The 144,179-nt window shown below is 37.9% G+C and overlaps 1 protein-coding gene and 1 pseudogene across 1 annotated transcript; one reads left to right on the forward strand and one right to left on the reverse strand.

The window, feature by feature from the left end:
* Positions 1-6,690: 6,690 nt before the first annotated feature.
* On the reverse strand, positions 6,691-85,113 carry LOC149781460 (uncharacterized; annotated as a pseudogene).
* Positions 85,114-121,778: 36,665 nt separating this feature from the next.
* On the forward strand, positions 121,779-125,006 carry LOC149781461 (uncharacterized). Its single transcript, XM_089935548.1, has 2 exons — positions 121,779-122,801; positions 122,889-125,006. The coding sequence occupies exons 1-2, from the start codon at positions 122,001-122,003 to the stop codon at positions 123,207-123,209; spliced, it is 1,122 nt and encodes a 373-aa protein (XP_089791674.1). The 5' UTR covers positions 121,779-122,000; the 3' UTR covers positions 123,210-125,006.
* The last annotated feature ends 19,173 nt before the right edge of the window (positions 125,007-144,179 follow it).

Below are 144,179 nucleotides of genomic sequence, written 5' to 3' on the forward strand. Positions count from 1 at the left end.
CAGTGATCACATTCAAGAGGGCTCTCAAAACTCACTTATTTCGACTGCAAGAACAAACTTAAAGACCTAATAATTTTTCCTACCTGAAATATTCTCAGCATGTTTTTTATCTTTTAATGTTTTTCTAATTTCATGGAGTTTATTTTTGAAATAATATTATTATATGTTTTTTTATCTTATAGGTGTTGTGTAATGTTGTAAAGCGCTGAGAGCTTCTAAAGATTAGGCGCTATACAAAGTCCTCATTATTATCATTATTATTATGATTGTTTTTGGAGCATTGTGGTGGAGACTTTTTACATTTTTGCTTCTTCTCTGAATACAAGTGCTTGCAGCACTAGTTCCAAGGGTGCCTAGTTATCTCGCTTCATCGTTTCAACGAAAGCGAGTCCTGTTCCGCCTGAAAACGGCAAAAAATTATACAGCTGTTGAGATGAAAACACCACGAGGTTTCCGTGCAGCCAGACGTTGCCCTAGACAGCCTCCCTTAGTAAGAATGAAACGATTGATCCAATAATTCCATACCGATCCGTTGCCGCTTTTTTTTGCTTGCTGTTCCATGATCCCAACCAGCTGTTCTAGTTACTTTCTAATCTTTGCTTCTGTGCCGTACTAATCTGGCTTGGCGAAACGTCTGACAATGTTTAGTAACCCCGTGTTCTCAGAAACGGCAATTTGGCTAATAAGCTCTCAGATAGCGCACAGTTGCTACTTCACCTTCATTGTAATGTGTCGGCCTCCCTGAAAAGGCCATCTAGTTCGACATCTATAACCGCAGGTTTTTTTGTAGCTGTTTTACTGGTAATTCTTAACACGTCTGTTACATTTTAAATTCCTCTGGTTTGGCAACATTTTCTGTAAGCTAACTGTAGTTAATTTGGAGTTTAAATTTGGTTGTTAAGGCCCAGTATTCTCCGCCTCGGAAGACTATAGGGCTCCTGCATCGCTGTCTCCATCACTGTCTTGTCTTTCGACCCCAATACCTCGACTAGCTAGGTATCTATATAGGCCCTGTCTGCTTGTAGCTTTTACTATACATTTCGCAGCTTTTGTGATAATTCGCGGCTGACCACTGTTCTCTGTCGTTCTGTTACCAGATATTTATAAATATTATTTCTTTCTTCAAGCAAATGTGCGTACCAGATCCAGAAATCTACACATATACCACCGCACGCCAAAAACCACGGAAGCCGCCTTTACCATTGATAAATGCTCATCAGTTTTTGACGTTGGGTGTTTTGTGCTTGTCAAATGCTTGTTATGAATGAAACCAGTCAACCTTGTCAGTCCGGACTTCAAAGATAGAGCAAAGGTCTTTAGTGTCACTGGCCTGATCTTTTGGACAGAGAATATTTTAACTGAGAAAGGCATCATTCCTTCGAATATTATTAAGTCTGCGTTGCGGCCACACTATTGATATGGATGAGATTCAGGGCGTGCAGACCTGGTATATTCATAAGCGGGAAGAGCTATTGACTACCTCACGGAAAACTAAAAGACGAACACCTGGCAGACAGGCGATTTGCAGAGGTTTAAAAACAATCAACGAACATGCGACTATACAGCTTTGACTAGAGCCTAAATGTTCTGATTGCTACACACCGTCATCTAAACAGCGAGTATACAAACTCATGTTTGTTGTATCGGGAATCTCTAAGACGTCGGCTGTGTGACCTACAAGCACTTACAAAACAATTGAACCAGCTGAGCGGGCAGGTACAGCCTCTAGACATTTTTGTAGTAGAACATTGGAATGGATCTTTTGCAGACCAATAGCTGTCGGAACGATAAACCATGCAAACTATAAAATGCAATGCACACTAATCTTCCTGAAGTATACTACCACGCTCGGGGTTGATAGAAGGTGATGGAATCTAGCAAACAGCATACAGAAGCCGCGAACGTCTTTCAAGATGTTGACCTGGTGTCGCTCCAAAAGCAAGCCAGTTGACATATTTACCTGCCAGCAAAAGACGATATTTTTCGGCACCAATTTTATGTTTCAACGAGGTGAACCAGGCATAGCTTTCTTTTTTCAGCCGGACAAGACTTGACGACACACATACAAGCACGAGCTGCCCGTGATTTATGTCCCCAACAGTTACAAGAAGGCTGAACCCTGAGGACAAAAGGAGGTTTCTAATATTACCGAAGCTTTGGCACGTATCTACAATTCCTGGAAGTTAATTAAGCTAACCAACCGCCTCTTGACCCTGATCTGGAATTTATGGGTGCAGGGCATTGTGGAGAGGTTAACCTGTACTCGTTCCGTTGGGTCTATTACGCACCAGTTCTCCCAGGAGATATCTTCAACCGATACGGCTAGTGCGCATGAAATGCATAACAATGAGTGGGTTCAATGGCTGCCTGTCGTTGTGGTGCCCCTCACTTGTGAGGCATTGAGGTTCACCGGCAAAACACCTGTTGATGCGATTCGAGTGGGATACCCCTGCTACATCCAATCGATCTGGAGGAAATGCGGCTGTGAACATGCACCATAGTGCGGCCCCGATAAGCACCGAGAGAGATGGGCGTACAACAACATTGTACTACTGACCCTATATGGCCATTAAATGTCTACAGACTAGAGCACGCATTGCTAAAATGGCTCCCCTGTACTATATCAGCTGCTTTGCAAACGGCGATACAGGGCCTAAGAGTGCGTTTTTGGGTGAAGAGCGGCAAGTTATGTCCCCTGACATACCGTTACCACCGGATCAGGTCCTCAGTAGTCCTACCCACTATACTCGTCGTTGAGATCGAAATCACAAAGTGTATACATTACCAGGAATGTTTCTCTAAATAGCAAATAACTCTTTCTTAAAATGACGCCTAAATTTCAATGAATGTCAAGCGCCCACATTCATTATTGAACAGTAATTCTCTTGATTTTTATTATTATTTGCGAATTAGTTTTTGACAGTTTCATTTCGTCATATTTCACAACCGGTGTATCGTAATTATTTCTATTCCAAATCCAATACAGGCATGGGTTCCTTCGCCTCCGCGTATTGTTACTGCGCGAACGTAACAGTATTCGTTCACATCGCTTTTTCCACACTTACCATCACTTTCCATTAAAATCCACACGCCTATATCCTAACTAGTCCTCCTTATATACCACATATCATTTTGTTATATGCTTATCTTTTTTAAATAATTAATTTCGAATTTCTTTTTAGAACTTTGTTCATATATATTTTGGGGTTTTTTTTCGGGCAGCGTTGTTTTATTATTTTCGTTAATTTACGATAATAATGCATTATTATCAGTAGGTAGGCCGGTAATTATGTATGTATATTCCTACTTGTATACGGGTACCTTATAAGCAGCGTATATAATAGAAATATAACAGACAATAAATAGAGAATATGATAGCATAAAAGACGATAGAGGTAGAGAAACAAAAAAGTAAAGACAGAGACAAGATAATAATTACATGGCAGCGCATGCCTGTTTGTACCTATACTTTACATTTCTGCAGAATGAATTTACCACTGTCAAGATGTACGAGGAGCATGAAAATGTTCTGTAGATTAGCGTGCTGTATAACAAAGTTCTTCATTAGTGCAAATATCAGTCCGTGTCCACAGAGTACACCCAATGTACCTCAACACTTTCTCGGTCTAACAATCCAATTCCTAATACCCCATTTCATACCGAATTTAACCGAGTTGCTCCGTAATTATCCGAATAACCTCACGAGTTACTTTATACTCCAGCCAATCAAACGCTGGTGGGCACATGTACATAACAAAATGGCGTCCATTGTTGTTTGGAAATATTTCAGAAATAAAATTAATTAAATGATTGAAATTTATATGTGAATTATCCACAGACTTTCAAAAACAAATCTGATAAACTCTTATGAACCGCATTTTATTATAGTGACGTTTCGGATGCACAGAAATAGTTTGAACAACTTGCTCTTTGACTGTCAGGATTAAATTTATTTACTTCGACACATTTCCTTACTTACATGTACATGTCCAGATGTAAACAGCTCAAAGCTACGCTCTCGTATGGGTTCGAAATCCGCCCTCGTTTCCACAAAATAAGACAGGATGGTTCCAATATTAAATTTCGTCAATATCTTCGGCATCATCGCTATTGAATATGCATTTTTCAACTCGATAAACGATGTTGAAGTAGTTGCAGAAGTTGATGGTGATGCTGAAGCGTCCGCCATATTTTGCCCACCACCTATCGAGTGACTTTTACCGTCAGCTGACCACCCGCCACGTGACCAAAATTCCGAGCAAATTACGAAGTTCACCGAAATCTGCATGAAATGGGCTATTGCCATTTCGCATTCACATTTTGGTCTGCTGCTTATACGCTGCAAAACTGCACTTCCAATCAAATGGCGTTTTTCATTCTCCCGCCCCTCTTTGATCACCTGATTCAGCTAAAGCTAAGCTTAGGCTAAATCAGCACTGAATCTATGATTAGGCAATGTTTGGATGCTTGCTCCATCTTGAAGCTTGTTACGACGGCGGATGTATGCACAGGATATTTGGGTACCATTGCGATGACGGGAAGTTTGGTAGCGCTTCACAACTTATCTTGGCGAAACTTTGGAGGTATACAAATATCCAGTGACATGAGCAGAGTCGGATAGGGAGGCTCGGATAACCGGGCCCTTTGCATCAAGCACTAATGCGTATAAACACTCTCGACTTCCCAATTACCCTTTGCGATTACCCTTCAATGATCAAAATTTATTTTTTCTCTTCAGTTCGGTTCAGAAAAATCTGTGTATCATCACCTTTGGCAATCTCATTCAAGCGTATCTGGTCACCCTCTGCGAATATGGGGACCATATTTTTGGGTGATTCATATCGAGAGTCTGTTTTGAAAAGCCGTCAACAAATGCTGGACCATGGTGCACAAACTGAGCTTCAAATGATGTTTCAATATGTTAAAATCAGTTGAATTAATGGCGTGATAACATAAATATCTTCCACTGTTCACTGATGATGCCTCCACATGCAACAGCCACTTGCCGCTGACCAATCGTAGACAAAGGTCTTCTAGAACGTATGTCATCTTCCATGAATTCGATATCATTTTTAAAATGATGAAATGGCCTCATAATGATAGGATATGGCAGAGAACTACGTCCGTAGAATTTTACCCAAGTCCGCCTTGATTTTATAGTCTCCTCTTTGCACAGCAGTAGACTTGTTCTCCTTCAACGACATTTTTATGTCACTGTCATTTACCTATGTTACGTAACATACATGTATCTGCAGGTGTCCGGCGTGTTGCACGTGCAGCTCATTTTATAGGATATTATTTTTTCTATCGATTAGTATTTAATTTATTGACACATTCAAAGAAATAAAATTAGTTATAAGAAAATATTCAGAACGTTTCCATTACTCATTGGTATGTTGGAGTGTAGATCGGAACGTATGCATGGAAGGAAAAGGAGAGGTAGGTTGATTGGTTGGTCATGGATAGATAAAATTCTATACATAAAAGAGAAAGTTTACGGGCGGAAAACTGGAAGACAGAAAACCGATATGAAGACGGATAGAGAGAGAAAAATGGAAATAATTGCCCAATGTTCTTCTTCTACTGTTCTGGGTGCACTTACATACGCAACGTAAGTACGCATTGTATACCATGCCATGCAAGTGTGTATTGATGAGCATGTATGTATGCATATTTTGCAGACATACCCGCCTGTACCTGCATATACATGCATGCATTATGACTATGTCGGTCCGTCTCCATGTTTGTCTGTCTTTATGTCTGACTCTCTGTATGTATGTAGGTAGGTAGGTAGGTATCGACGAATTAACTTATACATAAATATATACATTGAGGATTCGAAGAAAAAATGATAAACATAAATGTATCAATGAAGATTAATGCATTTCAGTAGAAAATCACTGGTAAGTCTCGGTTAAAATATGACAGCGTAACATATCACAACATTCTTCATTTATAACGAGTTTAAAGCGCACTTAAATGTTACAAATAAAATATAAACATTGTGAATATATATCACAATACAATGCACTACATAATTAAATAATCATCAGACCCACCTTGCCGACGCGTGTTAGGCGTATTACTAAAACGTAAAATTGTCAGATCTGTTCAGTGAGTTTGCTCTGTTGCTGTGTACTAATTATGCATTATCCATGTACTTTGAAACAAACTTGAACATATTTTATCAACCTATTTAATTAGATATATAATTCCTTGTAATAAGACATGGGGATGAGGAGACATTTTCCTAAAGCAATATTTTGTATCATAACGTGCCGTGAGTACTGTTTAGTATGAATGACGCAATATATAAATACATAATTTGATTATGTATTTATGAAAGATCAGTACTCACACTTCCAACAAAAACTCTTAGAAATGATCCAATACACTTTATCTTCGCACTTTCTAACATGTGGGGAAAAAGATTTTATATTAATTAAACCAAGATATAAATATAGTTTAAAAGTAGCATTAAACGTAACTGTTAAATTGCATAAAAAATGAATAATGCTAACGTTCTGTAATTGCATTACTGATGAATAATTGAAAGAGAAATGGCTTCAACATCGTAAGTGACAGGTGAATTAAAGAGACGTATAAGACAAGTCTTCTAAAAATTAATATAAAATAAAAACATGACATAATATCTTTCCGAAATAAATGGCAAACGAATTCAAGCCTTATTTAAAATCTGAAGGCTCTGCAGTTGACATCAAAGGACATCTGCCTAGTGATAATCTTGTTGTTCTCCATTTGATTCTTTCTGTATGCTTTCCTCGTGCCTAACCAGGGGTAGCTGTCATACTCTTTGTACAACAAGGATGTGTCCTTTGAGATAACCAGACTCTTCAACATCTTGGTAAAAGATTTCCATTCACTTTCAGTTTCACAATGCTTTTTCAACATGGGCTCTTCTGTCGACAAAAAACGCTTTGCAGTTCCAAGAAGAGGGTTCGTTGCCTTCAGCAGGGAGATGCACGACCTCATTCAATTCTTGTATCAGACTTTCAACCTTCGGTTTATCTGCGGCCAGCTAAGCGCCAAATAGGTCATTGCGAAGCCGATTTTGCCTTTCGGAGATGGAACCTTCGAAGAACATCGTGTCCAGTTGGGCAAGAAGATGGACGCCTCTTCCACGGAACGAGTGAGCGGCTTCATCTCTGCTGGCAAGAATTCTTGGGATGTTTTCTTCGGTTAGAGGCCGTGCATTCCAGTCTCGCCGTCCATGAATCTCAGAACCTGAGCCCCACCGATTCCGATTTCATCGACTCCAGTAAAAACTGCATACTTGAAAGTTTAGTTGGTACATGATACATTTTGAATGATATGTATCACTAGCTCCGTCCCACGTGACTTTGTTGAATCCTCCGATGGAAGTGATCTCTATGGCCCGCGTCGCTATCTCCATTCTCTGGGTCAATTCCGTCGGTTCGATTCTGTCATAATCATCTATAATGGTCTGATTCAGATTCCAGGCAGCCGACAGGAACTGCTTCTTCTTTCTCTGGACTTGAGCCCTAAAGGCCTGCATGTACCTAACTGCCTGGTTCGTGGTCATCCCCTCCATGGACACTTTACATTCAGCGGCCCCTTGGAAGAAAGCGGCAGTGGCGGCGGCAGCGGTAATGTTTACAAGTTTTATGAAATCTTCATCAAAATTACCCGAGTCTTTAATTCTTCTTCCCACAAAGTAGGTCGTAGGTGCGGCTGGTCCAACATGGAGACGAACTTTGGCAAAGTAAAAAAGGGAAGGAACTCTGTAGGACTCTATGTTCTCCCTAGGAAGGTTTCTTGGTCGCTCAAGATGTTCGATGTGGATGATTGCACCCTTCATCCAGTCGTTGTAGCGTGTAGTTCCCAAAACATGTCCTTCACCGGGATCTGTCAAAGACATGTATGTTTGTGCGTGTGGGCGGAAACCTGGTGTTCCAAGGCAAGCGCTTGTTCGTGAGCCAGACTCTCTCCATTGGACAAAGAGTAATACGCAAACTGGAATGCAAGGTACTCGATTTATGTCGATTGATGTCGGTTGTCGATTCTCGTCCCTCAAAGCTTGTGCAAGGCGAGAAACGGCCACCAAGAAATTCTCAGATAGCCTGTCGATGTTCCAGTGGAAATAAATTCTATTCAAGTCAGCGTCTACATCCACTTCAAACAAACTCTCATGGTCATTGTCTGTAGGCACGACACCAATGTAATGTTCTTTCTCTATACCCCATTCTTTGATTGTCTGCATAGCGTTTCTGCTGATAGCTTCTATGTCTACTATCAAGTCCTTGACACGCTTATGTTCCATAATCCCAGTACAGATTTTTCAGACTTCTTGTTGCTATCGTCGCCGTTGTCGGCGAAGACGTTTTTCAGCCTCTCACACAGCTGATATCTAGCATCGTCTAGATCCAAGGCCGTGATGGCGGGAAGTTCTTTCTCGGATTTAAACTTGGTAATCCGGTTGTCCATTTTAATCTTCACATTGTACAGATTCTGTATCACATCCTGACAATAGGAAAGCGCCACCTTGCGGAGTTTTCCCACACCTGAAACAGGGAGTCTTGGACTGAAATGACAAATTTGCAGATACATGTAAAAAATATGACCAGTTTAAAAAAAAAACTATTGAAGATTGTTTGAGATAGTTTTCTTTACAATAGAAGCCGGCGTGTATTATGAGAATTAGACAACTGTGATGATTCACATTTTAGCGTGTCTTACTCAAAGTCAGTGGATTGCTGGTTCAAAGCCTACAAAGACTTGCCTCTGACATCTGCCTACGTACGGCGTGGCCAAAGCACTTTATCTCCGTTACCTCGTCATCAAGTAGTCTTACATGTGCTTATATGCCGTCTGACCATGGACCTCTGTCAACACCTTAAACAATTTTAAAACTCCTTAGAAGCTGTTTGTTAGAACAATCAAGTCATGATTTCTTTGTAAGAATAATATGTGTATGTAAATTAACCTTGAATAGTTCCATACCATATGATAATAATTATCCCATTAATCGCTGAAGGAAACCACAAATAAGTTAAATCATTTTGAAATGCATTGATTGCTAAACTCTGATGCATTTTGAGACACTGTTATTCTGCTATGATCTAATTAAGAATAAATATTATGAATACACATTTTAGCTTCCTTTTTTTTTAAGGAGGACAGTCTTTAAAATTACAATATTTACAATATTCATTCATTATAAACCAATCCTATCAATGGAGATTGTCCCATTGGTATGAAAAGAAAACATGGTTAACAGAACTTGGATTATTATAACGGGCATTACATCAATCATTGCGTACTAGACGTGTTATTAATTTTTAGTCAATATTTTAGATATTTATATCACAAGAAGTCAAAATGCAAAATAAAACTGATCTCTATGTCAGCGACAATACGTTATGGTCACATAACGACCGGAATCATTACGGTAAGAGTACATAACGTCGTGAGACAGTACAGTATGTTACATAACGTTTTTGAGACAGTACAGTATGTTACATGATGTCGTGAAACGTACAGTATGATACATAACGTCGTGAGACAGTACAGTATGGTACATAACGTCGTAAGACAGTACAGTATGTTACATAACGTCGTGAGACAGTACTTATAGGTTACTGCATTTGTATGGGAAAATATGAACGAGTTTTGGGATGGAATACTTCCCGACCATGGGGTTGCAGTATATTCTTCAGACAAAACGAGTTCATATTTTCCCATACAAGTGCAGTAACCTTTATATTATATGCTCATTTTTTTATTCTACCTAAGGTTTAATTATATAAACACAACACACTACAAGAAACAACATACATGAATGTATGCCGCATTCCGAACTATATACACAAGCGCATATTCATCATTACATAAAATCAACATTATTACTGCGCACATAACTCCGCCCAGATTAATTTGAACTTGTCGCGCGCTCGACATAACATTCGAAAGAAAATGGCGTGTCTAGTTAAAATTGAAATTTGGAGTCATATTGTGAATGAATGTGCATTGCAACAACCTTTCCATTTGATCTGGAATGAATAGATTTTAGTATTTTTCTCGATTCTAGGAAATGTCCTGTTTATTGACTGGATTTGTATGTGACTGTTCCACATGAAATACATGAGATTTAATAAGCTGGAGAGAAGCGTATTGACATCTGCAAATGTGTTTCTGTTTCTGTCATTGAATGTTTGAAATCATAATGTGGGGAAAATATGAAGTCTTTCAATTGCAATTATCAAAATAACGCTATGGAATTTAATGCTTATTTCATTTTGAATGCAGTAAGGAGGATTCAATTGCAATTATCATCGAAATTACATCACAATTTCGAAATGTGTAATCCAGATTTAAAACCTATGGCATGGCTCATGTAATTCGGATTTGCAAAATTAGAAAATACATTTTGAGGAAATTCAGGATGTAAAACTGTTAAGTATATTTTATTTTGCCATTCTTATCACCAGCTAAAGAAGAGTAATATTGAACGATTCTGACAATGTAAAGTTAACGGGGAAGAAATGAGCATATAATAAAGTATGTTACATAACGTCGTAAGACAGTACAGTATGGTACATAACGGCGGAAGAGTGGCATCTTTTGAGGATTAAGTAAAAAAGTTTGGGAACTTCATCCACATAAAGAACATTTTGCTTTTCATTATATCGTAGATTTTCGAGTTCGAGTTTACATTGAGAAAATTTGATTACGGTTTATTAAGTTTAAATAAATCATTCAGTATATTCTTTTAAAGATATTGTATGTGCTACGTCTGGCAATCAAAACCCACAGCTGATGCATCCACATAAATGTCAGAAAGGAGGGTAAAAAGAGAAAGACAAGTGAAGCAAGCAGTGAAGCGGACAAACAAAAAGAAATGCTAAGCGGGAATATTTTGCCGGCATGTTTTCTTGTGCAACAGGAATAATATTCCATAAGTAACAGAGAGAGACACAGAGCGAGACAGAGACAGAAGAAAGAGAGAGAGGATATAAATAAATAATAAAGCTGCTTGTTTTCTTTAATATGTACCTTACATTACTTATTTAACTACGAAAAAAAAGACATGTATTAAATTACACATTATATAACATCAGACAGACTCACGTTAGAACGAATAATATTGCTTACCATTTTGATCTCCTCTTTAAACGCTTTTCCAAAGCTATAAAAACGCACATGAAAGATCTTTTTTTTCAGTTATGAATTCAGTTAAATGAACTTTGTGCAGGCAGTATTTAACTTTAGCTGGGAAATAACATATTCAGAGACATTTCATTTGACTCAAAATAACTGCATAGAAAGAAGTTATTGTAAACATTTTGTGAAAGTGTCCTTTTCCGGGATGTTAAATCACATTTTCCTGTGCAGCTGAATCATAGAGATTAAATCCACATTACATGCGGATTAACTGTGCTGCTGCATTTGAATGAAAACCAGAAATTTTCTCTACAAGGACTCACGTCTCAACTACTACTACTATTTATTATTATTATTACTATTATTATTATTATTATTATTATTTTATAATTATCATTATTATTATTATTATTATTATCTCTTTATATATATATATATATATATATATATATATATATATATATATATAGAGAGAGAGAGAGAGAGAGAGAGAGAGAGAGAGAGAGAGAGAATTAGTGTTACTGTTATTCTTAACTGATTCAATGGTGTATTAAAAGCAAGTAGAACCTGAATACATTCAGTTTGACATCCACACAAAGTGGATGAGTGTAAATGTGAGATACTTTGATCCCTTGAATCAGGCATGAAAATTAGAAACCTAGTTGAAATAAATCTATCTCGCATTAAATCCAGAGACTATATAGAAAGCTAGACAGACAGACTGGCATATAGGGAGAATATAATATAAGTAGACAAATGCTATCATAACTGCTTACGTAAGACATGACATTTTAGAGTTCACCTGCATATTTCAGCAATAGTCTTTGTCTCGCTGTCAAGAAATGTAGCAAAATACATCGTACGGATTTAAGAGTAGTATTGTCGCGAGAGTTCTAGCAATAGTAATCTATTATATATCAACCCACTCGCGGCGATACGACAACACTAAGTAAGCACTATTTGAAATGATGTTACAGAGTGTATATTTTATGTTACACACATACTCGTGTGAAGGATACGACCACACTGAAAAAGAAATCGAAACAGAGTTCTAGCATGTTTTATTTTGAACACCAATCCACTTGCTTACGGACAGTATAACACTGAAATTCGAAAATCACTGGACCATTAAGACTCAAGAACAAGAAATAAAAGTCCAATGTTAAGATTTTACAGGTAAATATAGGTTGCATGGTAGGAAAGTTGTATGGTAGGGTAGCATATCAAACGAATACGGATCGAAAGGTGGGATGCTCAAACTACGACGGAGGATAAACATATTTCCAGATGAAAGAGATTCAAGTATATAAGAAAATCCGGAAATACGTTATTCATTTTGAATCAATAGGTGTGTAAGATAGGAAATTATACGTCACCAAAGTATGAATCTTCTATCACAAATATCCGAAAGTGCACGGAAATAAAATGTATGCTTTCATAGAGGTGTCATAAATATTTCACGAGCTTTTCGTCAAGTCAAGAGTAGAGGTACCTAGAGACAATGTCCTTTTGTTTACATGCTGGTCTTTTAGGGGTTTTAGCGCCATTGTTCAATGTAAAATATGATATACTTGCGACCAGTTTAATTGGTAAAGGAAGAACACGGGAAAACCCCGGTAAGAACCACCGACACACGGGACACTACTGACAAGCTATCTCATATACTCACACTAGCTGCGCCCGAGACTCCAACCCACGAGGAGAGATGTGAGATGGTTCTGATCAGTAAAGGCCAGAGCATTAGACCTCTCCGCCAACCTTTTCCTCTTGTTTAGACGAGACAAATATGCGGTCAAAGTTACTTGTATTGGAAAAAAAATAATCCAAGAGAATAAAATATTGTATCGTTAATATCAGATAGAAATAAATATAATGCAATGCTTAAAAAGATATGCAGATTTACAAATTACTTTAAATGATGATAACGTTGAAATAAGAAACATTACTTTTAACAGCAAGATAGTATGAAGTGTGAAGGGCAGTATGAAAAATTTATAAATTACGTATGAGTTAATACCTCAACAATTGAAAGATCTTGTAACCTTTACAGGGTCAGTTTACAAAGAATTACCACAAATTTAACAAACATCAGTTGATATGGAACTAGGTTATATATCACATGGATGAGGTAAAATCCAATAAATCTTTCACCGTGCAGATATACGACTGCATTTATAATTAAACTACACAAATAAGTGACATGCTCGATATTTTAAGATACAGTCACATGTAAAATATTGCAAACACAATAGAAAACAATTGATCGAAGAAATGAGAAACTAAATATAAATATCAGAAGGTTGTTTAAAAAAGTCAACCAGGTTGAAATAGTATTACGTTGAGAGAAACGAGAAGATTAGAAGTATAAGTCAACAAATTACATGGAAATGTGTACAACAGGAAAAATAGCTCAACGTGTTTACCAAAGATATGAATATTTCATGTTCAATTTTCAAATTTAAATAATAGACTTAACTAGGTTTAACTCTTAGACCAGAGAGGATACTGTCTTATAGTCCCTTGAGAAAATACGGAGTCCTTGCTGAGCCCATATAACAGTCATGTGATATATTAGCAAAAGAACTTCAGCAATACTGGTTAGTCAATCAAGAAAGTATACTGGTTAGTCAATCAAGTATGAAGGTCAGTTTTTGGTAATGTAATGTACCACGGTTTCATCTTTCCTTCACGCGGTGAAATATTCTGGTGTTCCAGTTGTATTCAATCGCTGAACAAACTAAGAAATCTTAATTGATCTACATATTATAGCTTTTGAAATGCTTTACGCAAATTATTTTTAATTCAGATTAAAACAGTTCCTTAAATGAAGGTCCTATCTTGCTGATCGCTCAAAGAACAAATATATTGTTCTAATCGCTACCGAATGGCATAATGCCCTGATGTGAAAACTGTCTAATTAATACAGACTAGGAAGTATGTTCCATAGCAGTGTATCGTTATTGATGTCGCTGATCGATACTCGATATGTATTACAATAAGTTGGTCCCGATCAGGTACGAACAACAACATGTTCAGTACACGTATGCTTAGATGGCAGAGTATGTTCCCAGTGGATGACGATAAGGGATGCAATGATCGTTCTCAAAGGCTTGACCAAAACAATTGGATTTTTTGTGGGAATACAAATTCCAGGAATTTATTTGTATTGAAGAAATAAAATAACTGTAGTACATTTATCGCTTGGGAAACCCACGCTGAAGTTATTTTGTCGTTTAATCAAGAGGGATTCTTTTATCGTCTTTTTTTCATTGGTAGGCGGAGCAGGTACGCAAGTACGCAAGACTACAGATTCCCTTTAAGAACCTCTGAGAGTGTTTTCGGAGCAATGTAATACTATTCAGAAGTCATGCCTCCTCGTTTACATATTATATATTAACAGGTACAAATACGTTTATACATATCATGTTCTCTCTCTCTCTTTCTCTCTCTCTCTCTCTCTCTCTCTCTCTCTCTCTCTCTCTCTCTCTCTCTCTCTCATGCACGTCGCACACAAACACACCAACACAACAAACACACTGTCAGGCACAAAATAAGAACGTACATGCGTTGTAACATGAGTCAAAGAAAAAAGAATGTTGCCTAGACTGGGAAATGATATCAAATAAATGTAAAACTGAATAGTAGATACATGCCTAACTATGATATTCCACAAGCCGTTAAAGTTTTAAGAAAGGGTTATCTTTGTCACGAACATAAATGTTTTATTAGACAGGAGTGATAAATATTATTCCATTCTTTTGCAGTATTAAGATTTTGCTTTGGTAACTTGCACTTTCTTTGTTTTCTTTAAAGCAAAGCGTAACCTATAAATTATATAGTTTGCAATCAGAATAAGAAATAATTATTTATATCGCCAAACTTGTCATTTCCAGAAATTACAACACTTCTGGAAATCGTAATATTTGATATATAATTATCGTGCATGCAAAAAGGATTTTTACAAATCAACAGTAACTGCATAATCACACAATAAGTGTTCGATATTTTATACTTCGTGTTTACAAAAGTGCATGTACCATCATCAATGAATTTTTTTTCTTTATTCAACAACTTGATTTGTTACAATGACAATGTGCATGAATTGAATTTTAAATGCGATTACATTTGTATCCTTGGTGCACTTCTTAGTGATATCCAGTTTTAATCAATGATTCAAAACCTTATTTGACTGAACCAAGTCTAGTAATTTTCCATCAGATGTATTTATTGTATTATCTACGAAATATTAATAACAGATTTTTACTTAATATTTGCCTGAAGTTAGATCTGTAAAATTCTTTCTTTATCGGCATAAGTTTTATTCATTCTTTTCTGGTGACCAGGTAGTTTTGAAATAATTAATAAATATTCAATAGAATTAGTAGTGTCAGCATTTTGACGAAATACTTCAAAATCTTTGTCAATTAAAGAGACATTTGAATGTTATTTTATACAGGAATGAAAATTATTAATTTCAGTAGAATTTAAAACTTGGGCGACAAGTATTCTTCCACTGACGAATGGTTCGTTTTCCATGTTCCTCAGACACGCGTAACATCTAACCAATATGTTATTAATGCCGTCTCCCCTTGTTTTAATATCTATATACCTCCAAATGATTGAAAAACAATTTTGTAACCTTATTTGTCAAACTCCTTCTTCGTTTGACATAAGTCCATTAATCCACGTAATCTCTATGTGTTGAATAAATGAATGAGTATGAACCATGAATGAGACCACCATCGGCAGATGGCGCTATACATGTATCACTTTGGGTGTTACCATTACAAATCAATTTTATAACATGTTATGTTCATTTTTTATGTAACGGATGATTAGGCAATGCTGAGAATAAATGAGATTTTGGCGAATTTCAAGGATTTTATGTTTGGTTGTGATACTGGCTTTGCAACACATTGATGTGTATATTAGATCTGCTACTCCGATTATTGTATTCAGTGATCACAGATAGCCATCTTCCATTCGGAAGATGATAAACAAAAATCAAAGGTTATTAAGGTAGAGATTAAAACTGCATGAATACAAAGTTTATATCAGGCACGTTAAGGGAAAATATACTCTAATTTCAGATGCACTTTTACGTGGAGAGAAGTATTATATCGCTTCATGTATATTATGTATCATTCATAAGACGTCAACCTGTATAAGATTTAATCATATGTATATTTGACTAATATTTAAAATAAAGATTTATCATATAAATTTCTCATTTATTATTATGTATATTTATTTATGTATGTATTATGTATATTTAATTTGCATAGTTTGTTGTTTGTTTTTTTTTCGAATTCATTATATGCTATGAATAAATTTATTTTGTCCAAAATCAAGTACACTCTGCTCCTTACTAGAGACACTGATGGTGTTTTTCTTCTTTCTGTAAACAAATAATACATAGTTAATATTTCCCTATCAGTATAGGTTAAATATTGGATCATTATCAATAAAAGTAAATATATTTATTAAGGTCTGGGTCATATTTATTGGAACTCGCACTATAAATACCTGATATTCGACCAAATTCTATATTATAATTTTAGTAACAGATTGTTCCATAATGTAAGTTTCAATTAGGTGATGGTATTTCCATAAAATGCTAAGTGTGATCTAGGTCAAGTAGAGGCTTTATAATCTTGTTGATCTAAAAATGATTCATTCTTGCTTTAATATTTTTAGGCAGAGTCAGTCTTTGTTGTTGTGTCGGCATTTGCTTGGATTAGAATTATTTTATTCAAATTGTTATTGCAAAGTACACAGTTATATTCTTGGACGGTGACATTAACTTGGAATTATGAGCATTCATTGTAATTCATGAAAAGACTGTTGTCACATCGCCACATTACAGGCCACTACACGGACATCACCATCTTATTTAGAACACCACTAGATTTTAATACAGACTGTATTTATTAGGACTGATGATAACCCTTCTGGAGGAGGTTTCATTCGTATTATTGTAAGTTATTTATAACTTTTCACTTAATATTCTAAGGAAATACATTGTTTGTTGAATTTTACAAAACTTGATGGTTTTAGCTCTTTTCTATTACTAAGTTTAAGACCTTAGAGTCATAATTGTAGACGTGTGTGTGTGTGTGTGTGTGTGTGTGTGTGTGTGTGTAAGCAATCAAGTAAGTTTGTGTGGATAGTGGAATATTGGGGTTTGTAAGTTGTAAAGTATGTATGTGTGAATAGTAGAAGAGTGTGTGGTTATTAAACATTCCCTTCTGTGTGAATGGTATGTTTGGGTTTTGTTTTTGTTTTTTGCTGCTTGGTGTATGTGTGTGTGGATAGTAGATTATGGTTATGTTTTTGCTGCTTGGCGTGTGTGTGTGGATAGTAGATTATGGTTATGTTTTTGCTGCTTGGCGTGTGTGTGTGGATAGTAGATTATGGTTATGTTTTTGCTGCTTGGCGTGTGTGTGTGGATAGTAGATTATGGTTATGTTTTTGCTGCTTTGCGTGTGTGGATAGTAGACTATGGCTTTGTTTTTGCTGCTTGGGGGTATTTGGATAGTATATTCTGGGTTCGATTTAGCTGCTTCCCGTGTGTGGATATTAGATTTGGGTTTGATTTTGTACTTTGCGTGTGTGGACAGTATAATATGGTTATGTTATTTGTCTAGTCATTAATGTGTGTTGATAGTAGATAATATGAGAAGAGAAAAGTAGGGGATGTTTTCCTTCACGTCCGTGCTTTACTTATAAGAACTCGCAGCTTTCGTCGTTCGCGCCATTCTACGGAATAACTGAGACAAGATGGCGCAAGTGTCTGCTTTATTCAAGTAATTGAGAGATATCTATTTCTGGATGATGGATGTAGAATATGTTATAGAAAGGATAGAAAAGGAATGGAGGTATGGAGATACCAAAGACTTAGTAACTAGTCAAGTCAAAGGTCTAAATGTAGCCAGGAATCTAATAGAAGGGATGATAGAAGAATAAGTTAACAAGTTGAGAGGATTAATTGTCCAGCCTTTTGTCAGAGTGGGAAGTTTGAAGGAAGCACTGGATCATGTCATCCAAGCTCGGTGCTTCCTAGAACATAAAGTGCATTGGACGGAGTGGTCTTATGTGAAGAGGGGCCTGGACAGGTTGAAAAATGGAGAAGAAATAATGAGACAAGTGATGACCCAAGAGGTGAAAAACATAAAAGAAAAATGGACAAAGGAGAGGAAAGAAAGAGAAAACCTAAAGACAAAAGAAAACTTTGAGCAACTGAACAAGAACTGGATCAAGATTCAACAGAAATTCAGAGCGATGGGTCATCCTGACTGGATGCCAGAGACTGAAAAGAAGGAGAAGAAAGGAATAGTGGGAAAGATAAGGGGATGGCTGAAGAAGTGGAGGAAATAGAAGAAGAAAAAGAAACCCAAAGGCCCTTTTCAGGGCCATTCATATGCCTCGAAAAAAATTGACCTTCATGATTAATTTCTTTTTTTTTAATAAAATGTCTGTTGTCTATTGTCTGTGTTATATCCATTTCCCATGTTCAATTTCCATTGTCCCTAGACAGTCTCACCATGTTAAATTTCCATTGTCCCTAAACAGTCCCAATCCATTGTCCCCATGTTAAATTCCCATTGTCCCCAGGTTACAAACTCACTATGCCCCATGTTAAATTCCCATAGTCCCCAGGTTACAAACTCCCTATTTTAACATTAAAGTCCCATTGTCCCTAGATCGTCCCACTACACTATTTCCATGCCTAACTAAACTGTATTCTTCGTATTGAATGAGTTCGGATGGTTGTAGCTGACACAAAGAATTGCATAATATGACACATTCACCTTCTCATCTATAATTGTGGACTCTGCTGGTTTGTTGTTGAAAACATCAGTATGAGGAATTTCAAGTACATTTATGAATTCAAAGGAAATATAAAAATCGATAAATATAGTGAAGTGATTAGATGACCAGTTTGATATAGACAGCTAAAAAAGTTTCGCTTAGCCGTTACCTTCAACAAGTAAGTTAAATTATGTTTATTCATCGACTTCCATTATAGATCGACAGTCTCTCTCTCTCTCTCTCTCTCTCTCTCTCTCTCTCTCTCTCTCTTGCAAACACACACACACACACACACACACACACACTGTTTTCCCATTAGACAGACAAGACAGATGCCTGCATTGATAGGAAAGAAATCCAAGCAGCGGCAAATTTTAAATTATGAGAATCTGCATTTGTTAAAAAGTGTATTTCTTTGCATATAAAAAACACTAGTTACAATTTTATATTATTTAAGAGTAACGGTCTTGAAAGGGTCTGGTTTTCATGCTTCATTTTGGACTGGGGTGTAATGGGGTATGGTGGTGGCGCTGCAACTCTGACAGCGCATGGGGGCTGCAAAATCATAAATCCGTCCACACACACACTGTGATCTTTAATTAGATATGATATCTATATTTCATTCATTATGACCTATAAGTCAAGACATTTTCTGCCGGATATTTGTTGGGGTCAATATATTGCTATTGTTGTTCTTGTCTTCGTCATCTTCTTTCGCCATCGTTTGTAAACATCTTGATGTGCCCTATTATAGTTTACCGATTTATTATATGCCTCCCATGCAAAAGAGTAGCCTACGCAGACGTTTTACTTGGATGTATAAAATGTTCATATGGATACCATTGTGAAGCACACTTACAAAAACAGTATAAGATTTTCATACGCTTAAACTTATGAAAACTCTGTACGTAGACTTATATTGAGTCGTGAAACGGGGCCCGGATCTGTAGCATGGAAGGCAGCCATGTTTGTTTTCCTTTTCTAAGTTAAAAGCGTTCAATACACATTACAGGTTAAAAGTACACCGTCCATGTAGACATAATATTTTATGTAGTAATATTACAAAATCTTAACTCTACAATCTTATAACCAATTTGTACTGGTCTATGTATTATTTCCCCAATTTATTAGCCTAAATCATTAATGAAAGATGTGCGTCGCACAATAAATTTGTAATCAAATATAATTAAAGAAAGTTGTGCCTCACACTCTAATCAATTTGTTATCATAAATAATTGAAGTGCTTGCCAATGCAAGTTTGAGTTTCCTTTATCTTCTTCAGTGTCGAAAATTGATAAAGTCAAATTCTATGTGATATCAAATAGTCTATTGAGAACTAAGTGAATATATAATAATTAGTCCCAATACGCACGTTTGCTGTTTGACCTACTCACGTTTAAATAGCATCTTCAAGAACACGTTGAGAACAGATTAAAGTGTTGAGTTGTAAACATTTAGCTCGACATTTATTCATAGGTAAAATCTATTCTATTCCTATAACTATAAAAGATATTCTTTTTCTGAAAACTTAATGTAATTCACAGATCGGGTTGGAAAAAGTCTTATTGTGTTGTTCGGTTGACATTATGGTTTTCTGGGTCTTTAACTTTATGAACAGAATAGCTTTATGAGCAAGATGTCTTAACAACCATAGTATCTATACAATAAAAAATTCTTACAGACACACTCACACATAAATATATATATATATATATATATATATATATATATATATATATATATATATATATATATATATATATATATATATATATATATACATACATATATATATATATACATGAATTTGTTTTTTATTTTATTTCACATGTCATTGCATTATATCGGACTATAAGGACTTGTTCAGTGTTTTTGTTTTGTTCTGCTGTTGTTTCTTGTTGTTTTTAATTTTCAAATATTCATTTCTCTTTTTTTTCTTTCCTTTCCTTTCTTCTTTCTCAAATTTATCTGAACGTTTCAGAGTTAACAACGAACTTTAAGTCTAAATGGACTTTTAGTTTTTTGAAGTGACATTCTCTGGTTGATTTTCAATCATAGATTCTTCTTCATTTTCGTCTTCACCATTTTCTGTCTATTTAACAGGGACATTTGGAAGGCTAGATCCATGAAAACTGAATCAGAATAACGGATAATTGCAAGTCTTATTTCAGTATTTATTTAATGGTGAACAATTCATTGGACGCCATAGTGGTATATAAACAAGACGGATTTCAAAACATTTTCAAAATATGGAGAAGAAAAAGACATAACCGAGTTTATGAAGCTAACAGCTGCTGTAAACCTTGTTATGCGGCATACTACAGAAAACAATATAAAAATAGGTGGATGAAAACGGAGATAATTGCAATAATTGTATGCATACATACAACTGAACGAATGATGAAAAATTCAGATTATTTCAAAATTGAAGGACAATTATTCTAGTTTCATTAAAACAAACACTATATAAAATAATACTTTAAAATACTCTGTGTTCCATGTATGGACCTCAACCAAATATGAATAAAGGTATGAGACCGCTCCGGTGGTATAGGGGTTAGAGCATCCGCCGCCAGTGCAGAAGGTCGCGGGTTCGAACCCCGGTCGAGTCATGCCAAAGACTTATAAAAGACTGTACTAATGTGGCGCTCAATAGTTTCGTATTTTGCTTTGAAGGAAAAGAATTTAGCCGGGTTTGCTCGCTGGTTATACAGTCTATTTAAAAAGACCTTGTATATCTTAGGTGTTGTTCAAAGAACTCTTAATTCCTTTTATTTGGTCTACGATTGATGGGTTAAAGAGTATACAGCTTGGCTTTATTCCAGATTTGCACCTTTCAAACAAATGCTAGCTCCACTTGGTCATTTTCGCTTCCTGTACTTCAGAGATAAATTTTATATATTTGGTAATAGTAGTGAAGGGGGGTAGTTTACGGACAATGGGAATTAGCATTAAAAACACCCTTGGGTCAGATTACGGACAATGGAAATTTAACATGGCGAAAAATCGTGGGTCAGATTACGGACAAGGGGAATTAACATGGCAAAAAATCGTGGGTCACTTTACGGACAAGGGGAATTTAACATGGCGATAAATCATGGGTCACTTTACGGACAAGGGGAATTTAACATGGGATTTTTTTTTAAAAATTTTTTTTTTAAAAAAGGGGTAGGCAATTCAAAGACTATCTCTTTTCGAGAAATATGGCTGGCCCTGAAAAGGGCCTTTGGCTTTCTTCTTTTATTTCCTCCATCTTCTCATCCAGCCCCTAATCTTTCCCCAAATTCCTTTTTTCTTCTTCTTTTCATTTTCCGGTATCCAGTCCGGGTGACCCATGGCTCGGAACTTCTGTTGGATTTTTATCCAGTTATTGTTCAGTCTCTCATATTCTTCTTTTTTCTTTCTATTCTCTTGTTCTTTTCTATCTTTTGCCCACCTGTCCTTAATTTTCTGCACTTCTTCCTCTATTATCTTTTTCATCTTTTCTTCCGCTTTCTTTAGTTGTTCAATGCCCCTTTTCACGAACTTCCACTCTGACCATTTCTCTAGTTCTTCTAAATAGCATCTCACTGCTTTTACTTTGTCCATAGACTCTTTTATAGTCCCCACTCTTACATACTCTGGTTTAATCAATCCTCTCAATCTCTTAACTTCTTCCTCTATCATCTCCTCTATCATCTTCCTCGCTAATTGTAGTTCATTGACATAGTCAAGACTTTTTCTCAACCTCCATTCTCTTTCTATCCTTTCAATAGTGTACTCTCCATCCATCATCCAAAAATAAACATTTCTTAAGTCATTGAACAACGCCGACACTTCCATCTTGTATCTGTTATTCCGTAGAATGGTTTGAACGAAGAATACTGTGGGTTCTTATACGAAAAGCGCAGACGTGAAGGAAAACATCCCCCTAAAACATAAAATGGATCTTACCTAGATCATGACCCAACAACGCGCGGACGTAAAGGAAAACATCCCCACTTTTCTCATTTCATATAATCAAACCCTAACTATACTCTTCAGATACGCTAAGAAACCCATAATCTACTATTCACACAAACATACCTTAGCTCTTACTAACACAAACACACAAACACACAAACACATACCCTCACACTATCTTAAAAAAGAGTTAGTGTTTATATACACACTACTCTACCTACACACACTGGCAAATTGATCGTTATTTCTTTTCTAGAGTATTGGGTAGCCCTGAAAAGGGCTGTTTTTTGAACTCCTGATGCACCTATCTAATGGTTGCACCGTCCTGGCCTGGCGCCACACACGCATCTTCTTCCCCAGTCTTCTTTCACCTTTCTTCTGGGGAGCGCAGAGGGAGGATGATTCGCTTCAACACCCCAATCCTCTGTCTCGGGAATATTGAACGACATCCTCTCTTCTCTTTTCTTTTCCTCTTCTTCCCTCTCTCTTCTCTCCTCCTCTTCCTTCTTTACTCTTGCTTCTTCTACTATAGCCTCCGCTGATAGTTCGTTTACTATGCGCCTGGCATATTCCAGGTGCATCTGGAGTTCTAACAGTTTCACTATTCTGCTATTCATTCTTCTGGCTGTGTTGATCAATCAACAAGGGTAGCTGGACTGCCGAACGAGTTTCAATTTATAGTGAAAGCGCGGACGTGATGGAAAACATCCCCCTAATAACATAAAATTGATCTTACCTAGATCATGACCAAAAAACAACAACAACGCGCGGACCTAAAAGAAACACTCACTCACTATTTTATGCTACCCATCACTATTGTAAAATTTTTTATAAATCACTTTAATGGACTATCCACATAAGCAAAGCAATCCAATCTAACCCCAAATATACACCTCAAACACCAAAAAAGACATAATTTTAATCTATTATCCTCACCAACTTACGTTAGCTCTTACAAACACTAACACACAAACACATACCCTCACTTTTTTAATAATAGCAAGAGTTAGTGTTTATTTTCATACTACTGTACTTACACACATTGGCAAATTAATAGTTATTTCTTTTCTAGAGTATTGGGTAGCCCTGAAAAGGGCTGTTTTTTTTTTGTTTGCTATGGCATTCTTTTTTAGTTTCTAAGAATGCGATGTCCTCTGAGGATAGACTTTCTGGCGATAGGTCTGCTTCTTCGGAAAGAGAAGAAGAACTCTTTGGTGTCGATACGGCAATCGACAAAGCCTCTGTCAGCTTCAGGTTGCTGCTGCTCTTGTTGTTGTTGCTGTTGTTGCTGCTGTTGCTGCTGTCTCTGAAGTCTGTACTTCTCTGTCCATTCTTCTTTTTCCCTGTTCACTTCTTCTCTGAAGAGCTCTTCTATCAGGTCTTCAGTGATTTTTAACATTTTCACATTCTCTATTTCTTCTGGTTTCGGTATCAGACTGTGTCTGACCCTATGCAGATTCACGTAGGCTTCGTTGAGCTTAGCTAGTTTGGAGCACATCTTCTTAGGAGGATGAGTCGACAATGGATGGCTAGACTGGGAACAACCCGGTTCTTAAAGTTAAAGCGCGGACGTGAAGGAAAACATCCCCCACACAGTTTTCGAGCCGCAACGTTCATGAGAGGGATAGTAAGAAATGAAAGAGTATCAATCCAACATTCTTATAGCTAAACAAAAGACAAAGGCATTTTTTCTAAACACAACATTTTTATTCAAAAAATCACTTAACACTAAACAGCAACATTTTTAACAATAATACAACATGATAACATCAAACAATTTTTTTCAAATCACAAACATTTTTTCTTCAAATACAATCTACTTTAAACAAGGCTGACAACGTTGTGAATGAAATTGTGATTTCCACTGTTGGAAATCATTAGGCCATTGATGGACACTACGTTTCCTAGCTTGAGACAAAAGATAAGCATAATGGTCACAAAACCATCGATCTACTTTCACATCGTTTCTAGCAGAAGAACGAGGATCGAAATGAGTCACTAAATGTTCTAAGGAATAGCCCAGGCTGCGATGATGCAGAAAATACACACAGTACTGTCCACACACCAAGGAATCTGTGCCTTGTAATTTCACGTTATTGAATCGGGTGGTTTGAGCATTTCTTCTCATAAAGTCGATGATATCGTCTTCCAAAGGGGGCAATCCGTACGAATCGAAATATTCCACACATCCTTCTTGAGGAAAGTAGACGGCTACCCAGTGGGTTCCTGGGAGATGACTTTCGTCCGTGTTGATCACGTAAGCTTGATGGTCTTTAGGTTTGCGATGAGGGAGTTCATCTTTAGCACAGACGACAGGATTCCAAGAAGCCGTATACGAACTGTGGTTCAAAAGGTAATAAAGTTCCCAGGTATCCATTGTTTTGTGTTTTTTCTTCTTCTTCACCACAGGTAATAATAAGTCGTCAATTCGATCCTGACTTTTTGCTTGAAAATGTCTGACGAATAAACGGTTATTCGTTCTGTTTCCTCACTCTGATTCAGGAGAGCTTCGATACGATGGATCTCTTGAGTGGTTAATGGTGGACAAGAATGTTCACGCAAGTCTTTATACCACTGGTGCAACACGTCTTTGTTCGAGATGAGACTCCAAGCTTCGTCCAGATACTCGTCCAATTTTTCTTCTTGACTCAACATCAGGCATTTATCGTGTTGAATTTGACTGGGATGATCGTTTTGACATCCATAGCAATTTTTCTTGATCAATTCTGTTATTTTGTCGACCAAGTGTTTGGCAAAACAGGAGACTAAATGGGCTTCTTGTTCTGGCCATCTCGACTTCATCATGATATCTTCTTCTTCTTCTTCTTCCATGGTCTCCTCACATTTCATCTCCAAAGTTTCTTCACTAGGTAAAGAGGGATAACAGTCTTCCATGGCTTCTAGTAATCTAGAATGACTTCTCTCAAACTGTTGATTTCTATCGTATTGTCAAATTCTGCATACAGGATCACGTTTAACGTTGGATCAGCAGGGTCTCGATTTGCAAACTGAATTTCCACACGAATCTGGCCAGATTTTATAGGGTGGAAATGTCCCTCGTCGCTGCCTTGGTCTGGAGTGAAATCAAAGGCCCACAAAGCATAGCCTCCTGCATAATCTTCGTACGTAATACCGTGACTGGTATTGGTTCCTAACTGTCCGGTGGCTTCGTACAGGGACAAGTACGATCTCAAGTAATTGTTCTGGGCAAAGTTAGGCTCAAAGGGTCGTGTACACAAGGTCTTGCCGTCACGACTGACTTCGATTTTGGACACGCTAGAGTGTCGAAACTCAAAAGGATTTTCGTTATGAAGTCCATTGAAAGCTGAATTCCTGACGATACCAACGATCAAACGCTTGGGTAACTGTCCTTGGAACAGATGATCTTCGATCATGGATCGCTGTCCAACAGGAATGGTGAACGTTTTCACTTCCACTCTTCGTATGGGATACTTGGCGGTCGTTCTGCTCAACGTCTGACTGATGTCGTTTCCCACTTTAGGTAACACTTCCACACGGCGTACGTAAAGTCTGGCTTCTTGGATAACAGTTTTGTATTCGTTGGCATGGGCCATCAAATGGAAAGCGGCAGTGCTACGATTCAGTCTCAGGCGAATATCCACTCCGTTCAGTAAATACTTTTCTTGTAACCACATGTCCAAATGCAAACGATCCATCAGTTCTAAACTACGTCCTTGCAAAATTTTAGTTCTACGTGTGTTAAACCCCACATTGTGAGGATTGTCATCTTCTGTCAGGGCTGTGTCGCTAAACGTGCCTGCACCTGCCGTGTCAGGTTTCCATACCACGCAAGCATCCAGATGAGTATTCTTGGCTTCTTTTCCGTACGTCAAGAGATTTTCCAAGTAGGCACGATATGGGTAAGTATCCATGCTGCTGCTGACCAGTTTGTTATTCAAGTACAAGTCCACTTCGCTGAACAAGGAATGCATGAAATTGTTGACGGGCGCTACCCTATCATTGGCTCCAGGATTGGTGTTGTCAGTTTTGATCACTTTGACTTTCAAATACAGGTAACTGCTATTCAGATCGATGTAATCTTCGGGTTGTCCTTTGATTTCGAACTCGATGGGAGCGGAATCCGTCAAAGAGGAGACGGGATGAAATTCCACCCACTGGGATTCTTGCATCGTCATCATGGTGGGGGGCATGGCAAACATATCCAGTTCCGTCTTGGAACAAGCACATGACTCTCGGTGCATCATTTTTTCTGTGTCTCAATAATCGAAAACGTCTAAGTCTCGAACGGTTCTTCTTTTCTTGGCTTTTCTAGCTTGAAGTCTGGTGAAAGGGTGTTTTCTTCGTCGTCTCTTTCTGCCTTGTCCTTGCTGAATGCCTGACTCGGTAGCGTGCAGGGCATTTATAGGTGTGTCTCGTCGGCCCAAAATGTCTTTACCCGTTTGCAGCAGGACATTTTTGCCTGCCCTCATGAAGGCTTCTTTAGGGTTTTGTTTGTCGATGATGACGTTTTGGAGAAATTCTTTGCCTTGTGTCAGTGCCGCATCTTTCAAGGCGTGCAATCCGCGTGTCACCATCGGTTTCAACACCGGGGCCACCGAACGAAAGGCCGATTTTAACATATCTCCTAAACCGTGTCCTCGCTGTCGTGCAACCCCTTGGTACACTGGATACATGACTTGCTTACGAATCGTGAGAGAACCGTTTTCGAAAATGGAGTTTCACCGTGACTTTTCCTTTGGTGAATGGAATATTTTGTCCCAAATCTCCTTTTATAGTAATGTTGACCGTGTCCAAATACGACTTGCTGACCGGCAAATAATGAGGATGGACAAATTCGCGGTGAACGTGGTAAGTGTTTCCACCTTCCTCGTCAGCGTTTGCGGCAGAATCCACTTTGAAAGGAATGACACGCAGTAACGGCACGGAGGTGTGTCCCACCACGTTGTATTCCACCACATCGGAGTACACGAACATCAAATTCAGTCCTTGGTTCAGTTCTACTGGGGTACGAAATAACTTGCTAAAAGACTCGTTGTCGTAAACGATGGGTAATTCGTTGTTCTTGAGTATGGTCATTCTCAGGTTCATGTCTCCGCCCAACATGTCAAACAATTCAGGACAAAATAAAATGGACATGATTTTACTCCGCTCAAATCTCATCGAGAAGCGACGAGCTACTTTGTGGTACTCCATGGTGACACTTATTTTGGCATGCTCCAAAGCTTTCCCAAACACGCCATTAAACTTGGCAGCTATGACGTTGACCAAATGTTGACCACTGAAATAATAACCTGGGGGAATTAAAAAGTGGTAGGTCCATTTTTGAGTTTTCTCATTATAGATTTTATTGTCATACGCGACTTTCTTATTCAACTCCTGTTGCAATGACTCGTCATGAACTTCCACATTAAAAAAATTTTGATTGGGAAGGACATTGAGGACTTGGGTCGGGTGAATGATTTCCACTAAAGCCACTTCCCAATGGGCTTCGTGATCTAAGGGGATGGCCTGAGGTAATTTGGCCGTGTAACAGCACAACGTGTTGTGGGGAAACACCTCCATGGAACTGTCACTGGGTAAGGTTAAGTAAAATTGGTTTTGGTGACTCATAATTCCAGAGTTCTGTGGCTGTCCGAGGGAATATTAGTGGATGTCAGAGGTGTGTCTCCGCCCAAAATGGGGTTCTGGTTGTGGTTGTTGGAGTGGTGACTGGCACTGGCACTGGACACAACGTTCCCGTTCGAGGAGAATTTCAGGGAGGGATTGGGAAGCAGGTAACCGATGCAACTGCTCAATGAAATGGTCCACAATTGTTTGTCTCCTTGTTGCAAACTCAAATTGGCGATGGCTGCCCCGATGACACAATACACCACGAAGATTTGGCAGAAAAAGACGATTTGCGTTTTAGGCACACGTTCTCCACACCACACCCACAAGGGTTGTTTTTGTAAATCTTGCACAGAAGAACTAGGGGAAGAAGGACTGGTCGACGTAGCTGCGTCTGCTGTGTGAAAGGGCATGATGGTCACTTCTTCTTTTTATAGTCGATGACTTGCGAAGCGTCGATCCAAGAATCGAAACTGGGTGGATATCCTTTCCAACGTACTTTGACTTCTTTGACACGTCGTTTGCCCACTTTACGGGTTCTGCGTTCGAGAATGCTTTCGATGTCGTACACGTCGTCTTCTTTTTTGGTGACACGTTGTAACTCGGGCAAATAAAACGTTCCTTTGAGTACTTCTCCGTTCATGTCTTCCAATTTATAGACGGCAGGATGACGGCCATGTACTCGTCCAGTGACGCGAAACAGTTCGGTCGTCCAGTTAGGTAAGTAACCTTTGTCGAAAGTGCGTTTGGTTTTGCCAATGCGCACCCAATCTCCCACGGTCAACTCTCCACTTTTCTTGGGGACAGCCCTCGTCGGGGACGTACCGAACAGGCGCTCGAACACCAGCACTTCGTTGTCGGGAGTCACGTCTTGCGGGGCACGTCCGATGCTTCGATGGTAAGATTGGTTGTACGCTTGCACCAGGTGTGGTAAGATGTCGATGTACTTCAGAGTGTGGTGATGCGTAAAATATTTCCACATGCGTTCTTTCAAAGTGCGTTGAAAACGTTCCACGATGCTGGCTTTGGTTTCGGGATTATCGGTGGTAAAAAAATGAATGTCACGTTTCTTTAATTCTTTTTGGAAAGCTTGGTTCAGAAATTCGGTGCCTTTGTCCGTTTGCCATCGAAGAGGGTGACGACCGCTTTGTTTCAGCACTCGTTGCAGGGCTCGCACTAACTCACTGCTGGATTTGGAAGTCAAGGGTACGACCCAGGCAAATTTGGAAAAGACGTCGATGACACAAAACAAATATTTGTAACCACGATTGTAGCTGGCCAAGTGAGAGACATCGGCTAAATCGGCTTGCCATTGATGATCGATGCCTTCCACTCGGGTGCGACTTCTGGCAAACTTGCGTCGAATGGGTTTGTGTAAAGTGTAGGTAGCTTGTTCTTGTAACCATCGTTGCACTTGAGGTAAACGGAGACTTTTCAGCCGCGTTTTGGCAGCACGATACAATTTTTGAACTCCTGCGTAACCTGCAGGATGCGAGGGATCGTAGTAAATGCTGGCTAAGACTTTTTCCATTTTTTATTTTGTGTGTTAATAAGTCACCCACTCTTCGGTGATGCTACTTTGGGTGGGACGAAAGGGTGGTTTGGAAACGGATTTACGTGTCCGATGGGCTACGGGAGTAGAAGTCGAAGGTAGTGGTGGTGGAGGTGGAGGTGGCAATGGAATGACTTTGGTTTTCTTTTCTTTTTTCACTTCTGGTTTCCCTTCTTTCTTTTTCACTTCTGTCGAAGAAGGCGTGGACATCATCTTTTTAACCCAAGCTTTCATTTCTTCTCGTTGGGGTGTGGGGGACGGGGTCAACAAGGATCCTGCAATCTTACTCGAAATGGGAGCTGCTGACGGTGTTTGAAACACTTCGCGCATCTCTTCTTCCTCAGGTCTTTGTGGGGTAGCATCTCTGGTAACCCTTGGGGATGGTAGTGGTGGTGGTGGTGGTGGTAATGATGGTGCTGGACTTTTCATCAAGGTCTTAAAATCTTTTAGAGTGGGTAAAGCTGTTTCGTCTAAAGCTTTCTGGTGAAAGAGTTGCAGTCGTTGCAAGAGTTGACCATACTTTTGCGATTTTTCTGTTTCGGACAAATCTTGGCGATCCATCAAGGATTGCAATTCGTGTTGTAACTGGGACATCTCGCTCAAATTGGGATTGGGAGGTAAATGCGGGGTGCGTTGTTCTTGCCACCGATGGTATTCCATCCATCGTTTGTAAGGCACTAAAGCTAGTTTTCGTCCTTCCATGGGGTTGTCAGGGATGAATTCTGAGATCTTGGGACTTCCGAAGGCCTTTTTATCTTGCTCCCATCAGTCCTCCCAACATGGTTCCCAAGACTCCTTTTAGTATGGGGCCTAACAAGAGAGGTAAAATGCCTCCACGTTGGACCAACATCTTCTTTTTTTGACGAATGGGAATTTTCTTTTGAACCATTTTCCGAAGAACGTGACGATGTTTGCCTAAGCATTGTTTCTGGTGTTTGGACAAAGGGATCGTGCCTTTCAAAACGTTCAAACAACATTCGCACACGGTATCGATGACCTCTTTGGAAGCCGTTTGAATGAGTTTTTTTCGTAGGGGTGGAGAAGCTTTGGACAGGACAGATAACAGGTCCCCATGTTTGGCTAAACGTGGTGGCAGTCCTTTCCTTTTTTTTCCTTGGGGTTTTCTGGAGGGTGACATTTTTGCTTGTGGGTTCCGGGACATTCACCGAACAGAGACTAACGTCGATGACTTAACGCACACCCTTTTATCTTTTTTTTCTGGGACTATCGCTTTGTCATAAAGGTGACAATGTTTTTCCGAAAATCGCCAAGGAATCCTCCCCTTTGTTGACGCCTCTTTTTCTTGGAACGACTGTGTCTTTTTTTAGGGTAACGTCGATGCTTGGCTAAGCGCTTTGTCGGATGACGCGTCTGCCTTTGTCTCTTTCTTTTGTGGCTTCTTGGAGGTGACATCTTTTACAAGTTCACTGATACCCCCGACTTGGTCACAGGTCTTTTTATACTGGAACTCGTCGCCACTGATTGTCTTTACGTTTTATCAGTTTGAGGACAGGCATGACACGTCGTGCAGGGGTACGTAACGGACTAAATCGAGCCAGTTCTTGCTTGGACAAATCCAGTAAACTTTGTAACATGCCTGATCTTTCATGGACTTTGATTTTGGGAGAAGGTACTTTGTGAGCAGCAGCCACTGCCGCTAAATTGGAAGGTCCTGCCACTGGGGAAGTTCTTTTGGGGGTCATCAACGGAGAAGTTCTTGGTGTGATCAACGTCTCCAAGTACTCTTCAGTTCCTGGTGACATCAACGGAGAAGTGGACAAACGTGAGGCTGCCGGAGACGCTGTGGCAGGTCGTGGCTTGCGAGTGTAAGGTTGCGTCCTGGCCGAAGTGCCTCTCTTGCGACTAGTTTTCTTCTTCTGTGGACTTTTCTTTTTCTGGGGACTTTTTCTCTGTTTCTTTTTCTGGGGGCTTCTTTTCTTTTTCCGGGGTGATGGTGGTGGTGTCTGGTAAGAGGAGGGTCCTGCCACTGGAGAAGTTATTCTTCTTGGGGACCTGGTCTTTTTCTTTTTCTTCTTGGGGCTTCGTTGGACTTTTGTCTTGGGGATAACTTTGGGGGCATTAGGATCCCATCTTAAGAGTGAGCGAATGATGACCCCTCCTAGAGTACCGCTCCCTCCAGGTTTCAAAATGATTTGTTTTTTGGTTTGAGTGTCGATGCGGGGATCGGCCAGTTGGACCAAAGCGACTTTGTTTCGATCGAAAAAGCGTTGGGTTTGATGAGGAATCTGAATGATTCCTTGGAGTAATTGACGTGCCGTCACCGTGAACCATCGTAAGACTTCTTTGAGACTAGCTTCTAAGACACGGGCTCGTGTTTGTGGATCTTTTTCTCGGCTGATGCCATACAAGGCACGAATCAATTTGACGGGAAGATGCGACTGAAGGGACGTCATGTTCACACTGTGTGAGACAGACGAAAAAGGGTCTGAGGTTTTTATAGATTTTTTTCATGGGGAGTGAAATGAAGTCGAGGACGGAGACGTGTACAGGACAGGCCCTCCGTCTTGGCACCAGTGGTGAAACAAGTGGGTACGAAATCGCAAATCCTCGGGAGTCGTAGGTTTCAAATCGACGAGTAAATAGGCGTGTGGCGTTTGAGTGGCATCGTCGTACGCCTGAGTCAGCCAAGGCGTTCCTAACTGTTTGGCTAAGACTTGTACTTGCGATTTATCTCGAGGGCTTTTAAACAAGACCACGTAATGCGCATTGAGACTGATGGTGCGATGGGCTTTACTTTGTTGAAACAAATTTTGGGTGATGTAAACGACACTGGCATTACGGTGATGCCCTTTGCGCGTAAACCACAATTTAATTTCTTCTTCGTCTTCTCCTAACATGTCGTCGAAAATGACCAAATGGGTTAGACGGGAGTCAGAGACGATGCCATCGTCTTCTTTAGGAATGCCTTCCACAAACACGATGGAATCGCCTTGACTTTCTCGCAAGAGGTTGTACGCCGATTGCCACTCTTTGTAACACCACACGATCCGTTGAGGGGGCCGATCGATCAAATGATGTTTATGTTCGATCAAACGTTTGACGAATTCGGTTTTGCCTGAACCGCTAGGTCCAGCAATGAGCATGTTAAAGGGATGGCGAAGATACAAAGCCTCCCAACTGGCACGATCTAAGTGTTCGTCGATGACTTTGACAGTAGAGGAAGAGGGAGCAGAGACAGCAGAGGTAGCCATGGTACGAGAAATGTCACTTGTGACACGAAAAAAACAAACAAGACAAGAGTTTATATACTTTTTCAGAACACGTTTATTGAATGTTTTTTTTCAAACATGAACACGAAAGACAAAAATACATAAAAGCCAAAGGCTTAAGTACAAGAATAAAAGGCACATGATAACTATAAACGTGGAATAAACACAAGTGTCTGTACAACAACCACATGTTTTGGGTAATGTTCTAACCAGTTCAACAGGGGGTAAGGTCACACAAGTGTCCTCCCGAAAGGGTCTTTCAGGTCTGTCCACGACAGTCCTGTCCTGGGTGACGGGTTCTTCTGGCACCGTCACTAACACAGGTTGAAAAGTAACTTTTTTCCTTGAACAACTCTTGTGCATACTGGGCCACTTCTTGGGTCCAAGCCTCAAAACCCCCCTTTTTCCAATCACGAACATCTGTCCAATGAGGGTGTAAGTCACAAGCTACACACACATCGTCATACACGTCTTGGGTCGCTAAAAGTTGACGAATCTTTTTTTCCTGTTGAGGTCGAGAAGTATCCAGATGAAAACGCAAGGCTTTGAACAAAAGGAGTTTTTCGTGACCATTTAAGGCCATGGAGGTGGTAAGTACTGATCGTAAAGAGTCCACAAAGAATCGGCTGGTAAACGAAATCCCAGAAAACAAGTCACTAAGACACACACCACTTGTCGTCCAAAATTGAATGGATACAGTTCTTGTAATAATTGATGGTAATGATCCACGGTTTGAATATGGTCATTGAGTTCCTTCCACGGAATCTGTTGGATGACATGTGACATAAGTCGTGGCATGGCAGCCTGTTTTTATAGTCTCTTTGTTTCGGAAACAATACACGTACTTTCTAGCCAGAGATCTTCGTTCTCCAGTAGGGAATCTAAATCTTGCATACTGTAACCGAAACTTCAGAGTTCGTTTAGAAGTTTCCTCTTCCTCTAAGTAGATTCCACGTAAAATATGTTGATAATCCTTTAACTTGTCTTCCTCAATGTATTGCTGTAGGTGAATCTCGAAGTAACCAAAATAATGAACGTTTCGATCATTCACTAACTCAAAGTGTTGAACAAGGTCTGACCACTGAAACAATTTCTGACGAATCAGTTCTCTTATACCATTCAGGTACCAGTGGTTAAAGATCTGGTGACGTAACGGATGCAATTGTTCTTTACGTTTGACTTGTATTTTCACCAGCTCTCGGTAAATGCGTTCTCTCAACTCCACAGGCAAAGCACGAATGTTCTCTAGCAAAGTATCCATGAATAGGTCATACTAAATCCTCTTTGGTCTGACACAAGAAATGTACTCTTTGCACAAACATGGTTTCACTTCAGTGTCGAATTTAAATCGTTGAGTCACTAATCTACACATTACAATTCGTTCAGAAGTTTCCTCTTTCACCAAGTTGACATTGTGTTCAAGATGTTGGTAATTCGTTAACTCTTCCTCTGGAATTCGATGCAGTACGTTTACAATGATGTAACTACAATCGTCCATACCAAACCAATCCTTTTTAAAACTAGAGGATCGTTCATCAATGTCTGTCCGATGGAACACTTTCAATTGAATCAATCCTTGTATAGCCTTCAGGTACCAGTGGTTCAAACACCGGTGACGTATCGGATGCAATTGTTCTTTACGTTTCACTTGTATTTTGACCAGTTCTCGATAAATGCGTTCTCTCAACTCCACAGGCAAAGCACGAATGTTCTCTTGTAAAGTATCCATGAACAGATGATTATGGTAAAAAGTTACTTCAATGTCTCGGTCCCACTAAGGGTAAGTAATGACAATTCGGTGACCATCGAGCATGTTCAACGAAGGCCGAATCTTGCGGTTCCCAGTGGTGAAGTGACACACCGCAACTGAAGCACTTGACTTTATCTCCTTCGCCCAAGTAGAAAAATCCGGCTCTGGCTAATTCTTCGGGGGTCGGTCCTCCCAGATACTTTGGCCATTTTCCTTTGAACGATTGAAGACGATTTTCAAAGTCGCAGTATTCCGACGAACGCACAGGAAACGAATATTCGTTTTTCACAGGTTCGTTTCGATGAGGGTTGAGTGAAATGGGTAGGAGTTTGCTCAGGGCTGGATGACATCCGTAGGGAGGTAAACGTGAAGGTCGACATTCCCCTTTAAAACGAAACCCAGTAAAATGTCCAAGAGGACGAGCAGCATCGCTTTCGCATCCCACAGGTTTGACACGCACAGCATCACTTTCCATGACAGGGGTAGGGGTACTAAAGTTCCCATGATGCTTTACGGCATCGCTCAGGTCACAACGTACAGCATCGGTCCCATCGCAAGGCTCACAATCGCACTCGTCTGCAAACTCCGTTACGCAATTACAATGGTAACCACATGGACAATCGCAGTTTCCTTCCGGACATTTTCCGTCGCAATGCATGGGTCTTATCCATCCAATATTAGTCACACTAGAGGAAGATACAACTTTTTTACAATCCCCAAACTGGAACGATGTCTCTTTCAAAGTATTCATCTTGTTCGCTCGGTCTTGGTAGTCACAATGAACTATAGATCTTGCCTAGGGTTCCTTTTTTATATACAGACCAATACCGACGTGACCGTACGGTAAGGTGAAATGATTGGGAAGTCTCACTCGCTTCTGGTACACGATTTGATAGACTTTTTCCAAGGGTCGACTGACGATGTGGTGAGTGGGTAAACGTACAATCTTGTTCGGTTGGTGAGTGGTCACTTTAAAGTTTCCATCCTCTCCCGATTGCAAGGCTTCTTTCAATACCCCAAAGTTGACCACTCGACTGGTACGATAATTCAGAGTCAGTCCTTTCACTTTGCACGTCGTGTGCACTTCTCCTTGTTTGTCCCGGTATTCGTAGCCGTAATTTTTGGGACCGCCACTGACGAAACTTAGAATCTTGTCGTCGGGATGCTCGTCTGTCCAGGCTCCTAAACGGTCTCCTTCGATGTTAGGGTGATGTTGAATCGGGTGATGGATGTAAATGCAACTGTCCGTGTCAAAGTACAGGACGCGTTCTTCTAACAGTTCTAAAGCTTCGTACAATTTTAAGCGAGCATGGGCTGTCACGTAAGCCGCAATGATGACATTTCCAAAAGGGTCGTCTTGCACAAAGTCCAGATCTTCTTCGTAATTGACCAAGATCAAATTCTCTCGAACGACGTCCACGTGTTTCATGTATTTGTTTTGTCGTGAATCATCTGGAAGTAGCGGGAAGGTTCTGTCAAATATTCCGTCTTGGGTAAACACGGTCGTTGTGCCATTTTACCCCACAAGCAATTTAACATCACTTTGGCAAACGATCGCCTGCCTTCGTTTTTCTCGATGTGGTCTAAAGTGATGCCTTCTTGTTCGTAGTATTTCTCTTTGAATTGTATTTGGTCTTCGGGAGTGTGACACCAGGAAGGATAGCCGCTGGCTTCTTGTTTCAGTTTCAAAAAGGCATCCACGTAGTCGGCGAAAATGCCTTTCTGACTGGGATCACCCTTGCAGTATTGTTGTGTCTTGGGAAAGTGGCAAATTTCGTACACTTCTAACAGTTGGTATCCCATGTCCAGAGCTTTGAACAATTCTACGCTGACCCAGGTTCCCGTCAAGGCCCGTTCTTCCTGGCTGTGCTGACAAGGTTGGTCTTGGTTGCACGTTTCGGCACAAGTACGGCACAAGGGAAACATCAGTTTGCCTTGACAATGGTGAGGTAAGACGGGATGGTAGAGGTTCGTGGGAGGCAAAACTTTGCACTTGATCAAGCCTTCGTATTGTCGAATGTTGACCAGGTCGATGTGTTCCGTCAGCAATTGCGGGTGCCCTACAGGAAAGCGACAATATTTGCACACGTAGGGATACAGCGAACACACGTCCAAGTATTTGATTTCTTCTCCTTTCTTTTCGTCGGCTTGGTACAGCAAACAGGTGGCATTGGTCCTTCCTCCGTACAAACTATCCCTCGGGTTCAGTGGGTCCATGAACTGGTAACTTTCCACGAGGCGTTTAAACTCGGGATCGGTTTTCATACGGTGATCGTACTCGTGTTCCCACATTTCCACCACTTGGTATCCTTGCTGTTCTAACTTTAGGCGTCGCTGACAAGTGTCCTGGTACAAGTCTTCCATGGTTCGTTGCAAAAACTGATTTTTAGTGCCACGGTCAGGGTAACAGACGGGACATCCGTGAAATAAGCAACCGTTAAACTCGTACACGATCTTGGGGTTTTCTAAGTCCCAGCCATCGACCGAATACGTTCCGATGGTCTTTTCGCCTCCTCCGTTGCGGGCATGCTGAATCCATTTGTCTTCCTTGTCGCACAAGTAATGTAACCAACGTAGGGCTTTGACCGAGTATTGACGCTTGACATAGTGGGTCGATTGGGGACTGATGACAGCCACGGTGTTTTCAGGCATGAATCGTTGGCGGTACACTAAGGAACACGCTTTGGCAATGGTGCAAGCTTCTTTCAAAGGATCGACCCCTCCGTGTTCCATGAACAGTTCTCGAAATTTTCCACAGCAACGCCGTAAAATGTCCACGTCGGAACGACAATACTTTAGCATTTCTTCCTGAAAGTCGAAAGGGTCCGAGGCGTGAGCCTGGTACCAAGCGTAGAAAGCTTCTCGTTGTTCGGTACGCATGTTGTCGGGGTCGTAATAGTGAGCCTCAGGTAAATGGGGTAGAACGGCGTGCTGATTGGCTTCCGTATTGAAAAAGTGTGGAAAGTACCCTTTAGCCATTTCTGTCATTCCAAACGTTTTAGGCATTCGACTCAAAGGCATGGCCAAGTAACTCATCGAATCTTTAAACTGCACTTGTCCCACTTGCATGAAAATGATTTTGGCTCCGTTCAAAGTCACTTTAGGACGCTCGGTGCCTTGTTCCGTATAATATCTGAGAAGAAACTGTCCATCGTATCCGGAGAAATTGTGAGCCATCACCGTGGCATGGCGATGACAATCTCGGTAACGTTCGATGTCCTCTTGGCTCCACGTCTTGTCGATGGGGTCTAAGACCCATTGGGCAAAATCGGCTAACGTGCTCGGTCCTCGAAAGATTTTTTCACGCCCTCCGGGAATCATACTGCAGTGAGGGCAATGACTGAAGTTAGGTTCTTGAATGCACTTCTCGCACGCTCGATGAGCCACGCAGAAATTAGGAATGTGAATGCCGGTCTCTTGCATGCATTCGAAATCGAAAAAGATGAAATTGCCTTTCTTCTTGTGACCGTCCTCTTTCTCTGGTGGGGGTTGGTATTTTTGCACGTAACATTGGTGTTCCAAGTCCACGATGTGGTGACAAATGTGACATTTTTTCTTTCCTCGACATACGTGTGCCTTGGTATTATTGGTACGTATGACTTGTTCACACGTAGAGCACAATCTCAGCAATTGACAAGCGCATTTCTTCTGTGAACCTTGCGTTTTCAGATGTTGTTGGTAACAGGTAGGGCTGACAAACGTGCGCAGACAAGTGGAACAAGGCACTGGTTCTTCGCTCAGACAGGGTGAAGAGGCCAAACATCCTGTGCATTTCGATCCGCAATGCTTGTGTTGCTCTCGATTGTTATAACCATGGTCACATTTCTCACAGTAATAACTGTATCCCAGGAATCCAGTGATAGTGGTAATCGTATCGAAATGGTCATCGTGATAATAGACATGAATGTATTTTCCATCCTTAAAGTCTTGCCCTCGAAACAATAGAGGTCCGCGCACTTCTTGAGGGTGCACTTTCAAGGTGTATCGTGGAGCTAGGACATCTTGCAATTTTTGCATCTCAGGAATGCCACAGGGTGTGTCTTTGGACAGTCCGGCTTGTTGTAACAGGAGTTCTGCTTCATTTCGTTGTTTGGCTCGGTCGGAACGTTGAATAGTGTCCCAGGTTCTTTTCCATTCTACCGTGTCGTTCTTGTTGGCATAGGTTCGTCCCACCACGATGGCACGGGCTAAGCACATCTGGTCATGAGGGTTGTCAATTCGGACGAGACTCTTTTTGGTGTTGCGAAGGTCGTCCACCAATAACATCTTTTTGTGTCCTGTCCCTTGAGGAGGAGAGACGTGGGTCATGTCCAGTGTGGCTTTACCATCGGTGATGTCAAACTGATCATTAGATTGTTGTACGTGTTGAATCTTGTCCATGACTTTGGAAGCAGTCAATTCTGCAGGGGTGCTAAACTCGATCCAAACAGGGGATTTCAAACCGTCGTGTTGTATGGAAAGTCTCAAGCGATCGTCTTCTTTGGGTTGACATTGTCGCTTGAGTGAGGTGAGCAAAGAATCCCACACCTCGGTGATGAACACTTCTGCTTTCTCTAACGGTACTTCAGCCTTGAAATCTTTAAACTTCACCGTGTATTTGTAAGCCGTGGTTCTAAATTTTCTAGAGGAGCGCTTTTCCGTCTCTCGAATGGATTAGTACTTTTCAGGGTTGACAAAGGGTGGTGGACTTGGTTTAGAGGGTTTGGATTCTGGTTCACTCATGTCCTCTTCAAAATCACTGGCATGAATTTGTGCCAAGATTTCAGCCCTGGTACGAGGCGATAGATCACGTTTCTGCCTCTTACTTCTTTCTTCTTCTTTCTTCTCGAATGAATGGGATCGTTTCATCTTGAAAGCAAAAAGTCAAATGACTCAAGTTCAAACACCATAAACTACTTTATAGTCATAGCAGACCAGCGTATATAAAAGGGTGTGTGTCTTGTCCTTTCACTATTCATTTCACTCTCAAGCCGAGCACAACGATGGAAGAGACTGACCAGATGGAACGTTTCGTCAGAGCTTTGCGAGGGGTCATTAGAAAATTCTCTTCAGACCAGCCTACGGACTACTCTCCTTCCTTTCGAGATAAAAGTCAAGATACTTGCTATATCTGTCAGAAGAAAGGGCATTGGTCTTCAGAGTGTCCAGACCGTCAAAAAAGAAAAAAAACAGGGGATAAAAAGACAAAAGTCAAGATACCTGTTATTATTGTCAAGAAAAAGGACATTGGTCTCCAGATTGCCCAAAAAAGAAACAAGAGGAGTCAGAAGAAAAGAGGAATTCTTCAGAAGAAGAGAGGGATTCTTCAGAGGAAGAGAGGGATTCTTCTGAGGAAGAAAGAAGACAGGTGAAGAAAAAGAAACAGGAGAAAAAAAGAAGAAGGGAAGAAAGCGAGGAGGAAGAAGAAGAGGAAAAGAGTGTGACGGTGAAGAAATTAAAAAAACAGAGAGACTAAAAAGGAGAAAAGTGGATATTAATGAACTTTTAAGTTAAAGTGTTGTGTTATAAATTGTGAATTGGATTGTAAAAAATGGAGAAAAGAATAAATGAATGATATAAGGTAAGAGTCTTTGAGTTGTGATTTTAAAATAAGAAGCTACACTCACGCACTCATACACAGACACGTACTATAAGGGTAACATGGGTGAGTTTTTTTGAGTTATTGGCAAATTGAAATTGTATTTCTTTTCGAGAAATGTGGGTGGCCCTGAAAAGGACCTTTTTTTCTTCATGGTGAAGGGGTGAGTTTAAGCAATCAATTTTAACTGCCTTAAGCCTTTGCCACGGCCAAGGCCTACTTCTGGACTGCGTAATGTTGATAATGATTGGGTTGAAATCACTAAGGGTGGTACGGTAGGCTTAATCACAGGGTTGACATGTTTGGCTCGGGAAGGTCGTATTCTCTTTGGTCGTGATAAAGAAGTCTGATACATTTGTTTCAGACTTCTTAACTCCGCTAAAATGTCCAACAGTACCGTGACCGTTTGATTTTCACCCTCTTGTTTCTTTGCTACTACTTCTTCTTGCTGTTGCTGCTGTTGTTTTTTTCTTACCTCTTCTTCTTGCTGCTGTTGCTGTAGGAGAAAAACTTGTTCGGCTTCCTTTTGTCGTTGTATAAATTTCTCCAATTCTTCCTTTTGTCTCTGTCTAAAATTCTCCACTTGCGGTAATGAAGAAGGTAACGAAGGTTCCGGAACAAATTCTTGCGAGGAGAGAAAATCCACAAAATCCCAATTCACCTCTTCTGAAAGTAAGTCCGAGTTCCCTTGGGCAGTCTCTCCTGCTGGTGCACCCCAATGGATCGTTTTCTGAGTTTCCGTCATGTTGAATCACTGTCGCATAGATTGACTGCACACAAGCGCTAGCGAATCTATATTGACTACGTGACGTCAGAGACTGCACTCTTACGATTGGATGCGGGCTGACTGAATTTTGTAACGCGTGTTTGGATTGGTGAATGAACTCAATCCGTTTCAATCCTTCCTGTCCCTATAAATAAGCGCCGTTCACTGCATTGATTCACCTATTCTCGGAGCCTCAACATGTGGACAGACGTTGAATCTTCAACCCTTGTGTCAACAATGATGTTCAGGACGGACATGCTCATGTATGTCCGATCCAAGTGGACCGTTGTCCACAGGACCAACAGCAGCCTGTGGATAAGAAGAGTCTATATAGAGAGACAAGGTTGCCTCAAGAGGACTCTGATGTATGGCCCTGCTGTAAGACGAAGTTTGAGGAAAAGAAGATGTCGCAAATGCCCTCTATGTTAAGGGCATATTAACATAAACCAAAGGCCCTTTTCAGGGCCAGCCATATTTCTCGAAAAGAGATAGTCTTTGAATTGCCTACCCCTTTTTTAAAAAAATTTTTTTTAAAATTTAAAAAAAAAAATCCCATGTTAAATTCCCCTTGTCCGTAGAGTGACCCACGATTTATCGCCATGTTAAATTCCCCTTGTCCGTAAAGTGACCCACGATTTTTTGCCATGTTAATTCCCCTTGTCCGTAATCTGACCCACGATTTTTCGCCATGTTAAATTTCCATTGTCCGTAATCTGACCCAAGGGTGTTTTTAATGCTAATTCCCATTGTCCGTAAACTAACCCCCTTCACTACTGGTAATTCATTCATTGCACTTTCAGAAGCTGGTATTGTCTAATCTGGCAAAATTCATTTTCCCTATTTTAATAGCTGCTAATGATAGTGTACTTTAGACTAATTCATGCTGATTTTATTAGCACAAGGGAGCAGTCATTTTAGATTGAAGTGTGCTTAGATGATGTACAATTTCCAGAAGTACAATAGCAAAAGAAATGACAGCCACGTTACATCAAAGTAGCATAGATGTATGCCAACATTCTCGGCACTCTGCATGTTTTAAATGCAAACATCCTCAAAGAAATATCATCCACATTACATTACTGTAGCATATAGGTATGCCAACATTCTCTCCATTGTGCATATTTTAAATGCAAACTACTTCACCTTACATACGTCACTCTCTCTAAAGTACTTATTAATTGGTGAGCGCCCCCTTGCTTCCTCTTCATAGTTAGAGCAACACAATGTCTATTTCAACGTCACGTGTCAAGTCATATCGTGACGTCACGATATTGTTATGCATGATCCGCCCACAACAGAAAAATTTGGTTAAGTTAAGCATGTGTGAGTCCCTATCTCTCTGAAGAAGAAGAAGAAGATAATGACGATAAATTTAATTATTATGTAAAAGAGAGACGGAAAAGATAATTGTTTTGCGGCTACTTATGATCTCAATGATAATGATGTTAACGTTGCTTACAATGATTATTTATTAATAATACTAATCATAATAATGACAGGAACAACGGCAACACTACAACTTCAACAACTTTAAGTAATAACAAAGTTGATAAATGTGTAAACACCGCTACTAAGTACCAAACTATCTCCTTACTTGTTTTTATATTTTTGATTTTTCGGTCTTCCAAGTTGTGTCACCGATAACGAGTGTGTGTGTGTGTGTGTGTGTTGGATTTCTAAAGTAGCTCTAACATGGTTTCAGCCATATCGCTACGATGTCTGCCGTGTGGTAGTTTGTAGTGATGTCTAACACTGGGGCATCATGCCGCAGACACATAGCATTATGTCCCACCTAGTCACATTATCCTGACACCAGACCGAACAGTCCTAACACTAACCTCTTAATGCTGAGCGCCAAGCGATGAAGCTGGTAGTACCATTTATATAAGTCTGATATGACTCGTCCGGTCTTCGAACCCGCGACCTCCCACATCCGTAGCTGACGCTTTAACCTCTACGTAACTGGAGCGGTATATCCAATCTAGAAACATACGTTCCTCTTCCGAGACTCGTATTGTCTCCGCTGTTTAAACGAAGTCATACAGACAACGTTCTCTTGAGTACCAGGGCCCATCTACGCTGAACGAATTGTACATAGGTTTTAGAAACAAAAATACATTGCGATCTCATTCAAGAGTACTCATAAAACTCACCTAATTCAAGTAAAAGAAGAGACTTAAAGACTTAATAATGTTTGCTTTCTTAATTATTGTCAGTATTAGTTTTTGTTTTGTAATTTCATGGTGTTTATTATTGTTATATTGTCATTTTATATGTTTTTATGTATTGTCTAATATTGTAAAGCGCTTAGAGCATCCAAGATTATCGCAAGCAAATACCTACCTACTTACCGACCTACAAATCTGCCTACCTACCTGCCATATATGCAGACCATAACGTTTACTAATTGTTACACACAACGATACTTGGTCGATGTTTTGCTGCATATCAACGCATGAACGTTATATCGTGCCGACTCTTGAAAGTGCCTTGCCAAGGGAAATACTTAAACAACTGACCCGGGCTGATACGATGATAGGATTCAAACCCATACCGTTTTTATCCCTAGTCGGGCACATGCCACTCAACTTGGCAACAAATGTTTGCTCGGTAGAGACAAAGAATGCATAGGATCAAAAGCATTAGAACCGCCACCAGTCACCCACCCCTCCAAGCAACAAATACGCAATGCAAAACTTTACCCACTAAACAAAACCCACAAAAACAAAACAAAACAAAACAAAGCAAATTTGTAACATTGCAGTTTCTAATCTCAAGTCCCATGTCTTATCGACCCGATGTACCGTGCTTACGTATCACTGTCCCACCTTAATACTGTTTTCTTCGTGTGTAATAAAAGCCCTCATGAATGCATCATGAACTCAGGTAGATCAGGCACCACAGTGTTTATATTAGATTTGTGATTAAAGATCAAAAGCAAAGACTCTGATCTGGGTATGTTCTGCTCCAAAGCGGATACAACATGTCTTAAACTTTCAGAACATCTTATGGAACGACAACTCTTGTCGTCTTCGCCAGCCATCTGGGATCACGTAGGAAGAGACTGGATTGTCATTCTTTTAATAGTATGAAGCACGGTTCTATCACATTTTTTTCACTGCTTGAGTATTTACCTGACGTGTCTGTGTGTGTGTGTTTGTGTGCTTGTGTTGGATTTTTAACGTAGCTTTAACAATTTTTAAGCCATATGCTACGATGTCTACAGTGTGACAGTTTATAATAAGACATGTAGCATCATGTCCCACATATTCATATTATCCTGACACCAGGCCGACCAGTCCTAACATCAACCTCTTAATTCTGAGCATCAAGCGAGGCAGCCGCTAGTACCGTTTTTATAAGTCTTTAGCATGACTCGACGGGGCTTTGACCCGCGACCTCCCGCATCCGAAGCTGACGCTCTAACCACTGAGCATTCGGAGCGGTTCCTTGCATGACGAGAATAAATATATAACTTTTATCACACTGCCAAAAATCTAAATTATTTAATCATTAAATTCTCAAATAAATAAATAAATAAATAAATAAATAAATAAATAAATAAATAACACTCGTTTTATCCTAATGAAGAAACCTTTGATCAAATAAACTGTACAATTTAGTTTTAGGCACAATTTATAACATAAACTACTAAATGTGCCTTTTTATTGGCTTCACCCATGCTACATTATCATGATAAGGGCAAACACAAACGCGAAGTGGAAACAGTGAATGTATTTCGACACTAGATGTCGCTTTTAAAATGGTATGGGAACATTTTTGAATTGTTTCATCCTAGTTTTTTTTTATTAATTGATTTTAAAGATATGAATTATACTTTGACCTCACCGTTATCGTTGCTCCTTATGAAAAGGCCACTATCGACGGTATGATCACAAAAGATCCGATAGCTTAAAACGATTTTAGTTGTTGTCTTGGGTTTAACCCATTACTCAGAGCAAGACAGATTTAATAAAAGCTACAATACCACATGATATGCACTGATACCGATATGCAGATCTCGTGATGTACTGTTGTCAAGGCTTTCGTAAATATATTTAAAAAGATGAGTTCTTATGACATTATTTTCAAGTTAATCTGCATTTGATTGCATATTTGTTATTGTTGATGTTATGTTTTTCCTTTTCTTTCTTTCATTTTTATCTGTCTAGAAAGATTGATTAGACTGGATTTAGGCTGCATTCATTCTTACTCTGAAACTTTCATGCATTAATTATATACGAGTCAATTGAAAAAAACAATTCCATGCATGCTTTCCAAGGATAGGATCACTTTTTCTGCAATGTGTATTATTGCATAAACAAACGTATTGAACGTGTGTAACGAATTTTAATAAATTCTCAAATTTTAAAAAGGTTTTCTCCGAAAGAGGATCTGATCTATTATGCTATGGTGATGTCCTCTGTCACCAATTCTATTACTCAATATTTCTAGCATATGCAGTTACTACACTATGCATAACTGTTCTTGGGACAATAAATAAATATTATCGATTTTTGAGTCTAAAGGTCTGAGATCAAGATCACAGTGACTGAAAGAAGAATCCGCATCCTCGTACAATAATTCGAATTATGTACTATCTAAAGTTACCGGACCTTGTGGAGATAATAAGGAAGAACCTTGTCGAATTCTGTACTATCTAAAGTTACCGGACCTTGTGGAGAGCTTTCACTTATAATAAGGAAGAACCTTGTCGAATTCTGTCGGGAAAGGTCTGAGGGCAAGGTTATTGAGAATGAAAGAAAACAAATGGTTTCTTCACAATAACTTCAACTTCTACATCATCTTCAGTAACCAGCCATTATGAACGGCATTCATTTGAGTAGATCGATTATGCTAAATAACTCTAAAGTTGAAGGGGTTTACATTTTCGTTAAAAATTCATTTGTTTAGGAGCGCAGTTACTAATTTTCATGATATAAATGCAAAAAGCCTCTTAGATATAACCATTCGCCATTTGTACTTTTTGAAATAAGGTGGACTACTTGATCTATATTTAACGTTTTCAAGAATCACTCATGATTACTACATACAAAATGTTCAGAAAAAGTTGGACTACAAAACTTTGGTAGTGAGCATCTTTATTTTTTGAAAAAGTTAGCCCACAAACATATGACTTTACACTATTTGTATTGGTTTCAAAACAAGCCTAGTATACCAACACATGAAAATGAACCAGTTGTATGTTGTCTTTAAAACTGGATCAACACCATATGATTCTCTACTATTTTTAGGTTTTGAAAATTATTGGTTCACCATCCATGGTCAGTCATCTACTTTAAAAAAAACTTTAATCAAAATGTCTTGTTCAAATCGCATGGACAAATAAAATAAGTTGATATTATCTGGTGGTGATGATGGCTTTAATATTCCCAAGCTTTCAGTATTTGCTATCACTTTAACGTTAACTATTTTATATCTTATTTCAAATCCTCATGGCAAGAAAAAACGATTGATAACATATATAATTAGGAGTTGACAACAGATTCTTCTCTTTCAGATGCTACCTAATGCAAACTTTCAAAATTTTAAAATGTAACAATGTTTTTTTCTCAATTGGAATGTTGTAATAAATTAATCATTACTTAGAGAATTATAAAAAAGTTATAATGTCCTAAATATTTACAGTAAAAAGAGCAAAAGAAGAATTAAAATATCAGGTTGTATCGATTTCAAAAGTATTCTTTATTGTCTTTAAATATTTTACTTCTTTATATACTGAGGTAATTTCCATTAAAAAATTGGATTTTTTTTAAAAAGACAATGAATGACGTCTTTCCTTATCGTCATAATTGAAATATTAATATTTCGTCGTCTATCATGTATCTAGTGTTTGATCTGTGACAGGATAATTTCCTATATTGCCCAAAGGTAAGAAAAATCAAAAGATGCATGTGGCATCGCCTGATCAATGTCTTTGTCATCTTCATTAAGACCTTTATTGTTGTGTGATTTGGATTTTTAACGTAGCGTTAAAAACAATTCAGTCATATTCCTACGATGTCTGCAGTGTGGCCATTTATAGTGACGTCTAGCACCTTGGCATCATGCCGCAGACATGTAGCATCATGTCCCACAAAGTCACATTATCCTGACACCAGGCCGACAAGTCCTAGAACTAACTTCATAATACTGTGCGCCTAGTTAGGCGACTGTTAGGGGGCGATCACCAGTTATTCTGTACATTTGAGAAAGTGACGTATGGAAATTTTACATGATTTAAGTACACTGCTAACTAAAATGACTGCTCCCTTGTGTTAAAAAATCAGCCTGAATTAGTCAAAAGTACACTATACATAGCAGCTATTAAAATAGGGAAAATGAATTTTGCCAGACTAGACAATACCAGCTTCTGAAAGTGCAATGAATGAATTACCAAATATATAAAATGTAAAAAAATTTATCGGCTCTTTTTTATACATTTTACCTCTTATGTTCAGGAAGTGAAAATGACCAAGTAGAGCTAGCACTTTTTTGAAAGGTGCACATTTGAAGTAAGGCCAAGCTGTGTACTCTATAACCCATAGTACACCCATCAATCATACACCAAAATAAAGGAAATTAAAGGTTCTTTTAATTATACCTAAGATATACAAGGTCTTTTTTAAATAGCCAGTATAACGAGTGAGGAAAGCCGGGGAAATTCTTTTTCTTTAAAATCCTAACCTATGGAAAATGCGAAACTGTACAGCGCCACCCAAAGTATAAATGGAGAAAATTCTTATACCCGAATTTTTAGTTTGTAAAAATGATAGAGAGGGGTAAGTATTCTATATGTGTAAGGGCATGGATAGGCGATTGTTGTTGTTGCTTAAAGTTTAACTCACACTCATCTTATGTTACGTGTTTAGAATAAACAGTAACACAAGAAAGAGTGCAAACAACAAGCCTTGAAAAAATATAATAATTAATTTCCTTGGAAAAATTCTGTAAAAATGAAAAAATCTGAACTTACGGTTTTAAGAATGAAATCCTCCCGAAATCCAAGACTAATCCACGAATAAAATTTTTGTAGTCTAATAACAAAATGTAACTCTCGCGGAGATGGAATTGCTGTCATCACAAAGAACTCCATGATCAAACGTCTTAACCACACCACAACATTCATTTTCCACCACACATCGTTTGAACTAGTCCAAACCACACTCACACTGGAGCAAAGATCAGTCCCTTTTTTCTGTCTATACCGCCCTCCTCCTAGTAGAAAAAACAAGCTGACTGAATCTCTCTTTTTGCAGCAGTTTCCAAATCTCCTGTAGTATGGAAATTCGATGGATGGCAACCTGATTAATCTTGGAGATTTCAACTTTCACTTTGACTGTCCCGGAAACCCAAACACGTCAAAACTCATCCCACCCATAAACATGGTCACATTTTAGTTTGGATTCTTCATTTACCATATTGATAACATTCTATGGTCCTCCCTGGTATCCCAGGAACTTGCATCAGATCACCTCTGCATTATATGCCATCTTGGCGTATCAGTCCCTAACCCTCTACCTTTATCTGCTACTAAGAGAAACCTCTGTATGATAAATAGAACCAAACTAATGCATGCCACCCAAGCAAACCTAACAACTTGCTTACCTCCTACGGCAGAACAACTCGATAACTGCCTGCGTTCATTGCTTGACAAACATGCCCCAGTTACCAAGTGCAGAGTATCAATTCAAAAGTGTTCTCCGTAGTATAGCAGTGTTAGGGACCAGCTTTCCACTGCTAAAAGAGACCTCCGTAAAGCTGAACGGCTTTGGCTTTCCAACAGACTCACTATTCATAAGCAAATATATGAAATCGCTAAGAAGAATGTCACAAATAGTCCATGCAGCGAATCAGCCCACTACACTATTGAGATCATGGAAAGTTCCAGCTGTAAGGAGCTCTTCGAGATTACTAACAAGCTAATGTCAAGAAACAAAGCTACACCACTTCCAACTAACTTCTCTCCGGTCGACCTTCCGCACATGTTTGCAAATTTCTTCCGTGACAAAGTACAAAGCATTAGAGATAAGGTTGACACCACCATTTCAATTGACTCGTCGTCACCATACAGTTGGGATATAGAATTTGAGCGGCCAACCATTAGCAGCATTTGAACCTATCGCTACGGATTTCGTACGTAAAATCGTGATGAAGAGTGCTCCAAAGTCATTTGAACTTGATCCAATTCCATCATCACTGCTGCTTGAGTGGTTAGATCCAATATTTCCTTCACTAACTGATGTTATTAATACCTCTCTCTCATCAGGGGAATTCCCATCATTTTTCAAAACTGCCACGGTAAAGCCTCTGCTGAAGAAACCAACACTACACCATAACGATTTAAAGAACTACCGCCCAGTTTCTAATCTACCACTCATATCAAAAATCTTAGAAAAGGTTGTTCTATCCCAGCTTGTATCTCATCTGAATTCAAACAGTCTTTTTAGCAATGTACCATCTGCATATCGCACTTGCCACAGTACTGAAACTACTCTTCTAAAAGTAGTTAATGACATTCTCTCTGCTTTGGATAGCGAAAAGATTACAGTCCTCACCCTCCTTGATTTGTCTGCAGCATTTGACACAATAGACCATGATATATTACTTCACCGTCTCCTGCATTTATTTGGCATTCATGATACAGCCTTACTGTGGTTCAAGTCCTACTTGGTCAACAGGACACAAATTGTACCTGCAAATGGAATACACTCCAGCCCAGTTGATCAATGTTGTGGTGTTCCACAGGGGTCTGTTCTTGGACCTGTTCTCTTCATTCTATATACTCAGCCGCTCTCAAGTGTCATAGATCGTCATCCAGTGTCTCACCAATTATACGCTGATGACACCCAAATATACAATTCTAGCCACCCAACTGAAGTTGATGTTACCATCCAAGGTGTTGACAGATGGTGCATTTCTGATGTGAAATCATGGATGACATGTAAAATGCCGCAGATGAATGATGATACAACTGAGGCCATTCTGATTACAAAACAAAGACTTTCTCATTCACATCCTTTACCTCAAACAATAAATATTAGCAACATCAACATTAAATTCACACAATCAGTACGAAACCTAGGTGTTAGTCTGGACAGTACTCTCACATTGCACCAACATGTCATGAACATATGCAAGGCTGCATATCTTGAGATGAGACAAATCAGCTCCATTCGCAAATATCTTTCAGCTGATGCCATTAAAACACTTGTGTGTTCATTAGTACTTTCAAGACTGGACTATTGTAACTCAATTCTGTCTGGTTCATCTCAATATCTACTCCAAAAACTTTACAAAGTTCAAAACACAGCTGCTCTGATCATACTTAGAGTACCACGATCAGAGCACACCTCCTCGCTGCTCTGTACCCTACACTGGCTATCCATCCGATCCAGAGTCAAACACAAAATTTGTTCTCTGTGCTACGTTTCACTGACGGACTCTAGTCCAACATACCTATCCGACCTCACCCATGTGTACACACCAGCAAGATACTTACGCTCCTCTTCTGACAATTATATACTCATTATTCCCACTATGAAAACAAAGTCATATGGACAGCGTTCTTTTGCATACCAGGGCCCAGCAACGTGGAATGAATTGCTCACTGAACTTAGACACAAAAACACAGTGATCACATTCAAGAGTGCTCTAAAAACTCACTTATTTCGCCTGCAAGAACAAACTTAAAGACCTAATAATGTTTCCTACCTTAAATATTATCAGCATGTTTTTTTTAATGTCTTCTAATTTCATAGTGTTTGTGTTTGTAAGTTGTAATCATATCATTATATATGTTTTTATTTTATAGGTGTTGTCTAATGTTGTAAAGCGCTTAGAGCTTCAAAAGATTAGGCGTTATACAAAAGTCCTCATTATTATTATTATTATTATTATTATTATTACTAACGATTTCAAGTTCGAGTTCCGACGAAGAATCCAAGATGGAAGACGATGACGTATGCAGTAATCTGTATTGTTGAAGTCTACAGTTCGTTGTAGAAACAAAAAATATCAGGTTTTTTAAATCTGAATAAATTTGTATAAAAGTTGTCCTTGTTCAACAATTCCATATCAGCACACGTATTTTCCAGGAAAAAAGAATTAATCCTTTTGAATGAAAGTAATTTGAAATAACTCCAAACAGCACAACATACACCTTCCAGTGTAAAGAAAAAGCACAACTAATGAGAATTCCTCTCCAAAACAAAGGTTATATCGTATTCTAAAACGCAAAAAAGGGTCACGTGATCATGTTCCAGAACCTCGTCGAATGATCATGAACATCCAGTGTGTCCCTGACGAAAACCAATCATTGTACTCTAAGAAATAAAATTTTTAAAAAATTGTTTACATCTTAAACACGTAGGCCCATCATGACCTCGACTCGACAACAACAAATCATTTTAAAATAAAAATATAACTTATTTACGATGATGCTACTAATTTTGAATCAAGGTCAGGATCTAGGTAAACACCTGGTGTTTACTAAACTGAACAGTCTCGGTCAAACTATTTTCTGGAAAAGGTATCATCTCGAGTGAATGAATTTACATTTCAATAGCGTGTAATAAAAAAATAATAATAAACTGACAAACAAACAATTAATTTTGAAATAAAGTATATATTAGATCAGATATAATTAAATCAAATATGCATAACACTCAGTGTTTCCATCATAAAACCACGAAAGTTACAACTAAGCCCAAATTTTGCTGTCTCAAAAGAAAGTGTGTAAAGCTTAGGATTGTCAGGATTGATTTAATAATAATAATAATAATAATAATAATAATAATAATAATAATACATTATTACTAGTAGTAGTAGTATTGCCATAAAATATTCAAGAACAGGACTTTTCATACCTTTGGAGTCTTTTTGAGTATTCTTCTTCTTCTTTTTCTTCTTCTTCTTCTTCTTCTTCTTATTATTATTAGTGCTGTTCTTGCTGTTTATGAATGTTTTAAATAGGACATGAAATGGCTGATCCTCACAACACACTTTATCAGGTTTTATACTTGTTTTCTATGATCTTCAAGGAAAATACGGAAGCCGCATTCATACTAATCTTAAACTTAGATATCCGTGTCACGTACATTTTCTCTTTTGCTGGGGGTGATTTTATTAATATTATGGGTTCTTGTTGATTTCGCTGGCTATTTCTATAATAAGGTATCCGAGACAGATAACTCAAGTAGATATTTCAAGGAATAACCATTTAATTTTGATAAAGAAATAAACACCAAGTAATCGAGTAATTAATTCTTAAGAGAATAAAGTTAAATATTTAGTTCGACATGAAGCAAACATAACTAGATATCAGCAAAGTTTGCAGGAGAAAAGCTCACGAGGAAGAAATTGTTTATGTTACCTAATGTTCACCAGTGTTTCTCTGCATGAATTGATCCACTGAAATTGAATCATAAGATGAAACAAAAGAAACCGAAAGCATGTAAGAAAATAAATTAATTTCAAATTTTAAAAATACTTTTTATCGGAACTGGAGCCATGCTTTGCCTAGGCGTTGTTCGGATGAAAGAAATTTCCTCCTTTCGAAGACAAATGACAACTATATTGTTACATATATCTGATTTAATATATATATTTAATTTAATTTATCAGTTTTAAAAATTTATTATATTTATATGCTATTATAATGTAAATTTATTCACTATAGATAATACTTTTTCCGAAAATCGTTTGACCTTGACTGTTAGTTTATAAACAACAGGTGTTGATCTAAATTCTGGCCTGGGTTCAGAATTAGTAAACAAAGTTCTATTTTATTTTAAAATGATTGGTTGTTGTCAAGGTCATGATGGAACTATGTGGGTTAAGAAGTAAACACATTTTTTAAAAATAAATTCTGGGAATAAAATCATTGGTCTAATCAAGGCCATATTCTGTGCATGTGATATAAACATAATCACATGACCTTGTTGATGTTTTAGAAAGCCCATGTAATTCAATGTTTTAGAGAATTAATTTTTAGTAGGAGTTGGGCAGTTAAAGTGTTATGGTGTGCTGTTTAGAGTTATTTCAAATTACTTGTTTTGAGTTATTTATAATCACATGGATTCAAAAAGGATTAATTCTGTTATTTGTCTGGAAATATTCTGAAGAGTGCTCACACAGGGAAAGACATTGTTTAAAAATTCAATTTGGATTTCCAACACCGGAGTGCCATTTTTTGTATTTCTGCAAGGAACTGTAGATAAGCACAGTACTGACTACAGCATACGTCATCGTCATCCATCTTGGATTTTACATCAGGATTCGAATGTGAAATTATTAGAACATTTATTACTAGGACTTTTGCAATTTAATTCTTGGATGATTCTTTGATTAATTTTGGATTTGATTCTTGAAACCGTAAGTTCTTCTTTTTTTAAATACATTTTTACAGAATTTTCCAGGAAAATAAATTATTTGTTAAATTTTAAAAAACTTGTTGTTTTCACTCTTTCTGCGTACCTGTTTATTCGAGCCTAAACACGTAACAATATCGACACCATAATTAAGGTGAATTTTCCAGAAGAGATCATTAATGAACGAAAAATCATCATCGTCGTCGTCATCATCAGCAGCAGAGAGGGTGAACAGACCATAGAATTCCGACAAAACAAATAAAACAAACAAATAAAACATCTCGTAGAAAGGTCAAGATTTTACAAATGAACTTTTCCTTGAGATGTTTTATTTCTGTAATGGACGATTGTACTAATAAAACCTCAGTTCGAAATAGTATCTGAAAAAATAAAGTACTCTACGTGTTTATTTATTTCTTGTTTATTTTTTTGACGACCAACGTTGGTAGGCACCCTCTCTGCTGCTCCCCTTCTGCTGATATTAATTAAATTATTATGTTATAATAAAATGATACATCCAGAATCTCATACTGCAAGAACAGCTCGAGAACGATTAGAAGCAATTAAAAAATTTCTTCCTGTCAAAGACTCATTTAGAAAAAATCTACAAGCGCAGCAAGAAGCAAAAGTTGAGTATGAAGAGGACACTAAAAAACTGTTTGAGCCCGTCACTGCAGCTACTGAGAAAGTTGCAACTGTCATCAAAGAAGATCTTCTTCCGGTATCAGAAAAAATAGCAAAAAGAACTAAACAGGCAAAGAAGATTTTACGAGACCTTCCAACTGACATAGCTGCAGCTCAACCTCCACCTGTTGGTGAGGAAATACTTGAAGGTATTGGAGAACTTCGTACTGAAGTCGCCGATGTGAGAGAAAAACTTGCATCTAAATCCAAATCAGCAGGAGAGAGCTTAAAATTAATTGCAAGATTTAACGAAGGAGTTGTTGAGGAAATTAGAAACACTGAAAGAGAGAAATTACCTGAGATGATATTAGATAATATATCTGATAAAACTAATTTTTTAAAACCCTTTTATGGAAAAACAAATAATAATGATTTCATTAAATGGATATATCGCGTATATTACAATAAAAAACAAGCTAGAGGTCCAGAATTTGAAAGATTTAATGAAGAAGTAGAAAGACTTAGAGGGAGACGGGAACAACTAGGACAAGGAGAGTCCTCCCAGTATCAGCTTCCTCCACCTCTGCAACAAATAGAACAACAGCAATCTTCTTCGCCGCAGCAAAGGTTGAGGTCGGAACTTAAAAGGGCTAAAGAGTCACTTAAAAAATCACCCTCCTCGAAGAAAATTTCTTCACCTTTACGTAAAATTTCTGCACCGGATGTAACATTTACACCGACAGGTTCACCACATGGATTTCGAGAAGGTGACTCACCCCCGGCCACCACTGAAGTACTTACTCCGGTAATGCAACCACCAGTATTTAAAACACCTCAAGATGAACCTAAAACAGGACATGGTTTATGTCCTGATAATATCATCAATGACGTATCACGGTTAGAAGTTCTCATAGGAGGAAAACGTGCCGGAAATAATTCACCAGAAATAACCAATGAAGCAGCTGATATTTGTCGGCGACTATTTCAAGGTGGTATCATGGATATTGGCGTTTACCGAGAACTTATTGATGAGCTCGTTGATGACTAGTTGTTAGATAAATGGTAAATAAAATAAGATGATTGTGCATGATAATCATCGTAAACCCACACAGGTTAGAGCGGTAAACTCACGATTACCAATCTATAGTGTTATTTACGGAGATGGACTTGGTGATGTCATTCGGGGATTATTCACGAGGATAGCTCCAAAAGTAGCACCTGTAGCAAAACAATTATCGATGAAGGCTATTGATATTGTTCGTGATAAAGCTCCTGGTGCAATTGTCAATGTTGCTGGTAAGGCGTTCTCGGCGATCAAGGAAAGACTAGCACGATTATTGCGACGAAAACAACAACCACCGGTGAAACTGGCAAGTACTGAGGTGATGCCTGCAGATGTTAGTAAAATAATAAATCAAGCTGCAAATCAAAAACTAGCGGCGATATCTGAAGAAGCAGAAAAAAATATAACAGCAAATTTAATAGCAGGAAGTGGTCTTCGTCGACGATGATCATCATTTGGAAAAATGGTAACTATAATAAAAATGTTCAGGCGCGAATCAGACCCAGCATTTGATATGGAGGCACCTGTCCTTAAGTACGAGTCAGTACGTGATTATCAATTTTATTCTTATGACGCAAGACTACCAAATCAGCGGGGGAGAATCGAATTACAGGTTCATGATACAAGTAGATATTTCTTGCCCGCTGAGGCGTTTATTGAAGTAGAAGGTAAACTTGTGACGAATGTTGTAGCTGATACGGCATATGGTGCCAATTTGCGTGTTGGTTTTGTCAACAACGGAATTATGGCACTGTTTGATAGCGCCACATACATGATTGATGGAAAAAATATTGAATCAATTCAGAAGGATGTTGATGTTGCTACAACAATAATTGGTCTGGCGAGATATTCTGACGACTTTACAAGATCAGCTGGTCCAACAATGATGTTTGCCAAGGATATTACTGACAACGCTAACCATAATCAGTATACCAAGGTACTCACGCCAAGGGCTTCTGCTGTTGATCCACAGGCAGAAGCTGCCAACCCCGATCGTGAAGCTAGACCAGCTGCTGAATTTGAAATCATAAAAGATATTACCCCGACTTTCAACTTAGGATTTGCAACACGCCAAGCAGCGCTGTCGGGAGATGATAGAAATTTTTCGTGTGCAATTCCATTATCTCACATCTTTGGATTTTGCAGAAATGTTAGAAAAGTCATCTTTGGAGCTAAACACACAATTGTGCTCGTAAGAAAAGGTGATGATAATGATGCAATCTGGCGAGGTGCTGGTGTTGCTGATGCTGGTAAAGTAAATATATCAAAACTTTCATTGTGGATGCCAGTAATGACTCCATCTATTACTGAGGAACAAAAATTACTATCTTTTATGGATCAAGGAGGTAAATCATTGCTATCATGGTTAACAGTAACCACAGATGCTGCTCAAAGCAATATTAATGGTTTATTTACATGGCATATAGCATCACAACAGGGTGTTTCTGCACCACGACATATTTTTATTGCATTGCAAAATATTAACGGGATAAATGATCAAGAACAATCACATATGATATTTGATAACCTTGGAGTTAGTGAAGTATCCTTACGGATAAATGGACATCAAGAACCATCCGAGGATATATTGTTAAATTATGCACAAAATCATGTAGCGCGCGCATATCATCGTTTAATGTCATTCATGGGACGTGATCAAAATATAGATACTGGTTTGCAAATATCACAACTAGATTTTAAAAAGTTGTACCCGATTTATTATTTTTCACTAGAACATCTTGATTTATCCAAACAATCTGTTGTTGATATACACTTTCGAGCTCATGTTACTAACCCACCAGCTGGTGGTGCCTTTTACAGAGCGATCGCGGTCATACTTAGCGACAAAGCCATGTTACTTGAAGGTGGTAGTGGTCGAATGAGGGTCGTTGATGCACCGGTGGAAAATATTTAATCGTGTTATTTAGAAAAATATTATTTATATAAAAATGTCGTATAGTCATGTTAATGTTACTCTGACCCCCGGTCAGGTAAAAAAGCTTCAATCAAAAACCGCCAACAAATGCGGAACTAAAATATCACTAAAACGAGATCATATTAGTGGTGGTCCAAACAAATTATCGTTGACAAATAATCAGATTAAACGTTTCAATAAAGCCCTAGAATCAAAAACTGGAGTTCAATTCCATCTCTCCCCGAGCGCCATCAAAGACATGGTTCAAACAGGTGGTATATTTCCACTACTTGCGGCCATTCCGGCATTAATAGCTGCAGCTGCTCCAGCCGTAGCAAAAGCGGCCGCGTTAGGTGCTGTTGGAACAGCCGCTGTAATGGCACTAAAGAAAGCAACAGGGCAAGGATACAAAAAAAAGGGGCGCGGCTTAAGATTGCCAGGATCTCGTTGGGGGAGAGGCCTAAGGCTTCCAGGGTCATTTCGTTAGACGTTCCAGCATCAAATTTTGATTTACTTGATGCCGCTAAAAAATTAAAAATATCTGCCTTTAGAGGTGTTTTTATGCGAGATCAATTACCGAAACAACCAAACAAACTAGAAACAGGTATTATTAATCTTGACAAACGTTCTGGACCCGGTACTCATTGGGTATCATAGGCGGTTGATCCACGTGGAATTGTTTATTTTGATTCGTACGGGTTAGCTCCACCTGTTGAATTTATCAAGTATGTCGCACCACTCCACGCAACAACCAGAGGTTCCAAAGTTTGGTATTCAACGCTACCCACACAAACAATGACAGATCCGCCAATATGCGGCCGTGAAGTAATTAATGTACTCGACGCTATATCAAAATCATCCAGGCCACCACATAAAGTCGTGCACGATTATACAAGCAACCGATTTGTTGCGCGTAAAGCATTCTAAACAACGGATCTTATTATAATGGTTGACATCTACGGAAGATCTTCTACTAGTAAGAAAATAAAATCCGACGTTGATCTGTCAAAGTATGCGACCAGGGATGACCTTGCTGATATTATGAACCTTGCTGGAGTTGACCCAGATGAAGTTGTTATTTTTCAGGATCGATATGGTAAACTAAAAACTAGCAATATCAAATGGAATGATATAGTCCGGCGAGTACTCGGTGCAGTTACAGATAATATTCCCGTGTTTACTGACGGTGGTAGAATCAGAGATTCAAGTATGTCACTTAAAACCATCAGTGATGAAATTGCAAAAAGTGTTGCTAATCGCGTGAGAAACACCGGTGACACAATGACAGGTGAACTTAGCATGAACGGGAACAAAATAGTAGCTGTAACAGCTACAAAATCTGACAACGACGTCGCAAACAAACTATACGTCGACGACGTGGATGGAAAACTATCCACGCTGCGGGCGGAGTATGACGTTCACGTAACCGGTTTTATAAGGCTTCGAAGAAATTTTCAGAAAATCGATGATGCCATAAATAAGTTCTTTGGAACTCCTTCCGTCATTGACATGAAACTCGTTGATATCAAAACTGACCTAGACACGATCAAACAAACACAGCAAGACATCGTAGCGGGAATTCCTGAGATTGTCAACAAAACAAATTTGATTAAAATTCCAGCTGGAATAACTCCCGGGCATATCACAAACATCGTATGCACGGTATGATCGGGATTTGCAACATGGTCGCAGCAAAATAATACTATCAAATATACCGCAACAGTCACTGGCGTGTACAGGCTGTCCGTGTTCAGTGCTGCAAAATTTGAAATATTTACAACGTTTCCATGGCGTCATTCCACAGACAGGTTTTCCGGGGTTGTATCTGTTGTATTAAATAGCGGAACCGAAGAAATATTTATTCTGGAAGCAGATGATAAGAAATTAACCGCAACATCCTTCTGGTGGTGTTTGGAATTTGTAGCTGAAACACCTCAATTGGTTACTGCATAAAAATATATATGGACGGTGCACAATACAGATACAATCAAGCACGTGAATGGCAGGCGGCGCTAAAAGATCAAGTTGATCAATATACAGTAAAAGTAAAAAAATATCGACGACGATTGGTTATCGTTGATGTGATTGTTTATTCAGTATCCGCTGTTGTTGCTGGAACCGGTGTAATATTATCAGCGTTGACAAAGATGGCACCAGTAGCTGTAACTATTTGTATTTCAGCAGCAACAACTATTGCAGGTGTGCTTAATATCATCACAAAAAAAATATGTACTTGTACGAACGAAAAATTATCCGATTACAAAATAAAATTACATACAGCGACGGTAGCATACTCGAAATTATCCTCGTTGTTATCAGCGAGTCTCAGTGATGGAATTATATCTGATTTCGAATTTTCAATGATAACCAAAATATACGACGAAGGTATCGGTATTAAAGATACAAGTATCAATAATGACAGAATTACTCCAGCAGATCGTGACCAACACAACTCCGCCAAAGATAACGATGATCTCGGTAAGTTCAATTAATCCTGAATTTAGTGTTAATTTTCCTACTGCAATTCCAGTAAAAGAAATAGCACTAGCACAATTACGAGTATATTACAGCTGGCCAAATATCAGATCAAAATCATTTAATGGTACACCAGCAAATAATTCGCTCGTATTTGCTAACAAGAACAAACCCGATGGAACACCTGACTGGGTTGTTGTTGGAATACCAACCGGCAGTTACGAGATTGAAGAGATCAGTGAGGAATTTGCGCGTAGAATAAAATCAATAACAGGAAAAGAATCAAAAATATCAATTAATGTTCATGAACCCACCCTGTCCTCGACGGTTGAAATAAACTCGCCTGATTATGCCGTTGATATTTATCAATCTTCAATCAGATCCGTACTAGGTTGGCCGGATGTTCCCCCCGTGTATGAAGTACCACCAGAACCAACTCGGGCTGATTTTATTACAGATGAAAGAAAATTTATGACATTTCCTGAATATAGAGGTAAATATCCATGGAGACGGACCGGTGGTTTTTACTTTTTTATAAAAGCTCCTGATGGTGAAATTCATCCTAGAATAATAGATAATACACGTAATATTCATTCAGGTGCTAGAGTAAATCCACTCGTAGATGAAGAATTTATTAAATCATATTCTGATCCTGTTATTTTTGAATTTAAACAATCAATCAACAAACTACGAAATTTCTTTACTAATAGCTACAGCGATGACGTAAAACAAAAAATCATTGAGACGATAAAACATCTAAATCAGGTCATATCAGATATTAGATACGTTAATAAAAATATCATTGTGAACATGGTTAGATACGGTGATGAAAATATTGATAATTATGAAGCTAAACCATGGTTTCTCAATCATTACAAAATAACTGAACAACAATTACCAACATTTGTAATACCGGGGATTGATGCTGGAGAACTAGTAAAATTATTAAACGATCTTATCGACGAAAACTTCCCTAAAATACTCGATGCATGGAAAAAACTAGCACCACCTCCAACCGTTCTCAGATATGATAATGATCCACATGGCGGCGGAAGACACGTATCTCCGGGAATCGTTAATATAACACCGACGGTCGCGGTCAATCTGGTTTGTGACGTAATCGATGGCAGCTATCAAATAGATCTCGGAAGATCAAATCAAGCTCAACAAGGATACATCCTGTACACGTTCACACCACAAGTCCCCCCTGGAAGTTTAATCGTGCAAGAACCAACTAATCCCGTGTATTTGCGGTGTCACAATAATATGTTAACGCGAATCAATTTTAAACTCACAGACCACCTTAATCGCTTGATTGACATACGTGAAGAAGAGCTTGTAATAAATCTGTATGTAAAGTCGTAAGACTTCCGTCGTAAGACTTCCGTCGTAAGACTTTTGTCGTAGATCTTCATGTAATGGAGGGTTTTTACACGCCAGGATTTCTTAACAGTTAGAAGAACATTTGTAACAGAGATCAGACTCAAATTCGATCAACTTAAAAAAATAAATAAAAAAATATTTTATTATTACTGGCACAAATTTGTGTTTGGTACAAATTAATCGGCCCAGGCAACTAAAAAAGCTGGTCGATGAAAGTAAAAATTAAAATTTCTATCACAAAAAAAAATAGGATTTATTAATTTTCCTGATTTTTACTGAAATTGTACAAATTACTTGATTTTGACTACCAACTACCCCGTCAGAAACAAAAATGCACGAATTACTTGATTTTGACTACCAACTACCCCGTCAGAAACATAAAAATGCACGAATTACTTGATTTTGACTACCAACTATCCCGTCAGAAATAAGAAATTCTAACCTTGTCAAATTGTTCCTAACAAATTTTATTTATTATAAATTAATTTTATTTATTAATAATATTATTTTTACTGAGATTTTTATTTTTTTTTACTAAAATACAACGAAATTGCTCAATTTTCCTGATTTTGACTACCAACTACCCCGTCAGAAATCAAGTAATTCGTGCATTTTTCTTTGATTTTGACTACCAACTACCCCGTCAGAATCAAGTAATTCGTGCATTTTTCTTGATTTTAGTAAAAAAAAAAATAAATCCTCAGTAAAAATAATATTATTAATAAATAAAATTAATTTATAATAAATAAAATTTATAATAAATAAAATTTATTAGGAACAATTTGACAAGGTTAGAACTTTCTTGATTTTGACTACCAATACACGTGGTCAGCGTTGACATGGACCCCAGTTACCAAAACTTTCATTTTCATTATCACCAGTAACAAGGTTACTCTGGACCGTTTCACCAGTAACGAAGTTACTTTGGATCGTTTCACCAGTAACGAGGTTACTCTGGACCGTTTCACCAGTAACGAGGTTACTCTGGATCGTTTCACGATCTAACATTATTTTTCTTAATAGTCTTATGCGAGTACTAATCGTTTTCTTTGCCTCATACTCGTGGGATAATAACGATTTAATTCTTTCTACGGCGGTAGAAAGAGGAACGAACTCCTTCACATGATCATCTTCTACGGTAGCTAGCGACTGAAACATTGCCGATTGAATCCGTTTCATGAGCCTGTATTCAGATGATAGTGTGTGTGTCCCCTGGGTTTTACGTTCTTGTAAAATCTCAAAGTCAGAAACTATTTTTTCAGGATTAAGTTCATCAGATATATTAATTCCATCTTTTTTCAATTTTTTAATAGCAACAATTACATCATTGATATTTTCATGGTTCATTTTATAATATATGAATCTTTAAAATAAAAAAAAAATATCCCTAGAACACCTATAGCGAGTTCGTCGGGATGTTTCAAGGACAGCACAAACATATAACTTAACTAAGGTACGCTCAGCAAAATCCCACCCATAATAATTAATCCAGTGGGTGATACGAAAAATAGGTATCAACCACAAGTCAATATTGTGGTTGGGAATTTTGCTGAGCGGGGGGGGGGTTTTGCGGTTCCCCCCACTATTATAAAAATCGCAATTATGCGTACACCACCGACAAATTGTCAGCCATGGGGGTTTGATCCTGGACCGCGAGCGTCACAGTCCAATACCATACTGATCGAGCTATCAAACCTTGTTACGAACATATGTTTTGGAAGTTAATATATAGTAAGCTATATAGCTAAGGAACCAATATTTACACTAAACAGCGGTTTCTGAATAATAACAGTTTCTGTATTTATAACAGTTTCTGAATAATAACAGTTTCTGTATTTATAACAGTTTCTGAATAATAACAGCGTTTTTCCTAAGCAGACTGAGAATCAATAACAACAGTTTCTGAATAATAACAGCGGTTTCTGAATAATAACAGTTTCTGTATTTATAACAGCGGTTTCTGAATAATAACAGTTTCTGTATTTATAACAGTTTCTGAATAATAGTTTCTGTATTTATAACAGCGGTTTTCCTAAGCAGACTGAGAATCAATAACAACAGTTTCTGTATTTATAACAGCGGTTTTCCTAAGCAGACTGAGAATCAATAATAACAGTGGCATGAACACACACCTGCAGGTCGATTACCATGACAACGGTTTCTGTTCCACACACAGCTTCCTACGGATCAATAACATTATCATGATCTCTCGTAATGTTGTATGATGGGGAAATATTTAAAAAACATAAATAATACTTCTACGAGTAATTAATTACGATGTAATTAGTTACGATGTAATTAGTTAAACTGACTAATTACGATCATAAAAAACCAAAAATCTACGAAGAAAACTATATATTACAAAGTAATCTCCCCTTATATAATCAAAAATTCAGTAGTGTATGGAGGACCTACTGTGACATAAATTAAAAAAATTAATTCAATGTGGTGATGATAGTTAATAATGTGGTGATGATAGTTATTGATACTGAAAGATGATTTTCTGCTTATATTTTTTCGATAAAGCTGTTTTATATATATTTTCTGCGACGTTTTGTACTGAATGCGAGTGAATATCAAAATATTTTGCAGCTGAATGCATTGAACGAAACATAATTTCTTTGCCAGTTTCTATGTTTGTGGAAATTACCGCCCTCTTTCCGATTGTCTTACATCTTCCTGTATTTCCACGTGTATTATTCTCGCTGTGAGAGATAGCTTGTAAATTGGATAAATTATTGTTTTGAGGATTTCCATCAATATGATCAATAACAAGACCGTCTTTGATCAAACCCTTGTGACACTCGTATGTAAATCTATGACATAGATAATGTTTTCTCCCCCCAGCAGTAAACATTAGATAACCAACATTATTAATATAACCAACTGGTCTCTTCAACTTGCAGTGTCTGATGATACCATTAATATTTGATTCATAGTTTGTTATGACAGGATGTGGGACAAATATATTTTGCTCCATTATAATAATATTATACGTTTAAATCATTGTATGTCTGAAATCTTGATATATAATCCCTCACGGATTTTATAGCGTTTTCACCGCTATTATTTTTTTTGTCATAATATCTTTTAAGTTCTCTGAACCGTTTCCCGCCGCACTTCCCACATAATTCTGTCTTTCCTCGCACTCCAATACCACACCGTAGACATGGTATTGGTCCTAGACTTCCTCGTCGTATGTTTTGTGAGTGTATCCAACAAAATTCCTTTCTACAGGATTTGTTGCATCGATTTACCGAGCCGATCATCAACCATCTGCATTGGGACATTGTATATATATATATATATATATATATATATATATATATATATATATATATATATATATATATATATATATATATATAATTTTCTTTATTTAAATATTTGTTTTAATTATATGAACGAGTTTGAGAGATTATCCCAAACTAGGCCTGTTAAATATAAATTCAACCTTGACAGATTATCTTCTGACTTGCCAGTACGAGATCTGGTTGATCCGAAAAATAAAAGTTTGATCTCGAAAATTCACGACGCCAAGAAAGAATTTTACACGGATGGTGCATCTCATACATGGTCAACGTTCACGATTATACGCAACACTGGCAAAGTCAGTGTCGACAAAGTCAAGGAAGCTGTCAAGGACGCCATAATGAACGACAAGCGAGCGGCAACTATCATTAACTACATCGCTGAATACGAGGGCAATCAAAAATATTTCTTCAGAGTAAAATTTATTGTATTAACAGAAACAGGTAGTTGGATTATCCGTGATAAATATGATCCTGTCCTTGGCAATAATAAAACTATCATATTAAGTAAAAATTCCAGACCGGGTCTACTGACGGGTATTGACAAACCGTATTATGAGCGAGCATATCCTGTAACGGCGGTTATTTATGGAATTTATGAGATAAATAAAAAACCCAACGTTGATAAACTAGCGCCGATGAAATTTTCAAGGTTAAATTGTGTGGCTGAACGAGTAATAGAACACTTTACAAACGCGATGCGTGGAAATGGATTAACTGATTTAAGGCGTGAAAAATAAACTCGTGGGCTGATTCAGTTAAGGATACCGGTGCTACAATAAAAGATGTTGCTGAGTTAGGAAAAATATTAAAATTTCCAATAACCGTAGCGACAATAACGGGAGAAGTACTGTACCAGTCGAAATATAAATCGAAGGGAGCTCCAATAAATATTATCGATCATAACGCGCACGCATGGACTAACGCGGTAACAATATTTCCACGTGATCGAACTGTTAGATTTTACTCCCCAGATAATTCTGGGGCAGATAGTATGTTTGATTTTATCAACGAAATAAGTAAAACCGATCCTGTATCGGTATGGTTATTTAAAAGTAATGAGGAGGGTGAATTTGATCAGTTTGTCAAACCGAACGGTGAAATATATCGCACAGAATCCCTCCATGACGAGATGAAAAATCTTGCGACGTTTTTACAGTGCAAGCACGCGGAAAATACTGACAAATTACTAACTAATTGTTTTACCGTTCCATCTGTTGCGGCTCATTTCGCCAGAGAACGAAATTCATGGAAACCAACACGATTTGATTTACTCGAGGACGTACGCGCAAGTTGCGTCGAATATGGACATGGCGGATTATGGAATACCAAATACAATTACAATGATGTTATTTCGGTTGATATGGTTGCATGTTATCCAGGAAGCTTTCTGGGATACGGAGATTGTTCTGTGTACTTTGAAAGATTTGGTCACCCTACAAACGAGATGACGCGAGTGGTAATTAATGGACCATTACCTGATTTTGATCTGACTGGATTCGCCTGTATTGAATCATTCGAGTTTAACGAAAATCTTCACAAGATTTGTTATGTTTGGTTTGGCAGACATTTTTGTGAAAAACGTTGGGCACCTATAGTTTTGTTGCGATATATGCTAGATTGTATGATACTGACATCGTTGGTGGTCAGTGAGGCAATTATATCATATCATGCACAGACCAAAGTTTGGTTGCCCATGTCAGATTCTGAAGTTATCAGCGAGTTTAAGGATGATATTCCTAATAAACTCAAAACCGCAAAAGATCTCGGTAGAAAAATTATAGGTAAATTTACTCAAGGTGGTGCATATGATTATAAAAGACATCACGCACGATTAATTCTAGATGATGCCGAGTACGATTTTATAATCGCTGATACAACGGCGAAAAATACATTTGTAAATCGAGAGAGTGTTTATTTATCCGACGGAACAAAATTAGGTACGATCGTTAGTTACATAAATGACGTATCCCCACAATATACTCATCTAAGATCTTCCATGTTGGCTTATGTTTCTATAAATTTATTATCGATGATTAATAGATTTCCTGAGACCGCAGTCAGAGTCGCAACAGATTCGTTTTATATTTCAAGTAAATATTTAGAACCTGTTATGAAATTTACAAGTAATGATGAACGATGGGGTTCGTGGAGAATAAAAAAGGAACTATTACACAATTATGTAGAATCAGCAGATGTTCCAATGAGAGATTTTTATCGTGAGGGTAATAAAATATCAGAAATGTCGAAGGCACCATCGTTGAGTGATCCAATAACCAGATATAAGACAGTATATCTCAATGGACCTGGTGGATGCGGCAAAACAACTCGAACGATTAATGTTTTTAGAAATTCAGATATAATCGTGCTGACACCCACACATAGACTTGCACGTGAGATGAAACAGCGGCAAGTACAATCGTGCACGTATCATAGTTTCTTTCGGTGGCGCGGAGATACATGGACTCCTGAACGGATGGGAGAAAAATATATACCTAAAATAATTATTTGGGATGAGATATGCACGGTGTCATTGGATACATTAAAAATGTTTCTTGATTGGTTGTTGACGAAAAATACCGCCATAATAATGTGTGGCGATCATGGTCAACCTCCGCCCTTTCTTGGACCATCTCCACATGATTGGTTAAAAAATTTCGTTGATTATTACGAAGAAATAGATGATGATCATAGAGCTCTTGATGCAAATTTGAAGGAGTTTAAAAAATTAATCAGATTACAATCAAACAAAATTCAGTGTGAAATAATACGTGGAGTGATCTCAGAGACATCAATGAGTGATTTTTTGAACTCATGGAGACCCAACGATTTGATCGTAGCAAGCAGAAAAATAATCAGAGACGCTTTACAACAACAGTTATTTCAGCTGCATAAAGAAAAACACTCAGAATTACCCGTACCGTTGTGTTATAGACCATCAGATACACGAAAACAGAATATTAATGTTGATATTCCAGGACAGACTGAGAAGCAAAATCTCGTATTAAATGATATTGTCGCCGTTGATATCAGTGTGGTCGAAGATGCAATACACGCTGACAAATCTCCATGGGTGTTGGGATACGCTATGACGATCCACTCGTCTCAGGGATTAACTATTTCTGACACACGAGTCTGGATTGTAGACGATCGCATCGAGTGGTCAAATTTAGTTTATTTAGCGGTATCGAGGGTCAGAAATATATCTCAATTACGTAGAATTATAATTCCTGAAATCGTTGATAAATTTAACATCATCGATGATGATATAATAAGAAAAAAATTAATCGGATACAAACAATCTGATAAAAAAAATAAACGTGACTTTGATCTTGATGTTGAATTTATTATTGAGTTAAAACAGCAGCAGAATAATCATTGCACCAGTTGTAATTGTATAATGTTATGGCGATATTCGAGTAATGATTCAAGACAATTTACCGTAGATAGAAAAGATAATAGTCGCGGTCATACACGAGAAAATACCATGTTAACCTGTCTTGAGTGTAATCGACGTAGAGGCGCTAGTTAAGTGATCGAAATCACCGGAGTGATTTTGGTGGTAGTTGTGTATCCGCGGGAATTATTTGTAGTTGTTCACGTGTAAATCCACGTTGAGGAGCGGCCGAATCTAATCTGTAGATTGCAGGTCTGGAAACGCCTACGTTTCTCCCGGTGGATCTTGTCACGGTAGATATTTTGTGTGTGGTAACACTCCAAATAGGATCAGTTGCTCTCGCTTTACCACCTTCAAGTTCACCAGGCTCATATAAATATCTGACTGTAACATCACCTAATATTTTTTGTTTTCCAACATCTTTTCGTTGTGTTGGTATATTTTTTTTTTGTGACCGCGCTAATGGGTTTCATGTTGGTTGTTCGTGTGATCTCATTATTTAATGCAGCTATCACGCCTGGTAATCTTGCAACCCATTCGCGAGATCTTTTATCCTGAATAAATTCCCTCGCGTATTGATATCCAAATAACCGCTCAGCAAGTGTTCGATTAAATCGCTCAACAATTGCTTGATCACGGTGAATTGCAGTATGACCTCGTCGTATTTTGGTATTATGTCGTTTCATCAGCGATGATACTGGACCAAGAAATTCCTTACCAGGATCAACCTGTAGTAGCTGTGGCCATCGTAGACCACCTCGTGGTCCACCACCTCGTTGATAAATTCGTTCAAACGCATCGGCTACTTCAGATGATGTTTTCGCCGATAGCGGCTCTGCTTCTTTATATCTACTTGCAACATCAACTACGGTTAGCGCGTACTTGTACGTTTTTCCACGCACAGTATCATGCGGTAAAAACAGAATATCAGCTTGATGAACTTCATTAGGAACACTGACATCGAAATACGAGTACTGAATTTGTTTAGGACGTGGTAGATAAATTTGCCATATTGCCTGCCTGGACAACCACGTTTTAGCAGTAGAATGTTTACCAATTCCTGCTTTGCCTCTCCAGTATCCTCTCGGTGAATAATAAATTGATTCCATTATTAATTACCAGCCCCAATCGCTAATTTACCTTTCATCGAGGATCTTACTAACCAATTAGCTAATGATTCTCTAATATTTTTATTTTTTATAGAATTTAATGAATGAATTAATTTTACATCTGCAATATGCCTATGTTGTAGATTTTGACTTTTATAAGCTACATCATGAGCACGACAAGCTCGATCAATAGCGTTTATTGGTTCCTCGCCTGGTTTTGGTTGATCTTGATCATCGAGCCTGATATCGAGTCGAGTACCAGGACCGCAATAATTATATCCTGGTAGATGTTTTTCTCCGCTGTATTTAGCCCATGGAGCACCTGGAAACTTTGACATCAAATTAGCAATATCACCACCCCGCTTATTAGGTAAAAACGAAAATTTCTTTCTACCGCATATAGAACATTTTCCACCGTACGCTATTTTTTTGTTTTTTGTTATAACTGTAGCTAAATCAGTAGTTGGAGTTTTAACTCTACAGCGTAAACAATATAAATTCATGTTATAATATATATGGATATAATTGATTTCTCAGCAACTCGGCAGCGAGAGCCAGTTAAGCATCATCCTGCGCTACCGAACTCCATCAGAATGATTATCATAGGACCATCTGGATCGGGTAAGACGCAATTATTACTTAATCTGATAATGAGATGGTTGAAATGGGATAAGTTGTATTTAGTAGCACCATCCGTTGATGATCAGCGATGTTATGATGTACTTAAAGATTTCAATGAAAACGCGCGATTACTGGATGAGGATAATGATGTTATAGAGTTTATAACCGATATTGATGAAGCACCATCCGTAGATTCCATAGACGGATTTATTAATAATTTAGTTGTATACGACGATGTGATGCTAGATAAACAATCAAATCCAGCCAGAATATTTTCCCGAGGGAGACACAAAAATACAGACGTGATCTATGTTACTCAACGATATACACAAATTCCGAAGGTGATCAGAGACAACTGCAACATTTTAGTTGTGTTTAATGGCGTAGACACACACACGTTGCGAAATATTCATCAAACTTGGTGTGGTGGTGACATGGATATAATTAAATTCAAAAATTTCTTCTCACGAGCGCAAGCTACCCCGCATGGATTTATAACAATAAATTTACATGATCCAAGAACAAGATATCGTGTGGGTATTGATAAAATATTTGGGTAACAGGAGGAGCAGCAGAGAGGGTGCCTACCAACGTTGGTCGTCAAAAAAATAAACAAGAAATAAATAAACACGTAGAGTACTTTATTTTTTCAGATACTATTTCGAACTGAGGTTTTATTAGTACAATCGTCCATTACAGAAATAAAACATCTCAAGGAAAAGTTCATTTGTAAAATCTTGACCTTTCTACGAGATGTTTTATTTGTTTGTTTTATTTGTTTTGTCGGAATTCTATGGTCTGTTCACCCTCTCTGCTGCTTCATCGTTATCATTATCAATATTTTCTTGAATATTATTAATATTAGTAGTTTTAGACGTGGTTGTAGTCGCATTGGCTTTGTTGTTGTTGCTATTGCTATTATTATGATTATTACAATTAATATTATTATTATTATTATTATCATCATCATCATCATCATCATCATCATCATCATCATCACTGGGATCAAAGGTAGAAGCAATATCATTTTCATCGTACTCTTTCTTCTTTATCATCATTAAAATCATCATCATCATCATCTTCTTCTTCTTCTTCTTCTTCTTCTTCTTCTCCAGAGAGATAGGGGATCACACTTGCTTAACTTAACCAAATTGTTCTGATGTGGGCGGATCATACATACCACTTGTTACGTCACGAATAGACTTGACACGTAGCCTTACAATCGATCTTGTGTTACCCCTAACTACTAAACATGAAACAAAGTAAAAATGGAGAAAATTATATTACCCGAACTTTTAGTTTGTAAAAAGGATAGAAAGGTTTAAGTATAATATATGTGTAACGGCATGAACTGGCGATTGTTGCTGTTGCTTAACGTTTAAAATATAACCTTTCCATCACAAAAAAGCCACGTAAGTTGCTGCCGAACCCAGAATTTTACTGTCTCAGTAGAAAGTGTGTAAAGCTGATATATTGTGTCAGGAGTGAATTATTGAAGATAATAATAATAATAATAATGATAATGATTATTATTATTATTATTATTGCAATCGAAATATCTAGAGAAAACATGACTATTGTATTCATACCTTTATCGAATTTAAGGATTATTATTATTGTTTTAATTATTATTATTATTATTATTATTATTATAAAAGAGAGAAATCTACTCAGATAAATTGACGACAACCGATCCGTATGGCCTATAAGTACATCATTGAAGTGATATGCTTTGCTTTAGTCTCGCATATCTGTCTTTTTGGAATGTCTGAATCCTCCACTTTCATGCTTGTGTACCTGTAATGGTCAATACAGTGAAAACAATAACAGATGCGACACAAATGCACTTTACCACTGGACAAGAACGCTGTACCAATACACATAGATGTGATATAATTAGGCATTACTGTAGACAAAGTTGTTCTACGAATACCCATAGATATGACATAATTATACATTACTATTGGATTAGGATGGTCAACAAATAGACATAGATGTGACATAATTAAACGTTACTATTGGGCAAGGATGGTCCACAAATAGACATAGATGTGACACAATTACACAATATTATTGGACAAGGATGGTCTACAAAAAGATATAAATGTGACATAATTACACGTTACTATTGGATAATGATGATCTACAAATCGACATAGATGTGACATAATTACACGTTACTATTGGACAAGGATGGTCTACAAATAGACATGGATTAAACATAATTACACTTACACATTACTATTTGACAAGGATGGTCCACAAAATGACACAGATGTGACATAATTACATGTTCCGATTGAAAAAGGATAAGCTACAAATAGACACATTGGCGCCCGCAGCATAGACACACACACACACACACACACACACACACACACACACACACATGTATTATACCACATACATTAAAAATAACGTGGCATTTAAAGTGTTGGTATAAAGCAAATTGATATACCAATATTACTAGTATATCAAATTGTGATCCGTCCATGGCGTAATAATAGGAATATATCAATATTCTTTCAACTGCAGGCCTATAGGTCAATGACGAATTTCTACTCATTCATTAATCATAAATGACATATGAAAAATAACGATAAAAAGTATTAATAGTGCCTGTTTTCTAAATGAAATTAAAATGGTAAATATTTCATCAGAATCCTTTCTTTTTTTCCAATCTCCTCTCCCCTCTCGGGCGTAAGGAACACAAAAGCAAACATTTAGAGTGAGAGAGAAAAATATATGGCGCTGGACGAAATGATTAAAACTGAACTTGTACAAAGTAACCGACAGTAATATGGTTCGTCGTAACGGTATTTTTACGCTTTCCTTGGGATCGATCTACAGTGTTCATAATATCAATGATACATAGTTGCAATCGCCAGTAGACACTAGGCCTATATGTTAAATTTGTCGGTTACAAGGATCGCATACTGTAGCGTATTTAATGCTTTGTCGTCTTTGTTTATTAAACCTATTATAATGTTGAAAAACTCGATTATTAATTATTAAATATAAAAATGTCCAAATGGGCGCTCACGGCTGCCCCCCCCCCCCCCCACCTTCTCGATTTTCCTAGCTAGATACAGGCTAAAATTCATGAAAATACAAGCGTTGGGGATTTTCGCTTGTGTCATATGACGATGTCTCTGGACCTATGAATGATGGTAAAGTTTAGTCAAACCGTCCATCGATCAATCGATCGATCGAGATCGAGATCGAGAGAGAGAGAAACAATTTTATAATCCTTAGAAATGTTAATTAAAGCAGAATAATTACTTAGATGAACTGTCAATATATTAAAATATTTTAATTACCTCTTGTTGTTTCGTCATTTCGCTTAGTTTCAATTCCACGCTAATTTCCATACGCCAGTACGTGAATACCTGACAGTTCAGGTTCATTGTACAAAAGGCTGTAGTGCCCTACTTTCTTTATAAAAACCATATTTCATGTTTAAATCATGAGTGAGTCTTATATTGATTTAATAAATCTGAATAAAAATAGAAAATCAAAAAGAGAACAATCAATTTTTCAATTCGTATATCTGATTGTCAACAACAACAAAAATCGTATAACTACATTTTGTAACGGATTCACTCGCAGGGATGTGAGGAGTTCATTCACTTGGTCGGTACACAGTTACCCAGAGCATATCGTAACCCCATTCAAAGTGCAAATATGTGCATTTGTATGTGATATACTTAAAATATATGTATCGTATGTACGCTGTATCAATGATGTGCCAATCGATGTATAAATGTTTCAATAAACGGAAACTCTGCAAGCCTCATTTCATTGCCTTGGAATGAAAAATGTATGCATCTTGTGGTATATCATTGATACAGCGTACATACTATATATATATATATATATATATATATATATATATATATATATATATATATATATATATATATATATATATCACCTCTGTCTGCGTGAGTTCGAGTCTCGGATCCAGCCAATGTGGGTATGTGAGAAAGCTTGCCAGTAGCTTCTCGTGGGGCGGTGGTTCTTATATATATATATATATATATATATATATATATATATATATATATATATATATATATATATATTCCGACAAGTTTAATCATGCAAATCAAGCTGAAAATATGTCACAAGATATGGTTCAAAACGCTTTGTAAATATTAGCTTTAGTTTCAGACTGGTTACTTTACTAAATCTCCCGGCCCTGACTGACTGCCTCCCCCGCCCTGCAAAAAATCCTGACCCTCCCCTGCAAAAAATCCTGCTGACACCCATGCATACATGTTACATAATTACGCGTGGCTGTTGGACAAGGATGATCTATAACTAGGCATAGATGTGACATAATTATACGTTACTAATTCGACAAGGATGGTCTGCAATTAGTCATAGATGTGACATAACAGCTATTTTACAGTGATCTTATGCAACAGTTTATTCATTACGCATTACTGTTGGAAAAAGTTGCTCAACAAATGAATTCAGTACAATTCTAGACTGTGTTAGAATAATACTTCTTTTTACGGTTTGCTTAAAAATCGAACTTATCATTTAAAACACACAAGTTTAAAATATTATAAATTTATATTTCCATATCAAAATGTAAATATGTAATTTTTATCGTCTGACAAAATTCATCTTATATTTAACTTGATTGATATGCGTACATAGAATGGAATGAAGACATGCCATTCTATCGTAACGGTTTCAGTTGTCAGAGGCACTGTAACAGCAAATTGTCGCAAGGGCACGTGATAAACTAGCCGAGTGTTTTGAGGTTCTTGATAATGTGGAATGGAGTAACGAGCTATACGTGTAATTATATGTTCCCCTTTGATCTTCTTGCTCATTCAGTAGAGGTTTCCAGCAACCCAACAAAATAAACACATCTTCAATTTTATTTCATTCAATTTCTAAAGATGCAACTTCGATCTCCAACAATTTGAGAAAAGGTGCATTAAACTATGAAAGCTTTGGACTCGCCATTTTGTCTTCCAACAGACGAAGACAAACTATTCTGAAATGTCATAACTTCCAATATAAAAATCAACCATTTAAAAAAAAAATATAACATGTCATTATTTCCAGATCGGATTTTAGAAGGTATCGACAATTGTTCCACTGCAAAAAATAAAAATGCATGCAGTGACGGGTAGGATGAAAGATGACTACATTGGTCGTTGGATCTGTTCATTTGTAAATGAATGGACGAGTGGATGACTGTGTATGTCTATCTCTACAGTCCCAGATTAGAAGTGAGTTGCCACGGAGTAAGAAATATCGACTTCAGTTTAGTGAAATATGATTTCAAAAATGGTCACTACATGTAGAAGAATGACTATGGAAATTTAAGCTTGCATGCTCACACTCATAAACTAATTGATTGTAGTTTGAAACTAAATGTGTGTATCTCTAACCGTGCTGGAAGTCGTACCTCAGTGGAGGAAAATAATGACTCTGACGCATGTGTTACCGTGTTTAATGAAAAAGGTTGGAGCTAGCGCAAAAAGAGCTTCTAGTGGGGGACGGGCCCTTCATGAATATAGATAATTTGATCACTTTTCTAGCGGGACAAAAAGTTCGGATCTCACTACTAGTGAGAATATATGGCAAGCAATGAAATTCAAGCTTGAGAAAAGACCATACGAAATCAAATCTGTGTGCTTGCATTCGTGCTGTTCTCGAAATTTGGGACACTCTCTCTCTCTCTCTCTCTCTCTCTCTGTTTTTAAGTAAAGGGACTGTATAACTACGTTTTGATCAGAACCCAGGCGATTATTTTAATGATATTCACATTTAGATTTGTACGTTTCAGAAATAAAAGGCTTCATTTTAATGTAGACATTTGTTTTCAATCACGGAACTATCATAAATGTTTATGAGTTAGATCTCTAAGAAGCCAGAAAATGTTTTCAAAATAACGACGACCTGTGGCGAGCGTAACACATTTTGACCAGACGATAAATCACGTATTTTTGATATTCTCTGCCTCTTAATATCTCATGAATCTAACTCACTGAAGATGGGTGATAGCTCAAAATTATTGAAACGTGGCGCTATAACACGAACTATGAAGAAATCGAGGACTAAGTTGTTCAACTACAATTTGTCGAGATACATGAAAGGTCTCTTACTGTACATTTATTCTCATTTTCCATGAATCAGATGGGATTCAAATCTGCTGTCTTTGCTAAAAACATTACTGACCGCTCCGGTGGCCTAAGTGCCTGGAGCGTTCACCTCGGATGTGGGAGGACGCGGGTTCGAACCCCGGTCGAATCATACCAAAAACTTATACAAATGGTACTAACAGCTGCCTCGCTTGGCGCTCAGCATTAAGAGGTTAATGTTAGGACTGGTCGGCCTGGTGTCAGATAATGTCACTAGGTGGGATATCATGCTACATGTTTGCGGCATGATGCCCCAGTGCTGGACATCACTATAAATCACCACATTACAGACATCGTAGCGATATGACTGAAACATTGTTTAAGCTACCTTATAAATCCAAATCACACACATACACACACACACATTACTGTTTTCATGATTTTTGCCTATTTTAGTGTCAAACTTGCATCAGGTATCTTTTTAGTTGTTTTATTATTTGTTAAAAGTAAAATCAAAAATATTGTCGTGCATAGTTGAGTGCAATGATGGTAAGGATGAGTAACTGTTGCACTTTATTAGTCCAGGAAACGAATTCTTGGAAACAAAATCCCTGAGCCCTGCACATGCAAGTGTTTAATACGAACCCTACAAATAATTGGAGTTGAAACCTCAAATCGATCACCATATATCCCATAGTTAGCTACTCACAACGTCTGTCGTTTTGCACAACTGAAAGATTTGTTTGGGGGGTTAACCATTCGAATGCAGAGAAGATTTAAGGGATGCAATCACAAGGTCACTAAGAATGATGTCAAGTAAACGGGCTGCTACAGGTGTTCTGGACATGGGTCACACGATTTGAAATGGGTATTAAGTGAAAATGAAGACAGTTTTGAGAGGAACTATTAAAATTACCGATAGCAGTTACCAGGGCCGGATTAGCCATTAACACACAAAGCACGTGCTTATGGCAGCAGTCCAGCAGGGGCAACAGAAAAAAAATTAACTGTTGATGATAAAATTGAATGAATTATATATGACTATTTCGATATGCATGTACAAGTATTTTGATTTGGAATGATGGCAACACTGGTATTTTCCCACCTTGGTTGCTTTTAATATTTTTTTTTTAACTTTGAGTGTCACATTTTGCAACGGGGGCGTGGGCATCATAATATTCTCGGCTGGGTGCTTAGTGCCCTGAAAATCCTTAATCTAGCACTGGCAGTTACGTAACTTTGTCTCTACAGCGTTTGTTACATTACGAAGCTGAAGTGATGTAACTAAAAATAGATACACACAATAGTGGTTACCGTAACTGTCATGTTATATCTATTGAATCCTGGAAAAACGAATCAGTGCTTCCACGTATCCAAGGTATAATGTTTGCTATTTTTTTTTTCCAGATCTATCTTTAGTAAGAGAGCTTTCTCCGTTAAAATATGTGATAGACAGGTAGAGGGACTGATATGTTACCTAATAGCATACGCTTAATCTCTATACAAAAGAGCGCATTGACGCAGTAACAGCTGGCAGAGAGAGAGAGAGAGAGGTGAACTTTCTCTAGTTATGGACTCTGGGAATGGTAAGTAAGTTTTCTCACTTAGTTCATTTTTCTATCTCTTCCTCTCTATGCCTACACATTTTGTTTTATTTTTAATGACTTTTCTTTGAGAATCAAACAACTGTCCAGCATGTGAAAAATTTCATTAAAAGTGAATATAAGTAGATTACTGAAAATGATATAGGTAGATAGCTGATAAATAGACAACATTCACATGCGCAAAAACACAAGGATTAAATTTTCTGTTCGGTTTTTCGGGTTCGGCTGGTCTAGATTATTCCGTCTTTAATGGGGAAATTAAACCACTTTCTTAAGTACTCTCTAAGTGCATCAGAGAACTAGTCTCAGATTCGGTAGGTACATTTGTTGTTTTTGTTTACGTACAAATATTCTATTGTCGTTATTACAGAAGTTCCATTTTGATCGGACTATAAGTTAAGGCACCTTATGAAAGTGGTCCCTCTGTCTTGTAATAATAATATACATTGAGTGGCTTTAAAAATACGTAGACTGTGATAAAAAAAATTCCAGTTGTTTATGCAACGTAAGTCGAGGTTTTTCAATATATAGATGTAGAAACGATTAAGCAGTCATGTATTTGTTAGAATAATTCTTGATGTCTGGTCGGGTGGTATTTTTTAGATCCAATACTGAATGACTCGCTCGTTCACTAACATATTTATACACCTACTGACTTCTTGTTAGCTGGCTGGCTTCTTACCTTCCTTCCATATCTGTTTCCCATCTTGCAGATTTATTATGGGGAAAATAAGGTCCATCGACTGCCAGTATGCATCAGAGCAATTGTACAAGCACATATGTAAAGCTTATGTGTTCCCAGTTCCTGAGGTAAGTTTCCGAAAGCACTCTTTCCTTGGGTAAATTTCTCAAATGATGTTTTGCGTACAGTCGAACCAGAGGCGTGTGATAGCTTTTTATTTGCTGTTATCAGATGCTTTCCAGATGTCTATACAATATAGTTTTTAAAAAAATCAAATTTGCATGGGCCGTATGCCCTTTAGGAAAAAAACACCCAGTTCCATTAGCTTTCTCCCATTAATTAACACCTAGGCTTTTTACTCTCTTTTTTGGACACTAAGAGTATTTTCATGTGTCAATGTGTTGTTGAACGCCAGTCAGTACACCAATCAACCAACCAACTAGCCAACCAACAACCAACCAACGAATGAATGAATGAATGATTGAATGAATCCAATATATTTCATCACACAAGTTACTTACTAATTTATTTGTAAGTCGTTTTCCTTTTGCTGGCAGTTTGTTTTCTTTTCTTTGGATGATCGATCGTTCAGATATATGTGCTTCAACTTCCATTCGAAAGAAATTTACTTATGGAAAAAGTTGTAACGTCTTTTATATGAGGAACATAAAGATTCAGAATTAAATTCTCATCGATCTCAATGATCATAAGAGAATTCTTAGATACGAAAATAAAATGAGAACGTATCTGATCCAGTTAAAATCCCAATCATTTATAAAGAAAATGAAACATTTTTAAAGTTAATATGAAGGAACCGTTTGCTGCTTATTACAAATTGACTGCATTCTTTTAGAAAAGAAATCAGTTAGGTGTAAGCTAATTTGGGCGATAAATTTGACATTATCAGTCTTTTTAAACAGAAATCGATTAGGTGGAAATCTATTTTGGACGACAAAATTAGACCTAAACAGCGACCAACATTGCATATTAGTATTTCAGCAATAAGAAATACTATACCGGAATCCAAATGCAGAAATAAGTCAAGCCGCCCCTTTTGAGAATGGTTATCGGTGGATCAATTCTATAAAGGTTAAATGGACAACATATGGTAAAATAATGATATTTTGTTGCAAATTATTATTTGCTTTTTAATGTTTTAATTTACTAGGAATGACATTTTAGAACCGATTTTGATGTCGAACTACAAGATCCTGTCCTACAATGCAGTGAGTATTTCCTCAACAACGGCATGTTCTTTCGTCTTGTGGACATGGAGGCACCTGGTATCTCTCTGTCTCTGTCTGTCTGTCTGTCTGTCTGGCTCTCTCTCTCTCTCTCTCTCTCTCTCTCTCTCTCTCTCTATATATATATATATATATATATATATATATATATATATATATATATATATATAGCTTTGAGTCTAAATTCGATAGATGTGTGGAATAGTGTTAGATGGATGTTTTAGAAGCAAACATGTTGAGAATTTTGAGGATGTCGACACACGATTTATATGATGTCTACAAGAAGCCTTTTAGTGTTATTCTTGCTTTACTAATTTGCGGTTGGTGCTGTTCGTATTTTGCTAACATACTGTTCGTGTTGTTCTTGTTTTACTAACTGGTATTGTTCTTGTTTTACTAACTGGTGTTGTTCCTGTTTTACTAACTTGCTATAAGATGTTCCCACTTTACTAACTTACTGTTGGTTTCGTTCTTGCTTTCTTAACTTACTGCTGGTGTTGATCTTGCTTTACCAGTTTGCAGTTGGTGATGTTCGTATTTTACTAACTTACTGCTGTTGTTCTTCTTGATTTTCTGTTCTTGCTGTGGTGATGTTCGAAGTTTACTAGTTGACTACTGATGTTATTTTTGCATTACTAGCTTGGATTTGGCGATGATCGTAATTTACTAACATACTGTTGATATTGTTCTTCGTTTACTAACTCACTTCTGATATTGTTCTTGCTTTACTAACTTGCTATTGGCGATGTTTGTATTTTACGAACTTACTTTGGGGTTGTTCTTTTACTAACTTACTGCTGGTGTTATTCGTATTTTGCTAACTTACTGTTGGTATTATTCTTGTTGTACTAACCTACCGCTGGTGTTTGTTCTTGCTTTACTAACTTACTGTTGGTGTTGTTTCTTTACTAGCTTATGGTTGGAGATTTTTGCTTTACTAACATACTGTTGGTGTTGTTCTTGTTTTACTAAGTTAATATTGGCGTTGTTCTGATGTTACTAACTTACTGTTGGTGTTGTTCTTGTTTTACTAACTTACTGATTGTGTTGTTATTTTAATAACTCACTGTTGTTGTTCTTAATGTACTAATTTACTGTTGTTCTTATTATAATAAGTTACTGTTGGTGTTTTTTTATAACTAAATTACTGTTGGTGTTGTTCCTATATTACTAAGTTACTGTTGCTGTTCTTTTGTTTAACCACGTTAATGTTGGTGATGTCATTACGTTACTAACTTACATAATTCGATAACTTGTCTGCAATTCTGATTTCAGCAGATAGTGTTGTACGTGCTAGATACAATGCCATCTACCAGTACATAGCTGACACACAGTCTGATGCGACTTGCGTCATCACTTAATATGTAACTACCATTTTCTTTTTCTTTTCCAGCAGTGGTAAATTTGTGGTATCTTTGGGTTAAAGGATAAGCATTCTACTTTTTTAAGTGATAATATCGTTTTTGAACATGAAAATGATTTGGTCGTTATTTTAGAGGATTTCACCGGTGCTATTTTTGTGGTTTTGGTGTAGGTCTGTTTTTTTTTTGGTTTTTTTTGTTTCTTTTTGGATACATCTCATACCATATAATTGCTACGGTTACATACTACAGTTATTACAAGATTACCATTCTCCCTTTTTTTTGTTGTATGAGAGTAAATGTTAAAGAAAATCCAAAGTAACCCATAGCAACGACTTATGTCATAAGATTTAATTCTACAAATTTTTGAAGGCTACTTTTAGCATTCAATGAACATAAACCCTCAAGTTTCGGGCTAGGTGTAAACGTGACTAAAGATAAAAATGATATTAATCAAGTATCCAAGTAATTTATAGATTTAATATAATTGGTTTAATTGACATAATGGACGTGATTAATATTATTAACGTACTTGATTTCAATGGCGTGGTTGATATCATAAACGTATTTTGAAATCGTTGACGTGACTTACGAAAAATAAATGAAATTGATCAGGTTCCATAATAGAAGCCTTCGATAGAATGTATGTATATATCAATAGATTTTACAAAACACCAAATAAAAATGGTTCTTATTTAATTACCTGTATCTGACTGTACATATCATGAATTACTAATGATGAACTGGTAATTTTTACTACTATTTGTTATGTATTGTCCTTACTGTTATGTTCATTGATACAAACTAATGAAGATAATACAATTAAGTTTTTATTCGCCATTCGTAAGTAATAAACGACGAAGTTTAAATGATAGAGGTTTGAATTAAGGTAAGTGTTTACATTTATCGCTTCTTTTGCCATGACGTACAGATTTACTGTACTCATCACTGGTGGTTAGAACGTCCGCCTCGGATGCGGGTGGTCTCGAGTTTAAAACCCGGTCGAGTCATACCAAAGCTTTATAAAAATGGCACTGACAGCTGCCTCGCTAGGCGCTCAGCATTAAGAGGTTAGTATTAGGACTGTTCGGCCTGGTGCCAGGGTAATATGACTGGGTGGGACATAATGCTACATGTTTGCGGCATAATGCCATAATGGTAAACATCAATATAGACCTCCACACTGCAGACGTCGCAGAGATATGACTGAAATTGTTTTAAAGTTACCTTAAAAATCCAATTCACACACACACACACACACCCACACACCCACACACACACACACATCTCTCGTACATCAACGTGCCAAATTTAGCAGCTGTGTTTGCAGTTGGCTTATTAATGTTTTTCCTAGATTATTTTTAAAGAGGTATTATTTAAATTAGGACAGGCCTTGGTAATAAGACACTTTCATTTCCTTTGATACCTTCGTTGTTTGGAAAATGGTGAATAGAAGGAATTTAATTGTATTATTAGACAATATTTGATAGCGAAAATGAAAAACAACCACTGAAATTATCTACTGATTTATATGGTATCTCTGCTGTCTGATTTCTATTAAAAAAAGGCATCCATGTTTCCATATGGGTGGTTGGGGCCTTGATCTAACAAAGGATGATTATAAAACGGAAAACAACCCCTTGGTAATTGAATTGTAATTCCACTTTAAAATACATGCCTTAATTAACATATCGAATAGTTCCGGCTTAAAATCAAGTTTTTCGCCAGCTGTCGGTGAAGCCGGGAGAGGGCGCTTTCGCTGCTTCCACAAAAAGTCATCTGGTGCCTTCATGGCGTTACTCTTTAATAACAGTGTTCATTATCCTTTTCATTTGAATTGTACCACACTGATAACTGACAGCCAAGGGTTGTTCTCGTTTCTAGATGCAGATTTGGAAAGAAGACCAGAATAAATGTATGGCAACTACCAATTGTAAAGAAGGGACAGGCTCAAGTCTTACCTTCAAGCGATGTAAATACAAGCTTCCATTTATTTGTGGAAAGAGAATATGAGGATATACTTTGCATTTGCTTTCCGTATTAAATTGCTGAGAGTGTTTTTTAATACAGTTACACTAAATTTGAAGGGCCAAATTTACGGAAATATGTATTAAATAATGAGGAAAGTGAAACCTACCCTGTAGATCATATTTATTCAAATCCCTTGAAGAGATTGACATACTTTAGACAACACCAGTATCGTGAGATTTGAAAACAATTGTAGAAGCATTTGTGTTGTCTGTCTTCTAACATAAAATATTCTTACATTAGCAAAGTAACATGAGTAGAGCATAGTTTGAAAAAAGATCATATAGTGTATGAGAAAACATTTAGAGAATCCGTATTTTTTAAACAGATGCCACATACGTGTAAGAATATCATGTGTATATCAAGAGTGTAGTGGATTTAACAAATATTTGTTTATAAATAGTATCATGTGGATATCAAGAGTATCGTGGATTTAACAAATATTTGTTTATAAATAGTATCATGTGGATATCAAGAGTATCGCGTGTATATCAAGAATATACTGCATATTACAAATATGCTTATACAGTAGTATAACAATGGATATCAATAATAACATACGTATACCTGACATTGAATACTGAAGAGCACGGATGAAAAGAGTATATTAGATACATACATACATACATACATACATACATACATACACACAGTAACTATGTCCAGTAATGTGTTTGTAAATCAAGGAAAACTGTTCCGTAACTGATAAAGTACTGGATAAACCGATCTGAGGTGACCAATTTTTTGACGTTTTGCGAAAATGTGGTGATTTTTATGTGATTGCTTAGGAAGATCTTTGTAAATTATTTTAGGTTACTTTTACAGTTACTTGGTCTTCGTTTTTGTTATAGGTGGGTGTAATTCCGTCAGCCCCTATTACGAAATTTACACTAACGACAAAAACATGTGCTGTTAAGTAATATTTTATAGTGTCATTGTCAGTATATCTTATATAAAACAGAGTGTACCCTTGAACAGTGTCCAACTGATGAATAACTAATGATATTCAATTCCTATACATGACCTATTAGTTCATGCATGACCAAAGATAAGTCAAAATTATTTCGGTTAGCTTTGTAGAATAATCGAATTATTAAGTAGAAGTATTTGGTACCTTGTCAGAATATTAAGAATGTATCCCTGGATAGGAAGGCTGGGCTGTGTTCATCAGTTTATTTTTCAATGGTGTTTGGCATATTCTGTAAAACTGCCTGACATCCGAAGTATGTCATAGTTTTCCTTTCTACACATTTCTTCCCCTTGTAATCTCACCAATGTTATGAAATAGCAGTTCTATGCGTCAACCTATTGTATATCACTATATGATTATATATATCTATATGATTATATATATCTATATATCTATATCTATCTAGATCTAATTGACACTTGCTTGTTTTGATACCATTTTTACAGGTAACCTTTTCAAGCAAAAACTGGTATCAACAGATGGGACAATTGGATTCGGATGGAAAAGGTCAAGCAGAGCTGGTATGATAACGTGGGGCTTTTACCATACTTGCATGTTTAAATTTGATCATTTTCCCAAGGAATAATTTATATTGCTCAATCATTATTCTAATTTCTTTCGATATCTTATTTTATACACTATTGTAAGCAGGCTGGCGCAGCCAATAGCGACAGTGATGAAAACGGGCGCAAACTTTAGACAACAGAGCCAAAATGAATCATTTCTTAAAGTTTTTCTTCATACGAAAATATTTTTTTTGGGGCGTCATAACTTAAATTGATTTCATATGAGCTTTCTAATCAACAAATATTTTAGTGGGTGGTGAGGGCGCCAAATATTTGTTGCACACAGGGTGCGGCATTGTCTCGTGCTGGCAACGACTTTAACAAATATATGAGTCAGCAGCAAACAAAAACCCAATGTACGCACAATTCAATCTTTGCTGAATTTTCCCTCCATCATCTTTCCTGCCTTCTCCATCATATTCTCACCTGTTAGACCCTCTTCCTTCTTTCTATTCCCTGTGTTACTACTCTCCCTCCCCGAAAATATCATCACATGTTTTACCCCCTCCATCTTTTCATCTTATGTTTTTACTTCATCTTGTATCTTCCTTTCAACTATCGTTATCCGTCATCATTTCGTCACATATTTTAGCATCATCCATTGTTATATTGCCAGTCTTTTCTTGACAAATATTACTCTCGTTCTTTTTTTCTTCATCTGTGTTGCTAATTATTACTTATTGTTTCTTCTACCACCTTTACCTCTTCCAACTTGTTCACACTTGTCTTACTTTCTCCAGTCTTTTCTTTTACCATTTTGCCCTCCTCCGTATTTCCTTGATATATATTACACTCATTTACCTTTCTTTCATTTGTCTTACTCTCTTTCGCTATATTTGCACCTGTATTACTCTCCTTCACGTTTTCTTCGCCTGTCTTGGTCGTCTTAAATGTTTCTTCAGTCATCTTATCCTCTTCCATCTTTAAAGTTTTTCTTTCTTCTATTTATTTTCACAACTTACCTTACTTCAACGTTTCCGTGTATTCTATCTAATCTTATCTATAACGTCTCGTGTTTTTGTCTGTCCCAATCTGGATAATTGAACTAAAATGGCTAATAGTAATAAAAACATGATATTTGTGAACCAAAACTGATAATAAAGTAAGAAAAACATCTTTTTGTTTTTGTTAAATTTTGTATTTAAGAACACCCCTCTCCCTCTAAGCCGCGTTATAAAAAATTGTGAAGTTATCGCTCTAAGTCTGTTTATATATAAATGCCATTTTAAGTGTCTTGGGCATAATCTGTAGAGGATTACGACTAAAATGCAAAAGTGACTTGACTATATTTTCCCCTTTTATTTGCAAAATTTGTTTAACTAACACGTTCCATTACTTTAGATACAGTAGTTCTCTATTACTTCTGCCGATAAATATGCGGGCTCTTATTGAAAACAGTTCTCTAGTAAGTCAAGTGATTAATTTCTAAACGAAAATGGCCCTCACCTTTGACAAATTGAATTTAATAAATTTTGGATACGTTGATTGATGCATAAAGGTTTTGTTGGTTTTATGCGAAAAGACTGTATCAATACCATGCTCTTGATCAATTTACCGGATGAGGCATTATATTTTCAAGAATGCCCGAATTGCAACGAAGAGATGTAACCAATTTGAAAGTCCTGTCCGAGTATTAAGGACTTGGACAGCGCGCGTTGAGATCTCACTGGACAGTTTATATGGTGAATTTTCATCCGACATTGACCTATTGCAGAAAAATGAGAATAATTTTACACTGAAGATACAAATAAAAATAGACTAATGATTTTGTAGAAAGCATACATGTGAGATTTTGAATGCGGCAATCAGGTTGATTCCTGATGCAAACTGGTGGCTTTTATACTGAACCAACACTGCCACCAACCCCTCTTTTTTACATTAATTTTTGACAGGAAAGAACTATTTTGAATATTTTCCTGTGACAAGGCAGCTAAAAGAATCAGTATGTGCCTTTTGCCTGAATCCAGTTCACTAGTACTATAACAAATTAGCATACATTTCATCACCCCTCAACGATCTAGATTTTTAGATATTTACCTCTGTAGCAGACACATGTAAATATGTAAGCCAAGTCGGCTGCTCATTTGCAGCCCAAGTTACGCTTTTGATCTCAAATGCTCGTCTAACTGTGACAGGCAGTCAACAACAAGCCAACCCATTTCCAAGCCTAACTCAAAGTAAATCTCAACCACATTACAGATTTAGCTTCTGTGTGAATTTATAAATGATATGCTTGTGATGATTAGGTTCATGCCTTCTACCTTAAAAATTAGGGAGGTGTCAAAATACGAAACTATCCAGTGAGACCTGAGCCCGAGTCTGTGAAGCTGAAAATCCAGTTTGATTTAGCCGGTTTACAAATTTTCTCACCTTTAGACTAATTTAACGTAGCATAATTGAGATTTGGATATTTTGGATAATTTTCCTTTGCAAAATGATACTGAGGAAAATAACATTTAAAAACAAGTATAAGCAAAAATATATTCAGTTATTTGTTTCAGTTTTAATATGCTGTAGCAGCAGAAGGGGGTCGACGACCAGAAAAAAGTGGCGACGACGTGGTGGTTGGGAACCTTCCATCAAGCCCCCATTTTGCAAAGCGGGGCCTAAGAAAAAGTTTGTTTTAAGCGAAGTAAAATTTACTCATTATTTATCCTAAGTCCGCCTCGGATGCAGGAGGTCGTGGGTTCGATCCCCGGCCGAGTCATACCAAAGACTTATAAACATGGTACTAACAGCTGCCTCGCTTGGCGCTCAGCATTAAGAGGCTAGTGTTAGAACTGGTCGGCCTGGTGTCAAGATAATGTGATTGGGTGGAACATTATGCTACATGTCTGCGGCATGATGGCCCAGTGCTAGACATCACTATAAACTGCCACACTGCAGACGTCGTAGCGATATGACTGAAAAATTGTTAAAGCTACGTTAAAAATCCAAATCACACCCACACCCCCCCACCCACCCACTACCAATGAAGTGGACTCCCCCCAGCAGAACCCATTGTATTAATCTGAGCATTGTATAAAAATAGCAAAAGGAAATGACTGCGACTAGGTTGATAGATGCTGAATATCTGTTGAATGACTTTATTGGGTAATTGTTATAGTCTTGTCCTTTGTGTGTGAACACCCCCACCCCACCCCGACGAATCGCTTAGTGTGTAAGGAAATTTTGAGATTCAGAGGGCTGTCAAGTTCATTAACTTGTAATCAAGCACACACACCCCGTAAGTGAACCCCGAGTGATATAAAATGAATACCCTTATTTGGGTTCGGAAGGGGCCCAGACAAGTGCACCTGGGTTAAGGTTTACAAGTTTGCAATTACTCATTCAATGATATTTCATCTTTTTCCAATGCATCGCAGGCACACACCTCCACTTATAATAATTTATTTTAAACAACGACAATATGTCAGTCACGTGTTGCTGGGATCGAACATGAAGTAAATTTCCACAGGTTGATCGAAAGATTGTCAGTAAGCTTTAACCACTAGGCCACAGTCTCTGTTAAGAATATTCTGCTAAAATAATTTACATGAGTGTTGTTTACGTAATGGATCAGTACACTCGTACTTACGGATCTAACATTAATAATATACACGTATTTATATTACACTAAGCAGAGAATTTAAGTAGTTATGTCTAATCATAACAGGTATTAATTCTTGCCGACCGTGGGAAACCCCGTCTTTTATTATTAGCGATCAATTTGTCACAGGTATTTTTAGCCGGCTTGACACGTCACCTGAGGATGTCTAATATGTGAGTCGAATTGGAATTCCGGCAATTCGCTGTAGCTGAAAAAATACGTTAATGTGCATACTGAAATCTTTTATGGTTGATGACTTAGTGATCTGTAATTAAATCGTTGTTGCAATAATAATAACAATAATGAGCGATTCTGCTCTTACTATGGGAATCAAGCAAGGCCAAAATTTTGTAATATGTGGGCATAAAAAAATGAAGTATTGAAAATGATACCAAAAAGACCAGTCAATGAGGCCTCGTTGGAACAAAACTGGACTAAAACAAACATTGTTTTTGTTCGAAATATCAATCCGAGACTTGCATCAATGGATGTTACTGAATGATGAAGAAAACCTTTTTCTCTGAGTGAACTTTCTTGATGTTGCTGAATTAGTTATATTATTTGCTACACAGTACACCAATTTTTGATTCTTTATCAAATTATTTTCCGGCTGCTGCTGATAATAAAATATCTTTTTTTTCTCCCATATCTAAAGTTATTTATGTAACTGAAAGCGCATTATTTTTGTTTTTGCTGGTTTTCCGTTTGCAAGTCTCTGAGTGTTATTGCTCGCAAGTTTTCCAAGTGACTATCTTTTCTATTCTCAGTTGATGTGTTCGATAAGAAGACCGTCATTCATCACTCCTCTGAAATATTCAAAAATAAACCTATGTGCGAGATATCTTTTTATTTTTTTACTAAAATGAATCGCAATACCAGTTTGTATGTAACCTGTACTGATGACATTTCGAACAGGTCTTTTTTTTTAAGACGACAGTTTTTGATGTCACCGCCAGTCGTATATAGAAATGGGGATTCTGGCTTTATTTTACCACTGCGTGATAAAGACTGTTCAAGAGTGCCCCCCATGGATCTATGTACTACTGATAGAAGTTTCTGGCTCACTGCGTGATCAAGAGATCCCCTTGTACATATATTACTGTTAGGGATTTCTGGCTCACTTTTTATGTCCATCGTGGGTTTTGCACCACGTTTTGTAAGAGGTGTGCTTGCAATATAGCGAAGATGCCTCTTCCGTGTTATTCTTGCAGTGCAGATCGATTGGGATCAAGTGAGGAGTTTAGCAGTCCAGTATTGGAATTAAGTGACGAGAAGTCTAAGGAGTGGCTGAAGCGTGCAAACGAGCAGATATCATATGTAAATAAGGAGTTGAGTTATATGCCTGATATGGTCTATTGTGATGAGAGCGATGATGAGTACGAGAAGGAAGAGTGGGCGAAGCGCAGTCATAGTCATTAGCGTCCGGTGCAACGTTACAAGCAACAGTATCTCGCAGCAGCATTTGCAGTATCTCACGCACAGATTTCTTTCCACGCGAAGGTCTTCGCACACAACTATGCTGCTTACATTTTAGTTGTCCCTACCGTTGGTGACAGCGATGCTGACTGCATTACTTTACCTGTGACGATGTGTGATTTTTTGGGACCACATACTACACACTTCGATTGGATAATGAGGCGATGATGGTACGAAAGAAGACCACCCATCGAAGAGATCGTACAACTTTCGAAACAGCGTAGTTGGCAAAATAGTGTAAACTAAAACACATAACAACCAAAATGAACTCGTGGTGCCTTAAGTCTAAAACCAGAATGGAGAGCATCGACCCCACCGAGGTGGTCACGAAAAATCTTTTGCTGCTGTTACACCGTTAAGTCTCCTGGCATGAACTACATTGTGTTATCTTAACTGCTACATTTGTCTTGTTTTTCTCTTGACGAGTTTATTTCGATAACCTCGATTGACATAGCCAATTGACGATGTCACGACAGCACGTTTCTGGCGGAAGTTTCTGCTACGGGCAAAACTATTTCCCATCACCGCTTTATGTATAGATTCAGTAATGGCTCCTGTAGCCTCAGCAAGTCCCAACTGAGCAAGAACCGAAGCAAATGTTTCGGTGTCATCATCTTGACAAATTGAATTAATGCGATGGCAGTAGAACCACCAGTCGTGGCTCCAGTACCACCTTGACTCTTTGTGGTACGACGATTTTTTGACTTTTACTTTTTAGGCATTGTCTAATTTTTGCATCCACATCCAGCGTCATGAATCAGTCTCATGTCATCAGGACGTAACACGTATGGACCACAAAAAGTCCACCTGGTTTAGATATCCGCTGAAGAATTACGGAGACGCTCGGAACTTTTAGATACATCGAAATGGAAAATAGGATGCAAATTGACTGAATAGTTCTGCGATATCTGCGCGCCCGTATCCACGTCCTGATATTTTTGCATGGCTTCCATGAGCATCAGATACGCACGGGAGTAGTTTCTTGTAGCCACATCAAAAGTACATTCGAGTTCTCGTTCTGGATATTGTCTAGAACTGATGTGGACATGTAGGCGAGATAAGCCGAAAAGGTTAAACAAGTGCTTGTTTCGCATCTGGTTTTCGCTCCGTGCTGATAATTAAAGTGCCACGAACACATGACTTGGAAGTTCGCTGCCTGGATTGGTAGCTTATCGCCACGATGGGGTCTGCTGAGCCAACGCAGACTAATGCATATAAATCCTGTTTTGCTTAAAGTAAATTTTTTGGTTAATCTGGCAAGCGTGGATTCTAATTAGAGCAAATGAGCAGTAGAACGTGTATTGTTTGGCATTCACAATGAAAGCCACGTCATGGTGAATTGTCCTCTTGTCGCTCCGTCCGCTCTGTGCATGAACTGTATGGGAGAATCTCTTTCCAGAACGAGCGTATGCTTAACTCCTCTGAACACCGAACAGATGTCCCTACCTACTCAAAAGGTTTCTCAATGGAAGCATCATGCAGATTTCGCGACTGAAATTCGTGAGAAAGCAAATCTTTGATTGTATGCTTCGTTACGAGCAAAAGAAAAATGGGCTCTGAAACGCTCTCCGGTAAGTTCAGTAGCATTAGGTGGCGCTATACAGTTTCGCATTTTGCATAGGGTTAGGATTTTAAAGAAAAAGAATTTCCCGGCTTTCCTCACTGGTTATACTGGCTATTTAAAAAAGACCTTGTATATCTTAGATATAATGCAAAGAACCTTTAATTCCCTTTATTTTGGTGTATGATTGATGGGTGTACAATGGGTTATAGAGTACACAGCTTGGCCTTACTTCAAATGTGCATCTTTCAAAAACGTGCTAGCTCTACTTGGTCATTTTCACTTCCTGAACTTCAGAGGTAAATTGTATAAAAAAGAGCCGATAACTTTTTTACATTTTATATATTTGGTAATTCATTCATTGCACTTTCAGAAGCTGGTATTGTCAAGTCTGGCAAAATTCATTTTTCCGTATTTTAATAGCTGCTATGTATAGTGTACTTTAGACTAATTCAGACTGATTTTTTATTACAAGGGAGCAGTCATTTTAGTTAGCAGTGTGCTTAAATCATATTGTTGTTGTTGTGGGGTTTAACGCCATTTTTCAGCACACGATAGGCTATACATGGCGGCCAGTATTAATGGTGGAGGAAGAACCCGGGAAAACACCGGAAAGAACCACCGACCCACGAGAAGCTACTGGCAAGCTTTCTCACATACCCACATTGGCTGAATCCTAGACTCGAACCGCCGCAGACAGAGGTGAGATGGCAGTGATCCGTAACGAAGAGCGCTTTAGACCACTCGGCCACTCGGGGCCCCGCTTAAATCATGTAAAATTTCCCAAAGTACAATATCCAAAAGAAATATCATCCACATTACATTAATGTAGCATAGAGGTGTGCAAACATTCTCTCCACTGTGCATGTTTTAAATGCGAACTACTTCACCTTACATACGTCACTCTCTCAAAAGTACATATTATCTGGTGAGCGCCACCATAAAGAAGATATAGGTATTATTTTTGTATGATATAATTATGTTTATATGGCTGAAACATTTAAGTCGCAAACATCAAAACAATCCTTTTGAATAATTCTCCTGCCTTTCCCCCCACAGAACAGTATTTATGAGTGTCAGAGTCTCTAACAAGTTCAGCCCCCCCCCCCATGATAAAAGTCAGCTATTTTAAGAATGCACATTACATTTTGTAAACATAGCAACCAATGTTATGCTGAATGACAGGAACATGAAACTAACCACAATTATTTCTGAGATATCAACAATGAATTCTACAATTAGAATAGGGAGGTAACTCATCAGGTTCATAAAGGTCAAAGGTCAAAGTGTAAAATATTTGCCTATTGTTTAATATGGAAGAAGCGAATTCACTTTCTCTTCATTCATTTTTTTATTTCATTGCAAAAAATGAAAAGAAACATTTTCACCATATATTTCTGTCACTTATTGCAACAGTTTTAAATTTAAGTTGACTCCATTCCTATGTTCTAAGACTTCTAATTTCCCCATAATTAAGGTCACTACTCACACAAACATACCTCATGGCAAATTATGTAAGCAAGAGAAAAATGATCATAATTAGCTTATTTTCATGCTTAACATCAATATGAATGTACCATTTTATTCAGAACATCATACATAATTATATGAAAATAAAAAAAGTAATTGCAAACATTTTTATATTTTCTTTACGGTGGCGCTATACAGTTTCGCATTTTGCATAGGGTTAGGATTTTAAAGAAAAACAATTTCCCCGGCTTTCCTCACAGGTTATACTGGCTATTTACAAAAGACCTTGTATATCTTAGGTATAATGCAAAGAACCTTTAATTCCCTTTATTTTGGTGTATGATTGATGGGTGTACAATGGGTTATAGAGTACACAGCTTGGCCTTACTTCAAATGTGCATCTTTCAAAAAAGTGCTAGCTCTACTTGGTCATTTTCACTTCCTGAACTTCAGAGGTAAATTGTATAAAAAGAGCAGATAACTTTTTTTACATTTTATATATTTGGTAATTCATTCATTGCACTTTCAGAAGCTGGTATTGTCTAGTCTGGCAAAATTCATTTTCCCTATTTTAATAGCTGCTATGTATAGTGTACTTTAGACTAATTCAGGCTGATTTTTTAACACAGGGGAGCAGTCATTTTAGTTAGCAGTGTGCTTAAATCATGTAAAATGTCCGAAAGTACAATATCCAAATGAAATATCATCCATATTACATTAATCTAGCATAGAGGTATGCAAACATTCTCTCCACTGTGCATGTTTTAAATGCGAACTACTTCACCTTACATACGTCACTCTCTCAAAAGTACATATTATCTGGTGAGCGCCACCATAGCCACATCAGTCACTGCAAGCATATCATCATTAGTAGCTCCAGTGTTTGTATCTCTAAACCACCACATGTTTGTGGCACACGATCGCATGTAGTCATCGCTGAACATGATCAGATTTAGGATCGTGCTGGCTTGTGGGTAGTATCCACTGATTTCCTCCACGGTTTGATTTTTCAGGTGGTACTACGCAGACTTGAATAACGACCATCCGTTGTTTTTCAGATCCTGCTGAATAATTTTCTCCGCCCTCCTCAGGTTATCCTTTCCCATGGACCTCCAGAAAGGCTTTTTGGGAAAGCAGGTACACAATTTCGTCACGTGTGTATATTTTTTGGTGCTTGCTTATATTGAGGTTGGTGATATTCGTGCCCTGGTATTCGACGTACTCCTACTCGGTCGTCGAATCGTTAAATGTCATCGTTCAGCCAAAGGTAATCGGGAGTAAGTCTCGAATACATGGCGCCGCTATGTCATAACAATGCGATAAAAAGAACGCACTGTTATTAAAATACACTATATTTTTGTTCTTTTTGTGACCTTGCGCTGAGAACCGACTCACTTGCGTGTTTTGCCTGCTTGGAAAGATCTGACGTCTGAGTGTCGGTGATGGCGCAGTCATGATTTGCTAGCTATTGTTTGTCCCACTGCCGTTCCAGCTCCAGAGGCGATTCTAGTAGCTCCAGCTTCTGTCTCTTTGAGAGCAATCGAGGCTGCTTTCCCTGAATACCCGGAAAAGCTGATCACACGGAAGAAAACAAGGTGGATAAAAATTCTCCTACGATTTTACCCCATTGTACGCGTAACCGTCTCATTTTAACAGCTACTATTTTATCTGTGAATTTCTTTCCGTCCACGATACCGACATACTTTGCGTCGGAGACACCCTGAGTCACGCGCTTTTCGGCGCTATCAGAGTTTGCGTCTGACGTGCAGATAATAAGTGATTATTTCGTCGATGTTATCGACGGCATTTCCAGATTGATCCGTGAGCCACGTGGTAATTTCTGAGAACGCGTACGTGTTCATGAAAGGGTAGTAAAAAAAAAAAAAGGGATTAGGATGAATTCTGCATAAGCGATCCAGGTGAAACGTTAATCGCCGTAGAATAAATCACATTTGAGGCCGAAGCGACCGACGATAACAATCCCTGAGCGATCATGCAGCTGATAAGTATACTGTTCACGTCAGTGATGTTAAAGGGGAGATTTCCTTCGTGCACTCCATTTCCGTCAAAAATGGTATCAGCGCTAAAACCCAGGATGGATCCGATTAAAATTATGGATATCTAATCGCACGATGTACCCTCCTGCGAGTGTGGTTCTGGACCAGAACGTATATCAATTGGGTTCGACTGTGATATTTGCGTCGTCGTCCCCGTTGTCGGTGATCAAGATGGAGATTTCCGTGGCGATGTCGGTGATATTGTTCCATATTTCGGCGGAGATCAATGCGATCTCGCACAACGACTGTTGGTCTAATTCCACCGGTAGATTATACCTCACCGTTGAAGTGACCGAACGTGAATCGAACAACAACGTGGTGTCATGGAGAACCATTTTTGGAAAACAAAGTTTTTTGAAACAGCGTTTTCTATTGAATCGCATACGACTAAAGTGGGCCAACACTTAGATCAAATCCTCGTACGGAATCTGATACTGATCTTTCGTGACAAGCTTGCTTTCCAAAAGATGACTGAGGATATCCCCCATCTAGGTATCGATCTCCACACTGACATTCTCCGCATATTTTAGAAGCGATCTCGCCTGGATTATTGTAGCAGCGGATGAGTTGTCCAGTCTTCTTTCTCTCCTTCTGTTGCTTTCCCTCCTCCGCACGACGTTGTGAAATCTCATAAGGACGGTTTGTTCCCATTTTCTCTTCCTTAAAGCATTTCTTTAATGCTGCTGCCATTGTTTTAAGTCTGGCTTCAACAGTCTCAATACTAGGCTCTTTCGATAAGGATTTTATTGGGACATGTTCTCCTTTTGTGCAGGCTTTATTACATGACGTGCTCCTGGAGGCGAATTCGCTGATTTCTTTTTCACTAGATCCTCCGATGATAGTTCTTTCAGCTGAAGTGACTCTAATCCTGCTGAAACTTAAGTATGTTTTAACACTGGTACTGTGAAGGTTGGATCTGTCATGGAAAAAAAAGTATTGTTTTTTATCGATAGACTTTTTCTGTTTCTTTCAGTTCCTCTAATAGTTAGCATTGCAATCTTTTAACTCTCCAAGCAATTACTCATATGTTTTTCCTCGTTCTCGACCTTGTTGTGCTGAATCGACGACCCGTACTTGTGGTTGATATAACTTAACATACGACGTGCATCTATCACTTGAAAGCGATTGTCCTCGGCGGACGATCCTAAAATTACATGCTCCCTCACGTCTGGAAGTTTTTCTGTTACTAAATTCTCCAGCAATTCTTTAATTTATGCAGTAGGATTTTCATAATCCATAATACACATCATATCTCTTGAAGATAGGTTGATCTTCATTTGCTCACATTTATGTCTCTTTTCTTCTTCCGAAAACTCACTCTAAAACTTTTCTTTTTCCAGCTGAATCCTTTCTTCCTCTTTTGCAGCAATTCAATAATGGCTTCGGTTTTCGTCTTCTCTTCTTCCAACATTTTAAGTGACGCCGCTGTTTCTTTTTCTTTGTGTTTCGTTGTTTTAGTTCGGTCTTTCTGGCTTCTCCCTTTTGTTCTGCATCAGATCCTTTTATCATTGCGGCGACATCACCTTCAGGAGAGGAACAAATTCTTCCTAAAAAGATTTCAGTGGGTCCTGAGTCGATTTAAGCGTGTTCAGCATATGTTCTTGCTTCATATCGTACGTCTTTTCGCTTCGTCGATTTTGGTTAGAATAGGCTTGAACCATTTCCCAGCAACATCCCGCCGAAAGGACTGCTGACCTATCTTGTCAGATGGAGAATTGTTATCTTCAGTTTCCACGTTGTTACAACTTTTGAATTTGCAGGCAGATGTAACCACGAACATACCTTGAAAGTATTTTACTTAGCCGTATTTACCAAAATACTGGTAACACCGACCATCACCAATCCCGAACCAGAGCATTGAAATTGTTCGACATCCTTTGCTAATTTATTATGACTATCATCAATGTTTATATCCGAGTAGTTAAATGATTAGCCTCGTAGCGAAATTGGATTATACTTCCTTATCAGGTAGTTTGCTAAACAAAATTCTGATGATGACATTATATTTATTCCGCGATGAGCTCTTGACTGAGATGCTGATATCTTTCTGATACGATCACTTGGAGCCTTAGCAGACGCTTTAGATATCCCAGTGTATCAAAATGAAAGTCAGAGCTCTTATCGGAACCGGCAAACGTGTAAGATCGTTGTTTGAACTTTGCTATCATTATATACTAGCATTTTTTTTTTCTCTAATGAAATAAGTGCATAACATATTACATGGCGTCTTACGATGATATTATGAAGGCAGAAGTCAGCATACATTACAGGGACGAAATCATCGCGATGGCCAAAAATTCCAGAGATGATGTTTACATCGGATCAAGATCGTGATGATGCTATCCAGGTCGATTATAAATATCATACACCAACGCAGAAATACAAGAGAAAATATCAAACAGAAATAAACTCACTTTACAACTAAGCACTTCTTCTTTTCTTCAAAGTTCGTTTCATAGTGAGTCATTACATCAAGACTCTGCTGAGTCGCCCTTTTTCCACATAAATTCTTCACTTCCGAATAGCCGTGTCCGTCATTTTGGTGTTGACACATGAAGATTTCACATACATCAGATAGTTCATCTTTAAAGGCATTCACGATCTGAGTATGGAAGCCTTCAAAGTGGGGAATCCAAACATGGTATACGGTTTGGACTCTCCACTTGGCAACATGGTATGTATCTTGATTGTTGCTGAGAACAGGTGAAACCGTGAGACGAGCCGATTGTATGTATAGTCTAAGGTCGGATCGAAACGGATTGAAAAGTTTTACCAATCCAAAGTTGCGTTACGAAACCAGTTAGGCTGGCATTCGCTCTTTCAATTAGAAGAGTGCGGTGAATCAATGTGATATTATTTGAGCATGGCTATAACTACGAAGAAGATTTATTGGGGTGTGCCCGCTTTCATCTTTGCAAGACTTTTTGCAAGCACCAGTGCCTGCAACGCCTTCTCTCTAATTACCTTTGGTAGATAATTTTATACAAAGACAGAAGGAAGAAATAGAGAGTTTCTTTACAAGGCAAAAATAAGCAGACCACGAAGAGGAAATAACAAAAGGAGAAAGAGAAGAATGAGAGAACAGAAAGTATAAAAGAGCTGAGCAGTCGAATGACAGTGAAATGCATACGTTGTGTATCGAAGAGAAATGTATCAGACTTCTTTAACACTACCCAAGAGAACGAGATTTTCATGGGACAAGCATTCAAAACCAGCCATCATTAACTATACGCTCAGTACCACCGATATACGAGCAGCAACATGGATTACCAAACCATCCACAGTAGCAGGAGAAGAAGAACTTAGGAATGAGACAATTAAAGATCATCATGTAATTTCCATGAGTTTGACAAAAACAAACACTCAACGGTCCTGTCCAGGGTCACCCACATTTGTAGTAAAGAGATACTGCTCAAAGATTGCAAACTCAAATAAGACTTAAATTCCTTTTCCCGATGATTGAATGGGGAGATGGGGAGAGTGAGTGTTTGCTCATCCATTGTATAAAACGTCAAGACAAAGAAAAACGTACATGTTCTTTTGGGCATATTCTCGTTTTGAATTCACAATGAAATTTCACAACACATCACAATATTAAAGTTTCTTCTTCTTGTATTTTCTTTTCTTCCACGTCGTCACTTCTCGTCTCCTTTTCCTGCATTTCTTGACGGAAATAAGTGTGTGTATATGTGTGATTTGCGTTGACGTTGTGGGCATTCTAGAACCCGTTGTCCTTTATCCTGACAGATATAATAATGATATTGACCTTTATGTCGAGAAGAGAAGGCAACAAGGTGAAATATCGCCTCAAAAGTGAGATGAAGTGTTGGCTCAAATACATGGAATCAATTCTCAAGACGACATAGGGAGCCTGATTCAACATCCCCTACTACTGACCCAAGACCAAGAGAATCTGCTTCAAATGAAAGGCAAGTCGGTAGCTTCCGACAACTATTAATACATTTCAAAAGAACCATAAGTGCACTTTCATATAATGTAAAACCAGGGCATACGCCTACACGGTGAAATTGAAAGAGTTCAAATCTAAAGTACTGCCCCAGAAAGTAGAAGGCTTCATCACCGATTTTTAGGATTCCCTGTTAGAGGCACTGAAGTGGTAATGCCAAACCAATGAGGACTATCGTTTGAGACTCTCCATTCATCAAGACAGTTTGAAGTCACCCGTCTAGGTTGCATTCAGCTCGCCGACAGAATTGACACCCTCCAGAGTCTTCCACAAAATTCAAATCGTTCAGCAACCTATTTTCCATCACCAATGGAAAAATATTTCTTTACATGACTCACGTTTCCCATACGAATGGGAGTGGGACACACATACAAATGTTATTTTTGGACGACATTCGCAGCATTAATTCCAAACATCAAGTCTGTTTAGCCCGGGCCACCGTCATTGGCCGAATCTATACCGACCAGTAGAAATCCGCAGAATATGGAATGTGCCCGGAGAGCGTCTATACCATTCATTCCCGAAGGCAAAGAACGAATTCATTGGTCAGCTGGCACACGAACCTCTGACAGTTGTACATGCTACGAACAACACCACATGGTGCAAGATAAAAAACAGAACCGTGCCTGCCAATTATTGAGCTTATGCTCTGCCAGTGGATATTTAACTTTTAGCAAAATCCCAAGGCCCACTTTTTTAAAGGGAAGAAAGGATGCCATTATTTAGACCGAATCGTCGACTTTGAACATCAATGGGACATTCAGAAATACTAAATATAAGCAAGAGACCATACTTCACAAGCATTATCAGGCGTGCAATACGTTCATCCAAGAACCTATCTTTCGTCATTGTCTTCACTGCAGCAAGATTCCAGAAGAACTTTAAAATGTTTTCTTGGATCTAGCGTTTTTCACAGTTTTGTCAGATGAATCTTAGTCCAATCGTCAGCAATTGAAAAAAAAATAAAAGAAGAGGGCGTAAATAAGATTGGAAATCTTTGGGTGTATGGCAGGTATTATTAGACGCAAACATTTTCTACGTATTTGTTGGAAGCTTATTTCACGGATGCTCCACCTGTTACCCTCAACGACATCTGAAAATCATGTCTCAGAGTACACCATGGAAAAACTGTCAAAGAAAACCTAAAAAGGAGGCCTGGATTTAGAACAGCAAATATACCGAGCTTTAGAAATGTGGGAGCACGGCCACCATCAAGGTTTCAAAATCGATCCCGCGTTTAAGCCCATTGTTGAAAGTGGAAGTGGAACCTCTGGACCCACGCAACAGTTTATTTGTAGGATGAAAGAATGCCACTCGCTTGCTGTACAACGCGGACGAATCTCAAGGAGAAGAAATTAAATACATCGATTCGTGTTCCTTGTACCTTTGGGTGTGCATATATGATTGATTTCCTTCAGGACAGCCCCAAATGTTGACATAACACATCGACGTGGAACACATTCATCACTACAAAGGATTGATCACATGTAGAATCTTAGATACTAACGACTTGTACAATTACCACACCTTTGTCAAGGAAACCTTATGTTTTCAATGTGCCGAGCCTGTGCCGAAAGCTCGAACCAAGTCAGACCTTGTCACCACAAAAATGCGCTTTGAGAGGACCGTAGGTCAGCGAAGAATTGTTTTATGCTCTGGATATGAGATATCCCTTGTTAAAGTTTACGAGATCTAACAGGGGCATTTACATTCATTGCCTTTATCAATCTCACCCAGTCATCTAAGGGGATAATTTATAAGCATGAACGGACGAATATCCCGAAGACATAATACTGTGCTTTGCTAGCGGTTGTCTAAAACATTACGGCTATCAAAACCAGTACCAACATGGCGAAACGCATACCAACTGCAAAGACAAAGGTTGACGCTGAGTCAAGTGGTGAACTTTGGCGTGCTGAAATAAGGCCTACAGTCTGGAGAGGACCAACACTTTCACGCGACCACCTTGGCGCCGCACAAATTTATGGCTTAGAAAATCATCAAAGCGTATATCAATCACATCGTGTACCAGAAACTAGTGCGATATTCAAACTACAATACTACTTTGCTGTACGGACACGTCAAGTTCCAGCATAAAAATGGGAAGACTCCAAAACCGAAAATTCCTTACGACTACACACGCAGAGCCAGAAATTTGAATCATTCCACAAAACCACAAGCAAGCGATGGGCTCAAGTTCATTGATAAACTCGAGTGCGAGAAAACATTTTGCAGATTTTCTTTCTTACCAACGTGTGGTCGCACTTAAGACTCAAACCTAAGAGGTAAAAACACATAACAATTCGTTCTTTACCAGCGCTGCAATCTCAATAGGAAAAGGTAATGGTGTTACTGTACAGGAATGTCCGCCTCATGCAATTGCTTCTTGCATAAGTCCTACCCACTACTTGTCATTTCTGCAATCAAAATTTCATAACTCGTCAACCAAAAATATCTACGGAAATGAAATGATAAATTGCAATTGTAGTTTCTGACCTGTGAAATATAACTCCCTACTAGGATTTGCAGTCTGTTCATGCAAGAAAGGTGCTAATCGTCTGGAGTTAAAAATGGGTCCAAGTCCTGGGAAAGGTTCGGAACCACTGATCTGTGTGTTAAAAGCAACGCACGTGACATCTTGTTTACAGCCATTCTTGGTATGATACGTAGCATACAAATAAATGATAAAAATACATTGAATCATCCTGTTAACCCAGTTTGAATGTGATTAATTTTTAATGACTCTTACATTTCATCGTGTGTCCTGGAAACATTGCACATGTGAAAGGAAATTGTTTCCTATTTCTAAAGGGGAAAGGTTCAATGTGGTGGCAGTGGATACATTTATATCACTGTTGTGTTAGTGAAAACAAACTGCGTGTAAAATCCGGTCGCATAATTAGGCTGAAATATTTTCCTGCAAGTGTTACCTGGGCATGAAATAATTTATGTTCTTCTTTTCTAACTCCAAGTGCGTCCTATATTATAACCTTTTACTACTCCGTGGTTTCTCAAATGTGAACTGAGGGGATAGAAACTCACATTGTCGACTCTGGTCAGTATCCATATATACATTTACTACTGTACTCATTTAACCTCATGCTGCCATTTGTCATCGAGTGTCTCCCAAATTCACCCCGCTGAGCAGAAACATATATAGTTGGCACCTTAGCACCAGCTTTTGCGAGTCACGTGAGCCTCCACAGTTCATACAGTTCGCAAATTAAATATTGGGAATAATATTTTAAGGAACAAATTTCATTTCGAGATCTGAAACATGTTATGTAAACAACAGAAGTTTTCATTGCTGTCAATCATCCATCATCAACATGTGGTCAATTACATCAATAGGTGGCATCATTACATATGTAAATACTTAAATAATTAATGGATTTTAAACAAACCTTATCTAAAAGAATACATCCAAACGTGTGTAGACATTTAAGTAAATTACGTAAGATGATCATTTGAAATAATCCATTTAGAATCGGGTTTGCGGGGAAGAACAATCAAAACAAATCACATGCAATAGCAAGAACACTTACGAATTTAGCCACGTGGTTTAGAATAACAAATGTAGTAAGTGTAATAACTGCAACATATATAAGAAACACGCTTTGCTTGCTATGAATCATCAACCTCTGCCCAAATACATTGCCGGATGGAACCTGCGCAATTGTCTTTCTTTTAGGGATCGCACGTATGCGTGCAAATGGTCATAAAGCCAGAAACGTATGCTGACTTATTGTTGTTGTTGTTGTTGTTGTGGGGTTTAACGCCATTTTGCAGCACTCGATAGGCTATACATGGCGGCCAGTATTAATGGTGGAGGAAGAACCCGAAAAAACCCCGGAAAGAACCAACGACCCACGAGAAGCTACTGGCAAGCTTTCTCACATACCCACATTGGCTGAAACTTAGACTCGAACCGCCGCAGACAGAGGTGAGATGGCAGTGATCCGTAACGAAGAGCGCTTTAGACCATTCGGCCACTCCGGGCCCCTATGCTGACTTACCTATAATATGTAATCTTGAACACATTCTTAACAACAATATGTGTAAAATGCATTATCTGAAAATTAGGTGTTTTTCTTCAGAAACAGTGTGATATCTTTGGGAAAAATGAGTTTGGTTAATCAAGTACCTTGTAGTTCACGTAGTTTGAAATGTCCACGGGCATGCGCTAATTGTTTTTGTCTGCAAATGATTAACTGTTCAGAGCGCGAAAAGAGTCATATGTAAATAAAAAATAATTGCATCATGAAAGCCGAAGAAAATGTTTTCATTAAAACAATACTTAAAAGACAAGGTGGAAATTCAGCAATATCAATGCATTCTCTTTTTCAAATAGCTTATCCTTAGACTGTAGATAAACTGTGCACTAAAAATACGCAGTATTTCATCACAGAATAATGTGTAGGTATTGGAAAATTAAAATTCCTCGTGGTCATTTACCAAAAATATGGATAATCAATCCCGTGTTAGTAAGGTCCATGCAAACATGAAACTTGACAGAATAATATCTCTCTCTTTCTTTCTCTCTCTCTCTCTCTCTATCTCTCGGTCTGTCTGTCTCTGTCTGTCTCTGTCTGTCTCTGTCTCTCTCTCTCTCTCTCTCTCTCTCTCTCTATATATATATATATATATATATATATATATATATATATATATATATATATATACATGTGTGTATATATATATATATATATATATATATATATATATATATATATATATATATATATATATATATATATATATATATATATATATATACACACACACAGATAAGAAATTTTTTAAGAATGAGTCTATGTTGATTGTCACGTTTGCTCAGCCCCTGTTTCTAAGTCGTGTATAAACTAAGATATTATTACAAGCCATGGTTTGATGTCTAAACATTGCCGCAGGCTAGATTTAATATCTTACGCATAGTTACCGTGACCAGAGAGAAGACGAGACATCTTGAATTGGCACATGCCATGGATCGCGTTACTTTCCACATATGTGTTACAGCTTATTCCTAAGATCAGAGGAACCCGCGAGGGACCGGAACGTGTTCTAAATCCGTCCCCACGTGGACAGACATCGAGAAGGACATTGTCCACTAAGTTTGATTGGATCGGCTCAAAGCGACTCCCAATCGGAATTGTGATAACAATTTCGATCTGAATTATAATGTCTAACTAGCAATCAAAATTTTAGTCTCGCTTAGGAAGATTGCTGAGTAATATAGGATAAATCCGAGGAAGCCATCGTAATTTGGCGGTAAAACTTAGAGAGGAGATTCTTAGGAATGCCAAAACTTCGTAATGGTCAGTGAGTTATGCTCTCGAATTTCGCAGAATATTACAGCATTGTAATTGTAATTATGTGTAGTACATATACTTAATTAATAGGATCGTTTAGTAAGTATTATTACCTTTGTAGTGTTTAATGTACTGGTGTATTTGAATATTATGTAGAGAATTATGTAGATTGTTAGCTTATGGTCAGAATTAATTTTGTAATTCGCTATTCGGCTACTTTTTAGTAAACTAGCGCATGTATTCATGTGATATGTTAGAATTTACACATGCTTGAATTGTGAATTTGGAAAATGGTTGAAATGTGTAAGATTAGTTAATTTGGATGTACGGATATATCAGAGCATGGATATTTGAATATTTGTGTACTTTGTACGAGTTGTAATATAAAAAAATGCGTCTGATTGTTGTGATATTGTTTAGCATAATGACATTAGGAATATGTACCTATGTGACGCAATTTATTGATGTATGTATGAGAAGTAATTGATACCGTGCTTTTATTACGACGTTATTTTACCATTTAAGAACGTAACAGTATTTCGATGTGAATGAATACGTGACCGAAGAAATTTAATAACCGTCATCTGATGATAGGCTGGATGTAGCTTGAGATAAGAGTGCTAAGGAAATATTGTACCGTCCTTGTGTTTTGAAAGGAAGTTTTTTGGGGTGACAGAAATTCCAGTTCAGTTAAGTCCAGAGTCTCTAAGAAGTGAGACGAAAGTAAGACTGGCAGAGCAGTCGGAGTCGACAAGTCTAGTCGGTGGAGAGAGTCGAGGAAGAGGAGGAAAGGAGTCGAGGAGGAGAAAGTGAAGAAGGAGGTGGAGTATAGAGAAGTCGAGGAGGAGAAAGAATTTGGAGGAAGTCGGGAGGAAGAGGAGAAGGAATTGAAAGAATAGGAGAGAAGAATACACAGATGAGTAGAATTTAAAGACAGGTGGAAATCTATCTCACACTACTAATCAAATGATGCAATAGACTATCACAGGGTCGAGCGGAAGGAGAGTACTTGGGAAATTTAAATTATTTGATTATTGAATTGCCATTAAATAGTTATTCGTTGAATTTCTCTTTTTTCTATATTCAATCATTTAACCGTCGGCATTGCTGACTGGGGGCTCGGAGCTGTACATCTATCATTCACTAATTTAGCTTCCAACCAAAATCGATCCTGGGTGGGACTTCTGTAATAATTTGAATAGAATATTGGGAGCACCCCACCCCAGCGATAACACCTACCACAGTGGCGGCATAACAACCCGTGACGTCACATCGATATTCGAGAGAACTTGTTTTATATCAGTTAGTCAGGTTATAAAAGATATAAACAATAAAACAGTGAATGGAAAAAGGTGACAATACAATACAACAGTAAATATAGTTCTACAAAAAGGAAATACAAAACATTAGGAAAGGGCAGAAATTAATGCATAGGTGCTCGTACATTTGTGATCGTTCTACAGGCACATTTTAGACACTATGACTTGTCCTGTTTAGTTCTGAAGAGAAAACGTGGAAAATAAATTAGTTCAGTTATATGTTTTTTAAAAACTTACGTGCTCGTGTGATTGTGATATGGAGACGGAGACCAAAATTAAGTAAAAATTCTTATAAATATATGTATACCAAGTAGGCAAAATATGAGTGAGATTAAGACAATAGGAGGCAGTTATTATACGGTGCATTGATATTAGACTATAATATCAACATATATCTGCTGACATGTATTCCGTTGTATATTGTGCGTGTGTAACAAAAACAGTGACATCTCTCCTTGACCCTATTTGTTAGGTACACAGGATTACAAGCTAACCCGGCTTCACATTTTTGATAAAGGTAAACACGAAAACCGTATATAGAGCTTACTGTGTTTCCAGAGTAGTAAACAGTGAGCGCATATAAATAATTGTATGTATTTTGTAGGATTTGCAAATTGTAACAGTGGATATAAATAATTGTATGTATTTTGTAGGATTTGCAAATTGTAACAGTGGATATAAATAATTATATGCATTTTGTAGGATTTGTAAATTGTAACAGTGGATATAAATAATTGTGTATGTATTTTTAGGATTTTCAAATTGTAACAGTGGATATAAATAATTGTGTATGTATTTTTAGGATTTTCAAATTGTAACAGTGGATAAATGGATAAATGTATTCAATGAATACATATTTAAATTAACTAAAATAAAATAAATAACTAAAGGAAGGAAACGCAGGTGTTCGGGAATTACTATGCATGATGTGTATTTATCGATAGATAAGCATTTTGAAATCTTATATCATTCCAGGTTAAAATAATACTCGAGGACCAATGAAAGTTCAACAGATTAGTGACATCCATAACCCTCATAACAAAGGCTAACATAATACACAGTAAGTTGATTGACTGCTTGATTGGCAGTTGAAAACACTTTACTACTAAATGTCACGAGATTTAACTTAGATGAACCAAGAAGTTTCATGTCAGTAACCGCATTCAAAAGTAAGCGTGTAAGATTTAGGAACAAGATCTGCGATTAGAGCTTCGAAGATATCCATTTTTCCCTATCGTACTATGATACTGTGGAGGTTAAGATTCTTCGCAAGTTAAAATACCTATGAGACGACGAACGATGGTATATAAAGGACACAGTTATTGTTTTAAATCTAATTTGTTCTCAGTGGATAATACTAGCATGTCTTCCAATTTCTTCCTCTTACTATTATTTTCTTTTTCAATCATTCATTATTTAATTTGTCATTTCATTTATTTATCGATTTGTTCAATCATTCATTTAGTTGTTCTTCACTGAACATAGGGGACAACATTCTGAAAACATGGAATCCAAAAGTTAAGAGAACCTGAAGATATACCGTAAATAGTAAATACTTTATTATTTCTAGTTCAAAAATAGTTATTTATAAAACATTTATTTGTCAGCCTGTATTTGCATATTTGGTGGAGTTTTCAAGGAATAAGCAAATATTCAATACTCACCTAAATCCTCCACTCTTTCTTTTATTTTAAAAATGTATCTCTTCGCAAAGTGTTTAAAATAACCACAGAAAGGTGATATATAACACATAATCTTATTACCTAATTTCAAACGATTGGGGTATAAAGAAAGGGAGGTTTAATAGAGATGAATCCTCGTTGTGCCTTTTTTTTATACCTTACATATAAGAATGTGCTTAATTTACATTACATATAAACAAACAAACGTATGTTTCTAAAGATCCTATTTCCAATTTTCAAGTGATGTTCGCAGTGCAGATATATCGGAAGCTAGCTAACTCCGAAGATAATTTTAACCTTAATTCGTTGACTAAAGTTAATAAATCATCCGAAATAAAACTGAGGCAGTATTGACACCTACCGATAGCATTCCTCACCCCATAATCCGCAATAACATTGATTGTTACACAGTATTCTCAAGACAATATGTGACGTTAAATACGGCAGGAAAATTACATATGTTCAAAATATAATGGCGTATAGTGAAAAAGAAACCATGTGCTGAAATAAATTCAACCTCCAATGCGAAACCGGAATTTAGCTAATTTCTTAAATAGAATTAAGAATGTAAAAGTCGATTCAAACTCTATTTTAGAAGTATACATACATATTTGAATAGTCACCTTCCTCCATCTTCAATAGGTAAAAACCTTATATTTTGCATTCCCACTTTCGTTCCCGATCAGTTTTCAGTGTCTTTATATTTTCGTTTATTTTAATTTTAGCCGTAACAGTGCAACCACATACAGCAACATTCTTTACTAACGTTCACTGATTCGAATTCTCCATTTTCTGACAAATAGACGAGTGTACATATGTTGTTTGGTTGTGGAGTTTTAATTGAACAGCATGTAGCTTCATATGTCCGAATGCACACCTTTGACACAGTGACCAGTCTACTACTGTTTTAGTGCTACCTTAATGAGCATTTGCGCCCTCTTCATGCTTACTTCGTCTGATATTAATTTCTTGGGTGAAATTGGTTGACTATGTTCTAAATTACTAATTGCCTGTGCACAAGTCTAATTAAAAAAACTTAAACGTCGTGAAGTATGACAACGCAAACGACCTATGGATCTACGAAATAGATGCCTCTTCCGCATGCCCACCACACGTTTCAACGCTAGCAAGGTAAATAATGGTAATATATACGAATCTGCAACATTGACATACCACTCCTCCTTGTCTAAGTCTAAAGGACATGATTCACACTGGTACCTAATGGTAAGGTTACGAGTGTCATAATGTGCTAAACAATGACAGATTACAATATCTTTATTCCTGTAAATTTTGTTAAATACTTTTTATTTCTGATGTTGTCATGTTTATCTTTTTCCTTGTACGTTTACCTTTCATGTGGTGATATGAAGTTGAGGGTTTCATACAAATTTAATGAAATGCACTGTTAATTGCTCAATGAGTGGAGTTTTATTTATTATTAAGGAGAGGAGACGTTTAACCGACTGCGAATATTGCTTCAACAAATATAAAGTACGTGAACATTGTTGTGGGGATATTCAAATAATAATCCAAGACAATTTACCGTGGATAGAAAAGATAGTAGTTTTGGTCACACACGCGAAAATGTGATGCTGACCTGTTTTGAGTGTAATCGACGTAGGGGTGCTAGTTAAGTGATCACGATGGTAATTGTGTGTCTTCAGGAATTACTTGTAATTGTTCACGCGTAAATCCACGTTGAGGAGCAGTTTAATCTAGTCTGTAGATTGCGGGTCTACCCGTGGATCTTGTGACGCTGGAAATTTTATGTGTCGTAATACTCCAGATAGGATCAGTCGCTCTTTTTTTTATCACCTTCAAGTTCACCGGGTTCATATAACTACCTCACAGTCACATTTTCCAGCACTGGTTGTTTTGAAAAGTCATGTCCTTGTTTTGGTATATGTTTTTTCTTGTGATCGCGCTAATGGGTTTCATAGAAGTTGTTCGAGTAATTTCATTATTTAATGCAGCTATCACACTTGGTAATCTTACAACCCACCTGCGAGATCTTTTGTTTTAAATTATTTCCTTCGCATACTGATATCCAAATAACCGCTCAGCAAGCGTTCGATCAAATCGTTCAGCAATTGCCTGATCACGATGAATTGCAGTATGTCCTCGTCATATTTTAACGCGGTGTTGCTTCATCACCGATGATACTACGCCCTGAAATTCTTTGCCAGGATCAACCTGTAATAGTTGTGGCCATCGTAGGGGTCCTCGCTGATAAATTCGTTCAAACGTGGAAGCTACTTCAGTTGCTGTTTTAGTTAATAGCGGCTCTGCTTCTTTATATCTACTTGCAACATCATCGACAGTTAACGCGTATTTATTCATTAATCGACGTCTTCTAATTTTGATAGTATCGTGTGGTAAAAAAAAATATCAGCCTGATGAACTTCATTAGGAACGCTAACATCAATGAATTGTTTTAGGTGGTTGTAGATAAATTTGCCATATTGCCTGTCGTACTAACCATTTTTTTAGCAGTAGAACGTTCGACACCTGCTGCTTCAGCGAGTGTACTAATCGCTGCTCTACCTTTCCAGTATCCCCTTGGGCTATAATAAATCGACTCCATAATAATAATAACCAGTTTGTTAATTACCAGCTCCTAATACAAGCTTACCCTTCATCGCAGATCTCACCAACCAATTAGCTAATGATTCTTTGATTTATTTTTATGGAATTTAACGCATAAATTAATTTTACATCTGCGATATGTCGCTGATGAAGATCTTTACTTTTATAAGCTACATCATGAGCGTGACACGCTTTATCAATAGCGTTTACTGGATACTCACCAGGCCTTGGCTGATCTTGGTTATCAAGCCTGATATCAAGTCGAGTACCAGGACCGCAGTAGTTATATCCTGGAAGGTGTTTTTCTCCTGGGTACTTAGCCCATGGAGTTCCTGGTTAATTTGCTAACTGCGCGGCAATATCACCGCCTTTTTAAAAATACTATTTGGATTAGGAATAAATTTAATTTTGTTGGTACCACATCGTTCACACTTACCTGTAACTGCTTGCCGTTTGTTTTTTGTTGTTACAGTTGTTAGTCCACTTGTGGCGGTACGCGCCCTGCATTTCACACAATATAAATCCATATTATTTATTATATTTCTACAACATGGATGTAATTGATTTCTCAGCGACACGAAAGCAAGAGCCGGTCAAGCATCATGCTGCCTTTCCAAATTCTGTCCGAATGATTATAATAGATCCTTCTGGGTCTGGTAAAACGCAACTGCTGCTTAATTTGATAATGAGATGGCTCAAATGGGATACGTTATATTTAGTAGCTCCGTCTGTAGATGACCAGCGATGCTACGAATTACTGAAAGACTTTAATGAAAACGCAAAGTTGTTGGATGAAAATGGTGATGATGTTATTGAATTTATTACTAATATCGGTGAAGAGCCACACTTAGATGACTTCGATGGGTTTATTAATAATTTAGTTGTGTACGATGATGTGATGCTGGACAAACAATCAAATCCAGCTCGGATATTTTCGCATGGAAAACATTAAAACACAGATGTGATTTATGTTACTCAAGGATATACACAAATACCAAAAGTGATCAGAGACAATTGTAATATTTTAAATGTATTCAACGGAGTTAATACACATACTCTGCGAAATTTTCATCAGACTTGGTGCAGCTGAGATATGAACATAATTAAAGTTTAAAAATGTATTTAGTCAGGTTCAGTCAACCCCGCATGGATTTATAGCAATAAACTTACATGATCCACGGTCGAGATACAGAGTCGGTCTTGATACAATTTTTGTATAGTAGCAGCAACGAGGGCGTACTCTGGGCAACCCAGTCACCGCCGCGATCTTTTTTTGGCGATTTTTTGCGATTTTCTGGAAGGTTTATTTTTACGACACGAGAGTGAGTCAATTAGAGCTTTTGCGATTTTTAGAGGAAGGCTTGCTTTGCGATTTGACAGATAAGTCAATTAGAGTCTGTTCATCCTCTCTGCTGCTTTTACCTTCTCTATTCTCTATTATAAGTTGAATGTGTGTGTGTGTGTGTGTGTGTGTGTGTGTGTGTGAGATTTGGATTTTTTACGTAGTTTTAACAATTTTTCAGTCATATCACTACGATGTCTGCAGTGGGGTAGTTTATAGTGATGTCTAGCACTGGGGCATCATGCCGCAGACATGTGGCATGATGTCCCACCCAGTCACATTATCCTGACACCAGGCCAACCAATCCTAACACTAACCTCTTAATGCTGAGCGCCAAGCGAGGCAGCTGTTAGTACCAATTTTGTAAGCCTTTGGTATGACTCGGCCGGGGATCGAACCCACGACCTCCCGCATCAGAGGCGGACGCTCTAACCACTAGGTCACCGGAACGGTTATATTATAAGTTGAGATTATATTGTTTTCAAAACAACATATTTCTATAATAACTATAATTTAAAGCATCATTATACATATTTTAATTATCAAGCTACACAAACAACCATTGTTGTCGATAAAATTATGTGCGGTTCTGACTCTGGCATTTACTTAGAACAGCCATCGGTTATCATTCATAGAAACCACTGTTTCCTAAGGAACATATTTTATGGTAACATCTTCCACAACAAAACAGTGAACGAAATCCAAATTTTTCCAAGACATTTTACATAAAGTTGTGTTCTAATCTGTCAAATGCTTTTTCCTGGTCAAAAAGTACCATAGCACCTTTTAGCTCACATTCTTGTATGTACTCTACGATTGTTTTAATACTTAAAATATTATTTTGTATATCCCTACCCTTGGCCCCACATGTTTGGTTTATGTTTATAATTCTATCCATTCCCTTTGTTATTCTTTCTGCTAACATTTTACTTAGTATTTTAAAGTCAGTATTTAGGAGGGAGATGGGCCTCCAATTTTTTAGATATTCCCTACACCTCCCTTCCCTTTATATAAAAGTGTTATGATCCCTTCCCTCATGGTTTCCGTCATATTATCATTTCTCAAATGAATATTATTGTATAAATCTTCCAGAATGGGCGACAACTCGCCGCGGAATTTCATATAAAAATCCGCGGTGAGTCCATCTCTACCTGGTGATTTTCCTTTGGTCAGATTATGTATGCTATTTAGAATTTCTTCGCTTGAGATGAAATCATCACACAAGTTCTTGTGTTCTGATGATATCATCCCACAATCTATCCCTTGTAAATAATCCTCTATTATATCAGTATTAATTTGTTGTAAAGTATACAACCTAATTTAAAACTCTTCGATGTGTTTTAAAATTTCCTTCCTGTCAGATACCCCCTTTCCCTCATCATTTTTTAGAGTTTCAACATATTTTTGACCCCCCTCCTTAACTCCTCTCTTTTGTACAGTCCCTCCGCTTTTTTATATATATATATAGAAGTGAATTTTCCAGCCATTATTTCCCTCCCTTTGTTTTCTTCATCTAAAATCTTGTTTGGTATATCTTTTAAAATTCTTTCTCTTTCAATTCTATTTACTTTTCCTAACTGCCTAATAATCGCGTCTTTTTCCATTTTTTGTTTTTCCTTACTAATTTTTGAGTATGCAATGGCTTTTAAAGAAAAGTAGTTTTTAGTTTATCCCATTCAATTAGAATATCTGTGTTCCCCTTTTCTTTAAAGTTTTTAATTTCTAGTCTAATTTCTTCAGTGAAATCTTTCTCCTCCAGAATTTTGTTGTTCAATTTCCAGTTCCCTTAGCCCCATTTGTGTTTATTTTCTAAAGTTATTTCTAGATATATTAAATTGTGATCTGAAATTTTCAAGTCCTTGACGCCTGCTTTTTTTATATATATCCTTTTCAACATTAGTACAATAAAATTTATCCAATCTGCTCCCTTTTTTGTAATTATATGTATATTCCCTCCTTAGTAAATTAAATTTTCTATATATATCTACCATTTTATGCTTTTTTAAAAAAAAGAATTCGAAAAATTTTCCATGGTGAATTTTTTCATGTATTTAGAGAAGTTTTCCAAAAATTGTTGTTTGCGGTATTTTTTCGCTGGCTTATATACATTTAAAAAGTGAACTTCTTCCATTACAATGTGAATCAGTCTCCCTTTAAAAAAAATCCCCCTATTTTCCCTTTTCCAATTCACCCCTCTTTTATTTTTTATGAAAGTTGCTTCCCCTCCTCTTACATTGTTCCCTTAAAATCCAAACTCCATTTATCTTATCCTCGTATAATGCTTTTAACTAGCTGGTGAAACCATTACGTGTTTCTTGTATAAACAAGACATCATATAATGCTTTTAACCAGCTGGTGAAACCATTACGTGTTTCTTGTATAAACAAGACATCGTATAATGCTTTTAACCAGCTGGTGAAACCATTACGTGTTTCTTGTATAAACAAGACACCATTGTTGGTTTCATCGCATTGTTTTGTTAATTTTTCTTTGTTGATCCCATTTGCATTTATAGATGAAACACGGAAGTTTTTCCTTCCATTTTTCATTTTCCTTCCAGGTTCTCGCATTTCGGTTATACATGGTTATTTTTAACTTAGTTTCGAATTGAATATGTGTGTTTTTTGATTTACTTAATTTGTAATGTTTATTTGAGGGGGGCACTGGATCAGGGGCGCAGTTTTGTAGATACTGACGTTGTTCCCTTTAATTTCTATTTGATTTATGTCTAAAAGAGGTGTGTCGAATTCCTTAAGGTACAGAATATATTTGTTGTAGCCTGCATGTTGCAGGCCATCTATTTGTTTAATGTCTACCCGTATGATTTTGAGGGCGGTCAGGATTTCAGCCTGCCTTGGCGCGCTCAACGTATTGCCAAAGTCTAACGTTTGAGACCCCAGGTGGTGGAATGCTAGAAGCACTCGGTCTTCTACCTTGGTCTTGAAATATGTGCTTAATTTCGTTCCTCCCGTTTGCATATTAAATGGCATGTTGTTTTCTGCTTCCATATTTCTGCGATAAATTCACTGTTTAATGTCTTAGCTATTGAAGGGTCTCACACCACTATTAGTCCCAAAATTTACTAATTACTGTGTAATTGCTAAAGAAAAAAGGCGGTGAGCAATACTGTGAGTTGTATTCAGTGTATACTGGCCCCACATAGGAAGTCACAAATATTTGAAAATCTAATTAGGTTCAATGAATAATGATGAAAATTGCAAAATTAAGGTTTAATATGAGTAGCAAATGAGTAACAAATACAAAAAATGTGATGTTGTATCTAGTGCAATCGCTCTAGATACAAAACTATAGTACCATTCCTTGTGCGTAATTGTCAGCTGTTAATCCTTTGTTTGCTTTGTACGTGCCATTGCCGACGACCCATAAAATCTGAGGTGTGTCCATCAAAAAGACTGCTTACATTTCTTTTAAAATTAGAACAAATTACGATTACATGTATCACATGAACACAAATTAGGATTGTACTGTCTAGTTCAAGTACGCAGAAATGAGAAATATTACTCACTTGTTTTGTAGGGCCAACCGAAGCCACAACGACAAAAAAATAAACATATTCAACATATTGTTAAAGTTTAGGTTAATTTGTTTCACTTGCTTTAGATAGACTCCTTGATACATTCTAATTGCATTAAACCTGTGAATATGTTTCCATTACAATAATAAACAAATAATGTTCGTAAAATATATCTTGATTTTAATGAAACGAATACTTTGAATAAGTACCTTATATAAGCTCTAAAAATCCATTATTCAGATACATATCCTTAAGTGTTCACGATTTTTCTAATAAACATTAATAACCATTAAAGTCAAAGAATCCACTTACATATCGACAGCTATTCCAAAGGACGTGCAATAGGAGATCTATGATGAACCATATTTTTAAACGTATATTCACATGTAATTTGAGGTGGAGTCTATGATCTGTATCTTCTCCAGTAAATGTTTTATTTGATTTTTCTTCGCATTGCAGACATTGATAACGAGGAGAGACATGTTCTTCGATGGTTGAACAGGGATATGGATCTTATCAAAATCAACGTGTAACGTTCACCGATGGACAACTTGAAATCAACACGCCTGGTATTACTGGTTCAACAGTCACGTTACATTCCGGGACACAAACATTACCTTCGCTCAAAATCGTTTGGCGTTTTTTCCACACTATCTTTAGGCGGTCAGTAGAATATCCGTTACGAGATGACTGGAAACTGACAGAGGCCGGAAAAATGCTTTGCAAGCTCCGGTCCGGATTTACTGATGGTAGTAGTTTCATTGGCGATATTGCCAATTTGAAGAAAGGTGAGAGAGTAATTGTTAAAGTTTCTCACCCATATTTGTTATCGCAGACCATATGTGATTCATTTCTTGAAGTATATTTGTACTAAATGCATATCCCAATATTATTAAATTTATGATTTCTGAATGCTTTTGTATTATGCGGATTATTCACCCCAACTGTGAATACATAGAAATATAATGTCCGTGAAAACTGTTTGTTGTCCAACCTGATAGAATCGCATTGAGAAATGTATCACTTCTTCTCTAATTGCGCATCCAACGCTATTTTTATTTTATAATATTTCTTTAATTTGAAAACATTGAAAGCTGACTGATCAAATACTGAAACATAACATACAATATTTACAAATCTAACACGCTCGGCGCACTCTGATTTTATGACATATGTAACTAGAATATCCATTGTTTGTGTATTTACTTAGGTTTGAAGCTGTTTAGAGTTATTTCTTCTAGTTTATTTTTCTTATTTACATCAAGATTGTATACCTTTATAAATTCGCCAAACTTGTGCCAAAATATACATTTCAATTTTAATAGTTTTGTTCAATAAACATTTAGTAATTTTTGTTCTTCTCCTTATTATTATTGTTATTAGTATTCGTATTAGTACTAATACTATTAGAAGACGAATAAGTCGTAGTAGTAGCAACGGTGGTGGTGCTGGTGGCAGTAGCAGCATTCTCAGTTGTAGCAGTAGAAGCAGTAGTAAACGTAGAAATAGTAATAGTAATAATAGTACTAGCAGCAGCATTGGTAATAGTAGTAGTATTAGTAAGTATATGTGTATGGTTGTTGGGGCGTAGGGGGAAAAAGAACTATAATTTTATTCGAACTGCTGACCTTTTGTATACATTCAGAAAATGATTACAGCTTCCATTATGGCAGTACAAATGTAATCAACGTCAATAGATAGTGAAAGTTGGAAATATAATATCATGTAAACAAAAATGATCTTAAAAATAATAATTATATATATTGGTAACCATATAAAATCGATTCTGCAAATGCAGCACGTTGTAAAAAGACAAGTACTCGCGCTGACATACTGGAAAGATTAAAGGAGCAATTTTGTGTTCATTAAATAAAGATTATGTCTGTTGAAACACAATATTATTTCTATGGATGAATACATTGTACAGATAAATACTGGCACGAATAAGCATGTGCCAAATAAATGTAGCGTGAAACATTTGATGATTAATAATCTTTTAATGTAAAATCCAATTCGACATAATATGCATGATTCACGTTTTAACAAGTTAGCTATGTCGTTCTTCAATGTTAAGCTTTCTATTCGCAGATATGTATTGCCTATGTCTCAAAGATCTTCGTCCACAAGATCAACCGGACAGTAGCCGAATTAAATGGCATAACGTTATCAGAACATATGCTGTTCTAGTCAGAGCCACGGCGAGAGGTAATCGGGTTTCTGTGGAAAGTAATATGGGACAGTTCGACGCCGTGCAAGTGTATCATATGGAAAAAAGAAAACTTCATGGACATGTCTTATGCGCCACGAATGTTTACAATCCGTTTTAAGTTTGAGTATATCGGCTAGAAAGACTCATCACTGAAGTACTCTGTGCAGATGACTGCCCTCATGGGCAATGAACAGACTCACCTACAGGTAATAGTGGACACCTTCTCTGAAGCCTCCACCATATTTGGACTCACAATTAGCCTAGGAAAGACAGACGTCTCTTCCAGCACGCCCCAAATACTGTCCCTTCATAACCCTGCATCACCATTGGCGACACGCAGCTGAAGAATGTGGACAGTTTCAAATACCTAGGCAGCACAATATATAGTGATGGCTCCCTGGACAAAGAGATCACTGCGAGTATCCAAAAAGCCAGTCAAGCACTCGGACGATCCCGAACCAAGGTCTTGTAGCACAAGGACACACGTCTGTCAGCAAAGATGAAGACGTACAATGCAGTTGTCCTCACGTCTCTCTTGTATAGCTGTGAAACGTGGACTGTCTACCGAAGGCAGATCAGTCAGTTGAGACAATTCCACCGCGCTCCCTCAGTTTCATCATGCGGATCAAGTGGCAGGACCGAATCACCAACCAGGAAGTCCTTGATGGAGCCATCTCAACAAGATCGAAGCCAAACTAATTCAGGCCCAGCTTTCATTCGACTGGCCATGTCATCCGCGTGGATCAAAACAAAATCTTAAAGCAGCTGTTCTTTGGCGAGCTAGCCCGGGGCAACCGAAACCAAGGCCGCCCTCGCAAGAGGTACGAAGACAATCTCGAGACGCACATCAAATAGACAGACCTTCAACCTCGCCATTTCGAGCTCGCTGCCTCAGACAGAAGCCACTAGCGAGCCCTGACCAGAAATGCCAGTTCCACCTTCGAAGTTGACCGCCGCCAGCGTCTTGCTGCCGCTCGTGAGAAACGTCACAGAGCTGTGTCCCAGCCACCTACAACCACTGGTGTCCCATGCCCCACCTGCAACCGCCTGCTTGCATCGTAATTTGGACTCCGGAGCCACACGCGCGTCCACCGTCGATGAGATCGCACAACTTGTCTTCCTGGGCCCGAGAGACTACAAAGACATATCGGCCCATCAAATTTTATACCGTTAGTCTTAACGCCGCGCAAGTTAAGTGACCGACAGTGTTTACTAATTTAGTTCGGCCGACAAAGCTGCAGTGTTAACCATTCCACTCATGATTTTCAGTATCGACACTCAAATGTTATAGTTTGATACTTTATACATCTATGTATCTCTCCTCTCTATCTATGTATCTATTTATCTATCAAATTATATATATATATATATATATATATATATATATATATATATATATATATATATATATATATATATATATATATATATATATATATATATATATGGTTGTGTATTGACGATTGATACAGTAACAAATTGATAAATTATTACCTTCCCTTATACCGAAACAAAACTTTAGTGCAGTGAACAAACTATTCGCCTTTACTGTATCACCTTAATCTCTTACTTACGAACTGTATAATGCAAACTAAAAGTAAATGCTCGACTTGAAGCCTATATTGGATCATCAAAGTTTTTTGATGGGAATTGCAAAATAGTTCGTTATGAAGACACTGATTTCTTATGACCGCCTTAAAAAAATATGGCCTGACCATATAATAGATTGAGGAAAGTGCCCTGATTTGTCAAAAGTGTTAACACGGCATAGGTTTTGGAACATTTTTATATCTTGTGATTAAGGTGAAAAAACAACAATATCTTCAATTTTATACCTTGTAATTAAGGGGGCAAAAACAATATCTTCATCTGAACTATTAATCGTTCCCTACTTATCGGCAAAAGGCCATAAAAAAATGTCTACACGTATTTATTTTAGGAGGTTACCAATATAGGATAAATAAATTGAAACAATAGAAATGATATATCATTCTTTTCAACTCTCCAGTTTGGCTAGTGATATATAAAGGCTTGTTTTAAGATTTGTCATTCTCGTTTGGAAGCTATTGGGCGATTTGAAAACTGTTAGCTGGCTTTACGGATTAAGGGAGATTCCTTTTTTCCTGCAATGGAGGCTGGTATCGGACAGTAAATTGCAGAGTTGATTTGGAACTTGACAACACCATTTCATCGCTAATTGTTCTCGAGTTGATCATAGTTAAATTTCTTTACTTGTCATTCTCAGTATGCCTGATAAAATACACAATATTGCGCAAATCTTCCATTGACTGGAGTTACGTGCAAAGATATGATCATCCTTTTTTATGCACTTTTTTCCCTCAATCAGTAAAACATTTAATATTAAATTGAAATTGAACACCCTCCCATCGTCCTTTTTTAAAATAAGCGTTCTCATTTGCAGAAGATAAAAACAATATTTTGTATATTTTAATGCATAAATTTAGCGTCTCTAGCGAGACTTACCTGATTGTACCTCTCGTGTAGACCTGGGTGAAAACAGGTAACGTCATAACAATCTTTTCCCAAAGCGGGGTAAGGGAACAGACAATGGGAATACTTGCATATACACGTTGTAACGAATCAGTTTATCTCCTTAAATGCAGTCATTTCTGTGAAGAAAGAAAGCACTACAATCTAACATTTCTTTGTTATTGAATTGCTGATTTCTGAAAAAAAAGCTTTACTTTAAGAAAACTTTCTGAAATAATATATACTTTTACAAATAATTCATTAATTTCTACTAATCTTTAATTCATATACTTGCTTTTGGTTCTTTTTTAAGCAAGACAACGTTATCATAGCAAGCGCAATGTCATATGTGATGTCACATTACTTTTACATGTAAAATAGTTAGTACATTTCATGACTCTCTCTCTCTCGATCGATCGATCGATCGAAATAAATCATGAGAAACTGGGCTTTAGAGCAATACTTGCTTGGATCTAATGGACCGTACTTAGTACGCCCATTTACTCAATGTGGAACGCTTATATTTCCTTGTCAGAATCGCGGTGTTAATGATATGGAGAAAAGGGAATCAATCTAGAAATGAGTGAACAGTAAGTATAATGTATCTGGGTCAGCACTGATTGATACTGAAAGCAAGATTTTAGTAGAATGAATATTTTGATACAAATTGTAAATAAAGACGATAGAGACGGTTCATGGAATTTGAGTCATTTTACAGACCTTAATTTGAAAAACTCATTACTAAGCATAGCACCCGATACTTTGGTATGGATTTAAAATACATGCAGATTCAGAAAATGCATCGGCTCATATGGTTCCTCGAGATTTAGCAGAATACGCAGGTGTGATGTTTCATTATCCAAAAGGAAACGAAAGTACTTTGACATATTTATAACTGACGTTTTATCTCCATTTTTCTCAGGCATATTAAAATTATACTTCTCCATTCTATGCTTACTTTGTCCGATATTTTTATTCCATCATTTGAACAAAACTAATGTAAACAAATTATGTATTGCAAGTAAACTATATAGAAAATGCTAATGAAATAGACTTTAAATCAAGTGAAAAGCAATATGTCATTCAGACAGAGGTTCAGATTATTTGCATATGATCTGGATAGCAGTAAATTAATACATTTCCTACGAACTGAAGCGCTCATAAATCTTAAAGTAAGAGCATACTAAACAATTTACAGTTTTATTTATAGCTGACAGTCATCTTCGGAAGAATAAGAGGTTTTAAATCAACCGACATTTTACGATTTAAATAAAGACAAGTATTTGCCAGAATTTTTATTATACGTGATCGTGATGTTTTCTTATCCTTACAACAGCCCTTTGGTTTATTTCTCCGAGCAAGATTCAGTCGAAAATGTAATTATATTAATAAAATCTTAACACATAATTAATGTATTTAGCTCCATAACGTTCCAGACAATAGTTATAATGGAAAGAGGAAAAGATCTGCGTTTGATACTATCACTTTTTCACAACAATTTCGTTATGAATGTTTCTATTGTTTATCTATCTGCCGTTCCTTAGTCTGTCAGTTTTACCTATATCAGTATTTATGTTTTGACCTAATGTTTCACTTGATTCTGTGTATGTATGTATGTACGTACGTACGTACGTACGTATGTATGTAATTTTTCAGTCATATCGCTACGATGTCTGCAGTGTGACAGTTTATAGTGATGTCTAGCACTGGGTCATCATGCCGCAGACATGTAGCACGATTTCCCACCCAGTCACATTATCCTGACACCAGGCCGACCAATCCTAACATTAGCCTCTTAATGCTGAGCGCCAAGCGAGGCAGCTGTTAGTACCATTTTTTTAAGTCTTTGGTATGACTCGGCCGGGGATCGAACCCATGACCTCCCGCATCCGAGGTTGGACGCTCTAACCACTAGGCCACCCGAGCGGTATGTATGTATGTATGTATGTATGTATGTATGTATGTATGTACTGCTCATTTGTTTCCATTAGTACTGTATCATTAATATAGTAGTAGCAGTAGCAAAAGTAGCCGCAGTAGTAGTAGTAGCATCAGCAGTAGTATCATTCGTAGTAGTAATTGTATAGTTACATCCAAACAACAAAAAATCTTCACAACAAAGATTCATGAAAAGAGTCACACATACTCCTTAGGCTGATTAAACTTCTAAAAGACAACATATAAGTTTCCACCAGACAAGATATGATTAGGTTATTGACCCTAACACCATAAAGCTGGACAAAATAGAGGACCATCAAGGAATTACAGAACATATGGTAAAGAGAGCCATGTAGGTAAAGAAGGAAAGGGTATCTTAGCTGATCCTGATGCTAATCAAGGGAGAAGCATTTCCCAGGGAGTAGATGACAGAGTTGTAGATAGTTGATGAATATTCTTGCATGCGCTCTGGTAGTGACTTCGGTAGTTATTTGAAAAATAAATTAAATTATTAAGTTAGTTTACATACTGGCTGAGTCTTATAAACTATGGGCTGCTTACTGTATTAAAATGTCATTTTAATCGTAAAGTCATCCTTAACTGGGACAATATTACTGTACATACGTTGTTGGTTTGTTTCTGTCTAAAGTTATTGTCTGTGAACAACGTAAAGTTTAATTTCGTATTTTCTCCAATTTTTATTGGAGCCGAACCTGCTGTTAATTGTTTGTCAGTTTATAAATATTGTTCGTCCTCAATTATCGAGCATAAGATTAATTTTACGTTTCAGACATTACCTTTACTTACTATACATGTACCTGATTTAGCACAACACTAGCAGAAGACCAGTGTTCCGTTATCTGCTGTATGCGATATATACACAATTTGGTTTATTATCCCGATTTAAAGTCTATCCTATTTCGTTTATTGAATGACTCAACTCCGTTTGCAGAATATACACATTATATGTATATACCCGAGACGCATCGCGTTATTAGCCATACTGGAGTAATGTAAGTAATAGTAACAAACTACCACAGTAGTGTCACGGTTGGTTTGCTTATTGATTTTTCAGAGATAATAATACCTTTACGTACATTTTAGTCTTAAAAGGTAACTTTAAACAAGCCTAAACGTAGTTCACTAATCACTGTAAAATAACCGCTTTATGTGTATTGAATATTCGTAGAGGAAACTTATGGAGAAGAAGGGTCGTAACTAAGATAGAAAAGCAGCCTTGCAAGAAACACAGACTCAAAGGAATTTCAAAACAGTATCATGGCTTTGGATGTACAAGGAACAAAGAACAACAGATACTGTCGTTTTATCGATGCATCAGACGAACTTGATATTTTTCGAAGCAAAAACGTGAATGATTTGAGGCCCTTTTATGGGGGATCTCTAGTTGACCAACGGATGGATGCAATTCGAAATTCTATTGTACATATCAGACAAAATTGGGATCAATATGAATCCTTTTTATCATCTTTAAAGACATTGATGACAGGAAATGATATGCAATTTGTTGATCAAATATTGGCAGACAAAGTAGACAGAATATTCAAGACGCAAAGAGACTGGAAAGATGAAGTAAATGTGACCGACAATGATAACTTCGATGTGTTAGAATTGTACACCTCAGAAGAGGGATATAAACAAATTTTTAAAGTTATTAACGACATATTTCGCAAAGACGACGCTGTCCTATCTGACGAAAAAATTCGTTGCGCTGTATTCCTTGTGGAGCTGATCAATATTGACCTCTTTAACTACTGTTTAAAGGAGCCTTCTAAGCAGAATTTCCAGGGAGTTGTTTATCGTGGCATGGGAATTTCCATGGATGTGTTCGAAGCATTTGAAGCACTGCAGAGGCAGCCAATCCCAAATCGATATATCTCGATACCTCTAGCCCTGTGGTCAACAAGCTCAGACCGACAGGTAGCATTCAGATTTATTACAAATCAGATGAAGATCTTAGCTGATAAAGGGGAAAAAATACCATTACTCATGAAAATCCACGTGATAGAACTGAATCCATCCTATTTAAAACTATACCGAAAAACTTTCCCTTCTGTCGTGGTAAGTACCATCTGTGCCGTTGATATACAAAATCTATCATTTTATCCTGAAGAAAGTGAAATTCTTCTCAGGGGTCCTTTCTTCCAGGTATTGGATCTGTATGAGGAAGGAGAAATATGTGGATATCCATGCAAAGTGTTAGAAATGGTCATGCTAAATTCAAATCGAGACCACAAGAGCACTGCTTTCCTGGGTTCACTGGATGCACCTGCGCGAAAGATGTTCGGGGACATGGTTGCAGCAACAAGGAACAGATTCGCTATGGATTACTGCAAGAAGAAAGGGCTTACGGAAGATGCAGAGGAATACCGGAAGATTGTCGAAATGAAGGAAAATGAGTTGCCTCAAATGCAGGACGATAAATCAAAAATTTATGTAGGTGAAGAATGTAATTGCTATGTAGCTTAATAGTTTGTCGATCACTTGATCCTTGAACCATGTATCTACATATTTAAAGTTGCTCCTCGGCAACATATAAAGGTGATATATTATTATGCCACTCTTGTTTTTCAAACAATCTCTAAATTTAGTAAAGGCAGGATTTATCAGTTTCCGCCTTAATTGCAAGAAACACAATATTAGTTTTGCTTGGGTGAAAATGTCTATAATAATAATGTTTATTATAATATAAGATATCTTGAGCTTTACTCTAAAGAATTTATTACTTTTAAAAGCTTGGTAAATATGACCTTCTCGAGTCGTGGGAACATGCATCATATACTGTCTTAATTAAACGTTCCGAATATTGATACAAAACAAGGATTATTCAACACCCTTAGATCTACTGTGGCACTGTTTAAAGAGTTCATGTTACAGATCCAGATCTGCAGTCACAGTAAACAGTGTGTTGACTATGCAGTATTTACACCCACCCCCCGACGGTATTGGTTTTCTCTTGTGCAACAATAAAGTTTGTTTCCCTCTGATACAATTTGTCTTAAGAATCGGATGAAAATGTGAATAAGTTTTGAAAGCATAGCAAAGTTTTAATATAACACGAAGAATAACCATAAAGTGATATGCAGTTGTTCTTTACACATGTTACATAGCAAGCCCATGAATTATTTTTTTTAAAAGAAATGCTTAAAAATAACTTACAAGAGAGTTATACTGAAATCCATTTCAAAGCATGGTGATTAAAGGGGTGAAAACATAATTTATTTATTCAGTTAGATTAACCTTCGTTAATACTAAATTTTAATACTGTCTACGTAAATGTATGTACTTGTAAACATATCCTTTAACAAGAGAGAAAACAATGCATTTTACCTTTATACATCTGATATTATTTTGAAAATTTGTATATATTAAATTACATAAATAGAGATATTAGCTGTGCTGACTTAATAAATGTACCTATCTGGTTAAAGACATTAGTTAAGGACTGAACAAAGGTAAGGCCTGGAGACATAATAAGCAATTGCTACAAAATTGGTGCATACGTTTTTGCGACGTTGGAACAATTTGCGTGGTTCCCGTAGTTGTGTGTCCCATCATAATACCCTGCTGTTGTTACCATTATGCATAATAATAATAATAATTACTATTTATTATTATTACTATTATTATTATTATTACTCCGGTATAAAGACTGTTAAATTCGCCCCATTAGTAATCTTTGAATGGTAATCAATGTAAATCACCCAATATTATATCATTGTGCAACGATGCGTTTTCAGTCTCATTTGCATGAATCTGCTATTGATGTTTCTCCGATATATCGGTTTAGCTATGGATTTGCATTAACTATTGCAAATTCTTGCAAATTTATTTTAAAAGGAATCATATGAACTTAATGTGATCTGAATTACTCTACAGCATGTTCAATATGCTACTTTGTAGTCTAAATTTGTTCTCTTGTGATACCTATGTTCACATAATTGTCTAGTACCTATAAATGTGTACTAGAGTTCTCTTCAACTAAGACCGGGTATATGTGTGTGAGTTTGAAACCACCCAGGCAATGCAAGATACTGAAAGCAAATCATAATTCGTGTATTTTCCGTAAATCTACTTTTCAATATTAGTTCTACTTTTGCTTTGAATACAGTTTCTTAATTTTGGTTGTATTATAGCTAGCGTGCTTGTTAAATGACATTAATGCAAAAGACAAGCGCATACTACACACTTATCCGAATGTGGACGATGTGAAGCTACATTATGTTATTTGGTGGAATACATTGTTGAATAAAATAGTTACCATAAGTAAGTCTTTATAGATTTTCCTCAGTTGAACATAATCAGAGAGTGCTTCTTTCTATCAGTATCGTAGCATATTCGGACATGAGTATATAAATGAGACCGTCGTGAAACTCGAACTAAGATAAGTAAAACTCTAAATGAACAATCATTTATATGAGATAGTTACATGTCTATACATCACCTATATTCAGAAAAAAGGAATGTTGTGCTCACAGAGGTGTCACTGGAGATGATATGTCATTATCAGTTGGTGGGTGGCTTCGGAGACGAGAAACTGTTTTATACTCTCCCCAGGCCTGCATGCGATTGTTAGGGGCTAAAGGACGCGAATAATTCGCTTTGCCGTGAAAAGTTTGTTATTGCTGAGAAATGCCACTACGGTCATTCTGTCAACTATTAGCCCTTCTCTGAATTTGCAGGGAGAGCTGAAGTGACAACTCCATAAAATCGATCATCGATTATATCGAACAACCAACGTTTAAATGGCTGGTAAAAGAACGACCTCGACTTATGTCTATCTAAGGTGCATTTGTCAGCGTAATGGTTCTTGGAAAACAATAAAAAGCGTTGTAAATACACATCAAAGGTTAAATCCGTGTAGGTCTGGGTGAAAGTGGTTTGTACGTTCCCAGAAACCACACTAGCCGTACACATAAATTTTGCCCCGGAATATATTTTCTTTGAGCTCATAGAAGTTATACCACTAGAGAAACATACTTGGCTGGAAGTGTGTTTGTGAGTGGTACACCCGATTACAACCAGCTTGACAAGCAATTATAAGCCATGGTGACAATAAAAATAGAATAATTTTGATTGACGCTCAACGCTACATATATAAAAATTTAACCTTCTGCGAAGAAATAGCTACGAGATGATTTCACCAATAAAATCGTTTTACTCGCGAGTGTATGATCGTAAAGGCTATTTGAGGAATCTCCTCCGCTACCATCGTTGACATTAATGTTGCTAGAATTGCGAGTAAACCAACCATTAAAGGTATACAAGTCGGACTTCATGTCGGGGCTATATCGATAGTAACTGGTGTCACTATTTGGGCTCGCAAAATAAGTTCGCAACATTTGCATTGTTTTGTAGATTTAACTTTTATTGTTTGCTGACGTTTTTTCTCAATGATTATATGTTACTCATATTTATATTTTATAATTAGCTTTAGTCCAAATCAAGTTCATTTTCTACGTGACCAGTAACATTTGTTTTGTAAACATTAAACATAATCAATATTTTCCTATGAGTATAGATTACATATAAGATCATTATTAATGGAGGTAAACATGTATATGTATCTCTGAGTCACAACCATTCGCTTTTCACTTAGAAATGACTAAACTTGTTGCCAGCGTTAAATGTTTTAGAAATCCGAGCTACATCCTGACCCTAATAATGTATCATTAGTTTATATATCAAAGTAGTGAATAGGGATACCATAGCGTCAAGGGGCTGAAATGTTAAAATAGGTGCGTTGAACCCTGGCGTCTGTGTAAATTTTAACATGGGGAAATATTTGGGATACTATAGCGTCAGTGGGAATTTAACATGGTGGGATGGGACTGTATAGCTTCAAGGGAAATTGAACATGGTGGGACTGTATAGCATCAAGGGAAATTGAACATGGTGGGACTGTATAGTGTCACTGAACAGATGGATAGAACACAGACAATAGACAACAGACATTTAAAAAAAATAATAGGCATGAAAGTTAATTTCTTTTTGAGGCATACGATTGGTCCTGAAAAGGGCCTTTGGTTTTATGTTAACATACCATACTGCTAACATAGAGGGCACCGTTTAGGTCTCCTTCTTTTCCTTAAACTCTATCTCACTTCTGATCCGTAAATCAAAATGCCTCTCTAAACAACCTTGTCTTTTTACGTAGTACGTAGATTATTCTTTTCCGCACACATGTATCCGTCATCTTGATAATAGTCCACGAGGATCGGACATACATGGGTAAGTCCGTTCTAAACATCATTGAAGAGACGAGAGTAGAGGATTCCACGTCGGTCCACATCTTGGTGATGAGAACAGGTGTAGGAATGAAGTGAACTGTGGCTATTTATAGGAAACGGGAGGAATTTTAAACAGAGACAGAAAGAAGAATTGGAGAAATTTATACAACAGCAAAAGGAAGTGGAACAAGCTTTTCTCCTACAACAGCAAGAAAAAGAGGTAAGAAAGAAATAAGAAGAAGAAGCAAAGAAACAAGAGGGTGAAAGTCAAACGGTTACGATACTGTTAGACATTTCAGCGGAGTTAAGAGGTCTGAAACAAATGTATCAGACTTCTTTATTACGACCGAAGTGAAATCGACCTTCCCGAGCTAAACAACCCAACCCTGTGACAACACCTACCATACAACCCTTATCATTTCTACCAAATCATCATCATCGACAGTACGCAGTCCAGAAGTAGGCCTTGGCCGTGGCAAAGGCTTAAGGCAGTTAAAGTTAATTTAAACCAACAAATACCCAAAGGCCCTTTTCAGGGCCACCCATTCTCTCGAAAAGAGATAGCATTTAAATTGCCGCACCAATTAAAACGCAAAAGCTCCTTTTTTACCCATATAATACGTGTAAATGATTGAGTGCGTGAGTGTAGATTCTTATTCTAAAAACCAAAACCAAGAGACACTTACTTTTTATAGACTGTCTATGTTGGTACAAATTTTACAATCCGATTCACAACACAATATAACACTTTAAAAAGTTCAAAATCTTCTTCTTTGTCTGTCTTCACTCTCTTTTTTTTAAAAAAATGTCTTAACTTGCACAGGTTTTTCCTTCTCTTCATCCTCACTTTCTGCCCTTCTTCTTTTTTCTCCTGTTCCTGTTTCTTCACCTGTCTGCTTTCTTCCTCTTCTTCCTCTTCATAACTTTCCTCTTCTTCTTCTTGCTTCAGTTCTTTCTTATGGCAATCTGGAGACCAATGTCCTTTTATTGACAATGATAATAGGTATCTTGACTTTTGTCTCTTCAACCCCTGTTTTGTTTCGTTGACGGCCTGGACACTGTGAAGACCAAGGTCCTTTATTCTTACAGATATATCAAGTATCTTGACTTTTATTTCGAAAGGGGGGGTGAGTAGTCCGTCGGCTTGGCTGAAGAAAATTTTATGATGACCCCTCGCAAAGGTCTGATGAAACTTTCAATCTGTGTAGTCTCGTCCATCGTTCTGCTCAGTTTGAGAGTGAAATGAATAGTGGAAGGACAAGACACACACCCTTTATATACGCTGGTCTGTGATGGATATAAAGTGACCCATGATGTTTAAACGTTAGTCATTTGACTTTTTGCAGTCAAGATGAAACGATCCAATTCATTCGAGAAGAAAGAAGAAGAAAGTAAGAAACAGAAACGTGATCTATTGCCTCGTACCATTGCTGAAGTCTTGGCTCAAATTCATGCCAGTGATTTTGAAGAGGACATGAGTGAACCAGAATCCAAACCCAGAGAGTCTGCACCTAGTCAAAGTTCACCACCCTTAGTCAACCCTGAAAAGTACTATCACATTCTAGAGACGGAAAAGCGCTCCTCTAGAAAATTTAGAACCACGGCTTACACTTACAGGGTGAAGTTTAAAGATTTCAAGGCCGACGTACCATTGGAGAATGCAGAAGGGTTCATCACAGAGATGTGTGATTCTTTGCTCACCACACTCAAGCGACAATGTAAACCCAAAGAATACGATCGCTTGAGACTTTCCATAGAACACGACGGACTGAAATCCCCTGTTTGGATCCAGTTTAGAAGCCCTGCAGAATTGACCCCTTCCAAAGTCATGGACACGATTCAACACGTACAACAATCTAATGACCAATTTGACATCACCGATGGAAAAGCCACACTGTCCATGACCCACGTCACTCCTTCTCGAGGGACTGGCCGCAAAAAGGTGTTATTGGTGAACGGCCTTCGCAGCATTAAGCGTAGCCTGGTTCAAATTCACAATTCTCAAGACCAGATGTGTTTAGCCAGCGCTATCGTGGTGGGACGAACCTATGCCATCAGGAATGCAGCACGTTAGATCACATCGAGAAAAACGAAGGCAGGCAATCGTTTGCCAAGGTGATGTTAAATTGCTTGTGGGGTAAAATGGCACAACGACCGTGTTTACCCAAGACGGAGTATTTGACAGAACCTTCCTGCTACTTGCAGATGATTCACGACAAAACCATATTCATGAAACACGTGGACGTCGTTCGCAAGGATTTGATCTTAGTCAATTACGAAGAAGATCTAGACTTTGTACAAGCCGACGAATTTGGAAATGTCATCATCGTGGCTTACGTGACAGCTCATGCTCGCTTAAAATTGTATGAAGCTTTAGAACTGTTAGGGGAACGTGTCCTGTACTTTGACACGGAGAGTTGCATCTAAATCGATCACCCGAGTCAACAGCACCGTTTAGGAGCCTGGACAGACGAGCACCCAGACGACAAGATTCTAAATTTCGCGAGTGGCGGTCCTAAAAAAGACGGCTACGAATACCGGGACGAACAAGGAGAAGTGCACACGGAGTGTAAAGTGAAAGGATTGACTCTGAATTATCGTACTAGTCGAGTGGTGAACTTTGGCGTATTGAAAGAAGCCTTGCAGTCTGGAGAAAATAAAAACTTTAAGTGACCACCTATCAGCCAAACAAGATTGTACCTTTACCCACTCACCAAATCGTCAGTCGACCCTTGGAGAAAGTCTTTCAAATTGTGTACCAGAAGCTTCACTTCACTTTGCCGTATGGACATGTCGGTATTGGTCTGTATATAAAAAGGGACAATGTCCAAGATCGATAGTTCATTGTGACTACCAAGACCAAGCGAACAAGATGAATACTTTCAGAGAAAAATAAAACAAGTTCAGACAGGCACAATTCAAATTTGGGACCTCTGAAGTGGAATGCGATTGTAAGCCTTGCTATGTGAGCGATGCTGTACGCTGTGACCTTAGCGATGCCGTAAAGCATCATGGGAACTTTGTTCTCACTATCCCTATCATGGAAAGTGATGCTTTAAGTGTCAAACCTGATGGATGCGAAAGCGATGCTACTCGTCCTCTTGGACACTTTACTGGATTTCATGGTGAACGTGGATGTCAACCTTCACGTCTACCACCCTACGGATGTCATCCAGCCCTGAGCAAACTCCTGTCGATGTCACCCTACCCTCATCGAAACGAACCTGTGAAAGACGAATATTCGTTCCCTGTGCGTTTGTCTGAATACTGCAACTTTGAAAATCGTTTTCAATTGTTCAAAGGAAAATGGCCGAAGTATCTGGGAGGACCAACCCCCGAAGAATTAGCCAGAGCCGGATTTTTCTACTTGGGTGAAGGGGATAAAGTCATGTGCTTCAGTTGCGGTGTGTTATTTCACCACTGGGAACCACAAGATTCAGCCTACCTAGAACATGCTCGATGGTTTCCCAGTTGTCACTATTTACCTTTAGTAGGACAATATCAGTAATTCCTGAATGGATACTTTACAATAGAATATTCGTGGTTTGCCTGTGGAGTTGAGAGAACGCATTTACCGAGAACTGGTCAAAATACAAGTGAAACGTAAAGAACAATTGCATCCGTTATATCACCAGTCTTTCAACCACTGGTACCTGAATGCAATACAAGGACTGATTCAGTTGAAAGTGTTACATTGGACAGACATTCATCAACGACACCTTGGTTTAAAAAAGAATTGGTTTGGTATTGAAGATTCTATGTACTACATAGTAAACTTACTGCATCGAATGACAGAGGAAGAGTTAAAGACTTACCAACATCTTTTACAGAATGTCAACTTAGTGAAAGAGGAAATTTCTGAACGAATTTTGATGTGCAAATTAGTGACTAAGCCATTTAGATTGGACACTGAAGTAAAACCATGTATGTGCAAAGAGTATATTTCTTGGGTCAGACTAAAGAGGATTTAGTATGACCAATTCATGGATACTTTACAAGAGAACATTCGTGGTTTGCCTGTGGAGTTGAGAGAACGCATTTACCGAGAACTGGTCAAAATACAAGAGAAACGTAAAAAACAATTGCATCCGTTACGTCACCGGTGTTTGAACCACTGGTACCTGAATGCTATAAGATGACTAATTCGTTTGAAAGTATTTAATTGGACAGACCTTCATCAACTATCCCATCGTTCAAAGGATTGTTTTGTTAGTGATGATTCTATTTGCTACCAGGTAGACTTACTGCAACAAATTTCAGAGGAAGAAGAGTTAAAGGAATGCCAACATCTTCTACAGAATGTCAACTTAGTGGAAGAGGAAACTTCTAAACAAACTGTAAAGTGCAAGTTAGTGACTGGACGATTTAGATTTGCTACTGGAGTAAAACCATCTCTGACCAGGCAGTACACTTATTGTCTACGACAACAAAAAAGGTTTTTAGTATGACCTATTCATGGATACTTTACTAGAGAACATTCGTGGTTTGCCTGTGGTGTTGAGAGAACGCATTTACCGAACTGGTCAAAATACAAGTCAAACGTAAAGAACAGTTGCATCCGTTATGTCACCGGTGTTTGAACCACTGGTACCTGAATGGCATAAGAGAACTGATTCGTAAGAAATTGTTTCAGTGGTCAGACCTTGTTCAATCGACATGTTCATGATTTTGGTTACTTCGAGATTCACCTCGTGCAACGAATTGAGGAAGAAGAGTTAAAGGATTACCAACATATTTTACGTGGAATCTGCTTAGTGGAAGAGGAAACTTCTGAACGAACTCTGGACTGTAGATTACAGTATGGAGCATTTAGATTCCCAACTGGAGAACGAAGATCTCTGGGTAGAAAGTACATTTATTGCTTCCGAAAAAAGGAGAGTATAAATACAGGTTGCCATTCAGAGGCTTTTATCACAAGTGATTAAACAGATTCCGTGGAAGGAACTCAATGACCATATTCAAACTGTGGAAGATTACCAACACTTAGTACGAAAACTGTATCCATTGAATTTGGGTTGACAGGTGGAGTGTGTCTTAGTGACTTGTTTTCTGGAATTTCATTTACCAGCCGATTCCTTGTGGACTCTTCACGAACAGTACTTACCACCCAATTAAACATGAAAGTGGTGCCTTTAAATGTTCACGAAAGACTCATTTTGTTCAAAGCCTTGCGTTTTCATATGGATACTTCTCGTCTTTTACGGGAAAAAAAGATTCGTCAACTTTTAGCTACAGAAGTCGTATATGACGATGTGTGTGTAGCTTGTGACTTACACCCCCAGTGGACAGATGTACGTGCCTGGCAAAAATGGGGTTTTGAGGTTTGGACCCAAGAAGTGGCCCAGTATGCTAGAGAGTTGTGATCCTTCCTTTCAACGTCCAAAGACAAAAGTCACTTTTCAACCTGTGTTATTGACAGTACCAGAAGAAGAACCCGTCACTCAGGACAGGACTGTCATGGACATTCATGAAAGACCCTTTCGGGAAGACACTTGTGTGACCTTACCCCCTGTTGAATTTGTCAGAACATTACCCAAAACATGTTGTAGGGAAACTTTTTTCTATTCCATGTTGATCGTTTTCATGTGCATTTTATCGTTGTACTTAAGCTATTGGCTTTTATGTATTTAGTCTTTCGTGTTTATTTTTAAACATTAATAAACGTGTCCTGAAAAAAGTATAAAAACTCTCGTCTTGTCTGTTTTCGTGTCACAAGTGACATTCCTGACACTATGGCTACCTCTGCTGTCTCTGCTCCCTCTTCCTCCAATTTCAAAGTCATCGACGAACACTTAGATCGTGCCAGTTTGGAGACTTTGTATCTTCGCCATCCCTTTAACATGCTCATTGCTGGACCTAGCGGTTCAGGCAAAACCGATCTTGTCAAAGGTTTGATTGACCGTCCACCTCAACGTGTCGTGTGGTGTTACAAAGAGTGGCAATCAGCGTACAGCCTCTTGCGAGAAAGTCCAGGCGATTCCATCGTGTTTGTGGAAGGCATTCCTAACGAAGACGACGAAATCGTGTCTGACTCCCGTCAAACCCATTTGGTCATTTTTGACGACATGTTAGGAGAAGACGAAGAAGAAATTAAACTTTGGTTTACGCGCAAAGGGCATCATCGTAATGCCAGTGTCATTTACATCACTCAAAATTTGTTTCAACAAAGTCAAGCCCATCGAACCATCAGTCTCAGTGCTCATTACGTGGTCTTGTTTAAAAGACCTCGAGATAAATCGCAAGTGCAAGTCTTAGCCAAACAGTTAGGAACGCCTCGGCTCACTCAGGCGTACGACGATGCCACTCAAACTCCACACGCCTATTTACTCGTCGATTTGAAACCCGCTACTCCCGATTATTTGCGATTTCGTACCCATTTGTTTCACTACTAGTGTCAATACGGCGGGCCTGTCCTGTACACGTCTCCGTCCTCGACTTAACCACAAAACATCTATAAAAACCTTAGACACTTTTCGTCTGTCTAACACAGCTTGAACATGACGTCCATTCAGTCATATCTTCCCGTCAAATTGATTCTTGCCTTGTACGGCATCAGTCGCGAACAAAATCCACAAATACATGCTAGTGTCTTAGAAGCCAGTCTCAGAGAAGTCTTACGATGGTTTACGGTGACAGCACCTCTTTAGTGTTGGGACCCTCCTCTTTCCTCTTTCACCACCCAGGAAAAAGATAAACCTACAGAAAAAAAAACAGAGAAGTCCTCCGAAAAAGAAAAGGCCACAGAAAACTAGTTGCTAGAGAGGCAATTCGGTCAGGACGCAACCTTACACTCGCAAACCACGACCTGCAACGGCGGTGACCGCGTCTCCGGTAGCCTCAGGTTCATCCACTTCTCCGTTGATGACACCAAGAACTGAGAAGTTCTTGGAGACGTTGATGACACCAAGAACTTCTCCGTTGATGACACCAAGAACTTCTCTAATGGCAGGAACCTCCTCTTTAGTGACAGTGGCAGCTGCTCACAAAGTACCTTCTCCCAAAATCAAAGTCCAAGAGAGATCGGGCATGTTATAGAGTTAACTGGATTTGTCCAAGCAAGAACTGGCTCGATTTAGTCTGTGTTGTACGCCTGCACGACGCTTCATGCCTGTCCTCAAGTTGATACGACGTGAAGACAATCAGTGGCGACGCATTCCAGTATAAAAAGGTCTGTGACAAAGCATGGGTATCACTGTTTTGGTGCTCCTGAAGACTCAAAGATGTCACCCTCCAAATAACATCCCTATTATAAATCCCAAGGAAAGAAAAAGAATGGACTGCCTTCTCGTTTAGTCAAACATGGAGATATGTTATCTGTCCTGTCCAAAGCTTCTTCACCCCTGTAAAAAAAACTCATTCAATCAGCCTCCAAAGAGATCATCGACACCGTGAACAAATGTTGTTTAAACGTTTTGAAAGGCACGACCCCTTTGTCCAAACACCAGAAACAATGCTTAGGCAAACATCGTCACGTTCTTCGCCAAATGGTTCAAAAGAAAATCCCCATTCGTCAAAAGAAGAAGATGTTGGTTCAACGTGGAGGAATTTTACCCCTCTTGTTAGGCCCTTTGCTGAAAGGAGTCTTGGGAACCATGTTGGTAGGTCTCGTGGGAGCAAGATAAAAAGGCTCTCTGAAGTCTCAAGATCTCAGACGTAACCCTTGACATCCAATGGAAGGACGAAAACTAGCTTTAGTGCCTTACAAACGATGGATGGAATACCATCGTTGGCAAGAACAGCGGACCCCGCATTTACCTCCCAATCCCAGTTTCACCGAGATGTCCCAGTTACAACAGGAATTGCAGTCCTTGATGGATCGCCAAGATTTGTCCGAAATATTTTAAGACCTTGATGAAAAGTCCATCCCCCACACCACCACTACCACCAACACTACCAATACCATCCCCAGGGGTCACCAGAGACGCTACCCCACGAAGGTCTGAGGAAGAAGAGATACGAGAAGTTTTTCAAACACCATCAGTAGCTCCCATGTCTAGTAAGATTGCAGCATCCTTGTTGACCCCGTCCCCCACACCCCAACGAGAAGAAATGAAAGCTTGGGTTTAAAAAAATGAGGTCCACTCCTCCTTCGACAGAAGTGAAAAAGAAAGAAGGGAAACCAGAAGTGAAAAAAGAAAAGAAGACCAAAGCCATTCCATTGCCACCTTCACAACTAGCTTCGACTTCTACTCCCGTATTCCATCGGACACGTAAATCCGTTTCCAAACTATCCTTTCGCTCCATTCCAAGTAGCATCATCAAAGAGTGGGTGCCTTAATAACAAAAAAAAAAATGGAAAAGGTGTTAGCCAGCATTTACTACGATCCATCCCATCCTGCAGGTTACGGAGGAGTTCAAAAATGTTATCATGCTTCCAAAACTCAACTGAAAACCGTTTACGTCAAGTACAACAATGGTTACAAGAACAAGCTATCTACACTTTACAGAAACCCATTCGAAGCAAGTTTTCCAGAAGTCGCACCCGAGTGTAAGACATGGATCATCAATGACAAGCCGATTTAGCCGATGTCTCTCATTTGGCCAGCTACAATCGCGGCTACAAATATTTGTTTTGTGTCATCGACGTCTTTTCTAAATTTGCCTGGGTCGTGCCATTGACTTCCTAATCGAGCAGCGAATTAGTGCGAGCCCTGCAACGGGTGTTGAAACAAAGTGGTCGTCACCCTCTTTGATGGCAAGCGGACAAAGGTAATAACTGTCTGAACCAAGCTTTCCAAAAAGAATTAAAGGAACGTGACATTCATTTTTTACCACCAAGAATCCTGAAATCAAAGACAGCATCGTGGAACGTTTTCAACCCACTTTGAAAGAACGCATGTGGACATATTTTACGCATCACCACACTCTGAAGTACATCGACATCTTACCACACCTTGTGCAAGCGTACAACGAATCTTACCATCGAAGCATCGGATGTGCCCCGCAAGAGGTGACTCCCGATAACGAAGTGCTGGTGTCTGATCGTCTGTTTGGTACGTCCCCAACGGGAGCTGTCCCCAAGAAAAGTGGAGTGATGGTCATAGGAGATTGGGTGCGCATTGGCAAAACTAAACGCACGTTCGACAAAGGTTACTAGCCTAAATGAACCACCGAATTATTTCGTGTCACTGGACGGGTGCATGGTCGTCATCCAGCCGTCTATAAATTGCAAGACATGAACGTAGAAGTGTTAAAAGGAACGTTTTATTTGCCCAAGTTACAACGTGTCACCAAAAAGGAAGACGACGCGTACGACATCGAAAGCATTCTCGAACGCAGAACCCGTAAAATAGGCAAACGACGTGTCAAAGAAGTCAAAGTACGTTGGAAAGGATATCCACGCAGTTTTGATTCTTGGATCGACGCTTCACAAGTCATCGACCATAAAAGGAAGTGACCATCATGCCCTTTCACAACGACGCATCTACTGCTACCACTCCTTCACCCAGTTCTTCTCTGCAAGAGTTATAGAAACAACCATTGTGGGTGTGGTGTGGAGAACGTGTGCCTAAAAGCAAATCGTCTTTTTCTGTCAAATCTTTGTGGTGTATTATGTCATCGGTGCAGCCATTGCCAATTTGAATTTGCAACAAGGAGAGAAACAATTGTGGACCATTTTAATAAACAGTTGCATCGGTTACCTGCTTCCCAATCCCTCCCTGAAATTCACCTCGAACGGGAACAATGGGAACCTTGTGTCCAGTGGCAGTGCCAGTCACCACTCCAACAACAGCCCCATTTTGGGCGGAGACACTCCTCTAACTTCCAAAAAACCTCGGACATCCACAGAACTCTGGAATTATGAGTCACACTAACCAATTTTACTTAACCATCCAGCCTCTGCACTCCCATCTAATAGAGTTAACTGGGAAGGAGGCTGGAGTAGGAGATGTGTCTGCGGCGCCAGACCCGGGAGATGGCAGCATTAGATCAGTGCATCTGGAGTTCAAAAACAAACAGCCCTTTTCAGGACTAACCAAAACTCTAGAAAAGAAAAAACTATTTAATTTGCCAATGTGTGAATGTGGAGTAGTGTGATTATAAACACTCACTCCTCTTCCTGGTGTGATTGTATATATGTCTATGTGTGTGATTGTAAGCGCTAATGTGTTTGTGTGAATAGTAGAGTGACTGGTTATTAAACCTTCCCTTCTGTGTAAATAGTATGTTTTTTTTTTTTTTTTTACTGTTTCCAGTGTGTGAATAGTTGATTATGGTTATGTTTTTGCTGCTTGACATGTGTGGATAGTATATTATGGGTTTGATTTTGCTGCTTCATGTGTGTGGATAGTATATTTGGGTTATGTTTTCGCTGATTGGCGTGTGTGGATAGTAAATTAGGGTTTGGTTTTGCTGCTTCCAGTGTGTGGATAGTATATAATGAGGTTAGATTATATGGCTCATCACCTTGGTGTGAATAGTATATAATATGAGATGACGAAAGTAGAGGATGTTTTCCTTCACGCCCGCGCTTTACATATAAGAACCCGAAGTGTTCGTCGTTCGCGCCATTCTATGGAATAACGACAAGGAAGAAGATGACAGCAGTAACATACCTGTTTAACCAGTTGAATGATATTTGGTATTGGATGTTGGATGGAGCCTATGTAGTGGAAAGGCTTGAAAGTGAACGGAAGCATGAAGTTACCATGGATTTTGTCAGAAGGCAAGTGACAAACCTGAAGTTAGCTATGAATCTGGTGAAAGAGATACTAGAGGAAGAAGTAAAATGGCTAAGAGGTTTTATTGATCCTGAGTATGTGAAGATTGGTTACTTGAAGGAAGCGATAGAAAATGTGATAGAGGTAAGGTGCTTTTTGGAAGACGTAATTGAATAGACAGAGTGGTCCTTTGTCAAAAGAGGCCTGGACCAGCTGAATAAAGCGAAAGAACTTATGAGAAAAGTGATGGAGGAAGAAGTAAAGAAGATCAAAGACAAGTGGAATAAAGAAAGAAAGGATAAGGAAAACTTAAAGAAAAAAGAGGCCTTTGAAAAACTCAACAACAATTGGATCAGGATACAAGAGGAATTCAGAGCGATAGGTCATCCTGACTGGTTACCAGAGGCAGAAATAAAGAAAAAAGCAATTTTAGGAAAGATAAGGGGATGGATGAAGAAGTGGAAGAAGAAGAAGAAGAAGAAACACCAAAGTCATTTTCAGGGCCAGTCATATGCCTTGAAAAGAAATTAACTTTCATGCCTAATTTGTTCTTTTTTTTAAATGTCTGTTGTCTATTGTCTGTGTTCTATCCATCTCCCATGTTCAATGACGCTATACGGTCCTACCATATTCAATTTCCCTTCATGCTATACAGTCCCACCATGTTCAATTTCCCTTGACGCTATACAGTCCCATCCCACCATGTTAAATTCCCATTAACGCTATAGTATCCCAAACATTTCCCCCATGTTAAAATTTACATAGACGCCAGGGTACAACCCACCTATTTTAAAATTACAGTCCTTTGACGCTATGGTATCCCTATTCACTACTTATCAATGTTATTTACTTCAAAACATACTCACTTAAATCTGGACATCATAAATGGAACCAGTCTTCTTGTTGTTTTTAGCTTTTAGTTTGGTTGAATTTAATTATTTCAATTATTCACGGAAATTACGAAGTGTGCATTAATAATTATTGGACTATATAATTATATTACAAATTAAATGAAGTCTGTCAAGGACATTTGTGATTTTATTATTGAGATACATCAACATACTGTTAAAACATCGTCACATTTCATGCCATTCGAGAATACAGGAACATCAACACATTCAATGCTGAACTTTTTTGGAACATAACTAAAATTCATTATCAATTCTTTACGTTTAAATTTATGGTATAACGTTTAGGACTATTTTGAATTTAAGCTCCTTTGAAAATTTTCACGCTGTATTATATGGAAATAACATTATTGGTTGGATTTTACAAAACTTGTTGGGTTTCCGCTTTTTCTGGTACTTAGTTGAAGACTATAGAATCTTAACTTCATAACCGAATACCTGTCTATTCGGAACTTCTCGCGGCGACAGGAAACAATCTCATCACAATTACAATCGCTGATTCATTCTAAAAATTCTGATTGGGGAATAGTCTTTTGAGATATAGAAGTGATAACGGGATTACGAACCGTATCAGTCAGCAATCCCATAACCCTATTATCCATCTTCTATTTCGAAGATCTCGTGCTTGTTTTTAGTTTGTTTTGAAATCATCATGTGCCGATTTTCTTTACCGCCTGACATCTCCACAGTATAAATGGTTTCAGGAATATTATGCAGTTTCTCATTCATGTCAAATTCTACTTCTTCTAAAGTACTGATATAAAATCAATGGAGTCATTAACCGAAAACAAATTTTATAAACTTTACATATGTAGTATAGAAGAAGAAGGAAGAAAGAAGAAGGAAGAAAGAAGAAGGAAGAAGAAGAAGGAAGGAGAAGAAGAAGGAAGAAAGAAGAAGGAAGAAGAAGGAAGAAGATGAAGGAAGAAGAAGAAGGTAGAAGAAGGAAGAAAGAAGAAAGAAGAAGAAAGAAGGAAGAAGAAGGAAGAAAGAAGAAGAAAGAAGAAGGAAGAAGAAAGAAGTAGTAGTACTTGTTCTTGTTGTGATAATAGAGGATTTAGACCGCAGTTAAGATATGGGTCACAGGCTTGTATCAACCATAACTGTGTTAATGCTAGAAGGGATCACTCATGTATGCATGAAATACGATAAAGTAACCAATATGTACCATGCAAGAAGATAATGTAATGGAGGACAGACAGCGTTGACCTATACTGGTAAACAACTATCCTGCTATTATCGCACTACTATGATAGACACGCTGTTTCAATAACATACTGATTTACAAGGCCTATATTATTGATTGTGGCTATACAACAAATGTATGTACTACTGCAAAAACAGGATTATTGATCACTACGACACACCTTAGATATTTTGTGAAATATCAGGCGAAGATAATGAAGATTACTAGGGATACGTCAATTAGAAACGTTTAGTACAGCGATGGCATATGCGCTGACCAATTTTCAGAAGTTATATAAAATGTACAGGGCAATGCAAGCACTGGACAACAATTCTCAGAAACTATGGCGCAACACATTGAAGCAAAATCTATTCAAGAATGCTGAAAGCGGTCCAAGACATTTGACATTATTGGATACACGCACAGTTTGGTCGTATTGGAGTATGTGTACTTCTTGTATCGTATTGCATATGTACATGCATCAGTCGATAGGAACGTAAGAGTTTCTTCCCTTCTACAGTTATTAAAGATTTGCTACTCCCCTCTTGGACGAGGAGTTTTAGTGCAACATGTGCTGGAGAGAGGGTAATTAAAATTTACTGAACAAGGCCCTGTCGTGTGTAACTAAGGAAGACGATACATATAATCAGAAATATGGCCACCTCTCTTACACCTTATATTCATTTCCACCAAAACTGGACCTTCGGGGGAAATTTGTTTGTGAAATGATTGAAATTCAAACGAGTTAGGCAGAACTGTGAAATAGCTGCGTGGGTGGTACAAAAAGCGCCAAAAATTGAGAACAGCTACGAATCTTACGTGTTTAGGCCAAAAGGTGATACAGCTGCTTGACACATTCACATTTGAGAATGCGGAAGAAAAAGAGAAACCTGAAAAAGTAGTTGACAAGTTTGAAAAAAAATATATAGGGGAAACGAACGAAATCTACGAACGGAACAACTTCTTTTGTCGGCAACAGGAAGTACCTGAGATCATTGACGCCTACGTAGAGGCGCTACGGTCGCTAGCCCATATATATAATTATGTTGACATATAAGATAGTTTGCTCAGATACAGCATGGTAATTGGAATAAGAGACAACGTACCAGAAGAAAATTGCAGGACGATAAAAAGTTGTTACGACGAACATGCATAGATATATGTCGAACCAACAGGAAAACACGAAAACAAATGAAAACTGTGAATCAGGAGAATGTATCGGCAGTAGTTTAAATAAACAGAGGTGAGTCAGGAATGCAAAGTCATCTGCACAGAATATGTGATTAATGTGGAAAGAAACAAAAAAAGAGACTTGCCACTAATTAATTCTCCTTGAGTAAGGAACTTTCTTGTTGGGTTTTTTTGGTGTGAAAAGCTGTGCAAAATGTATATTGTTGAACCCTTTTGCAATAAAATGCAAATATAAAAACAGAATGAGCAGAGCACGGAAAGAAAGACAGCAGAGAGAAACTGTATTAGTACTAGGTGATGATTAGGGTTTTGACGGTGATATTGATGGATACCTATTCGCAGATTAAGAGGTAAACGAAGTAAACATTTACCCAAAGTCAATTGCTAAAATGTCCTTAGGCGAGAGCCAGATCAATTTCCATTTCGACTATCGTTCAACAGTTAACATAAACTCTAAAACAGATTTTGAAAGAGTATACCATGATGACAAACTGAAGCATCTAGAAAAGAACCATGTGACATATTGTATGTACAACAACAGTAATAAAAGAGACTCGGGTAAAAAAGAGTTACAACTGAGAAACCCAAACCAGTAGAATTGCCAGTAACGAAAATTTCGTTAGCTGTTACACCTAAGTTGAGGGCAGAAAGTCAACGATCAAAAGAACTTGTAATATTGACACCAGCAAAAAAAAAATCTGCAGATTGGATTTCTATTATGCTGGTAGTCATGAAGAACAACAATAAAATAAGGCTGTGCATCGACCCACAACCCTTACATAAAGTACTGAAAAAAATCATTATCCGATTCCGGCAATAGAGGTCCTTCCAGACCTGAGCAGAGCAAGAATTTGTTATGTTGATGATGAGCAAAAAAGCTTTTGGCATGTTATATTAGATGAGGAATCAAGCAAACGCATCACATTTGGGACGCCAAGGTAAAGATACAGATGAATGAGAATGCCATTTGGTATTTCGCCAGGGTCAGACGAATTGAATTTCAGAGAATTCACGAAGCCTTGGAAAGGATTCAGGGCGTAAAAGCAATGCATGATGATATTCTAGTTCGGAGAAGTGGCGAAGATGATGCTAAAGCCAGAGGATAAAGATAGGAAACTTAGAAAACATTTTGAGAGATTTTGAAAAAATGACATGAAAATAAACAAAGATAAGATGACACTTGAAGCAGATGTAAGTAACATGCATGGGGCATGTGATCTTTTCAGAAGGTTTGAAAGATGATATTGCTAAGATGGACGGAATCATAAAAATGTATATACCAAGAGATAAGCAGGCGGTTTAACTACTGTTAGGGATGACAAAGCCGTTGAGACAGTTGATCAAAGAGGACACATAGTTATATTGGGATAAAATTAATGGCAAACGCCTGCAGGAAATTAGAGATATATTGGTATCATCAGCAGTGCTAAAGTACTTCCACCACGCAGAAAGACACCATTCTACAATCTGATGCATCGGAAACACTGTTAGGGGCTTATTTGCTGTAAGAAAGGCACACAACCACTGATAGGGGCTTATATGCTGTAAGAAAGGCACACAGTAGCATATTCTTCTCCAGCACTCACTAGAACTGAGGAAAACGAGGCACAAATCTAGAAGGAGCTACTAAAGATATTTTGTGGTTGGAAGAGATTGAGAACTACGTCTACTGGAGACCAGTAATAACAGAAATTGACCACAATCCATTTGAAATTATCTGTAAGAAGGCATTAATTAGGGCACCAAACACACTGTAAAGAATGCTATAAAACCTGCAGAAATTTAACTTACGTGCAGTCCGCAAGCAATGCACACAGGTGTACCAGGCTGATACATTATGTCTTGCATAGGTGCCCTACACCAAGAAAATATTGAGAGCAATCGAGTGTTTGAGGTTGATACCCATTCATTCACAGAGAAAGAAGCAAAAGCGTATATTTGGTCTTAGTGGACTATCATTCACATTATGTTAAGTTGATATATTTTACAATAAGACAACCAAAGAAATCACAGTGGAAGTGAAAGCTCATATGTCATTGTAAGGAATAAACTAATGAACTTGTATCTGACAAATGGACCACGATTCTAAGGAGAAGAGTTTGCAGAATTTGCACGTATCTGCGAGTTCAAACTAAAATCTCTTTCTCTAGGATATCCTCAAGGAAATGGAAGAGTGGTGAATGCAGTAAGAACAGTGAAGAGATTAATGCAAAAATCAGAATAGTCTGCAACAGATCTCTATCTCGTTTTACTAGAATCTGGAATACAACAATGGAAGGACTGCAGTAGTCACCTGCACAACACATGTTGAATAGGCTTACGAGAACGTTACTGCCAATGTCAAGAAGACTTAATTCCGAGATCACATTCGCAAGAAAAAGGAAACAAGAACAACATTACCAAAGGAGTGCAAAGGAACTTCTACCCTTCCAAACAGGATATGTTACAATGGTCTATAGCCAATGTGCTTCAGAAATAAATGTAGTCAAACTTTACCAAATCTGAGGAAGGGATCTCAATTTAAACCAAAAACGACTAAAATACATCTTTGACTAGATCTTTGAATAAATCTATGACTGGGTTTGAAAAGTAGTTGCTTTTTAGGCAAAACAATGAATGATACAATCTGAAGCTGGTATTGCGTCATGCATGATGTGAATTGTATCATGTAATTCGTAGAAGTCATGGATGCTGCAATCACAACTAAGCTAACATCACTCTGCTGAACAAATTGCCCTAGAAATCATACAGTGTAGAGCTCTCATATGTGTCAGTGTTTGATTTAGCAAAGGGACACAATTCTGTTTAACTAAGTGAGCAGAAATGCTTCGTACTTGTGTGAACAATGCAGATAACTTCTGCTATGTTTGTGGTGAAGTGACTTTTGCATGAGTATAACAACTATGGTTAAGAAAGCCTCTCACTTTTATTATGGCTAAATTGGAAATCAGGGCAAGAGGTGGTCCCCATACATATGCTGCAACATTTCTGCAACAAATCTTCGCCAGTGGTTGAACAGTAAAAAGGAAATATATACCATTTGCGGTGCTAATTATTTGGAGAGAGCCAACATATCATATCAACAATTGTAACTACTGCATGGTGTCTCCAGCTGTGAAAGGTGTGTCAAAGGAAAAAAAGTGGACTATGCATATCCAGACATTCCATCAGCTATACGCTGAGAACCCCAGGGACAAGGACTGCCAGTTTCTGATGCACCAGAGTCATTCTCACTTGATTCAGACGAGGAAGAGGTAAAGGAC

This window comes from Sinohyriopsis cumingii, chromosome 15, assembly GCF_028554795.1.
Source record: "Sinohyriopsis cumingii isolate HCF-2022 chromosome 15, ASM2855479v2, whole genome shotgun sequence".
In the NCBI taxonomy this organism is placed as follows: Eukaryota; Metazoa; Mollusca; class Bivalvia; order Unionida; family Unionidae; genus Sinohyriopsis; species Sinohyriopsis cumingii.

Coding starts and splice junctions, on each gene's coding strand:
- LOC149781461 (XM_089935548.1), top strand. CDS start 122,001: ATGGCTTTGGATGTACAAGGAACAAAGAACAACAGATACTGTCGTTTT. Junction 122,802..122,888: donor AAACTTTCCCTTCTGTCGTG/GTAAGTACCATC, acceptor CCTTTCTTCCAG/GTATTGGATCTGTATGAGGA.